Source organism: Anastrepha ludens, chromosome 3 (assembly GCF_028408465.1).
Source record: "Anastrepha ludens isolate Willacy chromosome 3, idAnaLude1.1, whole genome shotgun sequence".
NCBI lineage: Eukaryota > Metazoa > Arthropoda > Insecta > Diptera > Tephritidae > Anastrepha > Anastrepha ludens.
In genome coordinates, this window is record NC_071499.1 from 20,993,040 (window position 1) to 21,137,218 (window position 144,179).

Below are 144,179 nucleotides of genomic sequence, written 5' to 3' on the forward strand. Positions count from 1 at the left end.
TCCAACAGGCAGATATATGCAGCCAACCCAAGCTGTTGAAGTTATGGAGAGAGATAGAATTTAGGTTTGAGCACTGTCGAAGGAACCAGTGACCTTAATCGTCTAGCTGCCAAACCCCGACATTTACAAAAAAAGTGCTCAACAATCTCCTTTTCGGAAAGGTCCCCACAGCTTCTGCAATGGAGGGCGGCTTCTGCAATCGGCTTTTACGCGTGTGTGCCGATCGTCCAGTGACCGGTAAACTCAGCCAATCGTTTGGAAATTGAATAGCCACGACTTTCGGAGTTCTCCTTACATTATACTATGGTCACACGCATATCGAAATGCTACGCGAAGAAATAGAGCTCCATCATTTCTGCGCTTTCCTGTGAAATAATTTGTGCAGTTCCCCTTTAACAACAGTCAGGGAGATGCCGGGTAAAAGGACCCTGAGACTAATTTAGTCCTCTTTTGGCAAACTCATCAGCAATTTCTTCTACTTCTATGTTTCTATATCCTGGAAACCAGATCAAAGAAATTTTATCTGTACACCCAAGAGATTTGATCTTCTCCTCGCGTCAACTGAGCGAGCGCTGTACTAGTGTGGAAACGTTAAAAGTCACGAGACCCTTCTGGCCACAGGTAGATCAGGGGCTCGAGCGAACTTTTGAAGCTAGCAAAGCCGCAGCTCTCGAACTTTTTGGGTATTCTTACCGGACATTGTCCGTTAAGTCTCCATGTGGTGAGACTTGGGATTACCTCACGCCCATTCAGCAGAAGCTCTCTGAAGGACGAAGTGGAATCATCTTGGCACCTTCTTCCCAGCTGTCCTGCTCTCGTCTGGCAAAGATTAGGACATCTGGGCTTTCACTTTTTCGCTACACCTGCGAATATAGCCGGTTTAAATATCATGCATCTGGTGAAGTTCATCAACATCTTGACTGCATCAAGCCTAATAACGAACGAAAAATAGCCACCGTCGGCGTCGTCGTAAGTGCATGGGCATCATTCCCTAACCCCAAGCTCTTCTTCACTCCCTTCTCCTTTCCCCTGTATCACAACGGACGAATTTTTGAATATTTGTTCAAGTGGGCCCCCTAGCAAGGGCAGCCATTTAACCTAACCCTAACCTACAGGAGTTGACAGTTTGGATCTGATCCATGGCGTCGTCAGAGCTTTGATCGCAGCTTCACTATCGGAAAAATATTCTTCATCATCTTTCATAGCGTTACAACGCGGGGTGCGTCAAAGTTTCCTTCAAAATGCTCCGCCAAAGCGGTCTAACTTGAGCTGTTGCTTCGTAGTTACGTATTCCTAGATTCTTAAGATCGTGTTGCACTGCGTCTATCCAACGATTCCTCGCTCTGCCTTTGGTCTTCACGCCCATTAGCTTTCCTGTCAAGGCTTTCTTCACGGTACAGTCAACAGGCATACGGATCACATGACCTAGCCATCTTATGCGCTGCGCTTTAACAAAACGGATTCTATAGGTACCATCATCCATTCTTATTGGGTCAAAGATCTTTCTTAAAATTTGCCTTTCTTGCGAGCAATCTGAGCACAATCATCAACCTTAAGAGTCCATACCTCACCACCATATATTAGGATTGGTCGAATAAGAGTCTTGTACATATACCGAACTTTGTAGCTTTAGACAAAAGTCGGGACTTGAACAAGTTAAGGTGGGCGTAATGCGCTTTGTTGGCTGCGTTGATGCGATCCCTGACGGCGGAAGTTGAATCACCGCTACATGCGAACATAACTCCTAGGTACTTAAAGTGCTGCACTGCTTCAAAAGTATAGGCTCCCACATGGAGCCTATCATCAGGATACCACCTTTGTTGAATCGGAAAAATATTAGTACAGTAGGTTCTGTTTTTATGCGGCTTTTTTTATGCGGTTTTGAAATAGTGCGGTTTTTTTTTAAATTACAAAATGCATGTCGACCTATCGGGAATTGTACATATAAACAAGATTCTAAACCAGCTAAGCAAAAACATCACAGATTACATCAGAAATGCTAACCCTACAAGTATGGAACCGCCTGCATAACTATCTAGATCAGACGTGTACATTTCCTCAAGTGACGAAAATGATTTTACGCCAAATCCTAAACGAACGCGCAACATGTGGGTATTGTCTGATTCTATTTCTGACGTAAATTTATTTTTCGATTCTGATGTTTCTTAAATAAAGATATAATTTTCAAAAATACAATATTTTGTTTATGCGATTTTATTTAATTATTTCAGATTCATGCGGTCTATGGAACGTATCTATAGTTATAATTTGGGACTAGTGCCCTTTTTTATGCGATTTTATTACATTACTTCGGATTTATGTGGTTTTAGCACTTTTGAAACGTATCTATAGTTTTACTATAGAACTAGTAGCTTTTTTTTTTTATGCTGTTTCTTGCGGAACGTATCTACCGCATAAAAACAGAACCTACTGTATATTAAAATTGGACCCTCAAACTATCATTAAAGAAGTGGACGTACAAGTAAAAACTAGTTTTTTTAATAATCTTTAGCATCGCATATCTCGAAAAGGGCATCCGCATTCGTATACGAGATGAAAACTACGGTACTCGACTGTGCTCCGTTAACAGTGTATTTATGTAAGTTACTGTTCTGGCTATGCATTTTTATAGACACACATTTTTTAGTACTTCTTGCTCGATTATCCCTTTTAATGCTGAGTTTCTGTCATCACAGATTTTACGAGTATTTGCTACTAGAGCAAACTCAACTCTACTGCTACGTGATTTAGTTCCCGCTTCTGTTTTGGTGCTTTTAACTACCAGGATTTCCGTTTTTATGATGATGCCGTTGTAATCTTAACGAGCGAACTGTTGCGTGGCTTGAAGACTTTAATTTTAAATTATTGATATGCGCAGCGATAAGGAAAATGCTCAAATGGCTTGTTAAGTTGCAATGGAAGAAAAACTGCAGGAAAATGAGAATTGTGTAAGAAAAATATTGCTGAACAAATTTAATAACAAAGAGAATTAATTTTGCATCAAGAGAGAAGGAAAAGGAAATAGAACACAAAGTATTTGGTGAAATATCTTTGCTGTCCAATCTTAGAATATTTTTATTACTATTTTCTGTACAATCTTAAGGCGCTTTTATTATTATTAACTTACGTGATTGGCTTATTGTTTATTTGTGATTTGTAGCTCGTGCGGCCTCTGTGGTGCAGCCAACTACATATTCCCAAATATATTGAACCTTTTGGCTGGGGTGACTTTCGTGACCCAGGATAGACTCTTAGGAGAGCCGCGTGATACAATTAGTACCATTGTACGAGTAGTAGTTGGGCATTCATTTTACGCTTTCAATTTACCATATGCCGTTTCTTACATAAGTCATTTGAGAGGTACAGAGATTTGCTAAGCACAGATAATGACACGCAAAATACAAACAGCTCAACTTGATGCATACTTTCAGATGAGAAGTGTGCGAGGTCAGCAATTTACATTTCCGTCATTGGGCATTTCTAAAGTTGGCAGGCCCCATCTGACGATTGTATTGGAAAGTTTGACACATTTTACCATGAGAGAACTTAGAGCGTTAGTGCTGTTAGCAGTGGCTGTATAAAAACACATCGGCGAAAAAATGGGGCTCGTTTTTATCTAGGTATCTTTATTTAACTTGGGGCTATCTCATCACTCTAGACGTAACATGACGACTGCGTGTGCGAAGCAGTGGCAAGAGTATAAGGGTGGGCTTGCAAGATATTTGTAGATATTTTTTGCAGCTATTTTTCACATGAAGCCCTCGGACATGAGCGTTTGTGTATCCGACTTACTGCTGTCCTGACTTACTGCTGTCCTGATCTCTGCGTGAAGCATACCGCCTGTACAATAGATCTAAATCTCACTCTGCTAGGTGCTGCATTACAATTTGTCTGATTCAATAGACTGTCGCATTCTCTTTTTGAAGCCAGCCTCTCTGCCGTTTGTGAATTTGTGTATCTCGGAGTGATGTTTGACTCGCAGTTAATCTTTGCTACTCATAATGACTTTATTATTTCTAAAGCATACTCGAATCTACAAAGCTTTTCTCTGTCACTATGGGAGGGACTTAAAGATTTAGAAAAGTTGCTTTTGTAAATTAGAAGCCGATCACTTGAATTTATTCCTATAGAATCGAAAAAATGCAGCGTAGTTTCATTCATTTTGCTCTCAAGCCACTTAATTTCTTTAATACTTTGCCGTCCCATACTACTCGTTGTAGGCTTTTAGAAATGAAGTCACTTGAATAGAGAAAAACCATTCAATCGCTATTGTTTCTCTATGACTTTTTTATATCTGGTCTCAATAATTGCCCGGAATTACTTGAGCTAAGCTTCAATGCCAATAAAAACGAACTATAATTTTTTTTTGACTATGCAAGTCTCGCAACGACATCGAATTCAATAGAATATTCATTGATATCCGTCGATTTAGATTTTGTGCTCACGTTGCCTCGTTTTGGCTGAACGCCTAAATTTTTATACTCTTTCATCTCATTCTTAGTTAAGCCAAATTTGTTAGTCAAGTATATGAGGTTTATACTCGTATAATCATAGGCTCAATAAAGGAAATGAAGTAAGAGCGTAATTCACGGGAAGTACAATAAAATGGCATTTCCATGCGCTGTAGAGCCAACATATCTCTACAAGAAGGGGCCGATTAAAAAAAAATTCGAACTAACATAAAAAAGCGGCGCGATACGGGTCTTCTAATTTCGCCTCTATTTTCACCCGCCACTCTCAGAATGGACCCAATTTTTGCTAACCTGAATTTGTTCCACAGTGTAATTCAGTCAGTTTTATTTAACTTTACTTTTTTTAACATCTGGTGGCATTGCCCGCGATTGCAGTTGTTGTTGGTGTTCTTCTGCTTTCAGCAGTCAAATCTCTCTCGCTACTGCAGTGTTGCCTAGCTTTGGATATAAAAAACGCACTAAAATGCCCATTTAAAGAAAATAAAACACCAAATTTTTATTGAATTACTAAAGAACTTTGTATGCGTGACAAATTGTCTTTAAAATGTGCGCTTTTTTAAATAAATGTGTTATGCTTATGTACAATTTAATTTATGAGTTTTTTTTGTTAAGAGAAACTCTTTTGTTAAGAGAACGACTTTTTTGCTCTATTTGAGGTTATGTAACTAGATAAGGTACTCTTTTCGTAAAAATGGTTTCTTTAGTATTTCCTGGTATCTTTTTGTTTTTTTTTTACTTTGAATACACCTCTTAATGCCCTATATCCCACGAAGGATTGATGAACGGAAGAAACGATTACACCTCTATGGTTTTAATTCGCATTCAGTAAATTCAAATGCTTTTGAAAATGTGTAAAAAGGTTTTTGATCTTAAGAAGAGTTGAGAGAAGAAGATTTAATATTATTGCATAACCTTAAAAGAAACAAAAAATTAAATTTTCACTTTCAAAATATCAAATTTTATAAGTCAGAGTGACTTTTTTAACCTTCTTTTGTTTAATAATACAGTTTTTTTATTAACTTATAGTTTCGGTAGTTTTGAATTAAAAAAAAAGCAACAAACACCAAACTTAAAAATGTTTGCATTTTGGGTCTAAAAAAGCACTCAATTTATTGCGAAGAGGAAATGGTTGGCAAAACTGCACAACTCGGCAAACGTGACGTCACGCACTCTCTGATGCGCGCAATCTTGTTTCTATCAGTCTTGGCTAGAACGTGCTTTCCCCAATATGAGTAAGACTCAGGACGGAGAGAATAATAAGGTAGCACCGATCGTGGTATTGCTACTTTGTTCTCAGCGAATTCGAAAGAAACGCTGTGTGTGTTACATCGTACTTATGCAATTTATTCCGGTGTTGCTTGTGTAACTTTCTCTTCTCCTTGCATTCTTGATCGCATTTTCACATCTCTCTCACGTTATTACATCAATGAGACGTCAATGGGCATTTAATGAGCGCAATCTTTGTTTTTATCATACTTGAGTAAGACTTATCCAGTGGCTGAAGCTGATCTCATTACTAAATCGTATGTGTACCTAGTTATGAGTTACGGCTGCCTTGGTCTATATACATATGTACAATCTATAACTCTTATATCAGTTTTATGAAATCCATAACCGTCGTGGGCTCATTCCCAAATTTTATAGCATTACCAAAAGCTAGCTAACTCAAATACCACTCCCCCTCCCTCTACTTCATTTTTTCGTCTAGCTCCCTTATTTTCTCTTCCCTCTCCCTCACCTTGCTTCTTCTTCCCTTTCATCCTCTTTGTTCGGCCCAAAACTCTGCCTAAGATAATTAATCGTGTGAAGAGTATTTCAGAATACGCTTTTAGATGTTTCTTTTTAATCAAAATACGGCTCTTAATAATATATGTGAAAAATGGCATTATTTAAATATTCAGCATTAGTACGTCGACAGGTTAAATTCGCCAAATCATTGATTCATGAATGCCTAATTTTTAAGAACGTCGAGATATCTATTTAGAGAGTTGTTCGGTAACACTTTGTGCTCCAGCAGTTATATTCTCAACAGAACTTCTAATTTTTGGATGGCCAGTCCTTTTCCTATCCTCAATACAACCAGTTTCTTGAAATTTTTACCAACTTCTGAATTTTCGACTCATTTGGACGATTATTTCCACCAGAAAGTCATGATTTATTTTAGTTCAATGAATATCTCTGTCTCCCTTATTTTTCCCGGGCTTATACTACAATTTTAGCGTTCAAAATGCAATTTAAAATTCTCATATAACTCAAGAGACAACATTTCCGACTTTGAAATTTAATAGTCTGCGAGTATATCATTTTTCTCTAGTAATTAATTTATTTAATAATTCAAATTGTAATTACCAATCAGAGAATTGGCAACCTCTGCCACATTTCGCGGTTTTATTGGCACACTCTGTTGGCGGCAACAAACAAGCACTTCTCTGATTGACATAAACATGACATAAAGCAAACAGCCAAACAGCATGAAAAGAAAAACTCACTGGCGTGCAAGTGATAGTTGTATGTACATATAGATATACATACATACATACATACGTCAGATGACAGCAACGTTTAGGCAGTGTGGATTGGCACCAGCACGAAATGAGTTCCCTGCAGGAAAAACTTGAACCAGGGAAAGAAATTTATGCTAATATACTTCAGAACAAGCGGTGTTCGGAGATAGCGAACCATTTCGCAGCTCAAGTGGCAAGCAGCGACATCTACGCTCAGGGCATGAAAGTAACAAATATTTATTTGTTAAAAAAAGTAATAATTAATAATTGAATATAAAAAATTATTCATCCTATACCAAAGCAAAATAACAAAAGCGAAGAATAGCACATTTCGATCTTTGTGAACGGGATGTCGTATGAGGAATATGGCCTCTATTGCAGTCGATTCAATCTGGAGAAAATAGGGTTTCTTTCGACAAAGCTGCTTTCGTCGGAAAAGTCTAAACAGGAGTTGTCACGAGCTATGCTTTCAGAAGCTTCTACAATGACTGCATCAAATGCAAGTGGATTGCCATCTTCTGTATCTTGTGAAAATACCATCTCGATTTGGGTCCGATATTCTTCATCTAAAATAGAAGTTTTATGCCAGAATGGTATTTTAATTAGTCTTTTCGAGTAGTCCAGAATTTAATCAGATTCGGTCCTGAAAATATTATAAATGTTGTGCGCGATTGACTACTGCTGTAAGAGTACAGGGTGACCTATTTGATTACTTACCAATTTTTATTTGTCGAAAAATGCTGGTGAACATTTAGAGTCCCATTTCCTTTTTCCTTCCACTTGTAGCACTTTTTGTTTTAATTTATTAGGTGCGCAACTAAGTTCTCGCTGTTTTTTTTGATGAAAATACAATTTTATTCTGAAAAAATGGTGACAAGTGAATCACTGAAAGTATTGCCCATCGCTGGCTATTACTTTTTCCCATCTTTCTAGTAGATCTCGTATGCCGTCGCGGTAAAACTGTTCATCTTTTTAGGCTATCCACGGATCCAGCCATTTTTTGATGTCTTCATGGGAAAAGAACTGCTGGTCAGATAGTCCATGTCCCACCTATCGGAACAGCTGTTAATCGGACTACGCAATATCTGGAGAATATGGCGGGTGGGGTAGGATTTCCCATTTCAGTGCTTCCAGGTAGGTTTTAACGGGTTTGGCTACGTAAGGCCGAGCGTTGTCATGCTGTAGAATCACTTTTTCATGCCTCTCTGCGTATTGCGGCCGCTTCTCGCGCAGTGCTCGGCGCAATCGCATCAATTGAAATCGATACCGATCCTCAGTGATGGTTTCGCTTGCTTTTAACAGTTCATAATAAATAACACCGACTTGGTCACACCAAATACATAGCATAACCTTCGCACCGTGAATATTCGGCCAAGGCGACGACGTAGAAGCATGACCGGGTGATCGGGCAGTCCCCATGACTTTCTTTTCTTTGGATTGCTGTAATGCATCCATTTTTTATCACCCGCCACGATACGATGAAGAAAACCCTTCCTTTTTTGCCGCTGGAGCAGTTGTTCACAGGCGAAAAAACGACATTCAACATCCCTTGGTTTCACTCATAAGGAACCCAAGTCCCCTGTTTCTGAATCATTCCCAAAGCGGGAAACCGCTCGGAAGTGGATTGGCGGGTAACTCCTAATACTGAAAGCTCTTCTTGCATTTGACACGGATCCTCATTGAGCAATGCCTCCAATTCAGCGTCTTCGAAGGTTTTTGGCCTTCCTTCACGCGGACGATCGTCAACATTACCATCACCGTCTTTGAAGCGGCGGAACCAATCTCGGCACGTTGTTTCACTTAAAGCAGCATCTCCATAAACTTTTTGTAGCTCTCGATGCGCTTCAACCGCCGTTTTTTTCGAATGAAAGAAGAAAATCAACATTTCCCGCAAATGACGATTATTCGGCATAAAATCAGACAGCAGACAGCAAAAAAGTCTACGGAGTCAGCCAAACTCCCGCGTCGTGTAGTTACATCTGTTGTTACATTCATGATGAGGAACGAAGTGTGAGACCTTCAATCATTACCGATGAACTGATTCAAAAAGTGGACTGTAAAGCGAAAGAAAACAGACGATTCACGATTTCGTCCTTAGCTGAAAAGTTTCCTGCTGTCGCAAGAAGTGTTCTTTACGAAATTGTGTCCGAACGTTTAAATTAACGGAAATTGTGTTCACGCTGGGTGCCACAGTGAAAACGACTGTGAAGCAGTGGTTGTCTAATCAGGCGGCAATCTTTTTTAACGATGGCATACAAAATCTGGTCCAAGATACGATAAATGCCTCAATAGTAATGGAAATAATGTAGAAAAGTAGAGTAAAGTATGGCCTTTCAAGTGAATTTTGGAAACAATTTTCTTGCTGTTTTTTTATGTCAAAACGGTACTTACTTTAATCACACGCCTCTTATGTTGAACTCAGCTGATGTGGTTTCTTCTGTCAGTTTTCGCAAGGGATGGCAAATTTTCCGTTCGTTAACTTTTTTGCGTTTTTTTGTACTCTTTGAAAGGGAGTTTTCGCTTACTCTCTTGATTTGAATTCATGGCTGATGATGGCTAACTTTGTGATCGAACACAACTAATATTTCCAAAAATTATTAAAAGGGTGTTTGTAAATATGAGCATACATATGTATGTGTATGTACGTTTGTATGTTTGCGCACAGATATTTGTACACAAATACTTAAGTAAATACACAAAATGCAATTCATACCGAAAAATGCAGAGATGGCAAGGTGAATGAACGTCTTTCATAAATATACGTATTTATTCCGACATAGTAATTCACACATACAAATATTCATACATGTACGCACATACATACATATTTATAGATACAATGTATGTATGTCATTAATGGAAACGAGACAAAAAGAAAATACCGTGACGTCAAATGTCCAATGTTTGCATTTCAAAAACTTCGGAATTTCTAATTTAGCCCATGCCGCAAACCGACTTTGTTTCTTCTTTTTAAATTTTCTTCTGCTTCTAATAATAGCAACGTCATCGTTAATTTTCATTGTGGTTCACTTCCCATAAACAACTTAATTTAATGCGAGCAAATGTTCCATTTATGTTTGACAACTCGCACACTTCGCATGCACACCTACAAATTTTACACATCGTGAAGTTAAGCGGCACAGTTAAGGGGGCGTCCATAAATTACGTGAGGTGTTTTTTTCAATTTTCTGACCCTCCCTCCCCCCCCTGGTGAGATGTCGTGAGATTTTATTCAACCCCCTCCCCCATCCCCCAATCTCACGTGAGATTTTTCAAAATGTGGGTTTCTTATGTAAACGCGTTGGATTGATATTGTAAAAAGAAAAAAAATTTGCTTCGTGCTTTTATTTAAGACTAGTAATCAATATTGCTGAGAGTTATAAGTGTAATAAAAATTTAACAATAGAAGACTTAAATCGTAACTACTGCGATTAAAAAAAGAATATCTACTCTAATTCAGTCCATGGAGAATCATGCGCGGTTTCAAGAGAGACTATTGGGACCAACATGTCCATATGATTTTCAGTAAAATCATGTGCTCCTTCAACTTCGTTCTAATCTAGCCACTGTAAGCCGTTGACGCTTGCGCACAGTAACTCATTAGCTCGTCTTGTGACAATCCGTGAGGGTCGCACTTTGCGGAACATACGCGCTTGCTTAGCTGGTGCAATGTGAGCTGCTCTCCTGTGCTCTGCAGCTCTTGTGATAGATGCGAAGTAAATACCGCATGTACTGCAGCATATTTTCTCTAAATCATCACGTATACTTGGGCAATAGAGATCAATAGGCGTGCTGATGAAGGCATTCAGCGGTTCAATCGGTACGCGTATTAGAAATGGAGCAAATGATTTTCCGTCATGTTCTTTAAAGTCCGGAATTGTCAAACGTCAACCTGAGTGATAGGGCGTTCGGCTCATAGTGGCGCGAAAACAACCGACGGGCTACACTGTACCGCAAATTCAGATTAAATTGAGCTATTTGGTATAAAACAAATATGGTGGTTTGACAGTAGTAATGTATAACGTCGAAGTATGAATGAAATTATTTTCTTTCGAACGAATTAGTGAATGATCTTAATCATACTACGATTACGCTTGAGATTAAATCTTAAGCATGTACAATTTTTTTGTTTCAATCAGAAAAAAAATTGCGTGATATTTGCCGAGACCCCCCCTCTCTCCAACGTAAGATTAGATGAGATTTGACTCGACCCCCTCCCCCCCTTAAACATCTCACGTAATTTATGGACGCCCCCTAAGTATGGAATGCAAGAATTTAAGTTCACCAACATAATTTTCCGAATAACCACTTAAGAGCTATTTTCAGTAAATTTGTGAGATATCAGTGAGAAATATTTGTACGCACATACCTCCTTCTTGGATGCAGAGAAACAGACGATACCGGACATAAAAACTTACCTTTCTACGGTATGGACAGGGACATGGGGGGGTGGAGAAGTAATGTTATGACAAGGGTGACTCTCTCATCAAATGACCTAAAAGAAAAAAAGCAGATGCCACTTTCGACGTTCGGGATCGGTACTTTGACGGTAGAAGATTTAGTTCGGGCTAAAGTCCCACACTGACGGGGTTAGGCTTTCGATGCTTACTCCTCATAAAATAAAAAATAAATAACATATATCTTTCTAGACGGCCTTTTTTACATGGAATATGCGTTCTTGCACGAATCCCAAAACAAAAATTGTTTTTCTAAACGAAACATAAATTCCAAAAGCATGCCTTAGATTAGATTAGGTTGACCTGGCTGGCTGAAAGCCATCACATAGACCTATTGATCCTTAGTGTTACCAGATGGGGCTAGACCCTTACGTTTCTTTGTAGTAGACATCTTGTGATACGTCTGAGTCTTTTGCGAATCTAAGTAAACTTTGGAGCTCTATCCCCGAGAGGTTTTTTAACTTCTCATATTGTAAAGCTGCTAAGCATTTTAATCTGGTTCTAGCTAATGCAGGACAGGAACATAGAAGGTGCTCTAGCGTTTCCCTCTCTTCTAGTTCATTGTAAAATCTGCAGCTATCGTTGTTTATAATTCCTATCTTGTATGCGTGCGCCGCTAGCAAATTGTGGCCTGTCAGCATACCTACAATAGTTCTGCTTTCTTTTCTACACAAAAGAAGTACGAATAGGACGTATTTATCTGCATTCTGTGTACACTTGATTTCGCAGTTTTGCAAGTGGCTTGATTATTCCACCTCCTATCTATCCGTATTTTCATGTCCGCAGCGATGTCGTTGTATACCGTATTTAAAGGTTTCAATATGTCGTTTTCTTGTTCGAATTGTCTGTAAACAGCGCTTTTGGCAATCTCATCTACAATTTCGTTTGCTGCAATGCCCTTATGTCCGGCTACCCAATAGATATGCAACCGTCGGCGTGCGGCTAATCTCTCTATTGCTTTCCTGCTTCTTAGAACATTTTTAGATGAAATTTCATATGAAATTTCATTTATCGCAGCTTGGCTGTCAACGTATATATTTATTTTGGAGTTGCTTGATGTCTTTGCGAATGCTATTTCTGCAGCTTTTCCTACCGCAAAGACTTCTGCTTGAAAGATACTACAGTCTTCAGGAAGCTTAAATGGCTGTCTGATGCCTAGCTCTGCGCAATAGATCCCTACTCCGTTTACCATTTTCGAGCCATCGATAAATATATTAAGAGTATTTGGGTAAGGTTTCATTCCTTTTTTCCACCTCTCTTCTTCTATTGTTGTTCGGACCGAACACTGCTGGTGTTTTCAAGCAGAAGTGTTTGCGATCCTGCAGGCATGAAAAATGCTTAGGGAATGCGGTAGCGAGGGCGATATTAACATTTTCTCCGATAGTCACGGCGGGATTAAGGTTCTGAGGACGCCATGGTGCAGAACGAAATTAGTAAACTCCTGTAAGGAGGAGATCAAATCTTTTGGGTGTACAGATAACATTTCTCTGATCTGGGTTCCTGGACATAGGAACATAGAGGGAAATGAAATTGCTGATGAGCTTGCCAGGAAGGGGGCTGAATTGGCCTCATAGACCTCGTACCCAGTCATCGGCATCCCCCTGACAGTTGTTAAAGGGGAACTGCAAAAATTATTTCTCAGGAAAGCGCAGAAAAGATGGAGCTCCATTTCTTCATGTGCTATTTCGAAAATCTTTTGGCCCCAATATGATATACGAAGGACTCAAAAAGTCCTTTAGACTCCTCGCCATTCAATTTCCAAACTCGTAGCTGTGTTTACCCGCCACTGGACGATCGGCACACACGCGGAAAAGCTAGGATTACCATTTAACCCCTATTGCAGAAGCAGTGGGGACCTTTGAGAGAAGGAGACTGTAGACTAAGATCACTGGGCAGTGCGCCAACTTAAATCCAATCAATATCCTCTATTATATCAACAGTTCTGGCTGGCTGTAGATATCTGCCTGTTGGAGGTGTCATAATGGTATCAAAGCGGTGCTTTGGTGCTACTTGAGGAGTGTCAGACCGGCACTTCAACCATTTAACCTACCTCACGACCTTTATCACTCACATCGAAATTGTATCAGCAGCGACACCTCTTATACGAGGGCGAAAACCAATTCCCATATCCAAGATAAAAAAGGAAGAGCTCTGTGGTCCAAGAAAATTGTCATATACCGAAAGCTCAAAAACTGGAGCTAATTTGGCGAAACGGAAGGTGCCATTGAATCTAGCAGGTACCAGTGTACTTACATTAACCTTCGCCCAAAAAACAAAAATTTAAAATCCGAGCACGGATGTTAATTTTTTTCACGTACAAGTGAAAATACTACAATAGGAAAATCGGATTGTCTTGTCATCCGTATAATTCTGGCATAGACTCATACGAGTGCGTGTGATTATCGCTATTTTGGGGCACATTGGCACATTGACCCGTTAGTTATCACAGGCATGACAAATATTTGACAAACACGCACTACTGTCAGCACCTCAAAATGCGTGGTGTGACAACCACTCACTTTTTGTGTTTGTTAGAATTTTCATATATATGCAGATATACATACATACTTATGTACATGAGTAGGTATCTTGTAGGAGTGATTTAAAGAGGCTGGCGGTATGCGTAAAAGGCAGAGTTTGCTTGCTTATATGAGAATGTAGGAAATGTTGAGAATTTTGTTGACTTTTGAAAATTTTTGCTCCGAATATGAAAATCAATTTACGAATCAAAAAAATTTTGTACAAATATTCATTAAAATGAATGTAAATTTATTATACATATACATATGTATATGTATTCACTTGGTATAGGTGGAGCTGGTGGTGCTGGAGGTATTGTCTGAGTGACACAGCCCAGTGCCAATTAGCACAAGAGATGCCATTTTGATACACCACTTGTAGAAATACTGCTTTTTAGTGATCGAACCATCTTGATTTGACTATGCCTTCTATATCCTTTTCTGCAATTACTTTCAAGTTGGCCATCGAGAATTCCCCCAGCATTTTATGTCGTAGAGCACCTAGACTTGGGCACTCACAGAGATAGGGAAAAACTGTTTCCTTAGATTCTTCTTGATTGCAGCTTCTACATCTATCGTTGTACCACCACCCCATCTTCCAGGCATGGTCTCCCAAAGCCGAGTGGCCGATTATTGTCGACATAATTCTAAATATGTCTGCTCGTGGCTTTCTTAATAACTCGTCAGTTCTGGATTTGTTGAAATTCAGCCACGTTTATTTAGTAATTTTGCAGGCATCTACTTCTGGAATAGCGAGAAGATCTTGCTTTTGTGCACGCCTTGGGAACAGCCTATTTTTAGGTTTATTGTATTAATATTTTCTTATTAACAGATTCTTGTGAGTGCCTTTAAACTTCCATAAAATGCAAACTAAATACAAAACAATCATTGACTTCGGTTTTCAAAATGTTGGGAATTTTTTTTTACTTTTACGCGCTCCATTGCTTGCCTGTTTGTACATTGCAGCTATCTAATTCACTGTCTAAAATGATTGACGTAAGACGTCATTTGTAAAACTTGAAAACTTTCCGATAGTGTGATAAATTTTGCGCCACCTTTTATATGCAGCTGACTTTTCAACGAACGTATTTTGCAGCTGAAACGTACACACAACTTTGTGCCGAAAAAGCAAAATAATTAAATCATCTCCATATACGGACTCTTAATATCATCTCAACGAAACCGTGCATAAGTAGAGAACTGAGTGACCTCGGTAGTCTAGCATAAGTGCACTAGCCTGCCATACCAGAGGTTGTGGACTCGAATCCCACGTAAAGCACGGTTCTCACACTTTTCCAAATTTACCTACTTTCCCTGTTTCTAAAAAAACAATCTCATTCCTCAACCCTAACTTATCCTTTCCATCCTTTTTTCCGCACAATAGTCAGCGCATTATTTGCATTGTGGCTGCTAAGACAAGCGAAAACACCGAAAAGCACACACACAGACACACAAAATTTAGCGAAGTCCGCAACCATCTGGGCGATCCTTCTCGCAGAAAAATGTGAAATACAGATGGCGCTCCAAGCAGTAAGACGGCGTTGTTCCTAAGCAACGACAGGGCACTCTCACTATTTAGGACTGGTAGCGGCAGACTAATCACCTACCCTGTCAGAAATCAAAATAGATTAACGAAACCAACGCAGGACTGAGTCTTGCCGAAGTCCTATGCTCCCGAGTGGAAAAGGAAAAAAAAAAGTGGAGTACTACTTTGTATATGTGGCACCACCAACGCAGTTATGTCCAATCTGGCATTACCATCGTAAAGTTTGATATTTTTAATGGTTATGTAGGTAGGTGAAATGGTTCAAGTACCACTCCGGCACTCCCTAAGTAGCACTAAAGTGCAGTTTTGATACAATATGAGACCTCCAATGAACAGATACAGCCAACCATAGTCCAATGATCGGTAATCACGGCTACGAGTTTGGAATTTGAGTGGTGTGGAGTCCCCAAAACTATCTGCGTCCTACGCTTGTTGGACTGGTGTCAAGGGTTTTCGAAACAGCACACGAAAAAATGGAGCTCCATCTGTTCTACGTTTCCCTGAGAAAAATTATGTGTAATTCCTGTGTAATATTACCAACCGTCAGGGGATGCCGATGACCGGATGGAAGATCTCTGAGGCTCAGTCAGTCGACCTCTTCCTGGCAAGCTCATCATCAATTTCATTTCACTCTATGTTCCTATGTCCTGGAACCCAAATCAGAGAAATGATCACACCCAAGAGATTTGAACTCCTTCTTACAGGAGCTCATCAGTTTGGATCTCCACCAGGGCGTCGTCAGAGCCTTGATCGCAGCTTGATTATTGAAAAAAAAAAACATTGATATCTCCCCCGTTCCCACGTTTCCTAAGAATTCCGCTTGCCTGAAGTATCGTAAAGAATTCCACCTAAGAGCTCTAGCGTTTCAAGGAATAGATAAACTGTCTGATTTAGAGAAAACTCCTGCTCCGACCCCCGATTCCACTTTGCAGCCGTCAGTAAAGACAGAGGTAACATCCTCGATATAGATTTTCCCTTCATTACCCTCCTGCTTGGATTGCCATGGCACGACCCTCAAACTCCAGTTAGGGGGTGGAGAGATCTGCATGGAGTTCAATTGGTTATCGTAACCAGAACTTTTTCTTACTTGAATGATATTATGTTGAAATATTCGCTTTGATCAGAATTCCATTTTATGAATTTTGTCGTGGATTAAAGCACCAGTAGAGTGCCGATTAGTCTCCCGAATTTTGACTTTCCAAATTCAAACAGCGCAGGGCGAAATTCCTGCGGTTGGATGACCTTCCAAAGCCATTAACTAACATACATTTTTATTTTCAACTGTCTATCTAAAACTAAAGTAGCAACCTTTCGTTCAATAGCATGTCCATAAAGAGTGAATTCTTCTTATTCTTAATCGGCGCGATAACCGCTTAAGCGATTTTGACCGAGTTTAACAATGAGCGCCAGTTGTTTCTTCCTCGCGCTAGCCGGCGCTAGTTGGACACACCAAGTCAAGCCAGTCCTTCTCCACCTGATCTTTCCAATGCGGAGAAGGCCTTCCTCTTCCTCTGCTACCACCAGCTGGTACCGCATCGAATTCAGAGCAGGAGCGTTTGTATCCATTCGGACGACATGACCCAGCCAATGAAATTGCTGGATCTTTATTCCCTGCGCTAGGTCTATGTCGTCGCAAAGCTCATACAGCTCATCTTTCCATCGCCTACGATATTCGCCGTTGCCAACGTGCAAAGGTCCAAAAATCTTGCGCAGAATATTTCTCCCAATCACTTCATTTCTCCCGTCGCTTCATCGGATGTTGTCATCGTCCACGCTTCTAAGCGATAAGTGAGGACGGGCATGATGAGAGCCTTATAGAGTGTTAGTTTTGTTCGTCGAGAGAGGACTTTACTACTCATTTGCCTACTTAGTCCAAAGTAGCACTTGTTGGCAAGAGAGATTCTAGGTTGGATTTCCAGGCTTACATCATATACAGTAATGTGGCTAAATATCTGAGTAATACTGCATATCATAAAAACTCCAAACCATTTTTACCTCGAAACACAGAAAGATTCAACAAAAAAATAGCACAGCGCAGTCAATTAAACTTTCTGACTATTACAAAATGTAATTAAATTCATTATGTATAATGATCGCAGTGTGCAGTAGCCTAGTAATAATAATGTACTTATAATAAATAATTTCCAAAATTAAATATTCCAATAATTACTCTCATTCGCTTGAGAGCGCATATCAAATTTTAGGGCTGTGACGATTAGCATATACATGCACATGTAAATACACACACCTACGTGTAAATACATACAAACACGCAATGTAACACATAAAAAATAATACAAACCAGGGAATTTTTGCCTAATCAGGTCTTTCAAAAGTGACGCCTAGATGACAGTAGTGAATAATTGCACTGACTTCTCTAATGCCTTTGACAAAGTGTCGCACGAGATTCTAGTAAAAAAGTTAGCTTGTTTGGGTTTTTCTCTTCACCTTTCAGCAATGGCTTAAGTCATATTTGACGGATAGTCGGCGCAGTTTTACCCAACCACTTTGTTGCTACTTAAGGTGTTCTCCTAGGGAGCATCTTAGGACCCCTTTTTTTTGTCATTTTTATCAATGACATAAGCAAATGTTTTTCCCTTTCGAATTTCTTGCTCTCCCCAGATGATTTAAACATTTTCTCATCTGTTAAGAAATCAGTTGACTTCAACTCGACTTGAGCAATCTTCACCGATCTCTTGCACGTCTTGGAATATTAAAAAATATTTTCATTTAACTTTTTCGAGGCGATTGTGTATTTTTAACATACCCTACAACATTTTTTTTTTGGTTATTAAAGAAATTCGCTTAATATCAACCAATGGCTCTTAAAATCTTGGTGTAAGGGGAAATAGTTTTAGACGCGAATTCTAGGCTAATTTTTCCTGCCTACTGGCTTATTAGTCATCATAATCAAGTCGGCGTGTTTTAAAATATGGGCAAATATTAAATTTTGTGGAGTCTGTAAGGTAATTTCTATTGAAAATTATTAAGGGATTACATACGTCCAGCAGCGTGAAAAATGCGCTAAAAATAAAATGTTCTTCTTCAATAGAAATAAATATAAAAAAAAATATATACATTGTTTATTAGTACTTCATACTTTATAAAACAAATTATTTTAATTTTTCTTTACAAAAAATATGAATATAATAGGACTATGAATAAGTTCGTGCGGTTTTTTTTCGAAATTTGAAACTTTATTGACGTAAAATGGTTACAAATTTAATATTCAAAATATTGTCCATCGCTTACTACTACTTTTTCCCATCTTTCTGGCAATTCACGGATTCCCTTTGTGAAAAATTCGGTCGGTTTTGCCGCAATCCACGAATCGATCCATTTTTTGACTTCATCGTAATTACGGAAGTGCTGGTCAGCCAGGCCATGTTGCATCGATCGGAAGAGATAGTAATCGGATGGCGCAAGGTCTGGACTATACGGCGGGTGGGGTAGGACATCCCATTTGAGCGTTTCTAAGTATGTTTTGACCACTTGTGCAACATGTGGCCGAGCATTGTCATGTTGCAAAATAACTTTGTCGTGTCTATCGGCGTATTGCGGCCGTTTTTCTCGCAGTGCTCGGCTCAAACGCATCAATTGTCGTCGGTAGACATCCCCCGTAATCGTTTCATTCGGTTTCAGTAGCTCATAATACACAACACCCAGCTGGTCCCACCAGATACACAGCATAACCTTCAGGCCATGAATATTCTGCGCCGACGTCGATGTTGAAGCATGGCCAGGGTATCCATACGTTGCCCGACGTTTTGGATTGTCGTAATGGACCCACTTTTCATCGCCAGTCACAATTCGATGCAAAAAACCCTTTCTTTTGTGCCGTTGAAGCAGTTGTTCGCATGCCATAAAACGGCGTTCAACGTCTCTTGGCTTCAATTCATACGGCACCCAATGGCCTACCTTTCGGATCATTCCCATGGCTTTTAAACGTTTGGAAATGGTTGATTGATCAACTCCCAAAGTTTTTGCAACCTCTTCTTGCGTTTGAGCCGGATCTTGATCGAGCAATTCCTCCAATTCGGTATCCATGAACTTTGGCGGCGCACCCTCGCGTTCTTCGTCTTCCAAGCCAAAATCACCACTTTTAAAGCGTGCAAACCACTTCTGGCACGTTCGCTCAGATAGAGCATGCTCACCATAAACTTCCACCAAGATACGATGACTTTCGGCTGCTTTTTTCTTCATATTAAAATAATGAAGAAGAATTCCCCGCAAAAACACATTATTTGGCACGAAATTCGACATTTTCAAGTGTGGTAAAAATATTGTTGTTTACGCTTCAAATAAAAAACTTATACTGACGTTTGTGCCTTACGACAGTAGCTCTCCAATGAATGTTTGGAAATGTGGATCGATGGAATAATAATCAAGTTACGCCATCTGTTGTAAAAAATCACGTGATCTGCATCGCTTCTCCTTGAAATGTTGATGGATCTGAAAAATAGTAAAAAAATTCATGTAAAATAAAATTGTACGAATAGTTATAATCTGCCGAGCCGGATTTTTGAATTTCGAAAAATTTTGCAATTTACTGAATTTTAAAAAAAATATGCGTTTTACGTCTCAAATGTCACACTTTAAATATGTTTATAAAATTTTTAATAAAAATATCAAAACTCCGGCTCAGCAGGCTATAGAGAAAAGACTTTCGAATATTAAAAAAAAACCGCATCAAAAAATATTAAAAAATGTATGAGTTATCATGCAGGCCGTGCCGGAAAAAGTAGTTTCGAGAAAAACGATTTTAAACTTTTCAGTGCATTTCGTAACGGCCAGCTGCCTCAAACGAAGTACAGCTACCAGTGCGCATCAAACTCTCATTGGGCAGTTACATTTTCTACCATAACTTTGTAACTATGGGGAATTTTTACAATCGACTTGCAGAGAAAGACGCCTAAAACCATAAAGAGTGATGACCTGTAAAAAAATCGATTTTTTTGAAAATTCTGGACTTATGTAACCTCTTAAATTAAACAAAAATAGTTCATGTCATCGTTGGTATTTGTGAAGTGGACAGATGTACAATTTTACACAATAAAACAACGCTTTAAAATTATAGAAACTTTTCATGAAAATCGTCGATCTTTAAGAACAACTTATTGCAAAAATTCATATTTTTTTGGTGGAAATAATCATCCGAATGAGTCGACAATTCAAAGGTTGGTGAAACAATTGCAATAAACTAGTTCTATTGAGGATAGAAAACGGACTAGTAGACCAGAAAAACTGGACGTTCTGTTGAGAACAAGGCTGCCGTTAACGCCAAGTGATACTGGACAACCCCCCTGATATCCCGACGTGCTCAAGAATTAGGCCTTCATGAATCGAGTGTTTGGCGGATTTTATCTGCCGACGTGCTGATGTGTTCACCATGAGCCGATGTCGCCACCACCATTTAACTGATGTGCTTTTTCACATATAACTGTTAAGAGCCACCGTATTTTGAATAAAAATAGTGAAAACTTTAATAGTCTAAATTTGTACATTTTTTATTTTAAAACAACATCTAGGCGCGTATTTTGAGAGACCCTTTACTTCTGTGGTTATGTAATTATTTTAGTTTACGGCATTAATTTTTAATTCTGTTTTGTTTCCCATTTTAATATAATGGCATAATTGAGTAGTAAGAAAAAATAACATATCACAGCTCGTTATTATCAATCATCCAAATCACGCAAGTCAACATGCTGATGATTTTATATCGTGCCACATAGTGAATAGAAATATGGTGTAGAATTAAAAAAACAAAAAAAAACCTATTTACATCCGGTCTGAACCATAATTAAAAGAGTGTCATTCAAAGTTGTTTATGTTTTTTGAGGTGCATATAAAAAGTTATAAACTTTAATATGCAGACAGGCAGGCGGCGGTTAGCACGAAAAAGAAACTTCGGCCAAAATCGCGTAAGCGGTTATGGTGGCAATCAAGAAGAAGAAGAGAATATGCTCATAAAATAAATTATATGTATATCACTACTGCTTGATGCTCAGAAGGCACAGCGGGTCGGGGAAAAGAATACACCCGTGGTAAAGAATGCCTGTCATAAGAGGCGACTAAACTCTAGCAGGAGAGGAAGAGGCTCGTCTCGAAAGGCCTCATATACACCGAGTACCTTTAGCGGCAGGGATGTAATGCTCATCAGGATCGAGACCAGTAAGATCCTGATTACGGTATACTGGAAAATATTCTTAGATTAATCAATACTGGAGGGTGACACCTCACCGAAATGGCGGATAGGCTAATGCTACAATCGTCTCCGTCCCGTTAAAACTCTAACAAGCCCTGGGTACGTTTCAACACGTCAACATTAAGTTAGTGGTGTAGGCTCAGTTGAGAAATCCTGACTAGTTTCTGTCCTGGCTCTGAACTCGAGCATGGCTTCCCTATTCTCATATATAACCATGGGGAAACTCAGGGAAAATGCACTTTCGTGTAAGGATAGCGGCCTGAATTCGAGACTCAAAAGAATTTATTATGAATACCGCCAATGTATATATGTATGTATTTAGGTGTTATCACATATTCCGCTTGCTTCACCATTAATCAAATAAAAGCATTTGCAAAAACAGTAATTTTGTATATATATTTTTTTTCTTTTTCTCTGACTTATCGGTCACGTTTTTTGGTGCTTAAGTTCGCTTTCGTCAACTGCGGACATGACTAAAATACTGCAAATTTAATTTTTATTCTGAGCCCCTGAGGTTAGATGAGTACAAATCCACGTGTACATACCATCACACATACATTCATACATACATATATTATATGTACCTATGTATATGAAAATTTCATGAAAAGGAAAATAGAGTCCTGCCACAAAAGAAGTTACTGCAGTCAAATAGTAACTGTTCGGCCATCAGCTGGAAAATTGATAAAAACCAAGGCGAATCTATTAAAGGTGGTGTTAGTAAATCAGCTGATTTGTTTTTTTTCCTCTCCCTGTGTCCATGTGGCTGTCAGCACAGAATAAAAAAAGGCGAATTAACTTTTTGTTTTCTACTTCGCCAATACCTTGCCGTGACAATCAAATGTACAAAATATTGTTGTTGGTCTGGTACCACCAAATGCGCCTTGATAAAATCTATTTTCTTTTTGAAGTCTCAGTTGCATATAGACAAATATTTTTCAATTAGAAATTTCTGAAAATGAAGAAATTAAAAAATAATGCCAAGATCTTTTGTTTCATCAAGAGTTTGTAACAAGTATAAAATATACTGTACCGAGTCAACCAAACATTAGGAATTTTCGCAAAAGTGATTTTGAAGCAACTTTTTCGTTTCAGATGTCCTGAAGAGCCAAAATCCAGTTAACAAGCAACCTATCTTTCTCTTAAGACACTTACTTTGGTGCCACACTATTACGAAAAAAGATGTAAAAAAAATTGTTTTTGTATACTATTTGACCTCAGTAATAACATACTATAAAATCAAAACGATCGCCTTTTATTTTCTTAAAAAAAAAACATTCCTAAAAAATATCTATAAAAAATGAGTATTTTACCAGACTACTGCCCTAAAAACAGCTAAATTAGAAACTGTTGGACGATTCGAAACAAATCCATGCCGATTTGTGATGATAAAGCTGTTAGTCAGAAACTTTATCTTTTCTTCAGCAATATATTCAAACACTTTAGAAATTCCTGAAAACTTAGCAAAAGGTCTACGAGTATTAGGCCGGGCCGATTTGTGGGGAGGCAAAAAAATCGCCCATTGCTCTGTGAAAATCATATTCTAGGGATCAAAATAAGAAATTTTACCGAAGGAACCATACCTCTAAAACGAATTCTGATGCCTTCCAATTTGGGTCGATCTTTTTAGTTTCTTTTCTCATGTAAAGGCCAGAAATGGTGATATTTTGAAATGATTGTATGGGGAACCCCCCAGGGGAGTTCCAGGGGGTGTGCCACTGGCATGGGTGGATCGGCCGTCCAAAGTTAGTGGGGGTCGGTCATACATTTGGACTCGATTGGAGCACTCTAAATGGGTCAAAGTGGGATTTTTCGTTCGACCCAAATTGGGGGACATCAGAATTCGTTTTAGAGGTATGGTTCCTTCGACAAAGTTTCTTATTTTGGTCCCTAGAATACGATTTTCACAGAGCAATAAGCGATTTTTAAATCGACCCGCCCTAACGAGTATAGTTACAGACATTATTTGTATTGCCACTCTCAAACAAGGGGCTAATATAGGTGACTTTCCAAGTCTACGAAAATACCAGGGGAGAGCGATTTATTAAAAACAATACGTAATGGTAAAACCAAAGCTGGAAAAGTTTTTATTGAAAGAGTAGAAAACCCATTTACATCCGTTTTTAGCGACGATTTAAGCTTAGCAGTCCCGTATGAAAATCATCGATTGCAAAGTTAGAAAGAAATTGGGAGGGTAGTTTAGTGAAGAATCGTAGCAATATTTGAGCAGAAAAATTCGCCAAACAGATTAGGCAACATTTGTTCGGCTACTAACAAAATTTTCTTCGGGAATGACTGCTGAAGATTTACTAGAGGCAGATTTTTTGGATTTCACAAAAGTCCAAAATACTTGTGGATTAGCTTTAATATTCGAATCCAATCCAAGTATGTAGCTACTGTAAAGAAATTTCCTAGAATTTGTTATCCAAGATGTTGAAATCCTTGAGATATTTCTGCTATTCTGCAAAAACGAAAAAATGTGAATTCCAGATTTTTTAAACTTATTAGTTATTAGATTACAATTACGCCATAGCCATTTATAAGGTTTTTTATTCAAAACTCTAAAGCTACAATATTTTTACAGAATTCACACAGAACTATTTCAACGATACTGAAACATCAGAAGAGGAGAGTAACTTTTCCCAATGAAGCTTTAGAAGTAGGCTATTAACAATGAAAAGTTACAAACTTTGTGATTGAATGAAATTTCATCATTAAAAGTAGAAGGTGGCAAATTTTAAAATTCGAAATTAAGAACTAAAGAAATCTGATTCATATTACGAGTAGTAGGCGATATTGGTGAAAAAAATTCTTGAATACAACAAAAATAAGGCCAAGAGGGCTATCTAATTTATTATCGTACTTACTAACTTTTATTAGATTAAGGATTAAAAACTGTTAAACTATCAACGAAAAGAGTGAATACATTTGAAAATTTCATCTGATAGGAAAGGAGTCAGTCATATAACCGGTCGGCGCCAACGTAAATCTCATCAAACTTCTCCATTACACCAACAGCTCGGGCTGGCTGTAGATATCTACCCGTTGGAGGTCTGATAATAGTATCAAAGCGGTGCTTTAGTGCTACTGGGGGAGTGCCAGAGTCGTACTTCAACCGTTTCACCTACCTGCCTACCTATAACTGTTCGAAAAATAATTGTAGAATTGATAAAATCAAGTTTTTTGAAAGTCTCGGTTGTATATAGAAAAATAATTTTTCAATTAGGAAATTCTCGTCGTGGAAGAGAATGTAGAAAAAAACCAAAATTAATTTGAATCCAAATATTTTCATCATCAATAGCTTTTCTGAATATTTTTGCGCAAAGTGAATCTAAAACGGCAGTTTATTTTTACGAAAAACGATTACTAGAGAGCGTTTAACTTAAAAAAATTTAATTTTTTTTTTACTAAATAAATTAAATATGAAAATTTACATATTTTACAGCGTTTTTCGGCTAAGAAATAAGTAAATAACTACTCCTCCGCTACCAGCAGCAAAACAAAACAAAAAAAGCACCATCGCAACGAAACTGAAAATTTGCATTTTAATATACAGGGTGAACGATATGAACGATATTCAAAACACCACAACTTTTTTGTGTGAAATTAGTTTTTATTGATTCCAAACACAAAATACCCTGTAAAATCCAGATTTTCAGAAAAATCTTATTTCATCAATTTCCCACTGAAAAAAAAAATACGAAAAAATTCTGGAATATCTAAACTAAACTTTCCATTTTTGGCGGTATTTTTTCAAAGAACTAAGATTCACTAAATGCCATAAAACCACACAATTAGAAAACCTTTTTTAAAAATTAATTATTGTACTTTCCTTCAAAAATTAAAAATATTTCACATATATACCTTCTAATAAATCGTTAACTTTTGTTTAAATTTGTTTTAAATTCTTCAACCCAACTGCCGGTGAAAATCGCAAAACAAATCCATGATTGCATTTTTCGCGCGCGTGAAAGCAAATGTTCCCAGGCGAATCAAACAATTTCGAGCTGCAATTTTAATGGCAAACGAATCGATCTCGTCTATTACTCGTAATTATTCAAAAATCGTTTCCTTTGATTCAAAATTAATTTATTTCATTCACACCATTTGTGTTTGTAAACCACAGCAATAAACAAAAAATAAATAAAAATTCGGGCAGCATTTTCCAAACACATCGCCAAATGTTTTCTTAATATTTTTGTATTTTCTTATTTACTTTTTTCACTATTTTGCATTGCTCTGGAATAAATGACGAAATCGTGCAGGAAATTATGGAAATAAGTTACTGTGTTTGTTTTTCCAATATTTGTGTACAATTTGCTTTTCTTCTTTTATTTTTTATTTTTATTTGTACGCCTGTTTTTAGAATTTTGTGTATTTGTACCTAAATTTAGTCTAATTCGGACTTCCAAAAATATTTCGCTCGCACAAAAATTTCAAAAATTGTTTTGAATTGCCACTGCAGCAGAGCTAACATATTTTGCAGGTGTGTGCGCATGCAATGAATTAGTTTTTAAAAATCGAGCAGGTATTGGTGGTGCCAGGTTTCATCACAGACAATAAGAGGAAACTTTACGAGAAGTATTAAGGATATATACATTTTTGGACTTATACTTTTTACTGGTACTAAAATATCTGCCCCAATGAACGATAACACTAAGCAACAAAATCCAAATTAATACAGTTTCGCCGGCGAAATCAGTTAAGGTCTCTAAGGGGTAATACTAAGCATACAACGTTTTTAAAGTTCCCGTCTGATTTTTTTAAGAAGACTCAAGTTTTATCACATCCTTCATAAGAAGAGCCTTGCGTTTATGATACAAAGCATGCGCAACGATTTTATATGGTACTCTATGAGGATGATTTGCTTAGCGCCCTATTACTTGTCCACATTTTTTTTTCGATTTTTCACACATAAATGTATTAAAAAGATTTCAAATAATTCTCTCTGTATAAGTAGTTGTACCGATAATGGGTCAAGAACTTTATTATTATTGTTTATTAGATCGATCAAGAATACTTCTAACTAAGTGCAAACAAAACAATCAGTAGTTTCTTGTTTATGATTTTATGATTATGGGGTAAATTCAAATACGTGCGAATATTTGAAGTTAGCATCAAAATGAAACATTTAGATGTTTAAAAGGGGTGTACAAAAATGTTTTCCTTTGGCGTGAATGCCAGAACAATAGTATTATTTGTTGTATAAGTGCAGCTTTCTCCAAAAACCAAAAAGGTTCGATCAGGCATAAGATTATCTATTAATAAAACTAATTTCTCTAGTCCGATTGATTTTAGAGGAATCTCCTAGGACTTGTGATAATCACCGCAAGGATCTTCTGGAGAAACGCGCTCCACACAAACAGCGATAACTTTTACAATTATTAATTAATAGGACTATGAATAAGTTCGTGCGGTTTTACAACAGATGGCGTAACTTGATTATTATTCCATCGATCCACATTTCCAAACATTCATTGGAGAGCTACTGTCGTAAGGCACAAACGTCAGTATAAGTTTTTTATTTGAAGCGTAAACAACAATATTTTTACCACACTTGAAAATGTCGAATTTCGTGCCAAATAATGTGTTTTTGCGGGGAATTCTTCTTCATTATTTTAATATGAAGAAAAAAGCAGCCGAAAGTCATCGTATCTTGGTGGAAGTTTATGGTGAGCATGCTCTATCTGAGCGAACGTGCCAGAAGTGGTTTGCACGCTTTAAAAGTGGTGATTTTGGCTTGGAAGACGAAGAACGCGAGGGTGCGCCGCCAAAGTTCATGGATACCGAATTGGAGGAATTGCTCGATCAAGATCCGGCTCAAACGCAAGAAGAGGTTGCAAAAACTTTGGGAGTTGATCAATCAACCATTTCCAAACGTTTAAAAGCCATGGGAATGATCCGAAAGGTAGGCCATTGGGTGCCGCATGAATTGAAGCCAAGAGACGTTGAACGCCGTTTTATGGCATGCGAACAACTGCTTCAACGGCACAAAAGAAAGGGTTTTTTGCATCGAATTGTGACTGGCGATGAAAAGTGGGTCCATTACGACAATCCAAAACGTCGGGCAACGTATGGATACCCTGGCCATGCTTCAACATCGACGTCGGCGCAGAATATTCATGGCCTGAAGGTTATGCTGTGTATCTGGTGGGACCAGCTGGGTGTTGTGTATTATGAGCTACTGAAACCGAATGAAACGATTACGGGGGATGTCTACCGACGACAATTGATGCGTTTGAGCCGAGCACTGCGAGAAAAACGGCCGCAATACGCCGATAGACACGACAAAGTTATTTTGCAACATGACAATGCTCGGCCACATGTTGCACAAGTGGTCAAAACATACTTAGAAACGCTCAAATGGGATGTCCTACCCCACCCGCCGTATAGTCCAGACCTTGCGCCATCCGATTACTATCTCTTCCGATCGATGCAACATGGCCTGGCTGACCAGCACTTCCGTAATTACGATGAAGTCAAAAAATGGATCGATTCGTGGATTGCGGCAAAACCGACCGAATTTTTCACAAAGGGAATCCGTGAATTGCCAGAAAGATGGGAAAAAGTAGTAGTAAGCGATGGACAATATTTTGAATATTAAATTTGTAACCATTTTACGTCAATAAAGTTTCAAATTTCGAAAAAAAACCGCACGAACTTATTCATAGTCCTATTAGTTTTTTTTTTTAATTTTGCCTAAGTCAAGTGGAATCATAATGTATCAGGTCAGTCCATAAGTTCCAGCGTATTTTACCTATAATTTCACTTTTGTACGATTTTTGCATACAAAAAATTATTCGCGGAATATAACGGAACTATTTATGTTTTCTTTGACATATTTTGCATTCAACAAGTGATTTTAATCGCGGATAGAAGCACGTGTTGTTAAAAAATAATTTTGTGCCTTTTTAATTTTTTTTTATTATTTGGATTAAATATAATTTTTGTACATATTTCATTCATGTAAATAAAACACAATTTTGTTATAACTTAGGTTGTTTGAAGGAATCGATTGGGGGGGAAATTGAAAACGTGCCCGGTGTATACTTACTTCTGTTACTAACTGTACGTTTTCCGCGTGCCCCCCATTCTTTAACTTAAAATTTTATAACACAAGAGCCAGGTTCCTACCTCAGTCTTCACACTGCAAACATGTTCGTCCGCACATCATACACGACTGCAGCACGTGCATGCAACATGCAACATGCAACAAGCAACAATGTATCCACACAACTTACAACATGTTGTGTTTACGTGCCGCCAAGTGAATAGCGCGGAAAGAAGATCCAAACACCGAGAATGGCCAAATGAAGCAAATGCATGTTTTCCCACGCAACGTCATCAATGTTCATATGTATGTATGTGTGTGTGTATGCATGTAGAGCAACAACATGAAACTTAGCCGAAATTTTGCGGATAAGAAATCAGTGAATGAGCGATGATTGTGTTGCGTACACAAAATGTTTCCTTGTATGTATTTTAGTTGTGTGCTGTTGATGGCGCTGCGGCGGCACTGGACTTTCGATTTCCCAACCAAGTGAAGTGAGATTTTCATGCGAATTTTCTCTTCAGTTGCGGCTGTGACATCGAGGTGTGTGGAGGTGAATATTCGGTTGCTATGGAAATGTGATTTTAACGAAGTTTTTAGGAGATGCAAAGTGAATTTCGTAAAAAATAGAATTTGTGGAAATGTATGGCAAATAATATGAAGATTTATAAATGAAGTTTATTTGTGCGAAGGTGTTAAAAAAGAAGAAATTCTGCCTAAATTGCATACTAGAAGTGGATATCAGCTAGCAAATGCAGATAAAAGGAAAAAAAATTGTCTGCGCATTCGACAAATATTACGAAAAACCTGAAGTGAAAAGCTAAGCAGTGGTGATAAATAATTTTAAACAAATTTCAAAAATAATACACGCACGCAAATGAGTGATGCAAATATTTTGAAAAAATTTAATTTATTATTAGCTAATATAAAATAAAATTAAAAAGCAATAATTATTTAAAAATTGTAAGCCAAAAAAAAAAAATTAATTAAAAAAAAAACGTTGTGAAGTTAAATATTTCATTGCCATTCTCCTGTGACTATCTGAAACTTGCCAATACTGAAATCTAACTTACAAGCCATATTATAAAAAAAAATTGTTAATTACAGCTACTAATTAGTGAAGTGAAAAATCTCAGTTCTGCAGAAATCAGGGATATTCTAAATTTTTGAAAAGCACACATTGGTTAGATAGGGACAGGTTCCCCACGCGGCATCACAATGGGCTATGGGCCTGAGTATATCCCACAGGACAAGCGCTTCAACTCAACCTAACCGAAGTTAGAGCTACTAAATATTAGTCGCTGTAGCGCAGAAACAAAACTTATCGGCTTATGAAAATTTGGTTCCTTGTTTTAGTCCAAATTCCAACCGATAGATGTAGTAAAAATATTATTAGTGCCTAAAAAGAAGAAAAGGGAACGACACTTTTATTTAAAATACTATAAATAAAATAAAAAATACAAATAAAAATTGCTTCGTCGCCTACTACGTGGACACAGAACGTAAAGAAAAATTTTAAACCACAGCTCAGTTTTTAGTTTGCCTCCTCAAAGCAAAAAAAACTCTGCATCGCCGTAGCAAGAAAGTTGCTTTAAATTCCATTTAATGAACACACCTGTAAGAGTGAAAATGGGCAATAGTTTGAGCGCAACCAAACTCATAACCTTTGGTTATTGTTGTTGTTGTATCAACATAAGCATTACCCATACATATACGGGGAATGCTGCCAACGTATTAGTCCTTGGCCGGATATAAATCCGGGTCGTTTCGGTTACGTAGAATCGACTGTAGTGGCAAAGAACTTCATAACCTTTGGCGTAACTCAGGAGTTTGTTCTTAGACCAATCTTGCTTTTGATATACCACCTTAATAAAAAAGTTCGCGAAACATATTAAAAAGAACAACAAACCTCAAGTTTACTTCTCAAAAGTGAATTATCGCCTTCAAAGTACTCCCCATCAGCTGCAAAGCACTTACGCCAGCGTTTGGTCCAGCTCTCGAAACATTTTTGAAACTCTAGTTTCGGTATAGCCCTCAGATTCGTCTTCGATTTTTTCATTACTTCCTTTCGCTTGTTAAAACGCCAAAGTGGTTCTCCGTAGTGGTTTTTAGAGTCGATCAAACAGAAAAAAAATAGCAGAGAACCAAGACAGTGAATTCGATGGCTGTTGAAGGGTATTCGTTTCATTCCTGGTCAAAAAATTCACATATAAGTATGGCACTGTGCGACTGTGTTATCTATAATAAAATAATAAATCTATAGACAAAAATAAAAAAGTTACCAATATAAAAACTTATAAAAAATCAACATAAAAAAAGCATTGCGAAAAAAAATATGTAGAAAATTAACAACAAAAACGATTAGAAAAATAATAAAATAAAAATAAAAATATATAAAAAATTAACAAAAATTAAAAATTTACAGAAATATAAAAATACAAAAACATGTACGAAATGAAAAAACTATATATAAAATAAATAAAAATAAAATAAAAAATTAAAATTAAAAAAACTTATAAAAAGTCACCAAAAAACATTGCGAAAATAAAAAAAATTTAGAAAACTAAAAACAAAAAAAATATAAAAATTAACAATAATATAAAATTTAATAGTCAATTAACAAAAAATCCAAAAATATACAAAAGTAACCAAAATAAAGCAAAAAATTAATAAAAACAATATAAAAAGGGAAAATTAAAAAAAAAACGTATAAAAATAAAAAAAAAATGAATCAACATAAAAAAGCATTGCGAAAAAAAAAAAAATATATAGAAAATTTAAAAACAAAAAAATTAAAAAAATAAAAAAAACTAAACATAATGTAAAAAATTACAAAAATTAAAAATTCACAGAAATATATTGGGTTGGCAGCTGCAGTAATTGCAGTTTTTTTTTTAGAAAAACAAAGACAATTTTTTCATGGAGCTAAATAATTTTATTCTGTAATGTATTGTCCACTTTGCTCAGTCACCTTTTGCCATCTTTCAGGCAGCATCATAGTCGCACGTTCATAGAACTTCTGGTTTTTATTAGCAAAAAGCTGAATCGGGTATGATTTGACACGTACGATTTGATGATGGATCACTATTGAAATTTTTACCATTCAAGGAGTTTTGTAAAGATCGAAACAAAAAGTAATCAGATGGTGCAAGGTCAGGACTATAATGTGGATGTGGCAAAACATCCCAACCGAGCTCCAATAATTTTTACCGAGTGGCCAAGGATGTGTGTGGGACCTTGCATTGTCCTGATGGAATACAATACCTTTGTATTTGTCAATTCGGGCCGCTTTTCTTCAACTGCATTGTGTAATTTCGTTAGTTGTTCAATGTAGACATCAGAATTGATCGTTCGGTTGGGTGGTAAGAGTTCAAAGTAGACTATTCCTTTGTAATCCTACCAAACTGATAGAAAAACCTTCTTTTGATGAATATCAGCTTTTGATGTTGTTTGAGTTGGTTCATCTGGCCTGCTCCACGATCATTTCGGCTTGATGTTGTTGTAAACAACCCATTTTTCATCGCCAGTTAACAGTCGTTTTAAAAATGGATCATTTTCATTACGTTTCTTTAGCCAACCGCAGCTGTTAGTGCGTTGCGTTCAGTTCGGGAGGCACCCATGTATCGAGTTTTTGAACATAGCCAAGTTGTTTTAAGTGATTTTCAATGCATCTATGACGATCCGAATCGATAATTGCTTTGACTATGGCGTCATCAACTTCAACTGGACGACCAGAGCGTTTTTCATCTTTGAGTGAAAAATCACCAGAACGAAATTTGGTAAACCAATTTTGACACTGCCGTTCTTTTAAGGCTTCGTCACCATAAACAGCATAAACATAAAGAAGCAGCTGACTCGGTACTTACTTGCATAAAGGTAAGAAGGTAAATACATATTTACTCCCATAGCCAAGCGGCAATTAGGGCCCTAGGCTCTATTATGGTGCATTCGAAACTGGTCAGGGAATACCTGGTCTCTCTCTCGATTGCATCAGAATTTTTAGATATAAATATAGTTTGAGTGCATGGTCATAGTGACATTGCTGGAAAGTGCGAAGCCGTCGAGCTGACCATACAAGGGACCTGTGAGGTGGTGTTCCCGCGAAAGGAGAGGATCGGGATCCCCTTGACAACCTGCGCACCACCTTGGCACCAACTCAGCGAGTACTGCGCAAGTTCACGAATGTGTTAGGTCACGATACCCTTCTGGCCAGGTTTGGATAGGAGGCGTTCGACGGATATTCTGAGGATGACAAAATCTCATCTCTCAAATTTCGTGGGCATCCTCACGGTGCACTAACCGCGGGGTATACATGCGGTGAGACTCGGAACTACTTCGAGCCCTTTATGCGTCAGCTGTATAGAGGATGAGGTGGGATCATCTCAGCACCTGCTGCTTAGCTGCCCAGTTCTCGCGAGACTAAGATTCAAGCATCTTGGTTCTCACTTCCTTTCTGCGCCTGCTGATATAGCAGGTCTTGATAACAAAAATCTGATGAGCTTCATCAGCAGCATAAAGAGGCTAACACAACCGCAAACTAGTTACCGCTCATAGTCCACAAACACTCAACCCTGCCCACCCCTTTCACTTTCGTCCAACCGTCTTTTCTTTTCCTTCACCACTTTTTCCCCTCTTGCAATGGTATCACAAAGGATGAACCAAACTGCTTTCGTCCAGGTGGGCCCACTCTATGGGCAACCATTACTACCTAACCTAACGCGCGGTTTCACTTTGCGGAAATAAAAAAGCAAAATATGACGAAAGTTTTCCCTTTAATTTTCCATTTTTCAGTCAACGCCAAACGAAAACTACGCAGCCGATCAAACAAATTTTTTTACTCATTGACAGCTGTATTGCCAACTATCAAATAACAAAATGTGTTTTACATTTGTACTAGGTCTGCAAACAAAATGAGTGAAATCCGCAATTACTTAGTTGTCAACCCAATAAAAACACAAAAAAATAGATGAAATTGAAAAACTGTATATAAAAAACATATATAAAAATAAAACAAGTTCACAAAAATAAAAAACTAATAATATAAAAACTTATAAAAAACTATTAACAAAAAATATTAACAAAGATTACAAAAATATAAAAAATTTATAAACAATTAACAAAAAATTCAAATATGTCAAAAATAACAATTAATAAAAAAAATTAGCAAAAATATAAAAAAATAACCAAACTAAAGCAAAAGATTTAAAAAATAAATAAAAGTCATGTAAAAAAGGAAAAATCCAAAGATCTAAAAATATATTAAAAAATAAACCGAAAGAAAAGTTTTTAAAAAGGACAAAAACGTAAAAAATAAAAACAAAAAATTACTTATATTATTTTATATACCAAAAAAAAACAAAAGCAGAAACCAAAAAAAACTATTAGTTCGGAAGAAAAATAAATCTATTCCTTAATTTTTTTTTTTTTTTTGCGCAAATGGTCAATCTTTAGCTCGCTCCCAGGTGATACTAAGGCTACTAACATGGCGGTGAACTTCCATTATTTCTTTATTGACATTTTCATTAACATCAAAAACGCCTTTAGGGAGTTGCCGAAACTGCACGTAATTAGCTGTTGCAGTATCGGCACCATTAACAATTTCTGCGGCCTGGCTTGCATCTTTGCCTTTATCAAAGGAAAACTGTAAAATGTACCGAATTTTTTCTTTGTTGACTTCTATTGTAACTCGTAACTGAATGGAACAAACAAAAAATATTACCTTGGCAACGAGCAAAAACTTTAATTTGTTTAAATGATGCTTTACGAGATATGGATCACTACAGCTATCTACCGAGAAAATAATGGATTTCTTTTGCCCCAAGCTAATATCATTAATATCCCGCCATGTGCTACCATTTATGTGATATTCCATTACATATATATAAGAAGTATACTTGTATGAGCTATTGAACAAAAAAATTGGTAACTTTATACCCAAATTTTTCTCATTTTTAATCAATATTTGTCTTTCATAGTAAGAAATCAAGAAAACAAACACTAAAGCTATGAAACTACAATAGCAAAACGCATTAGTCATGCAAGTTATTTGCAAGTAAATACATCATTCTGTAGCCTTCAATACAATGCAAAAACACATATGTTAATTTTTCAAACTTTTTTTAAACTATTTGGGCCAAACAAAGCAATTATTCGGCATTTTTATGTATTTGCATTAAATTTCTAAATAGTTTGCTAAACCTCGCTTTTCCGAAACCTCCATTGATTTCAGTTGTAGTAGAAAATTTTAATATACTTAAATGTAATCAGTAGTTGCCTTCACTAAACATAACCTCGCATAGAACTAACATAGAAAATTTTAAGTATTTCCCAAAGTTTTCAAGCGTAGCTCGACGTATTTCGTAAGCCGTAGATGTTAAACTTACCACTGTATTTAGTTCGCACATTAAAACCAGTCAGTAGTTCAAATTCCTACGTTAGATATCCCTCCTTGTACATAGAAAACAAAAGGAATTTCAAATGTTACTTATACGACCCCACGCACACCTTCAATGCAGGACAAAACTAAGTAAAATTTAACAAAGTGCAATAAAACCACATATACTATAAAATTAAAACAAATAGCATTGATTAAAAAAAATTCGCAAAAATATTTTTTGTATTTTATTAAATTTTTAAAGAAATAAAATCGGCGTAAATTTTACACCGCCGCAGTCAACGAATTCCAGCAAACTCACCAAAAGTTATTAGCTCCATCGATACCACTTTAAATATAAATACTTATACATATATATATGTGAATGTGTATGTACTATGTCAGTGTATTCGCATGTGTGAGTGACACTATCAAGGCGTTCAGCAGCCCATAGCTAAAAACAAGTGAAATGATTTAAATGAAATTAGAAACCCCAAATTACTCCCTGATGTCTATAAGTCTAAGTCCGTTCACTTGCTAAGTATATTCACATACATCCATACAGACATACGTACAATGTACCTACATGCATTTTGCATTGCTCTCTGCGCATATTGATGTGTTAAATTAACAAAAATTGCGCAGCCAATTAGAAAGTGAAAAAGTATGGCTGGTTTCGATTCGCACGATGAGGCCAACACGGAGCTATTGGAGAAACTAAAGCATTTGGATGTGCGCGGCAAGCCAGAGGAGCGTAAGGGCGGTCGCAGTTGTAAAGGCTGTTGGAAGTCGAGTAAATGGAAATCGGCGCTAAATCACATTGGCCTATTGATATCGCTGTCAATCTACTGCGGAGCCGGTGGACTGGTGAGTGTGAAAATTAAAAAAAAAAACTTAAAAAAAAAAATATTATTCGATAAATTAAAATTTACGGTGTGTAAAGTGAAATTGTGTGAAAAGCAATCAATTGGAAAAGTGTTCTTTGCTTTTATTTGTCTGCTTTTTTTTCTTTTTTGTAATTGTAAAAGTGCATTTTCAAGTGCTTGTTGTGAGTATCATAAAAAATAATTTTTATTACCTAACAAATTTTGTGTCTTCTAAATTTAATAATTTATTGTATTTTAATAAAACTTTTTGAAATGGAAAGAAATTTATGAATACTAATACTCCAATGGACGCCGTAGACCACCACTGAGCTTGTGCGTAGGAGTGAAACATCAATTAATTGAATTTTTTTTATCATTCCCTTGGCAGGGACTTAATATTGAAGTCAACCACTTAAACTTTATGATTACTCTTTATATATAGCAGCATACCCATACTTAATTCTTACCAACTGATGCAGACGAATCGCCTAAAATTTTCACCTCAATTCATTTTTAGCATTTTTATGAACTCTTGCGTAAATCAATTCCACTTAGTGCAGTGCCATTGTGTATTTGTGTTTCTATTTTTTTATTTTTATTTGTTTTTTCGTACAGCAAACAAATAAAACATTTATATTAGCAGCACTTAAAATTTTACTAGCCACTTGAAGGTAAACACAAATACTACAAGGAAAACAATGTAAATGAGCAAGAAAAATTAGCCTAAAAATTTGTGTTTAATTTTCGTGTTGATTTAAGTGTTTTTGGTTGCAAAAAACAACATTTGCGGCAATAAATAATCGTAGTTCGGAACTTGTTTATTGTTTTTCGATTATTGTTGTAATAAATAATGGCTGACTTGTTAGAGTAGCTTTTTGGTGCAGAATATTTCATAATCACATTTTCGCATGAAAAGTCTGTGGAAGTCTCAGAAATGAATTGATGCCTTTTAAAATCTCTCATCACTTCTCTAAACTCAGAAAACAAAAAAAGCCCCATGAATGAATGATTAATGTAAGCCAATTTGCCATAGACAGGATTCTTCATTATGAATTCTGAATAGAAATCAGCAGAGTAATTTATTTTAGCAGGAAGTACTGCTGTTTCTCTGCTCAGTCGATTTGATGGTTGATTCTTACAAACATAGTCGAGAGGTAATTATTTCTATAAAAAAACCAAAATTCAAGTGTCTATAATTTAGAAAGAAAGGTTATTTGAAGGGGTTAGGGGTAGTTACAATAGAATTTTCAAAAAATTGGATTCATTTTTTGCATTTTCTTAAGGTATAATATCTTAAAAATATTGGTGAAAATTTGAAGTGAATCCGACAAATACTTTTAGGGTTATTCAAGAATTAACAAAGGGCACTCAGGCGCTCCGGAGTGTTCGCGAAACTTTAAGTGCGTTTTTCTCAAAACTATGTTTTTTGGCCGCCGTAGCCGAATGGGTTGGTGCGTGGTTACCATTCGGAATTCACAGAGAGGTCGTTGGTTCGAATCTCGGTGAAAGCAAAATTAAAAGAAAAAGAAAAACATTTTTCTAATAGCGGTCGCCCCTCGGCAGGCAATGGCAAACCTCCGAGTGTATTTCTGCCATGAAAAAGCTCCTCATAAAAATATCTGCCGTTCGGAGTCGGCTTGAAACTGTAGGTCCCTCCATTTGTGGAACAACATCAAGACGCACACCACAAATAGGAGGAGGAGCTCGGCCAAACACCTAACAGAAGTGTACGCGCCAATTATTTATTTTTTTTTTTTTTTTTATGTTTTTTGAACTGGTGATACCTGCAACTTAAAGACCGCTTGGTAGATTTCAATCAAATTTATACTGCTTTTGAAAAACATAAAAAACTGCCTGATCAAAGAATTTTTTTTTTTCAAAAATTATTGAAAATCATCATATTTTCGGGGCTGTGACTACCCCTAACCCCTTTTTATATGCCATTCGTGGCATTCATTATTCATATTCCGATCCCTTGAACGTTGTTAAAGGCAAACAGCACAATTTCTTTCTTAAAAAGCGCAAAACAGATGGGCACTTTGGACTCAGTACAACAGACGTTGGTCATTTAAAGTGCTCTGGATCCCCCGCCATTTGAACTCATACCGGTGTTCACCTGTTACTGGATGATCGGAGCTCATGCGGGGAAGCTTGGACTTTCGTACAACCTTATTGCAGAAACTGTGGGGATCCGGCAGAGAAAGAGACAGTTTAACTCTCTATGTGCAAATGTCCGGGTCTAGCGACTAGGCGCTTGAGGTTCCTTAGTGTGCCTTTTGGAGACAGCCTGGGGCAGTTCTTCAACCTAGATCCTCTTTCTCTCCTCCACTACATCAACAGCACGAGATGGCTGTAATTGGTTTTTTCTTCCTTTAAGTTTTGTATTTTTTCGCACTAGTGGTCTACATTGCGGTATCAAAACGGCACTTGTGGTACCCGTGTTTCTCTTGCCTTCTAACCTATCTACCTGGACTTTTATTGATGCTACACAGCTTTAGTTTCTGCAAATTAGATAAATTAATAAAATTATTTTTATTTTATTTTTAGTAAGTGGCCGTATAACCACCTTTAATAGACTGGGTAGACACCCCTATTTAGACACACTTGAGCTCGAGGCTCTTTGTGTTGCTGCAGGGGCTTGCAAGTACCTCCTTAAAATCAATTCGTATTCAAAGAAAATGTTATCAAGCTCGTAATGTTCATGGAACTTAGATGCTCTTCTTCTTCTTTTTCTTGTTCTTAGCTTCACAACCCGTGCATCATCCAAAATTCAGGTTCTCAAGTTGGTTAATTTTTATTGGACAGTAGCCGAATGGGTTGGTGCATGACTACCATTCGGAATTCACACAGAGAACGTCGGTTCGAATCTCGGTGAAAACAACAAAATTAAGAAAAACATTTTTCTAATAGCGGTCGCCCCTCGGCAGGCAACGGTGAGCCTATGATTTGGAGGCCTATTACCACTTTCAACACTTCTTCAGGCTTTTTGTTCCACACCATCAAGGGATTTACAGTTCCAAAACCTAGGGGAGTGAGTACTCATCTTGCGAGGTTTGCATATTCGCTGAGGATGTGATCTGTCATTTCGTCGCCCAGCTTGCAAAAATGGCAGATGCTTGTTTCTACTAATCCTAGTTTGCTGAAATGATAACGAAGACTACAATGTCCCATATTTTTATTTTTTTTGGTAAAGAGATTGCTATGCTAATGCTATGTGGAGCATGCTTCCACTAATACTACCATAACTTTCCTTCCTCCCCGGCTTATTTCCATCCTGGAACGGCGTTAGCGTTTCATCAAGGAGAAGCCACGTTTATGCCTATTGACACAAGAGGTTCCTGCGCCCAGGTTAAAATTCTATGGTCGTATGAAGACTTTACGCCATCGATAGTATCGACTCCCCCTACTGCGTTCAAAGGCGGTTGTGGAGGAATTTAAATATCCCCAAATGTCCCGCATAGTATTCAGTGAGAGTTCGCAAGTCCCCTTTATCCAGGCTTAGGAGCCTATTGGTTGCTCTTCTAAAAGGAAGAATAAATTGTTTTACCTGCCTCTGCCTTAGACTTTCCATACAGTGTCGTATGAATTATGTGTATTTTTTCTATTTCAACTTTAGAAAAGGGTGCTGAGCCATAGAATTTTTGATTTAGCTAAACTCAAGTTATCTGAGGGAGCCTCTCTTGAGACCAAATCGTGCCAGAGAGCGACAGATAAAGTTTTACATAGGCTTCTCTATATTTTCAATATAGCAACTTTTTCAGAAGTCGTTCGCAGAATCGCCCAGACTGGCAGTGTGTTTATCAATCGAATGTGCTGTAAGGACCGCTCGTTGAGAACCGAGTAGTAAATAGTGAATAGTGAATGAAATGAAAGTGAATAGTATCTTGCGTTAGCGATTACTGTCATGCACAGTTGTTAAACTACTTGATAAGTGGGTTTTTCGTGCGATTTTTTATCAAAAGTTGCAAAGAACTTTTTACTGATTGGCAGCTTGCAAATTTGCTAGAAGATAACCAGTGTATCCGTGATTTCAGTACCAAATTAGATGACGCCGCGATAAACGAACCGCGCACGTGGGGATCGGTCCATATTTGTTTCTTATGTTGGAAGGACTGTAAGACACACAGACCACTTTTTAGCGCTATCGGATCATTGATGTCTGCCTGCCCGGCCGGATATTTGGACAAACAATTCTTGTATTTTGCATGATGATAACGCGCCATCGCACCGCGCCAAAATTCTGCTGGATTATTTGACCAAACACCAAGTAAATACCATCGTGCAAGCACCGTATTGACGTGATATGGCCAAGTGCGACTTTTTTCCCCCAAAGAGAATGCGACGAAGGAGCTGAATGCATCTCTTCGTCGTCCTACCAGGGTTGCATGGGGGACTGGGTTAAACGTTAGCACATGTGTGTTGCTTCTGAAGGGTCATATTTTGAAGAAGATAAAATAAATGAAATTTAACTCTGTTTTGTTTTATTTAAACATTCCCGGTACTTTCTGATCATATGCTACATGTAAGCACTAATTTTTATCTTAATTAGTCGAAACCTAAAAAATAATTTTTTCTTTCTGCCGCCTATCTGCGAAAATGCTAAACCTTTGCTGATGAGTCGTTCACTAACAGCTGATTCACTTTTCATACCAACTTGAAAACTTGGATGTGTTATAAGTATAAGTATAAATATATCGTCAGCTACTTGAAATAAGAAATTCTTAACCAAAAGTAATTCTCAACTTCAAAACGTCTCCCATTTTATGACTAATTCTGGTTGCTTACAATCATATTTTTGTTTACTGCATTGCTTTCTTATTTTTCCCTGAAAGCATAAATCACAAATACTTTTTTCACAAATTTCTCTTAATTTTCTCGCCTACTATATTATTTTTCTCCATATCATAAGCTTACTCATACAATTTCACTTATATCTGCGGACAAAGAATGCGGAAAAATTGTGAAGTGAAGACAATAATTTGTTGAAATAAATTCGCCAGTTGGTTGTGCAAGGCTGCAGTGTAAATTGGAAGTGATGATAAGAGTGTGTTGCAATTATTTTTGGAAACAATTTTAAGAGCAAAATAATCTGAACAAAAAGATTTTTTTTATTTGTTTTTATGTGTTCCATATTTTTATGGCAGATAAATGAAATATGTTCACAGGGGTATATATTTTTAAATTTACAATCTCAGGGCCGTGGTCGGATCCTGCGCGGAAAGCAGAGGATTAAGAGAGCTTTATTTTTTCCCCCCTTCCTCACTCCTCTCGGGAGCATACAGCCTCGTTAAGACTTGTCTTGCGTTGATTTTGTTCATCTAATTGATTTCTGACAGGGTAGGTGATTAGCCTGCCACTACAGCTTTATACTACCTGGTAATGTCACTGGTAAAAGATGCAGCCTTTGGCCTAAGTTACTCTATTGGCTTTACGAAACTATTAAATATCCAAACTCTTTGCATGGTTTTCTAGTCTGATGAAATCTGTGTGCAAGTTGAAGCAAATTTTCAACATAAAATTATGCTTAGCAATGAAGCCAATTTCTAGTTTAATGGGCAAGTGAATTCGAAAACTTTACATACTTCGGAGAAAATCTTTATTCGCTACCGAAAAAGGTCCACTTATACAGTATCTCTTTGTATAAGCAGATATTCTTTGAGAAACATTATTACCATTAATTTAAATAAAATAAATAAATAATTGCCGCGTACACTACTGCTATGTGTTTGGCCCAGCTCCTCCTCCTTAATTTGAATGGCATCACTAATTTTCAAATTAGACAACCAATTGTTGAAATTCATAACAAGAAATTGTTTTGGCATGGTTCCAAACAGCCTAGGCGGTGCTGTCACATATCAGACATCGTTCGAGTTTTGTATGTTTGTTTGTTATGCTGCGGTTGTCTATTGATGGCTTGTGTCAACCACAAAATTGATAGTTTGTTGCTGAATGTGAATGGATTAGACAAACGGCACTCATTTTTACCTCTATAAATTAGAATAGGGTGGTCTAAAAATTTCGGTAGCAAATTTGGGTAAAGTTCAAAGTTTTTTTAAAGAGCGGTGCAAAGAACAAAAGCATTTTGGGATTTTTTTTAGCGGAACAAAAAATGTTCTTGAAAAAAAAAATCGATTTTTCGAAAACTCAACAGTGGACTCCATATATAGGGACTCCAGTTGTTTGGAGGTGGTTTAAATTTTTTTTTTGGTTTTGTGAAAATTGTTTTATTTTTAGGCTTGAGTAAGTAAGACGTAAAGGGCAAAAGTTTTGAAAGATTTCTTTATAGTTTTCAGATTTATAAAATATTGAAAATTTTGTTATGGAAACTTTTGAAATGAAATTCTTTCGATTTTTTTTCTAATTTTTATAATGTTTTGTTTTAGAAAAAATATATTTAAAAACAAATTTTTTCGGAAAAAAATGTTCAAAAAAAAATTTTTTTGAAGGAAATGAAATGAAAATGGATGGATGAATGGAAGGAACTGAAAAATGAAAAATTGTTTTGAAAATTAATTGAAAAAAATTTTGATAAATAACATTTTTTTAAAACGAAATAAATTGGGTATTTTTTTATTTTTATATTTTGTTTTCAATATACTAAATATATAAAATTTTTTGATGGAAAAAAAATGTTCTTCAAACAAACAAAATCGATTTCTCGAAAACTCTACAGTGGATCCGAGTAGCTTGGAGATTGTCTTCAATTTTTTTTTGAGAAAATTGGTTTATTTGTAGGGTTGAGTAAAAACGTTAGCTGCAAAACTTTTCGAAAAAATTTTAATTTTCAAATTTATTCAATGCTGCAAATGTTGGTATGGAATTTTTCAAAGTGAAATATTTTCAGTTTTAAAACAAACTATGTGACATATCACGCTGAAATTTGCCATGTAAGCTTATAACAGTCCTACCAAAACACAAAAAATTTATTTTTGCCATATGTCATCCGCGGACCGTTTTATTGATAACGTCTCGTTCATATTTGAGCAGAAGTACATTTTGAGTTGTGACCCTTTTGTATTTAGGGTGCGATATACCTTTTAAAAATTTAAAAAAAAAATTTTCTTAACACATTGACTGCAACGTCGGCCATATATGTGTGACACTGTACTATGCGGTTTACGCCACGTCGGACACATATGTCCGACACGACTATTATTCTCTCTCGCCATGTCACACAGCAACGATTGACGATAAATATGATTTTATTGAAATAATAAAATATATGGCTTCCCATGAAATTTCTGTTATAGTGGCTTCGGCGCAGCTCAAAAAAAAATTTTCTTTTCGACATTCCGTAACACAAATATTATCAACCAATATAACGCGATCAAGTCTTCTTGTTTACTGAGCATGTAATAAGCTTTGACTTGTTTCTGTTTGCAAAAATAACGGATTCAAACATCAAAATAAATTGTCGTCATATAACGTTGTTTGGTGTTTGTTTGCAAAAACAACATACTCCCAATTGTTTTGTTTTTGCAAAACGAAGTAGAGCTTGTATGACGACGATGTATTTTGATGTTTAGCCAATGTTTTTGTCGTGCATTTATGTCCGCCATGCCCCTGAGTTAAAAAAGTCGGTAGGCGTCACGTCGAACATATGTGTGTGACATACTAATTAGTTAAAAACTGCCTGTTTCTAAGCAGAAAATATTACCAGCACTACCCTAAATTCCAATTTTGACGTCTCTGATGAGATTTAAAATAAAAATGCTGTGGCCCAGAGCATCTTATTTGCTGAAAGTGCCTTGGCAGTCAATGTGTTAAAAATAAAGAAATCAACTCCTCGAAAATTCTACAGTGGAGCGATTCTATGTCTATTGATCCAAGTAATTTAATGTTTTTTGTTTTTTTTTTGTGAAAATCGGCTTAAATGTAGGCTTGATTTTAATAAACTGAAAAAGTTTTGAAAAAATGTTATAATTTTCAGATTTATTCAATGATGAAAATTTTGATATGGAGGTTTTACAGTCAAATAGTTCATTTTCATTTTTAAATTTTTAAATGTTTCGTTCTAGAAAAAATATATATTACAATACTTAAAAAACTTTTTTTTTGAAAAAAATTTGGAAAATTTGATGGAATATGTTTTCTAAAGTAAAATATTTTCGGTTTATTCCTTTTTTAATTTTTATAATTTTTTGTGTTTGAAAAAATACACCTTACAAAATTGTTTTCTCAAAAATTTTCTTCAAAAAAAAAGAAATCAATTCCTCGAAAATTCTGCAGTGGAACGATTATATGTCTATTGATCCAAGTAATTTAATATTTTTTTTTTTTGTGAAAATCTGTTTATTTGTAGGCTTTATTTTAGTAAGAAGCAAACTGAGTAAGTTGTGAAAAAAATGTATAATTTTCAGATTTATTCAATGTTGAAAAATTTGGTATGGAGTTTTTTAAAGTCAAATATTTTCCGTTTTTCTTTTTATTTTAATGTTTTGTTTTAGAAAAAAATATATTTGAAAAATGTTTTCAGAAAAAATTTTTAAAATTTTCGTATAAAGGTTTTCAAAATCAGATATCTTCTCTTCTTTTTAAATTTTTATAATGTTTTGTTTTAGAAAAATGTATTTAAAAAAAATTTTTTTAGGAAAAAAATTTTGAAAATTATCAATAATAAATCGATTTCTCGAAAAATCTACGATGGAGCGTTCATTTAAGTGACGCGTTTTCGGTCTCTTTTTTCATTTTTAGAATGTTTTATTTTAGAAAAAATATACTTTATACATTTTTTTTTTTACAAAAAAATTTTCTTGACAACAACATAAAAAATTGTCAAAACAAATCGATTTATCGAAAATTCTACAGTGGTACGATCTAGTGATCCATGTAGTTTGGAGGTAGTTTTCCGGTTTTTGTTTTTTTGTTTTGTTTTGAAAATTCGTTAATTTGTAGGATTGATTTTAGTAAGAAGCAAACTGCAAAAGTAGGTCGCTCCATTTGTGGAACAACATCAAGACGTACACCACAAATTGGAGACGGAGCTCGGCCAAACACCCAAAAAGGGTGTACGCGCCAATTATATATATATATATATAAACCGCAAAAATTTTAAACGAATTTTTATAATATTGTAATAATATTATAATCATTAGAAAAAAGTTTTTGGAAAAAAATTCTGAAAATTTTCGTATAAAGATTTTTAAAGTCAAATAATTGCGGTCTTTTTTATAATATTTTTTTTTAATTTTTTGGGGGAAAAAACAAATTTGTTGGAAAAATATCGATCTCTCGAAAGCTCCACAGTGGAACGATTCCATGTCTAGTGATCCAAGTAGTTTAGAGTTGGTCTTAATTTTTTTTTCGTAAGATGTACCTCGAAACAAATTGTTTCAGAAAAAAATTAAAATTTGTATATAAAGTTTTTTAATTGAAATATTTTCGATCTCTTCTTTAATTTTTAGAATATTGTTTATTTAAAAAAAATATACGTAAAAAATATTTTTCGGAAATAATTTTGAAAAGTTTGATATTAAGTTTTTTAAAGTGAAATATTTTCGTTTTTTTTAGTTTTTATAATGTTTTGTTTTACAAAAAATATAGTTTATAAATCAAAAAAAAAATTTTTTTTTTACAAAATATTTTCTTGACAAAAACAAAATAAATTTCTTGACAAAACAAATCGACTTATCGAAAATTCTACAGTAGTACGATTCCATGTCTTGTGATCCAAGTAGTTCGGATTTAGTTTTCCAATTTTTTTTTTTTTTTTTTTTTGGAAAATTGGTTTATTTGTAGGATTAATTTTAGTACGAAGTAAGCTGCAAAAAAAATTCTTTTTAGTTTTCAAATTTATTCAATGTTGGAATTGTTTTTTATTTTAATGTTTTGTTTCAGAAACAAATATAATTAAAAAAAAAATGTCGATATGAACATTTTTAAAGAGAAATATACTCGGTCTCTTTTTTAATTTCTAGAATGGCTGATGTTAGGAAAAATATACTTTACTAAATTTTTTTGGGAAAAAAAATTTCTTGAAAAAAATCGATTTTCCGAAAACTCTCTAAAGTTTTTTAAAGTCAAGTACTGTCAGTTTTTCGGAAAACATTTTAAAAGGTTCGATATAAAGTTTTTAAATTGAAATACTTTAGTTTGTTTTTTATTTTTTAAAATGTTTTGTTTTAGAAAAAACTATACTTAAAAAAACTATTTCGGAAAAGAATTTTGAAAATTTCGAAAAATGTTTATAAATTAGTAGAACAAAATTTTTTCCATATTGAAAATTGGTGTAAAGTTTTTTTAAGTGAAATATCTGCGGTTTGTTTTCATTTCTAAAATGCTTTTTTTTAGAAAAAATATACTCTTTGGAAAAATTTTTGAATTAAATTTTTTTTAAGTCTACTATTTTCCTTTTTTTTATTTTTATGTTTTTTTCTTTTTGTTTTAGAATATATACTTCATAAAATTTTTATTGGGAAACCAAAATTTTTTTTTGTTCACAATTGTTAAAATTGAGAAAAAAATAATTATTTGTTTAAAATTGAAAAAAAAACAAAATTTTGTCACAGAACACTTTTTTTACAAATTTTTTAACCTTAAATTGAAAAAAAAAATTTGTTTGTTCTAAATTGAAAAAATTGAAAAAAAGCTTTTTTTTGTTCAAAATTGAAAAAAAAAAATTTTGTCGCAAAACACGTTTTTGCACTAATTTTTTAACATAATATATCTAAAACAAATTCGAGTTATAAATTCAAGTTATATAAAAAATTCCGCCAGTTAGTAAGAAATTATTCCCTTGAGAATTAAAGCACTCGTTAAGTTAAGTTTAACAAGTGGCCAATATAGAATCGATTTTTTTGATATCTTTAGTTGGTTTTTTCGTAACAACTTACTTAGGGTAATAAATTTGATTCATAAAACCACATATCAATAATACTTTTTTCCAGAAATCAGATATTAAGTCTGAAAGACGAACTAAAAATATCTCTTGAAAACTCCAAATCCAAATGAAACGCACCTTTTTATTGGATTTCGGACTTAGCAACCGACTTTACATCGGAATTGGGTTGTGAATTTCTTAAATAAAAAAAAATTATATTAATTATTTATAAACCGGTGTAAAGACTCCACTTTCCAATTATTAACCAATTCGCATCACAAATACTATTTTTTTTATTATCTCCAGTCCACCGCCATCCAGCCTGTTTAAAACTCTATACTGCACATCTAATTTAATTTTCATGGCAATCGGCGACAATTTAAAACCTTACCAAAGTACCCCGAACGATAATGCTAACGTACCAAAGTGCACCAAGATGCCCCCTAGACTTCCCCCCTTAAATAGTTGACACAAATTCCTTATATCACAATCAATAATCATCAGGATTTTTTATTTCCCACGAGAATTGTTCGAAAAATGTCGCTGTAGATGTAATCCTATTACACATAAAAATAAAATAAATCCTATAGCATATCTTTGCTCAAAATAAACCAGAGACTAATACTGGCACAGACAAACCTGTCATCGCACTACAGAAGTGTCAGCATGGAGTCATAAACATGACAGCTAAACTAGTACTTGTCACTGGCGCGCAATTTATATGAAAAAAAAATGAAAAAATATCACGAAGTGAGGTCGACAGAGCATGCAACAACAGCAATAAGCTGAGACAGCGTATAAAAATGTGTTAGTAAATTAGGGGAGAAATGGCGAATTTCTTGACTAGTCAACCAGTTGGAGTATTTCGTAGTGAACTATTTAAGCAATTCATGGCTCGAATGTGGCTGACCATGTCAAGAGCCAAAGGATTAACATGCATCACTACATAAATAGAAGATGATAACCAATAATACTCGTATGTATGTAAGTAAGTAGCTTTATTTGTATGCCCGACACATTTCACAGAACTTTTATTTTTTTATATTTTTTCTGCTATTGATGTTTGTGCATATGAGTAACGGTACATACATATCTATATTCACACGACATACTTATATTTGTAGTAGATTTAATAAAGCTTTGTTTCTTTGCAATTATTCACACGAATAGTATCATAATTTGCTTTGTATAAATGAATAAATGTAGAACACCTACGCTAAATTGGTCAGTCTTGTACGTGCCCCCTACTGTATCTCCAATGTATCGCTGAACTCAGGTAATGAATTTAAAGACTTGGGTGTACATATATTGTGAATCCATTCTGAATTTCCCTACTTATATACATTTTACACTTACACTTTCAAGAGAAAAGTCTGAATTGTGATGTTTATATTAATACAGAGGTTAGAGTCTGTACAGAGGGTCCTTGCCCATTTTGCTTTTTGCTCACTGGCTCGGCTGCTTATTAATCAATCTTATGGCTTTAGATACTAGGCGTGCACTTTTACGATATGTTTTGTCATTGACATCATCTCGGGCTCTACTAATTGTCGATGTCTACTTATGAAAATTGGGTTTAATGGTCACGCACGGGAATTAGAAAAATTGCATATTTGGCATAAAAACAAGCCCCAGAAGACTGATTGGTGTAATTTGCTTGTAGGGGCATCAGAGCTTCACTCTTTTTCAAAACTTAAGATAAATTCAACGTCACTCTCAATGGTACAAGTAAACGGTACAGATAAAGGGTTCTGTATCTTTTTATTTCCAACGCCAATACCGTTCGCTCACCACATATTTTTAACAAAAAGCAGCTGGTGTGGTCGTCATGTGGTTTGTAGAGTAACCCTTAAACGAGTTCTTTTCGACGACGGGTTGTGTTGAGTAGCGGTACAAAATTAGACTGAACTAGTCATAAGACTCAGTCAACGTATACTAAACCTGCATTTGTGCGAGTTGGGCTCATAAAACTTATGAAGACTTTGCAAATTTCAATTACATTCAATTTCCGACTTTGCCGCCCTAAGATATTTAGCACTAGTTTTGATGTAACCTGGAAAGAGTTGAGAGCCTCGATTGCTGCCTGGCTATCAGTTGTAATAGCTAATATTTTATTGTTGTAGTTGCATTCAAGGTTTCTTGAGATTCAGGGCACCTTATTTACCTTGGCACCTGGTTTATCTTGTTCGTTATAGATAACGCTTCGCAAGTATTTTTATCGTGCAGTTCAGTCTTGAAGCGTTTAACCAAACTGAACATCGTAAGTATCATGTCCCATGGCATTTAAATTTGGAGTTCGTTCAGTAAGAACATGGGGAAGGTCCGCATGCCTTCTGTGCACAAGTGTAAACTTCTTAACATATTAATTACTTCTAGACTTCTGCCCGCTAGGAAATCATATGTAGGTCTGACTATAGCTTATATAGACTATAGATATATCCCGGTAATTTTGGTGTTATAACCCTAGCATATCAACAAGTCATGAATACTTTAATGGCTTTTCTCGCCATTTTTTTATTGTTATTCACAACCTTGCGGGCAGCATCTGGATGTCTTTGCCGTTATGATACCCGAGCTGATTGGTATCTCTACCCTCCTTTTACATAGCATATTGCCTGCCTATTAGGCGAGAGTAGTATTAATACTCTCTTTAAGTTAACCTAGCCAGTCAATTTCCTAAATCTCAATTAACTCACACAATTATTTTCATGTTTTCTTAGCTCAGATGTAAATCGTATTCCCCGTTCCGAGAACTGTTCGCTGAAATATGGTACTTTAACACGATTTTGTGTTAACATATTTCTACCAAAAGGTGTAGTTTTGAACTGCAGAAATAATTGTTTGATATATACACATATAGATATTTTGTATTGTCATTCAAAAACCCATCCGTTGCAAAATTTTATTATAGCTTAACAAACTGCTGAGTGGTTACCTTAATCTGGGTACCGAGACATCGGAACATTGAAGGTAATGAAAAAGCAGATGAACTGGTAAGAAGGGGATCTGCCATGAATAACACTCTTGCAGAATCGGTATTCACACCATTAGGAGCAGTCAAGAGTGCAATTTCCCTAAAATACTTCCGAATTGCGAATTGTGGACGGAGAGACCAGACGAAATGCAAAATTAGCAGAACGTTATGGCCCACCTACAACTTTAAGCAATCGTCAACATTGATAAACATGAAACGACGGAACACCTGGAGACTAACGGCAGTCATAACTGGCTTTTGGTCTGTGGGAGAACAAGCAGCCAAAATTGGTATCCCTCACAACACATACTATCATAGTTGTAAACAACCTGAGAAAAAGGAAAACATCTTCCATTTCCTCTGCGAGTGTCCTGCCCTATGGAAGGGCAGAATGTAAACCCTATTCGAGAGTCTCGAGCAACTGTCTGGCTTAGACGTCGACAACCTAATAAGGTTCCTAAACCGCACAGACTGGATATAGTCTTGCTGTAAATAATTGGTAACGAGGATGTGGCAACAAAATGGTGCGGAAGCCCTAGTTGGATTCTGGAAGAATGGTCACTTTAACCAACCAACCAAACTTCTGTTAGCAACCTCATTATTTTTCGCTTCCTACGTGCATTCAAAATATTTTCCTCTTCGTATGCAGTGTTCAACGACTCATTTTCATATTCGCTATAGAATTCATAGTCATTTTCGGAAAATTCAGACAAATAATCTCTTTCCGAGTGTAGGTCTTTTTCAATCTACGAACATTCTTCACTTATACTTTTTACTTTCTGCAATAGGCCCCTACATTTTGAAATTCCGGACCCTGTGGATTATGTATATATAAATTAGAATAAATAAACCAACCAAAGTTATAGACACTTCTGATTGCACATCTGAAATTATAATTACAAGAAATTTTACACGACTAAATATCTGAATTGAAGTTACTGGGAATACAAAAGCAAAACTCAAAAACTACTTTATACAATCGTTTCTAGAACTTATCACTTCAATGATCTGCAGAAAAATGAAATATTTCAAACGGCATTCGAAAATAAAAATTATAAGGAAAATTTTTCTATAAGATAGTACGAGTATTGAAATGATGCTGCCAATACTTTTAGTATTAAGTTTACTTAAAATCTTAAAATGTTGTAAATCGTAAAATCAAAAAGACACCCCACGGCAGAAATACGTATGCAAGGTACGAATTTCCAAAACTAGCATCAGCTAAATGAAGGATATACTGCCAAATAAATTGAAAAGTTTTTATATAAAAAGTCAAAACAGGAATTGAGAGAACGTGATTAGGGTCAGAGGATAATACTAAGATACAATTTGAAAGGTGTCGTTTTGACTCTTTTGGTAAATAGTGTTAAGATCCATCTCTCGCATATTGTCATCGTCCAACCTGTAGTTGAATGGGTTGGTGCATGACTATCATTCGGCACTCGGAGAAAACGTAGGTTGGAATCTCGGTGAAAGACCAAAATGAAGAAAAAAGTTGTTTCTAATAGCGGTCGCCCCTCGGCAGCAAATGGCAAATCATTTATATTTTCTGCCATAATGTATTATTGCCATGAAAAAAAATATCTGCCGTTCGGAGTCGGCTTAAAACTGTAGGTCCATCCATTTGTGGAACAACACCAAGGCGCACTCCACAAATAGGAGGAGGAGCTCGGCCAAATATACAGAAGGGTGTATGCGCCAATTATGTATATGGATATAATCAATCAAGTCAATCTATTATATAGCTCCAAGCACATACATGGTATTCCCTGATAATCACGTTTTTTTTATTTAAATATCAATACTTTTACTCAGACCACAAATACGATTATTTCAGATATCTCGAGAACAGTGCCATCTAGCGTGAAATAAAATAAAATACATTGTTCGCTGCAGTTCATTCTTCCTTTGAGCACATGGAAAATTATTTAATTGCAGCAAACATAGAAGAAAATGGTTTCTAATTGCATTACCTTAGCCCATTTAAATATCTAAAACTTATTGTAAAAGCAAAGCAAAACATTTGTAGCTTCTGGCCAGTAAATTATAAATAAAGTGAATTTTATTTGTTCCTGGATTACATCAACATGGAAACAAAAATGTTTTCGGCGAAAAGAAAAAATCAAAAAAAGAAACAGCTATTGCAAAGCTGTCTAAAATTTATGTCTTCAAAATTTTAAATAAATTCATAATTCTTAATTTTTATAACAAACTCAAAATTCCCTCTCTCTCACTGCTATAAAATGTAAATAAAAAAATAAAAGTTTACAAGATAGTGGCTGGGTAGCTATTTGCTGAAACAGTGGAATACTTCAGCTGAAACCAAGAGAGGTAACGAGTAATACCCTAAATTTAGAGTTATTTATTATTTTGGATTAATTTCATCAATCCGAGTTTCACCAATTAATATGAAAATGTATCAGGCTGTTAAAATTTGAAGTTGTACAATTTCAATACGAAACTTTGTTATTGTAAATTTAACAGTCCGATGAATTGAACTTTTTAAAAAACAAGTTGTACGGATAGACTTTGAGCTAAAGAAACTTTGAGATACATTTTTGAGTTCTAAAAATGTTGTTCGATAAACTCTGAACGTGTCCGGATATGTGATGAAATCGTTAGCTTACTTTGCCAAAATTCTAAGTACAGTGGGCGTTCAGTATAACGAACTCTCGCTTTAACGAATCATTAAAATTATCTCACTGATCTTTCTAGAAGGTTTCGCCTACAGGTGAGATGGTAAATAAAATGCTTACTAAATACAAGGTGGCGCATTTACTTCCTGTGGTTCTGCAGGTTAAATCCATTGCTGCTCAGAGCGCTATTAGGTTGAAAGAGCTTGGCCTATGGAGACAATTTCCCGTAGGACATAGTAGCATCTTGAAGCAGATCTCTCCTTCCTTCTCTGTTCTTCGCACTGATCTCTCCATCCGCAAACTGGGATTTGAGGGTTGTGCTAGGACTATCATCCCGAGCAGGCAAGACTGGAAGGAGGGGAGAGTGGGCACGGATATAGGTACCTCCGTCTTCACTGACGGATACAAGATCGAATCTGGAGTGGGAGCGCAGGTTTTCTCTAAATCAGCCAGCATTTCGGTATCCTTTAAACTGCCGTAAATGAGCAGCGTTTTTCAAGCAGAGGGCTTCGCGATCCTGCAGGCATACAAAATGATTCGGGATCGCTGTTGGGACGGAGATATTAATATTTTTTCCCATAGCCAAGCTGCGATCAAGGCCCTGTCGTTGCCGTATTGCAGCTCTCTTCTGGGGAACTCCTGTAAGGAGGAACTCAAACATCTCGATCGACAGGAAACATCTCCCTTATCTGGGTTCCTGGGCATAGGAATATAGAAGGAAATGAAATTGCCAACGAGCTTGCCAGGAAGAGGAAGACAGAAACCGTTTCAGCTGTCCCCCTCTCAGACATCGGTGTCCCTTCATCCGTTGTTAAAGGGAAACTACACAATTTCTTTCTAAAAACAAGCGCAAGACAGATGGAGGTCTGTCTCATCGTGTACTATTTCGAAAACACTATGGCCCCAATACGATAGAAACAGAACGCTTAAGGTGATGGGAATCCCCCGCCATTAAATTTCCAAACTCATTGCGGTGTTCACTGGTCACTGGGACATCGGTACTTATGCGGAGAAGCTTGGAATTCCGTACAGCCCCTATTGCAGAAGCTGTGGGGATCCTGCAGAGAAAGATACTGTTGAACACTTTCTCTGCAAATGTCCGGCGCTTGAGATTTTTTAGCATGTCCTTTGGGGATGACTTGAAGAAATTCTCCAGCCTGGATCCCTTTTCTCTCCTCCACTACATCAACAGCACTGGATGGCTGTGGAAGGTTTTCTCTTCCCAAAATTTTTCTTTGCACAGGTAATGGGTCCACATTATGGTATCAAAACGGCACATAAATGCTACTTGAAGTGTGCCTGTGGCACTCTTGCCATTTTACCTACCTACCACAAGGTAGCGCAAAATTAATCATGCAATCTGTTTTTTCGGCGGCCGTAGTAGCCGAATGACTACCATTCGGGAAAACGTAGGCTCGAATCTCAGTGCATGTAACAGCAAAAAGATAAAAAAAGTTGTTTCTATTAGCGATCGCCCCTCGTCAGCCGATGAAAAACCTCCGACCATAACCATAAAAAACTCTTCATAAAAGAAATTTGCCTTTCGGAGACGGCTTAAAACTAAATGTCCCTCCGTTTATTTTAGGAGGAGAAGATCGGTCAAACACACAAAAAGGGTGTAAGCGCCAATTATTTATTTATTTATTTATTTAACAAATATTTTGATGGTAATAAAAAATAATAATTGAATCGCATATACAAATCCAACCTTGGTAAATGATTAGGTGGATATTATCCTTCAATTTTTGTTCTTGTCTTCCTCATGGTAGAGTGATTAGCAGATGCATTTTTTGAGAATATTTTTCATGACAGAAGTGTACTTAAAAATTAGTTTTTGCCGGATTTAATGCCAAGTGGTGACTGCTGCTTAAAAATTTGATAGAGTCTGCCTACATAGCGACCTCAGTCGACGTAAACTCTGACAGAAATTTTCCAGTACTGGTCCTATTAAAGAATTATTAATGGCATCCTCAGTAATAATTTAAAAATCAACTGCATATTACCAACCGGATATAAGACAGACATCTCTTAAAAACGAGTTTTTACAAGAGCCATGGAGCTTGGATTTCTTTTTGATAGACTTTTCGGTAGCTAAACAAAAGTTAGTTGTCGAAAGTGAGATATAACTGAAAGAAAAAGGAAGAAACAAAAGGAAGAATCGTCAATATATATTATAAAAGATGATTCAGACCCTTACTTGAATTTTATCGGCCTTGTAATCAAAGGTAACTTACAAATTTCGTCAAGCCAACAGAATGAGACGCAAACCAAAAATAGGCATTCAAATAAATTAAATTGGTGAGACTAAATTTCAGGCTACAAGTCAATTTGTGAGTCTCTTTACTTTTGAATAAGTTATGAGAACAAATAAACAACAATTCTCAGAAGATTAATTCCGAATGAACATTCATTTGTATTTCTAAATAAATGCGATATACTCATAACAACACTTTGGAAGCTAAGCGGCAGCAGTTTAGTAATGAAAATTAGTCCAACAACATGAAAATATGCTCAACACAAGCAACGGTAATAAATCTCAATTAAAGAGGCTAACTTTAGCGCAAAAGCCAACAGCAACCCAACAGCACAAATACGTAAATTTGCCATATAAAATTGGTATCATCATTTTCGCATTTCTGTACAGGGTGGTCCTAGTGTACGCATCTTTTTAAAAATGAAGTAGATTCAAGCCGCATTCAATTTATTTAAAACAAGGGGTAATTTACTTTTTATAGTTAAGATAATCGTGATATCACACGATACTGGTGGCCAATCCACTAGGCCGAGACGAAAACGAGAGATAAATTGCTCACCAAAACGACGCCGCAGTAAGTCTATTGTTTCACGGACTGTATGGCAAGTAGCGCCGTCTAAATGGAGTTCACAGGCTTCAGTTTATTGCATCAAAAAGTCGTTTGTCATGACGCGATAACATTCACCATTCACTGTTACATTGGCGCCAGCCTCGTCTTTGAAGAAATATGGGCCGATGATTCCTCCTCTATAGGCCGCGCGAAAGGGTTGTTTTCAATGTACGATTTCTAAACGTGGTTGAGGCGTAAGTCTTTGGATGATTAAATGTTAATGAATACTGAAAAAATTATGAATTTAGTTTCACAGAAGTCACGCATTATCTGTCAAAAAAATGTATTGGAAAAAGTACCTCCAATCTGATCACCCTTTATTACATGTTTATAATTGGCACTTACACCCTTCATAGGGTGTTTGACCAAGCGTCCCCCATTACCAGGTGTGGTGTGCGTCGTGATGTTGTTCCACAAAAGTGGAGGCCTACAGTTGATATTTCATAAGGAGTGTTTTCATTGCAGAAATGCACTCGAAGGCTTGCCTCGGCAGGCAATAACGACTGCTATTAGAAACAACTTTTTTCACTATCATTTGGCGTTGGCACGCACCAACCCATTCGGCTCTGGCGGTCGCCTATGGGTAAATAGATGCTCGAAAAGCAGGGTGGTTTATCAATAGTCGATGCGCCAATTTTGTTTACTGACTTTGCCGCCGAGATGAAAGTTCTCCTCAGCCAAACCTCATTTTCAATAAGCACACAGCTTGCACAATACAGAACTCAAGCTTAAAATGGTTCCAAAAGGTTATACAGATGTATATATATGTATGTCCGAAGGTTCGAAGTGGGAACAGAGAGCCACAACAAGATTTGTCCAATAGGGTCGGTTGTCCGCCAAAGCTTTCACTTCACTCCAGCTCAGGTTCATGGAACGGATTTCCCGTTCTAGAAGTCGTGTCCATGTATTTGCCGGTATCCCTTTTATACGGTTACCATAAGGGTCCCAGTCAATGTTAGTCACTTACTCTACGTTGGACATGGCCAATCCATCGCCATTTTCATTCTCATATCTCAAAGAGCACAGGCGTTTATTGAGTTTTGCTCCATAAGTCCGCATTGATATAACGTTCGGCCGGAATGTTTGCAAGCTTCCACAGGTTATTGAAGCATAAACCCAGGCACATTACAGATGGAGAAATTATTTTACTGACTGGCAGCGAAGCTTTTCCAACAAAAAACTTACAGCGTCCACACAGAGATAATACAGATACCCGTATTAAGACCACCCTGTGTATGTTCAACAAGTTGGTTTCCCAATTTTCGCTATTAGTCTTGCGAACTAAGTTTAATGGAAAATATATTCATATTGTAGCTGTAAGTTTAAATAAATTGTCACTGTTCTCCTGGGGATAATATTTTCATTTCTAAATTTAGTTGTTGCTGTGTTGGTCAGCTCAGCCAAAACTTCTTTGCGTTCGCTACTTTGCATATACGACAGTAAGGATGTTAAAAAATTACTTATATGAATCATTTTTTACTAAGCTTATTGACCGGGCTGGCTACATTGATAGCCTACATGGATCAGCCTCCGTTGGAATCTTGTTAATTTTGTGTTTCATAAACTGGATAAAGAACGGAAGCAGTGGGTCTGGGAGTGAACGAGGGCAAGACAAAAGTATCTTCTGTCATCAAACAAGAAATTTTCACAAACCCCGAACGGTATTTACAGCAACTTGCACCTAAAGTATAGCACAAAACCTTGGGCGATAACAGTACTCAATGAGACGGTTCCTGGAGTGTTAGAGAAAAATATTATGGTAGAAGATGTATGAACCTTTGCGCATGGGTTACGGTCACTTTCTACACCGTCGGATCGAAAACCAGTGATGGTAGCCGATCTGGATGGTACTGGAACGAAGACACTAAGTACTCCTATGCCACAGGACAGATGGTCACTGTATTCCCTACGGAAGTCTATGCCATCTTGAATTTGGCTATTGAAGAAGGGTGCACCCAGTGACGTTAATCGTTTAGCTGCCAGGCCCGGATGTTTACAGAGAAAGTGAGCAAGAGTCTCCTTCTCTGAATGGCTCCAAAGCTTCTGTAATGGGGATTAATTTTAAACTTGGCTTTTCTGTGTGGGTGGCGATCGTCCAATGACGGGTAAGTACAGCTACAAGTTTGCAAATTTAATGGTATGGAGTCAGGCACAGGCCTATCTGCTTATATCGTTCTTTATACGCCAAAAGACAAACCATCACCACCTGCTTTGCTCTGGATCGGACTTATTTTTTCCAATCGATTAGGCATTGTAATGAAAGTGAGATGTTGATTTATTACAAAAATGATCGAATACAAGAATTGGACATTCCAACGGAATTTGTAAGAAAAGCTTTGGCTGCTACATAGAGAACTTTACAGCTCATTTCTTATTCTTTACTTATTCTTAAGACCCGTCAACGTACAATTTTCGCGTTGCGTTGACGTTAACATCCATTCGACAGCCGACTAGGAATACACAAATTTGTATGAAGACGTTCACATAGCCAAAGCCGAGTAATCCCGAAACAAAGCATAACATAACGGTTACATTTGGCGCCTTGTTGTTGTTGTTGCTGAAGTAGTTGAGTATTTCTATTGAAATAATGCTTTTAGCAAGTCTGTTCTCGTGCGATTTCTTGTCTTTTTTTCTTTGAGTCAGATTCATTTCACGAGATCCAAGTATAGCAGCCAACTTTTTATCCCAATGTCTGAAATTTTATTAATTTGCTGTAGCATCGGCTTACCGGAAGAGCGAAGTCTTACTCTAGCTAGACCTGAACATTCCCATAAATTGTGGAAAAGCCATTCTTTCACCACCTCCACCTAACAGCTTCTGCAGATGGCACTGAAAAGAAGGTTTAGTCTGGCTGCATAATCCCCTACCTTCCAGTGACCTGTAAGGGTTGCGTGAAATGTTTGGTCGTGCGCATCCTAAAAGGTAATTCGTCCTCTGGATATTGTACGACGGCCTTATTTTTCTTGTTGTGGTGCATGTAGTTAATTCTTTCCACCTTCTTTCGGCTTAAGCGTAGTAGTGTGAAGCATAGTAAAAGTTTTGCTCAAAAAGGGCAAAAAAAAAAACTAAATAAATATTTAAAATTGCTTTTCATTTCCAATTATCCTTTTTTAAACGTTTGAAAAATGTCCTTTAAAATAAAATTCATTATAATGGAAATTTTAGTTTCCCCCGACTTAACATTCCGGTTCCAGCTGGTTGAGAAATCATTTGCTAAGTTCTGTGACTTTTGAATCCAAAAAGTAGAAAAAGCGTCGCATTACCTATAAATATTCTATTTACTGCAAAGGGGGGTTAAGTTCCACGGGCCGGTGTTGATTTTGAATAAAATACAACTTTTTTAAGAAATTATTGTCATTTCTCTTTATTATACAATAATAATACTGGTATGGCTCAATTACGTATGGAACAAAGTGTTGGCCAAATAGCCACCGTGGCCTCAGCGGCACACCTCCAAAGACAACCAAATGCAAATAGTTCCTTATCTCAAGGGTGGTTAAGTTTCAAGGGCCTGTATTGATGTTGAATAAAATACAATTTTTTTAGGAAATTATTATCATTTCACAAAATATCGTCCAAATGGCCCCCGCGGTTTCGGTGGCACACCTCCATCCGATGGTCCAAGGTTTCGATGACGCTGAGGCATAATTGAAGTTCTATGCCGTTAATGTGCCGAATTATCTCATCCTTTAGCTCTTGAATTGATGCTGGCTTATCGACGTACACCTTTTCTTTCAAATAACCCCAAAGACAGAAGTCAAACGGTGTCAAATCACATGATCTTGGCGGCCAATTGACATCGCCGCGACGTGAGATTATTCGGCCATCAAATTGTTCGCGCAAAAGAGCCATTGTTTCGTTAGCTGTTTGACAAGTGGCACCGTCCTGTTGAAACCACATATCGTCCACATCCATATCTTCCAATTCGGGCCATAAAAAGTTCGTTATCATCTCACGATAGCGAACACTATTCACAGTAACTGCCTGACCGGCCTCATTTTGGAAAAAATACGGCCCAATGATGCCGCCGGCCCATAAGCCGCACCAAACAGTCAATCTTTGTGGGTCCATTGGTTTTTCGGCAACCATACTTGGATTATCATTCGCCCAAATGCGGCAATTCTGCTTATTGACGAATCCACTGAGGTGAAAATGTGCCTCATCACTGAAGATGATTTTTTCGAAAATTGGTCATTCACTGTTGCCATTTCCTGCCACCATTCTGACCAATGATTCGATTGTGTATCTTTCCACGGTTCAAATTGAATTAGTCTGAAATTGAAAATGGTCAAATGAAGTGCAGAAAAAAGCTTGACGCTTAGGTGTGGTTTACATTCGGCATCGGCCCATGAAATTTAACCACCCTTTATATACACAAATATTTATCTATGTATTCCATTCAACGTCTACACAAAATTGACTCGCAATATGATAATCAAAAAATGGTGAAATTATCCAATAAACTTATAATGGCAAGACTACCAACAGACTCCAAATAGATACAACTGCTGATTTTTATGACTTCTATGGTTTTTATTATGATGTGAATGCTTTGCGGTACTCAGAATTTATGGAAATCACCGAAGCGAAGTGGGTTCCCCATATTAATCTCCTCCTCCACTTAAGCACAGGCACTCATTGGCAAGTTTCGACACTTTATTTGTTTCTTACTTATATTTTAATAATATTTTAAATGAAAATTTACATGATTTTCCACATAAATCCAAGTTTGAATGTTTACGAAAATTCAAAAAAACTTTGACAAATTGTTAATGCGTTTCAAGTTTCTTAAAAATAGCAAATAATAAAAGTAAACAAAAGTGCCATAAAATGTGACAAGAAATCACTTAAAAATTAATTATCCCTAAAACTTAACTGCCAATTAAAGAAGAGCTTCAATTATTTTGAGCAATAAAAGCACACTATTCAATAACAAATGTTTGAATGAAAGGCACGAGAGCAAGCACAACTAAGAAGGCAAGTGAAAGTGAAAAGTTAAACTACTAAACTGTGCGCAGCCTAGCCTAGCAACTGAGGGCGAGCTGAGTTCGCAATTTGTGAGCAAGCGGCAAGCAAATACCCAAAAAAAAACTCCACATGAATCAAAAGGCCATTGAAATTTTTGCTTTAACTACCATGCAGTGCCTCCGAATGGAATGCAATAAACATTTAAGGCCAACCCACTTTGTATTGATTGTGTGAGACATTGAGCAACCAACCCGAAATTCGGTGGCTATTGCCGGAAGTGTATTATCTGATTTTCTGCTTTTTCATCTATGTATATTCTTACCACAACTACACATAAATATATTTATATTTGAACATGAACACACTCATACAGAGTACATTAAGGTGCTGCGCTATACAAAATTGCTATTGCTCAAGGGCAAAAGAAGTGGCATTTTTTATTCCTCTAATACAAAGTGAGTGATGTAATAATAAGTGTCGAGAATGAATTTTGGGTAATTATCAACAAATAAAAGGAACTGAGATTTATCTAATAATTAATTCAATATAGAATCTTTTCTCTTTATTAACTCTATTTCTGCCGGAAGTCACTATTCAGCTGGGCTGCTCGGATGAGGCCGACCAGCTGCTCCTTCTATTCTCATTTGACATGAGGTTTGAGGATAATGATAAAACTTGGCTACTTATTTTTTTTTTAATTTTTTTAAATTTTTTTTTTAATTTTCAGTTTCAGTTATTTTCTATAGAAACATAGTTCATTCTGCAACAAACACCATATTAATGCGTTTCAAATTAATCAAGATTTCAAACTTTTTACAAGATTTATAAAAATTCCACAAATTTTCATCAAAATTTCAAACCTTTTCACCAGAATTAAAAAACTTAGGTACGCAGTTTTGTAGCTCATTAAATTTTACTATGACAAAGTGCAATTCTAAAGTAGCTTTCAATTTGCTTTGATTTTTGATGATTTATTCCTCTGACGGTGTTGCGCCTTTTTCTGTATAAAACAAAAAATCCTGCATTACTTGCGCGCGATTCTTCTCATTAACCGTACGGTTTTCGGGATTGTGATATGTTTCATCTCCCAAAATAAAATTTTATTAGGTAAAAATTTTTACCACAGAATTTTAACAGCCACAATTTTGAATACAGAATATAGCGACTTAAAAATGTGGTACCCAACCCACTCAAACTTAACGTTGAGGGTAAGAAGGGTTGCCCACAAGGTGGTGTACTCTCTCCCTTTTCACTAGGAAACGCAATAGGGAAGGCCTGTTACTACGCACATTGAAAAGGGTAACACTGCAACAGTCTTCTGAGGTTAAATACTTAGGAGTAATCCTAGATAGTAAGCTTACCTGGAAGAACCACGTCGAGCAGAAGGTCTCTCGAACACTAAAAGTCTTGTGGCAGTGTAAGGGAACCTTTAGCTGGTTGGACATCACCCTGATTAGACCCATTACTGCATTTATTCCAGAGTAAAACCCCTAAACAGACTACAGAGAAGTGTGTGCTTGGGTATCACAAGTGCCATGAGTACGACATCTGGTGATGCCCTTAATGCCACTCTGGACTTGCAATCTCCAGATCTTTAAGTTCGAAAGGAAGCGATGAAGGCGGCGTATAGGTTCAAGTTAAACGGTTTCTGGGGAAATGAAGTAAGCACTGGGCACTGTCAGATATACCACCAGTTGTCGGATGAAACTCGTTGGAACCCCATTTCTTTTCATTTTGCGACCACAACTTTTGAGGCGTCAGCTGATGCGTTGTCGTGATGGAAAAGGAAACTCTCTCGACTTCCTCGATTCAAACGAATGCCGAACACAAAGAAATAAACCGATCTGGTTGAAACTTGGTGTGTGTTGTTCCAAGACTTGCTACTAACGAAACATACCCAGTGACGTCCTAGTAGTTCCATCTCTCTGACTTCGCACGTACTTTTGAAACAACCCTCGTATTGTTGTGCTGGTTAACAAAAGTGAAAAGTCCAAATTCGGCACAGGAAACGGAAATTTGGCGCTTTGAAATGGTCAAACATTTCAAAAACTATGCCACCATGATTTTAGACTAATATTCATTAATACTTCGATACGCCGCACTATTGGCCAACGAAAACCGGAAAACGCAGTAACCCAAAACTGTAAGCAAACACAGCTGTTTGAAAGTGCGTATGCGAGCAAATTCCACATCCACACCTTCCGCCACAAATTGCCAAGCAAACAGGAAGTGGCGTAGAAATTGGAAAGTCAGCTAATGTAGCGCCATGAAGAGAATTTTTGAGTCAATGTCCAGTTCGGCTTTGCACGATTGCCAACTGGGGCATTCGAACTGCTACGATAACCATTCCTTTTGGCTTTGTTGATTTTACGATATGGTTGCCTTCAAATGACAGCGAATTTATGCACATTTCCGCTGGTTTTGACTTGTAATGACCGTTAGAAGCAGCAATTGAGCACTGCTTACTATTTTAAGGCTTTCAACATATATATTTTTTTTTGTGCCTCGTTAAACTGTTGGCTGTTATAACTGCTCGCTACTTAGTTCTTCTGGTTTAGTCGTTTGTTTTTCACTTCCTGTCGAAATTTGCCTTTTAATGTCTTCTACTCCAGCAATTATCGCTTTACAGTTTCTGACATTCATTTTAATGTGACTAGCGTGGGGCCAACGCAGGATTCTACGGCTAAATAGCTAACGTTTGATTTTATGCAGTATACACAGATATGGATTGAGTAAACAAAATAAATTTTTGATGTGACTCTGACTTACGTTAAGACGTTAGCGTTTTGGATAAAATATGCAAGTATGTATGTATGTGAGTGATTTGTATGTGCAATAGCTGATTTACTCTAACTTTTTTTTTTTAAGGAGGTTAAAATCAAAATGTCAGACCCGTCATCAAAGGTGCCGCCGCACCAATGGCATGTGTGGCATGCTCCCACTAACAATATAACAACCCTCCTTATCGGCTGAATTCCACCCTGGCACCGTGGTAATATTTCGTCAGGGTGGAGCCATGTTTATGGCTATTGACACAACAGGTGCTTGCGTCCTGGTTCCTCTCACATGGGCGTATGGAGGTCATACGCTATCGATAGTATCCATTGCTTCCACTTCATAAGTAGTTCTGCAGCAAATGTAACATCGGAAAAGGTGTCGTAAGTATTACCGACATGTCATAGTCTGAAACCGTCGTGAGCACTAGACTCACGTATCTGTGATTTGTCGTCAGTTCGTAGGCAGTCACCTCCAGTCAAAAGCTGTTGTTGATTTCTTCGCTGCATGTTGCGTTGCCACTCTGTGCATTGAAGATATAGCCCTATCATTGTTGCTGCATTCCAGCAAATATTTGATGCGATCATCTTGGTGATTAGATTTTCCGGGCACAGCTGTCTACCCAGAAGTGTTTCAAGCGTTAGGCGCTCTTCTCTGAAATTATAGCAGTAGAAGAATTGCGCTTTCTATTGCATTGTTGCAGTTTGGGCAGAACGGGGTGTCCTCCAGATTAAGCCGATGGAGGTATTCCCAAAGACAACCGTGACCTCTCAGTATTTGAGTGAGAAGTATTCAACGTATCCATGTTTCCTGATCACCCATTGGGTTATATTTGAGATAAGCCGATGAGTACAACATCCGTTAGTTGACAAATCCCATCTGCTTTGCCATTCTTCTATCGAATGCAGTAACTTCAGATTTTTCTTCTAATGACGGGTTGGCCAGTCGCCTGCCATAGAGGCGGCTCCCTTCCATTGCCTGAATGTCAGCTGGTAGTTTGCCCGCGATAACGCCTATTGCGTCTGTTGAGACCGTTCTGTATCCACGAGCCACCCTTATTGCACTTCAGCGACGTACCTATGCTGCATATTGTATGCTGAACGTTTTAGCTTCGGCCCATATCGGGGCAGCGTAAAAGACTACGGAGTCTACAACCGTTGATAAGACACGTCTTCTGCTGCCTTGCCGGCCGCCCATATTAGGCAACATTCGTGTAAGCGCTCCATTGATAGCATCAGCTTTTGCGCTTGCTGTAGATGGGTGCTGCTTGTAGCTTAGACGCCTGTCTATTATAACGATGAGATACTTAATCGAGTCCTTAGAGAGTATTTCATGCGTGCTGATACGTAGTTTTAGTTCCTCCTTATTTGTCCGCCCACTGGTAAATACCGCCTCGGTTTTTTTGGCTATAAATTCAAATCCGGATTTTGCCAACTACAGCCTCACCCTTGCTTCTGCGTCATTGCTTTTTGCTTTCAGCTGGTCTATGTACGAGTATCTATGCGTAACTACAAGCGCAATATCATCTGCATAGTCTATGATACGAGTAGTTTTAGTTCGAGGACTCCGTTGTACATGGCATTCCAAAGAATTGGACCAAGGGCAGACCATTGGAGAACCCCGCCATTGATTTGGGATGTTTTTTGGCCACGGTCTGCATCGTATTGCAATATTGTGTTGGTGAAGTAACTACGAATTATGCCGATACTCTGAGAGACATTAAAATGTTGCCCCACTTTGCAGAGTTGAATGCATTTTTGATGTCCAGAGTAATGATAGCGCAGCACTTCATAAGTAAATGCCCACCACTAATTGCTTTGAGCGCAATGTCTTTCACAGTTCTGGTTGCATCTACCGTTGACGTCGCCCTTCGAAAACTATACTGATTGTCCGACACGCCATATGAGCATTCGAGATAGGCTTGTAGGCGGTCGCATATGATACATTCGAATACTTTTCCCACCGTATCGAGCATACAAAGCGGTAGGTACGCTGATGGTTCATCAGGTTGCTTTCCTGGTTTGAGGAACGACACAAGTCGTTGAATCTTCCATCTATTTGGGGAAGTTCCCTCTCTAGGGCAGGTTTCGTACATATTCGCAATAATGTGTGGTTTCGTCCGTACAGCTGTCTTAAAGGCAGCATTATGTATACCATCTGGTCCTGGGGCTTTTTTGTCTTTAATACGGGTCAGTGTACCTAGCACTTCATCTGTTGTTACAGAAGGTATACTCGGCTCTAAATCGTATTTGTCCGCTGAATTATCAATGTATTTCTGGGCCGGAAAGAGCATTAGAACCACTTGTAATAGCAGTTGGCAAGTTGGTTCCGGTGATTGCGGTCCCTTCACATTCCGCATGAAAGTTTTATATGCTAGACCCCATGCATCTACATTTGTCCCATCTACCAATTCTCTAAAGCTTCTAATTTTGCTTTGCTGGACTGCTAACTTCAGATCGCGTTTACGAGCCTTATAAGATGCATAAAGCTCTTCATTTACTCTAACTTGATTCTGTTTATCTTTAATTACTATAAAGGGTTTTCGAATAAGAGGTGTTGTTTTAATATTCAAAGAAAAATGCTATTTTTTAATATAAATAAAGCATTTCATCAAGGCGGCGCCGTTTTTATGCCTTCTAAACACACCAGGTACCTCTCTCAATTGCCTATTGGGGTTATACGCTATCGGTAGCATCTATTGGTCTGTCACCAATGGGTCATCGGAAAATTGCAATATCGTTACTCGATATCGACTAGTCGTCTGTTTGCGTTCGTCTTGAGGCTTTACTTCACGCGTTAGTGCTTGTCGTATGTTCGTGAATAAGTCATCCCCACAGTAGAGCTGTTTCAAAATGCCTTCTTTGGACCGCTTTGCGCTCCCATTCTAAGTTTTGGAGTTTTATTAATATCCTTGTGGATAACTGTTTTACTGCTTCCCATTTCTCTTTCGAGTTCAGCATTTGCGTTACAAGGTTATCTGGTGTGGGGACGACGCCGAGGCCTTTTCAGAGGTCCCTTATCCCGAGAACTTGTGCTTGTACTGGCAATCAACTATTCCAAATCCCCAGGCGAAAAGACTTAGAAGTTTCGAGCTCTTTCGGATATACATCGGCGCCGATGCCGCGGTCCATCTGGGATTCGTCGGGGTAAAGTTGGCGTTATTTATACAAAGTGCGGGCTTACGCTTTCAACCCCAGCTTTTACTGATAACCATTTTGCAAGTGTAATAAGCCACATACGCTTTTTCTACCCGCTTTTCTACTTTGGGCCTCCAGTTAAGCTTCGAATCTACCACTACTCCTGGATATGTCGCTCTATCTGCTAGCGGAATTTCAACCCCATTGATTGTTTGAGTCTAAACTGAGAAATATTGCTTTTAGTTGTAAACAACAATAATTTCGTTTTACTTGGGTTAATATTTAAGCCACTGCTCCCAGCCCACCTAGGTAGTTTTCCCAGAGCTCCTTCTAGTCATTCGCTGAAAGTAAAAGTAAATAAACCTCTTTTTAGAATCATGAAGTCATCGGCGTACGCGACTACCTTCTCTCCACTCTGTTGAGTCTCAGTAGAACGTTATGGCAGGTCGTCGAACACAGACGAAAGCATCAATAAAGTGAAAGAAATGATCAATAATGACAAATTAATCATCAGGAGCCGCCAGGGAACTTGAGTAATGTTTACGGATCGGTTCACCACATTGTAGTTAAAGATTTGGGACCACAGGTCCTGAATTTCATAAAAGCAAAGAACCATCCATTTGTGGAACAACGTCAAGCCGTACACCACAAATAGGAGTAGGAGCTCGGCCAAACACCTAACAGAAGTGCGCACGCCAATTATTTATTTATTTTTGAGGGACTGCGTGGATATCGCCAAAGATATGATTTCCAAAGCTGAATCCGGCCTAAAATTCATCAAACGCATTACTGAAGACGAGACGTGGGTGTATGAGTATGACACGCAATCCAGACATCAGGCGAGTGAGTGGAGAGCTACGAACGAGGTGAGATAAAAAAAAACCGTCGAAAAACCACTTCAGTCAAAAAAGAAATCGTTACACACGGTTTTTATGGATTACAACGGTATTGTATACCACGAATTTTCGCCAGAAGATTAGGAAGTTAATAAGGACTATTATTTGGGCGTTATGAAACGTTTAGGTAAAGCAATTCGACAAAAAAGAAGGGATTTGTGGGAAAACAGTTCAGGGGTTTTGCCCCAATAACGCACCGTCGCACCATTGCCATCATTTCAACAAGAACGAAAATAATTCCCTCGAATTCACCTGATATGATTTTTTCTGTTTTCCTACGATTTGGTTCTGTTTGATCGAGTCAATAAGCCACTACGGGGAACCATTTCAGCATTTTAACAACCGAAAGAAGGTAATGGAAAACCCGAAGATGGCTCTAATGGCTATACCGGAAAAGTTTCGAGACTTGGATCATACGCTGACCTAAGTTCGTTACAGTTGATGGAAAGTACTTTGAAGGTGAGGTAGTTCGAATTTTCTGAATATATTCCCGGATCTGTTTGATTAGGGTGATATTCCGAGACCTTTCTGCCACAGCTATCTGGGGGATGAAATGGAATCATCTCAGCACATTCTTGTCAGCTGTCTTGCTCTCGGTGACCTGAAGTTTAGGTATCTCGGCTCCCACTTTTGTACTACACCTGCGAAGTGAGTAGATTTAGATAATACCTACTTTATGAATTCCATCAGTAGTATGAAGCGGTTGACACAACCTGATGACTATTTATAGTGTATAGCTAACCTGCAAAGGTCCAAAAATCTTCCGCAGAATATTTTTCTCAATCACTCTAAGCTTCGCTTCATCGGATGTTGTCATCGTCCACGTTTTGCGCCATATGTTAGGACTGGCATGTTGAGAGCCTTATAGAGTGTTAGTTTTGTTCGTCAAGAGAGGACTCTACTTCTCAATTGCCTCCTAAGTAGCATCTACGTTGGCAATAAAATCACTTTTGAGGAATAAACTTGTATTTTGAATTTTTTGGAATTATTCCGGGAACTTTTTGACCAAGGTGGCATTACACAGCCCAAACAGACATCCATATACAATACAAAATATACTCAAACAGTTATTGCAACTTTAAACACATTTTCGTCTATGAAGGTTCTTTGTCAACATTAAAAGTGTTGCAGTCAGACCGCAGGACAACTTTTTTAAACTCAATTAAAACTCGTCACGTCATCAAAATTGCTGCCTCAAATTTTTAGTGCATTAGTGAAGTCACAAAGAAGAATTTATTTCGCTTTATTTGCAAACTTTGGAAAAAATTAAATTAATACAGAAATGCACAGCAGAAAAAAATTCAAATAAAAATTTATAAAAATCCTTCCATATTTATTTGCGATAAGCACAGAAAGGTTCAGAATTCCCAGAGTAATCAGCACATTTCCCACAAAGTGGTGGCGTACGCATTTGGCAATTGACTAGCTTAAGGAGAGTGGGGGCCAGTTCTATAAAGGAGAGATGGAAGAAACAGTATGTGAGGGGTGTGCGTTAGTACCTTTTTGTGGCAAGTGTATTTATTTGTGTTTGATATTTAGCTAGGGTGAGAAATCTGCTACAGGCCATCCCCCTTCATTTTTGTAAGTCATGTGGGCTGGTACGCAGAAAGCCAAGAGGGTTTCGTATAGTTTGTTAGCATACGCCATGTCATCACTAATTTGTTAGGCTTAGTGAATACATTAATATGAGGATGAGCTCATGAAACTGTAGCGTTTTATGTGGCTAATTATTATTTATGCCAATTGAATATCTATGGGATGAGTTTTGTTCTTATGTGGAAAGCATGGCGCAATTAGGAACTTTATCCTCAGGGGCGCAGAGCCAAAACCGAGGCTGGATAAAAACTCATCACAAGAATGTCACTTCATTGGAATTCTCAGGAAAGTAGAAGCTGTAGCCGGCCAAAGAGCACCTGGAAAAGATCCATCCTGCACGACTTATTTTTCATAAACACAAACTGCGCTAATGCTAATACGATCATATCTTGGAGAAACCTTGTAGAGGCTCTATGCTTCTCAACGGTGTAATCAAGAGAAAAAAATATACTTTCGATATACTACACTATTTTTTATGCCAGTCGAGAAGTGCAGTAATGAGTAGTAGGCAAATGAAATAATGGGGAAATAGCTGAACTTATTATTTGGAATTACGGACGTTGCTGTAATTGCAACATCCTCGTTACCAACAAGTTATTCGATTATTCCTTCACCACAATTGGGTTAGGGAATAAGTTCGTAGCGTGTTTACCGAAGACTTTTTTTTAAAGCAAAAAACAACAATTATATCAATAAATTAATCAGTTATAAAGGGTGGTTAAATTTTAAGGGCCGATATTGAATGTGAATCACTCCTAAAGGTCAAGCTTTTTCTACATTTCATTTGATACTTTTCAATTTCAGACTAACTCAATTTGAACCATACAAAGATACATAATCGCGCAACGCGTTAAAATTATTCGGGCTTATTATGAAAACGGGCGTTCAAATCAAAAGGCATATCGCGCACTTCGTGAGTTTTTCGGTCAATTTAATCGTCCAAATGTGCGTACAATCGGAAAAATTGTGCAAAAGTTTGAGCAAACCGGGTCTGTAGGAGATGTGAAAATGCCAGTGTATGCTCGTACAGCTCGTAATGCAAAAAATATTCCTGCTGTTCGCGATAGTGGAGTTGAAGAGCCGTCCACCTTGACTCGTCGTCGTTGATGAAAATTGTGCATAAAGACTTGCATTTACACGCTTGCAAAGTGCAATTGACTTAAGAACTAAAGCCTCTTGACCATTTCAAGCGTCGCCAATGGTCAGAATAGTGGCAGGAAATGGCAACAGTGAATGACCAATTTTCGAAGAAAATCGTCTTCAGTGACGAGGCACATTTTCCATTTGAAATTTAACCATCTTTTATAATTTTATTGAACAATGGGCTGCACTTCCATACAAAAATCATGGAACATCAAAAGAAGACAAAAAAATAGATAAAAAACTTGTCAAAAATGTGATGTGTTGGAATTTGTAGTGGACTATATTTGCAAGTGGATGAATGTGAAACTGTTTCAGCTCCCTGCAAAAAAAATGTAAGGTTTTCAATAAAAGCTTTGCTTAATGTTTACATCTGTTTCTCATCAAACATAGTATTAATGTACCTCCTTTTCCGCATCATGCAATCACCTATCAATTGAGCGTCAAAAAGTCATTAATCATCAATAAAACCTCGCAAACTTTATGTAATAAAACCGGGAAACTAAAAAATGCTGCTACGCCAAAAGTCTCATTCATTATCTCATTACGGCAATTGCTGTGAATGCGAGGCGATAAAGCCATGCTAAGTCATGAATTATAATACCAACAAATGTATTTAATATTGCCAACTAATCGCATACCAGACAAGAACAATAAAAACTTTGGCCGAAATGTTGCGTATACGCCTTAGACGCCAAACGAGACTGTAAACATACAACAACTTTATTGTTAGTGGCTTTAAGTTTAGTAATATTAGCAAACTTGAGATTGTTGTGTTTCGAAAAAAGTCTTCAAAAGCCATAAAAGTCGTCAAATGACTAGAATTGTGGCGTAAACTGAGAGTTTGCCTATTTGGTGCGAGAAATTAATTAAACTGGCGCAAAATCTGTCATTGATCAGACATTTATAAGCCTTCAAAGAGTAAGCAGTTTAACAGCAATAAAATTGAATGCAATAAAAATCGTTAAATAAAAGAAGAAGAAGAAGAAAAAAAACAACAAATAGATGTCAAACAGCGATTAAGAGTGCCATTGCACGAACAAGTCGGCAGAATTGAGTTGGTAAACGTTGCTATCGCTAAGGCGTTTCCGTGCGTGGCATTTGGCGGGCAAATGATAACTTCATTCACGCACTTCGCACCCACCAGCCAGTTAATCTCTTTTGCACGTTCCACTATGACATGAGTTCGTAATTAATATGTGCGTGTGTGTGTGTGCGTGTGCTCGTGATTTAGTAAATGTCCTGCTTTCTGCTGATTTGTTACAAGGCAAGGCCTAGAAAATGGGCGGGAGGTATTAATTAATTTATTGTCAAATAACATTTTGCGCCTGCTAAAATATTAAGACTAAGTACACATACATATACATTTACTTATACAATACATATATAGAGTAATAATACCTACATAGAGCTGCAGTGGAGTTCTTCTACATTTCCAAACAAAAATATAGAACAGCCTTTGGTGTTTAAGTGAGTTTGTGCTTATTAATGTACGTAAGAAATAACTGGCGCTTTTGTTAAATCCGAGATAAATCGCATAAACGGCTATCGTCCCAATCAAGAAGAAGAGAGAAGTTAATAAGTGAAGATAGAGAAAGTCGTAAAGTGAAAAGTTAATTTTGTATCAAAAGCGCGAAATCCCACAAACTTTCTTTGCGAATTTAAGTTCGATGTCTTACAAAAACAACCGCAGAGCTACAAAATGTCAAGAAATAAAAAAAGAATCTAAGTATAGGGCCCGCCATCTATCGTTACGGATTTGAACTAGGTATTATTTGAAGAATGGTAACAATTATCTGTCATCTGATATGACAGAAAATTAGTTTTATTCTATTCTCTAAGAGAAACTGGGTTGCTTATTGACAAACCAACGCGTGACCGACCAAAAACCGTGCGTACACCCGCAAATATTGCTGTTGTGGCCGAGAGTGTTCGTGAATCACCGTCGTTCTCAACGCATACAATCGAAAATGTGTTGAAAAATTGGACCGACCGTATAGGATGGTGCATGGCTAGCCAAGGAAGCCATATGAATGAAGTTGTGTTCCATCATTAAACGGAAGGATTGTACTTCAAAATAAAAAAAAACAGTTTGGAAAAATATTGAGTAGTTTCTATTTTATAGCATTTTTAATTCCGTAAAGTTATATGGCGGACCCTGTATATGTAAATTACGCCAATTCTAGTTTAGCGGTCATCCAAAAATATAACTAAAAGGCTCCGACATACGGCTGATCATTGACCTTTTTGAAGTCTACATTAATTTTTTTAGGGGTTAGTGGTAGTCAGTGGCCCGAAAAAAATGATGATTTCAATAATTCTTTTTGCTAGTCAATCGCTTTATTTTACAAAACTAAAAGTTAATAATTGTAAAAGTTATCGCTGTTTGGGTGGAGCCAGTTTCTCCAGAAGTCCCTTGCGGTGATCATCTCAAGTCCTTGGAGATTCATATAAAAGCGATTTTTAAGTTATAATGATCACCAGTTAAAAAAACATAGTTTTTAGAAAAACGCATTTAAAATTTTGCGAACGGAGCGCCTGAGCGCCCTTTGTTAATTGTTGAATAACTCGAAAAGTATTTGTCGGATTTACTTCAAGTTTTCACACAATGTTTTTAAAATAATATACTTTAAGAAAATGCAAAAAAATCTACTTGAATGAAAATTTTGACTACCCCTAACCCCTTAAGATTTACTATAGATCTATTGGAGATTTGCACTTCGATCTACTGGTCTTTTGTGCCCTTCACTCGCCACAGTACGTCATCCAGACCCTTATTAAACTCAAGATAGAACTGAGCGTATATGCATTTCTTCTGGCTGCAAACTAACACTCTACAAGGCTCTCATCATGCCCGTCCTAACGTATGGCGCAGAAGCGTGGACGATGACAACATCCGATGAAGCGACGCTTGGAGTGTTTGAGAGAAAAATTCTTGGACCTTTGTACGTTGGCAACGGCGAATATCGCAGGCGATGGAACGAGAAAGAGCTCGGATCCGATTAATAATGAGGCCGCAGCCTTTCCTGTCAATGCGTCCGCTACTTCGTACTCAGTTATGCCCCTTTGTCCAGGGACCCCAATTAGCCGGATGCGATTGTGCGTTACTCACAGATTCAGTTTCACAGATTCGAGAATGGCAATTCGCTCATTCCAGAAATTGCTGTCTAAGTTAGTCTCTGCCCAGACAGACGGCATACACCTCCGCTGGAAGTTGGTTGGAAAACTATCCATCGGCACCGAACTTTCGGAAATATAGACCGATGATTCCTCCAGCCCATAGGCAGCATCAAACGTTTCTTTTCAATGGATGTAATGATTGTTCTTGAGTGACTTCGGGTTGCTATTTAGCCCAAATACGGCAATCTTGCTTATTGATGTAGCCATTAAACCAAAAATGGGCTGAACAAAATTGATGGCCGAAGCACGCGATGAACACTTTTCACAGAGCGTCTATTTTTGAAATGGAATCACACGATTTGTAAACGTTCTTGAGGCGTTAGTCGTCCTATGATGAGACATCAATGAATACTGAAAAAACTTATATATTTAGTTTAACAGTAGTCACGCGTGATCTGTCGTATAAACCCTATTGGAAAAAGTACCTCCAATCTGATCACCCTTTATATGGTCTGCATTCACATTTCTCACACCAAAACGGCAGCAAACAAATTTTGAGTAAAAATGGCGTATTTTGTCAAGTTTATAACCTAAAATTTAAATCGCGTGCAAACTCTTTGCGCAAAACATTGCAAATGCAATTACGAGGAAGTAACTGCTGTTGTCGATTAGAAACAACATTTTTTCTGGTAGAACAATAAGCTTAACTGTCTGTAGTTGCACTCCGCTGCCTTGCCCTGCTGCCACTTTTTTGGTGCTTACAAGGCTGTCTACGTAGCTGCAGTGAGGCAATAAGTAGCAGCCCTTCGAATGAGTGTACAAGCAAACTACCACAAACAAGCAAACTACCACAAACAAGCAAACTACCACAAACAAGTAATTCACTTAGCGTTGAACTACTGCGAATTCGTCTGCCAGGCGCCATTCAAGAATTGATTTTATATGTTTTTTTTATTGCTACACTTTGCTTTTAGTGGCACAATCAACAACAACAACTACTGAATACCATTTTACACTCATATTTACATTACAGGTCATTGTGTTACTGCTTTTTTCTGCTTTGGCCGGTTCTGCTGTACTTTGAACTCATCCACTTTTAATCTCTTCATTGAAGTTGGCAGCAATCGCTCTTAGCAGCCGAGATTTTCTCCTTCTTAATGGCCAACGCCATTTCAGACTAGTTTTTGTCTGCCACTGCTTTTCTATGTCATATTCCATTTTATTTATTTCCTACTCTAACATAAATTTGACTATTTCCTCTCTGGTGATTGCCATCAGTGACCTTGACCGCGACCAAATTTATTGTGCTTGGGAACGGGTGACGAAAGTACTTTGAACTTTCTGACTTGGCTTATTAGCAACAAGAATCAAGTGTTGGCAAAGAGAATGAAAAGTTCAAAAAACAATAACTGTTGAAAAATGTACAGTTCTTCATGTGATACTTCCGTCTGCATTTCAATTTATTTATTTGCGATTTTAATAAAAGAAACTCCGCTACGGCAGCCAAAAAACTAGAGAATTTAAACTAAATTTAAATGTTTAAAAAAAACCATATTTAAATATAGGCCCTGCTTTTATTGTAGATACTCTTGAACCACAAAGTACTCGAGCTCGGATTGGTTCTAACAGATTTTAATGCTAATTTTTCTACCCAAAAACATAATTTTTTTAATATAATCGTTACTTTTTTAAGGGTATTTTTCCTAATCTTGCTGTGATACTGAATAATGATAGATACCTGCGCTTGACACTAATGTACTTCAGTCTTCCCGATAAACGATTTGTCATAATATACCACCCATATTAGGCTGGGATGTGGATATTCACACTTTGTGATATGGAAGTTAGGCAGCCTTGGACCATCCCATATACCAAATGAAGCTTATCAGTCGTCTTAAGTCGATATCCGCCCTCTGATTTAAAATGGCTAAAAATTGAGTCCCAAAATACCAAAGCCTGTTTAAATGTAATGAAATCGCTGATGAGCTTGCCAGGCAGGGGTCAATTGAATTGGTTTCAGAGACCTCCTTCCTAGTCATCGGGATCCTCCTGACTGTTGTTAAAGGCGAATTGCACAATTTATTTCCCAGGAAAGCTTAGATCAAATGGAGCTCCATTTCGAAAATCCATTGGCCCCAGCAGAATAGACGCAGGTCGCAGAAAGTTCTGAGGACTCCACGCCATTCTATTCCCAAACTCGTAGCCGTTTTTATTGATCATTGGCTCATCGATCAACATGCGGAAAAGGTGGGTTTACCATTTAATCTCCATTGCAGAAGCTGTGGGGACCTATCAGAAGAGGAAACTATTCTCTATACTCACTTTCTCTATAAATGTCCGGGTTTGGCACGATTAAGGTCATTGAATGTCCCTTTCTTCAACAGCCTGGGATAGTGCGCCAACCTATATCCCATCAATCTCCACCTTATCTCCATTACATCAAGAGCCGGCCGGCTGTAGATATCTGCACTTTGGAGATAATGGGATCAAAATGGCACTTTAGTTATACCTGGGGACTGCCAGAATGGTACAGACTGATTATTTCACCTACCTGCCTACCAAAGTTTGCTACTGAACAGCTGTTATGGAATAGATGAGAGTTTGCTTCATACTTTTCGTCGTTTTTGTATATTAGTTCGTACAGTATCTTCGAAAAGCCACACCCAGCCTTACTGCATGCTTGCCTCTTAACCCTTTCGAGAGCTTGAGCCCTCAGTGAGCATTCCAATGACAGTAGTTATGTCTTAGCTTTTCAGAGAGCACACACCTCTTATTTGTTTCCTAGTCTAGTATAAGGCAAGTCTGACTTGAAACATATTCGAGTACAGAGTTTTTTACCCATCTTTCAACAGCTATCATCTTTATAGAATATTTTTTAAGTAACAGCTTGCAATGCCAATACCTTTTTTCCAAGAAGAGTCTGAGGTACCTTGTCTTAAGAGCTAATTTTCGCTACAGTTTCCTTCCCCTTTACCCCTATTATGGCTCTTGATTCAGATAATAGAGTATGTTCTGCTTTGTTCACCTTCAGAGATTACTACTCCAGCACAACTTTAGAATTGAATGTGACAAATCCTACAGCTCCAATTACTGTCTGACTGTCACGAAATATATATATTTTTCTTCTATATTTTAAAGCTCCTCCGACCTCCTATTCCTATTTGTGGTGTGCCCCTTGATGTTCTCCTCAAATCAAGGGCTCTACAGCCGCCTCCGCAGGGAAGATGATTTTTATGAGGATATTTTTCATGACCGAAATACACTTCCTTCTAGAGCACTATCGAATGGTAGTCCCGCACCAGTCAACTACCACTAAGTATGAAAATATGTTATCCTCTAGTTTCAGTTCAGATCTATTCCACAGCCTCTGTAACGGCTAGTACTTCAGGCTGGAAAACAAATCAGTGATCAGGTGATTGAAATGAGAGGTTAAGGCGTGCGCTTCGAGAGTAGAGATCATCATTGGACATTATACGGTATATGGGACTTTAGTTTCTTAAATAATTGAAGCAAAACCCCGAACCGTTCTTCGTGGGGGTTGCGTAAGGTATTCTAAAAACCTTATAAAGCGTTCGTAATTGTATGTTTATGAGTGGCTCATGAAGTTAAGCGAAAGAGACGCAATTGAGAACTCATCCATTCAGTAACACCATGAAACGTACCCAATAAGGCTCCTCTTTGCATCCTATGGTAGAACCGCAGCCAATAAAACTTACCTAACTATCGCAGCATCTGACGACACACATTTTGATGGCTTCACATTATTTTAATTATATAGAACAACCTGGAAATCATCAAGCGACCAGAAATTCACAACACGCCAAGTATTAGAAAAGACCCATGAAAGGAGAATCGACACACAACATCTTTTTGTCGACTTTAAAGCTACATTCGTACGCACGTATCTGCCGCGATATCTGAATTTGGTATCCTCGCCAAAGTAATACGGCTCGCATAGACATCATCGGTATTAACAACTGCGCGGTTAGTTCGACCTTCTCCAAACTGGATAAAGAGAAAAGGCGAATGGGTATGGTGGTGAACGAGGACAAAACGAATTACCTCCTGTATTCAAACAAACAGTCGGTGCACTCGCGAATCGGCACCCACGTCACTGTTGACAGTTATGATTTCGAGGTTGTAGAAACTTCGTATATTTAGGAATCAGCATTTACACCTATAGCAATGTCAGCCTGGTAATCTGACGAAGAATCTCTCTTGCCAACAAATACTACGTTGGATGCAGTGAGAGAGACTGCAGAGGAGCAAAACTGATGTGAACTGTCATGTATGACTGACTGTCGCAGATCCTCTTACCATTACGCAGAAAAGACTGTAGCTGGTTGTACTGATGACGGGCCACTTTCTGTGGGCGAAGCCCATGGAAAAGTTAAGCTTCTCAGTCAATGCATTCTACCCAGCATGAGGAGAGGAGAATGAGACGGCGGACCACTTTCTTCGCTCGTATCAGGCTTGAAGTCTTTGGCTCTGATGTGTTAAGAAGCGACCACCTTGGCACCCCAAGATCTACTCAGATTTCTTTGGAGGTTGGGTAGATTTAAAGAAAATTAAAAAGGGAACCCAAGTAATGTCTGAGCGCTGTACTTGCTAGTTTGTCCCGACAAAAGCCAAAAAAGACTGTGCGTAATTGGTTAGTAAAGTCCTCTCTCGACGAACAAACCTCTTCAATGCTCTCATCATGCCCGTCTCAACGTATGGCGCAGAAGCTTGGACGATGACAACATCCGATGAAGCGACGCTTGGAGTGTTTGAGTGAAAGAATCTGCGGAAGATTTTTGGAACATTGTACGTTGGTGACGGCGAGTATCGCGACCGATGGAACAATGAGCTGTATGGGCTTTAACGAAGACTTAGACATAGCGCAGCACATAAAGGTCCAGCGGCTACGTTGGCTGGGTCATGTCGTCCGAATGGATACAAACGCTCCGGCTCTGAAAGTATTCGATGCCGTAGCAGAGGAAAAGGAGTGACTTTTCTTCTGCGTTGGAAAGATCAGGTGGGGAAGGACTTGAATTCACTTAGTGTGTCAAACTGGCGCCGGTTAGCAGGAGAAAGAAACGACTGGCGCACTTTGTTAAACTCTGCCAAAATCGCTTAAGCGGTTATCACGTCAATCAAGAAAAAGAAGAAAAATAACTTCCGCTGTATACAGTTGCCATATCATTACAAATTTAAGTCAAGACCACAAAATCTACTCACTTTAGGCTCACAGAGTCAACAGCTGCATTTTCAGGAAATGTGCGCCTTTCAACTTTACGAAGTTCATGCAGAAAATCACTTTTATTTACTCTTCCTTCTTACATTTCCAAATCTGTGAAGATAAGCGAAATATTACTCTTATAAGTACTACTTATTGCGCCATGGCAAATTTTGTATGTATTTGTGAATGCGTATTTTTACATAAAAGCCAAAACTAAAAGCAAACATATTTGAAGATATGCCAACACCAATTTTCACATTCTAAAAGCCATCTGACAACAGTGACATTCAAACGAATTGCATACGAAAGTTACGTGCGAATGCAACATAAGCAAACAACAATAAAAACAAGAAGGATTGATAGAGTGTAATATGAAATGGAATTTCCTTGAGAGGATAGCAACAGCGCTTCGTTTAACTGACAGCTGTTGTGAGTTTCCTGCAGCTGAGGAAATTTATATGGAGTGGTTGTTAAGTAGGGAAGCTGTAGGGCAAAGAACTTTGAGGAAACTTCTTTCTTGGCAATCGAAATTTTTTACTCAAATCAAATCAAATATTTATGTGTACTCGCATCCTTTGTTTGCCTCCATCGGTTAACTTCTCAGCGCGGCACCAACTTTCTTACTATTTTCTGCATTATGCAAAAGCTTCACTTTATTTCCTTCGATTTTGCATTTCAGTCTCCGTTCGTTTTTTGTCTACTTTCGCTCTTTTTTACGATATGCAACAGCGCATTTTGCTTGCACTCACTTGGAAAAGTATTGCATTTAACCATTGAAGCGAGCTGTCAGTGCACTCGAACGGATATTTGGACACCCTTATGTCGCACTTTCCTTGCATTTATGGCTGAAATATGCGACTATTTATTTGACAATTTTATGGTAGAATTTTCATGTAAACACAAATGTGAAAGCATTTTTCAGTGGAATGTAATCGTAAAAATGGTTTTGTTTTTTGGTTTGGAGAAATAAAACCTTGGGTTGGATTAGTTGGTACTGACCAAATGCAAATTTAAGCTCTCAAACTTGTGGCTGAAAGCCGACCAGATGTGATGCTCGACGTTTACAATGCATACATTGCTCAAAGCATCTTCCCTAAGCTGTGGAAAATACAGAAACTGATGTTGATCAGTAAGCGTAAGAGTGACCCAGCGCAACCCTCAGCTTGGCGTCCGCTTTGCATACCGGGAAACTGCTTGAGAAACTCAAACAGCGCAGACTTGCAGTGTCTGTTGAGAGTGCAGGAGGGTTGTCAGCAAGGCAATACGGTTTCCCACGCGGAAAATCAACCCTTGGTGCAATAGAAGAGGTGGTAAGTAGCGCTCAACATAGACGCCACTACCAGAACCGCATCACCGTCCTGGCAACGCTTGATGTACGAAACACGTTTAACAGCCTACGTTGGAGAGACATTATAAAGGCACTGCAAGAAAGGTTTCGAATACCTGCATACCCGCTAAGAATTCTCCAGAGCTACCTGAGTGAACGTGAACGATACACCAGATGGTCAGAAAACTAAAGCGATAACGTCTGGCGCAGCTCAGGGATCTATTCTCGGCCCCGATCTCTGGAACCTGAGCTACGATGAGATATTGAGCAATAGATACATATCTAGTGGGATACGCGGATGATATATAATGGCGGTCATACAAGCTCGGGACACTAAGGACGCTAGGAGGAAGCTGAACCAAGTCATGATAAGGACGCAAATATGGCATAGGGACCACGGCCTGGAACCCGCCAAACCGCAAAACCGAAGTCATCCTTATGACACGAGGTCAGATGCTACTCGAGATCAGCATGCAAATAGGCGACACATCCTTAGTGACCCAAAAAGTAGTAAAATATCTACTTAGGTATTCAACTTAACTTACTTTCTGGACCCAGATACGGCATGCAGCTAGCAAAGCAGCAAAGGTCACGGGCATGCTAAGTAGATTAATGGCAAACATCGGTGGGGCAACACAGAGCAAAGGGAAGCTAATTATGGCGGCCACAAACTCAATTCTCCTGTACGGCAGTAAAGTATGGGGAATTGTGCTAAGCTGCAAAGCCAAGCGCAAAGCACTGTAGGCTGTACAACGAACAGCGGCACTCAGAGTTGCCTCAGCCTACAGCACTGTCTCAGGCGCAGCAATTTTCGTGATCAGCGGGCAGATGCCCATTGACCTCATGGTCCTGGAACGAATGGATGCGTGGGACTCCAAGAAGAAACACGTCATCACTAGCTTCTCAGTACGGAGATGCCAAACCATGCTGCGGTGGCAAAGCCAATGGGACACTGAACCGAGTGGCAGATGGACAGCGAAACTTATTCCATCAATTGACCAAAGGGTCCAAAGGAACTTCGGAGAAGGAACTACTTCTTAACTCAGTTCCTCCTGGGCCACGGATACTTACGGAGATACCTATACCGTATAGGCAAGGTAACCTCTGTGGGAGCAGATTGGCGACATCGCGCCGAGCAAAATAAACAGTAAACTGCTCGAACGCGAGGACAGCTGGAACGCGGTAAAGAAATGTATTGATGACGTACTACGATAAAAAAAAGGTTGACCTCGACACAGTGCAACCAAATGAAGCCGCACAGACAGAGACACAAGGAGACGAGCCTATAGCATGAAAGCTGGCTACAAATATGTTGGACCCAGACATGTGTGAATAGAATTGGTCCTGAATTGGCTCTCCCGAAGTAATATAGAAAACAGTTCCGGAAAGGGTGTCTCCCCAGAAGGAGAGGAGGGACCGTTTTAGTGGTCACACCACACGACGCAGTAGACGACGGTCGCTGAAAGTGCGAAGGCATTTTGAACCCTACGTCACCCACCAAAAACAAAAAATTGCAAATATTATGGCGAGTGCACTGAAGAAGTTGTAAATATCAAAAAGTGCCCGGAATTTTTTATTCACTTGAAGATATTGGCTTCATTGGCTCATTATTTTTCCGGGTTCAACGATCTGTCCGTTATCTACGTGTCACTTTTGGATCCAATGTGTCAAAAAGTGTAGTCATTGCTTAGTAGATCAAGCGAATTTTGCTTTGCCGAATTTATTTTTAGGTTAGGTTTGGTGAGTACTATATATACATATGTATGAGAAATATATATGTATAGTAGGTCGGGTCGATTTGTGGGGAGGCAAAAACATCGCCCATTGCTCTGTGAAAATCATATTCTAGGGATCAAAATAAGAAACTTTGCCGAAGGAACCATACCTCCAAAACGAATTCTAATGTCCCCCAATTTAGGTCGAACTTTTTAGTTTCTTTTCTCATGTAAAGGCCAAAAATGGTGATATTTTGAAATGATTGTATGGGGAACCCCCCAGGGGAGTTCCAGGGGGTGTGCCACTGGCATGGGTTGATCGGCCGTCCAAAGTTAGTGGGGGTCGGTCATACATTTGGACTCGATTGGAGCACTCTAAATGGGTCAAAGTGGGATTTTTCGTTCGACCCAAATTGGGGGACATCAGAATTCGTTTTAGAGGTATGTTTCCTTCGGCAAAGTTTCTTATTTTGATCCCTAGAATACGATTTTCACAGAGCAATGAGCGATTTTTAAATCGACCCGCCCTAATGTATAGGTATGTAAACCAAGATGTTATCAATATTTTGAGCATTTATTTATTTATAGTATTTATTTTTTTACGTTCCGGTTTCATAGGTACACCAGAATCAATGACCAATACGGCAGGCCAAAACACTCTCGCCGTGTATCCCTTTTATAGTTTTTGTTAGTTGAACATTTCAGTTATTATAAACAAATTCAATCATCACCACTAAATCAAAATCTTCTTTGTTTACTTTGGAAACAACGCGTAGATTTTACAAAAAATTTTACGAGTAGCCATGCGGTGGGAAATAAGTGAACGCGTGCCGCTCAGGCATCAGAGATCAATCAATACCGAAGATGAGATGATTTTTTTACAGACGTGCAGCATTTTCTTCATAACTAAAAATGAAAAGTGTAATGAGTGTTTGTTTATTTTCATTTCATCTCTGATTGTGAAGTGGATTTCCAATGTGCGAATCAGCCAATAAAATTGTAGCGAATTCCTTGAAAATTTGTTAAAATAAACAAAGAGCAAAAGTAATGAATTCATTGTTAATGAATTAACATTTTTACATTCAATTAACAATTTAAATAAATAAACATTTTAAAAACTATGATTTTACGCATAAGCAAATAATGAAAAATCTGAGTAAAGATGGCACAAGAAAACAAACTTAGATATGAGTGTGTGAACACAAAAGTTTTTAATGTAATGCGTTTTGGGGTAATAAAATAATAGTAAATTATAAAGAGTCTTCCATGGGTGTGAAAAAAGAAGTGTTAAATTTTAAATTATAATTTTTTGTGCAAATGTTTTAGCGAAAATGTTCAGTATAAGGTAATATTCATATCTTCCCCTTGATAAGTTTTGTCTATGTATTTATTTTTATTATTCATTTTTATTATTTCAACTATTTTTTATAAAAATATAGTCCAGAAGACATATATCCCGCCGGATACGCGGACGATATAGCGGTGCTCATATCAGCCCAAAATACCAAGCTGAATCAAGTCATGTTAAGGACCCAATTTTGGCTTGAGGACCATGATCTGGAGCTCGCCAAACATAGGACCGAAGTAATCCTGATGTCTCGTAGTCAAATGCCATTCGAAGTCAGCATGCAACAAAGCGACACGTCCCTAGCCACTTAAAAAGCAGTGAAATACCTGGGCATTCAACTTGATTGCAGTCTTCCGTTCTGGGCCCATATACGGCACGCGGCTATTAAAGCAGCGAAACTCACTTGAATGCTAAGCAGACTAATGGCGAACATCGGTGCACCATCATAGAGTAAAAGAAGTCTGATCTTGGCGACCACAAATGTAATACTACTGTACGGCGGCGAAAAATGGGAAGATTCGCTAAACTACAAAACCAAGCGCAAAGCACTGGAGGCTGTACAGCGAACAGCGGCACTCGAAGTTACTTCAGCCTGTTGCACTGTCTCAGGCGCAGCAATTTTTGTGATCAGCGGGGAAATACCTATTAACGTCATGGCCTGGAAACGAGTCGATGCGTGGGATTCCAGGAAAAAACATGCCGATACTAGGGCCGCGGAGCGGAGATGCTAAGCCATGCAGCGATGGCAGAGTTGCCGGGACACTTAATCGAGTGGCAGATGGACAGCGAACCTCATTCCTACAATACAATAGGTAAATGGGTTCAAAGGGACTTCGAGGAAGTGGGCTACTTCATGACTCACTTCCTCTCGAACCACGAATACTTGCAGAAATACCTATATCGCATGGGAAAAGTAAGCAGTCCCAGGCGCATATACTTCGAAGCACCGAGCGATGACGCCGAACACACGTCCATTGCGACCATTGCGACCGGCAAGAAGCTTGAACGCGAGGATGACTGGAATAAGGTCAAAAGGTATTACGGAGAGAAAAGATAGACCTCAATGCAGTACAACCAAGCGAAACCTCACAGACAAAGACATAGGAAGACGTGCCTGTAGCATAAAGCTAAGCATGGTGAACTCGGACGTAGGCGGATAGAACTGGTCCATTTCATTGACATCGTTTTGGGATCTCCCAAAGTAGTCCAGAAAATAGTTCCGGGAAGGAAGTCTGCCTAGAGCAGGAAGATGGACTGTTTTCGTGCCCACACCATTCAACGCAGTAGCCGATAACCAAATTTTTAGTAGTTGGTGCGTGACTACTGTTCGTCAGAGTCCTAATTCGAGACCCAGTGTGTGCCTGAAACAATGAAACTTAGAGCTATCGGATTTTAAATCGAAATAAAACAACGATAACTCAAATAGATTGGGCAATCTTTATTTTTTTTGTGTAGAACCATTCATGGAAATTATTTTTGAAAGATAATCCGTTTAAAATGTTGGCCACACCTGTTCCGTAATTCGCAAATCCGTAAACACCAATTTTAAATGCCTCCCTAGAGCATTCCGGCCGTTATCTCGTGAATAACTTTAGTAATGTTGGTTTAAAATGCCTCAATTGAAGCTGGTTTATCCACAAAGCATTTAGACCCTACATATCCCCCCAAATAAAATTCCAAAGGTGAGGTATCACACTTTCTTAGCGGCCAATCCACTGGTCCGAGACAAGAAAGCTGAATCAATTGATCACTGAAGCGACGACGCAGTAAATCCATTGTTTCACAGCCTTTATGGCAACTAGCCCCGTTTTGTTGGAACCAAATATTATGGAGATCACGGGCTTTCAGTTTACGACATCAAAGAGTCGATTGTGATGACGCGATAACGTTCGCCATTCACTGTTACATTGGCGTCAGCCTCGTCTTTGAAGAAATATGGGCCGAACATTCCTCCCGCTCATAGGCCGCACCAAACGGTTGTTTTCAATCGATGTAATAGCTGTTGGTTGGTTCTTGAATGGATTCGAGTCGCTCTTCAGCACAAATACGGCAATTTTGCTAAAGGGTAAAACCCATTAAGTCAAAAATGAGTCTCATCGCTGAACAAAACCATACACCATAAGTTGGCCTGAGCGCGCGTTGAACACTTTTCACAGAGTGTCTATTTTCACAATGGAATCATACGATTTGTAAACGTGGTTGAGGTGTAGGTCTTTCCAGAATAAAATTTCAATGAATACTGAAAAAAATTATGTATTTAGTTTGACAGTACTCACGCGTGATCTGTTGAAAAACCCGCTATTGGAAAAAGTACCTCGAATCTGATCACCTCACTAGCTTTTGGGAGCCTTTGAATTCTAGGTATTATAAATTAATGCATTTTTAAGTTTTTAATAAAATCTTATAGAATATTTTGTATCTCGACTACGAAATATTTGCTCCTTTACAAAAGTGTTGTCTCTAACTCTTCGATATTAAGAGTGGGAACGAGAGGAATTGAACTGTTTTGCCTTCCATATACAATCACTTATGAAATTTAGCAAATTGAAGTAAAAAAATAAGCATAACTTTCTCAACCATCATCGTCTCATCATCGTGCAGCTTTACAGCTCGTGGTGACTTCAGCTTCATTCACGGCTCTTATCCATGCATCTCGATCCTCGGTAACAGTTCTCCACTTTCTAACATCCAGTAAGCTCAGGTCCATTAGACCTTCTTCAAACCATATTAGTACTGGACATCCCTGTGCTTTAGGCGCTACGGGTATGTATGGCACGATTGATTTCTGCGGACTGCCATCTCTAATGCGGTAATATCCCAACCACCACAGTCTTTGGCACTTGATGTATTTCACGATTTCCTCGTCAATGCAATTCTTTCCCAACTGTATTGTTAATATAAGTACAATACAATTAATGCCAAATTTTAAATAAAATCAATATATTTTATTTTTCGAAAACTTGCTTGGTATGCATTTATTATTTTATTATATGAGCGAAATTTAAGACTAACCAAAAGATAAATTTGCTATTAAACGAGCCACCACGAAGATGCATAAACATAACTTTAAAAATGAGGAAATAATTAAGAATTTCAGACTTGGAAAATATTTTAATGATTCTACACGTGTTTCATCCACTTGCCTTGGGTAGAGAGAGTCTATCCTAATTGTTTAGTAATCGCACAGCCTCATAATAATTACCTGCGCGCCAATAAAGTTGATTGTGTTGTCGATATAATCAAAATTAATTACCAAAATTGCCCGCAAAATTACTGCCAAAATCGAGCACAAAACCATTAACATAAATACGGGTATGCGCTAATGTGAGCATATCACACACATACACACACAAATTACATATTTATGGCTTTGAGAGTGAATAAAAAGCAAACGGTTTTAAAGCATTTAAAAAAGTTTACATATTTGTTTTTATTAAAAAGACGACCGCAATTCGTTGAGGCATACTGGCTACGCACTGTGTTATCTTCGTCTTGAGATTTTGGTCATTATACCACACATCTTCGATGTTTTCCTTAAGCTGTTGTATTGTAGGTATGCCCAACAATTTTTGATGGGGTTAAGGTCCGGTGAATTGCCAGGCCGTGGCAAAACCATTATTTCCATTGAATTCAGGCAATTCATGCTCATCCTGGATGTGTGACATGGAGCTCCATCTTGCAAAAAGGTGTATTCGTCTCTCAGACACTTCAGGGTTTCTAAATATGGCAGCAAAACGTTTTCCAACAAGTTCACAAACTGAACAGAGCGTATTGTTCCCTCAACAAAATGTAGCGACCTGGTCCCTCTGGGGACCACTGGCGGACACTGGGGTTGTTTGACCCCCGGAAGCACACAATCTTCAGAATATCGTTCTCCGGCTCTTCTGCGAACAAAATTCGCTGTTTTTGTGACCGCTTCCAATCGGCATTCATCGCTGAAGATAATCTGTAAGAAGAAAAACACAACCACAAAAAAGTGTGAATATTCACCTCTTCTTATTACTGCTATTTGAAAAAGGAAAAAAATGTTTTTCGTAAATTTACTTTTTCCTAATATTCCGCGTCTAAGTCCCTGTGAAGTTGTGCCCAAATTTTCCGCCGATTTCGCATACTGGGTGTCAGTTTGGCTTTTTTGCTGGTCGTCTGCAAAAAAGTCCATTTTCGTATAAGCGTCGTCGCAACGTTTTTCCGAAATATTTACTTCAGATTCCTGAACCTCTCTTAAAATCATACGACTTGAAGCATTTCTGTTCCAGAGAACTGTTTGGACGATTTTGCGATCCTGCCTGGTTGAGGTGATGCGTTCTCGGCGACAATTTTGGCGATTGTTTGAAGTTACCGCTAAAACGTTGTTGGTATTTTTTTAATTTTTTGGCAACATTTACCTTGGATACGCCTTAGATATTCTAACGTTTCCTGCTATGTCTACATAGCTCAGGTTCTTAGATTTGAAAAGAATTGCAATTTGTTGCTTTTGTCCCGATGTCAAATCCGACTTTCGGCCCATTTTCTAAAAGAAACTGGTTAAATTGAAAAAAAGGATAATCCACGTGAAAAAATTCAAATGATATGTATATTTTGTACTTACTGTTGTTATATTTTAGATATATGAATATTCACTATTCAATTCTTTCACTTTTCAGACGATCTCAATTAGTTTTTTTATGCTCCTCACACAAGGTCGAATTAATTCGTACTGGCACTTGCACACTTAACTTTTCACTTATAAGCAAAAAAACTGATCCTTTTGTAATCCTCGCAGGCCAATTGACCCGAATTTCTTAAAAACACCTAAGAACAGGTTAAAACCCCCTTAATACCCTTTTTTATTTGGAAAACCCCAAATTAGATTGAAAATTTACCTGATATTTGAAGTTTTCAGAAAAAATGCCATCTGTCATAATTCAATGACCAGGTACTGTATATACTCACATGAACAGTGGGAGCCATTGAGCAAATTACTGTTATCAAATGCAATAAAAAATAATCATTATTTCTTTATTTGTTTTCACGAATCAAGAAAACATAATTTCAAACTATTATTTGTCCGAATTAAAAAGACAGCGAAAAGTTTTGATTTCTAATTCAGAACAATTTCAGTTAAGTGGTTGTTCGGCCAGCTTGGCAGTGGACGGCCATATAAAAAAATGTTCACAAGTCTCAGGCTCGGTTTTGCAAATAACTCTTGCAATATTACTTTCTCGTATAACATCAATTTTTCGTTGATTTTCACAACTTAGCTCCCATTTAAGGGGACAGATACCTGTAAACGGCCATATTTTCCCTGATTTTCATTAAAATTATTTAAAATGAAGAAGTCAATATATTTTTTTTCAAAATTGGCATACAGTTTATTTATACACTATAATAATATACATTTTTTTTTTTATTTTAATCATTTAAAATGGCAGATGTACACTCAATTCTTCCAGGAAGGTCACAGCGGAGCTTCTCAATCGGCGGGCATTGTAGCAGTAACCTGATACAAAAAACCAAAAATTTTTTTGTTTACTAATGTCATGATTTCTATATGAATTAACAATAAATGAAAAAAAAAATCGCGGAATAAAATGTAAAAAAAAATGAATTTTTGGGGCGAATTTTCCTACTATTTTTGCTTCGAAAAAAATTATTTTTTCGAAAAAATTTCGGAAACTTGTATTCACAATAATATCACAAAAAATATGTGTGCAAAATTTCAGGGAGATCGGTCAATAACTTTTCGAGTTATCGTTCACGCCAATTCGAAAAATATAGTTTTGAGAAAAACGCGTGTGACGTCGGCAACGTAACCATCCTCTCCAAGCGCTCGAACGCAAATAATAGAGTCGTCACGGTTGACAATCTGTAATATAAGAAATACTAAAATTTACGTTATAAAAATTTTTTGACATATTCTATTATTATTATATTAACATTTTATGAAAATAAAAATTTTTTTTTTCGAAATTTTACAGGTCCCCTTAAAATTTACCCGTAAATTGTATCTCCCAATTCACCATATAAAATTTAGCAGCTGATTCATATCAACTGATATTATTTCACTTTGAATAGTCATATGCCGCTCTTTGACAATAATTTTTGAAAGGAGTGCATTTTGAAAAAATGTATTGATGTTAAAAAAAAAATTACCTAAAATTTTATGCGTAGTCGTTAATCCTATAGAAGACTGGGCTGTATTAGAGAAGGTTCTCACTGCTCTTCATCAACCCTATTTGTTGGATAAGAATACCCATACTTCCATGTTCCTACTTCACTCTTTTAACGCAACTCTGATCTTTCCAATTTCATCCCTTCAATGGTAATAAAATGATCAGTTTTCTTCGCCTCTGATTGACCCGAGCTGGGGTTAGGTTAGCCAAGTTGTTTGTTTAAGATAAAAGCATTCGGACTTAAGAGTCCCATGCCTCACTTGCATTTGATTTCCATCCTCTAACTAAGTTGCTTAAACCACTTAGATCTTTTTAAGAAGGTAACTAGTCCCTCCACTGCAATATTTTGCAAATTTCCCAGGTCTTCAAACAAATAATCGCCAAAATATTTCGCACGGCTTCTTTGAAGTGCACGACATTCACGGAGAAGGTGTTGTACCGACTCAATTTCTTCTTCATCTCCACAGCTCCTGCAGAAGTCATTGTGAGGTTTACCCATTCTACTGGCTAGGGCACCAGGTGTGTGATATCTAAACCTGCTATATCCGCATGTGTAGCAAAAAAGTGAGAGCCCAGATATCTGAATCTTAGCCTGATGAAACATAGCTGAAAAGAAGGTGATGAGATGATCCCACCTCATCCTCCAGACAGCTGCTGCAGAAAGGAGATGAAGTAATTCCAAGCCTCACCGCATGGATACCTAACGGACAATGTCCGGTAAAGAGGCGCACGAAATTCGAAAGCTGCAACTTTATTAGCCTCATAAGTTCTCTCGAACCCATTCGATGTACCCGTGGGCAAAAGGATCTCGAGACTTTGACCATCCGCTGAGTTTAAGCGAGGCCCATCTTTCCAGGAGTAGACCATAGGTTATCAGGGAAGCCTCAACCCTCTCACTTCGCTGGAAAACCATCTCGAGGGTCCCCCGACAAGCTAGCTTATCAGCCCAGCAATATCCCGCTATGCCACTTAGACTAAATGAGCTTAATATCGAAGCTATCGGATGCAGTCGAGAGAGAAGTCAAGCATTCGCCAATTTTCGAACGCACAAACAACTAGCCCGGGACCCTAACTACCGCTTGGTTGTTGGAGTAAATGTTTATCTCCCATAGAGTAGAGTAGAGCCTAAGTCTGGTTCAGGCGAGTGCAGCGATAGGACCACAGGTCTTTAAGATAACCTTAAATCTCTCTTTACGTGAGGCAAATACCTCGAGGGTTTCCTGCAACCAATAATTATTACTATGATAGCGGCTAACTCCGTTTAGAAACAACTGATGATCCCATAGTCTGAAATGGAGCTCAATAGGGAATTCCTTGAATATTCCGCCACCAACCCTTCCGTCCAATTTCAAGGCATCAGTGGAGAGGCTTGCTTTGTCTCCAAATTCTGCACCCCGCCTACTCTTCCCTCGAGTGAGTGTGAAGGGGAAAATATTCCGTTCAGACCAAGCGAGAGTGTACAATGATCAGTCACCACGGGGATGAGCTTATAATTTCTAAAAATGCTGGGGCAGCATAGGTCTGGATTGTTACCCAAGCACTTGAATCTGGTCGCGCGTACATGAACCGCCAGTTTTCCCTGTGATGTCCATGGGTACCAAACTCAGTATTACCTTAACGGCTAGTGAGAGAGTGGTCCGAAGTGACCTACTTATTCAAATAAGGATAGACCATTGGAGTCTCTGCCACTCTTTAACCGACTCTGCCCAGTGAATCCCACCAGACAAGGACTGCATTCGATTAAAATTTCTGGATTTAAAATTGTGCTATACAGCCAGAATGTAACTTTAAGCGAAAGGCGCCATCTTCTACCAATAGCGCCCTTGCAGCCGTACAAGGCAACTGTTGCTTTCCTAATCCTCTCCTCAAAGTTTTCCTTCTGCATTAGCTCTCTAACAAATTCATCAATTCATTTGATCCCACATCTCAAAAGTGGATTTTTTCAGAAAATTCGGAAGAGCTCCTCCTTCATCCTCCTTCGGTATCTTTTAGCATAATTCTCCAGTTGTTGGCACAACTAATTTTGAACTTCTGCAGTATGTTGCTCGTTAGCGCCCCTGTATCTAGTCGCACGCTTACTGCTGCGCTTTCAGGCAATTAAAAAAAACCGCTTAATAGCCCACCCACCGCTTGAACATATCCACATATATAAATATTTACAATTTTATAAAATCACATAGAAGATGTGGTGCACAAAGGCACATCGCATACAAGATGTTGCCAAAAGTTGTGGCGTACGTTTTTGTTATCTCAAATAATTGAGTAGTCCATCAAATTTGCGAAAAACCATCCGGACACAAAATAGACTCCTCACACTGAAAATGCGCCCACCTTCTGTCTCGCAGCAATCAGCTGTCTACTTTCGCTAAACAGGCTGTCCATAAGCAGCTCAAGATAAACAGCAGACCGCAAGGTAATATTGTAAATGCGATGGAGTAGATGATGCGGAGAAATGCTTGATTTTTCTTAGCGTGCACTCGCACACACATTTCTTCTTTTAACAGTTTCCCTTGCGAGCAGGCAGCTATAAACAAATGTCCGAGAATAGAGCGCGAAGCCTTAGTCTTCACTTAAAATTTTTGTATAAACATTAAAGTGTAATGTCTTTTCTTCATTTTTGTTTATGTTTCTGACAATTGCAGGTCTTCCGTCAGCTGGAACGTCCCGCGGAACTGGAACGTTTGGAGTATTTGAAAGCCGTTGTGAAGACACATCGCGAAAAGTTCATCACCACCATTTTAAATAATACAGATGTGCTAAATCTGGATGAGCTAATAGCGAAAGAATTAGCCAAATATGAGGTGGTAAGTGCCAAAAAAATTAAGTAAGATTTTTTGAGAAAAAATTTTTGAACTATCATACATACATATACATGCACATAGCCCACAAACTCTGCGTGCACCTTACAAATATTTTTAAATTGAAAAAATTCAAAGGCATAGTGAACCTATAGTTGAAGACATATTTTATTTACATTCTAAAATTACAAAATCAAAGGAAAGTACCGGAACTCCTCAATTCATTTTTTACATAAGAAAGTCTGCATTCACTTTGTTTTTTTTAAATATACCGTTATTTTCAACGGTGACATTTAATAGGAATTTTGCCACTCTTTTTCCATGGAGTAAGTGATTTTCACTAAACAACTTCTAGACTACACAGATGGTATATATTCTCATACAGGGTTTGATTGAAAAGTAATGAGCCTTATTTTTTTTAAGCAGTTTTATTAAACTTTTTGGCTTATACAACTAATATTCTTCAAAATTGGACCCTTGAGCGTCAATACCCCGCTGGTAGCGGTCCTTCCACTGCAGGAAACATTTTTTGAACTCATCTGCCGGAATCGCGATCGATTCGGCTGTCACAGTTTTTTGGATCGCCTCGATGGAGTCGAAACGCCTCCCCTTCAGCTTTCTTTTCAGGCGCGGGAACAAGAAGAAGTCCGGAGAGGACAGGTCTGGGTTGTAGGGAGGGTGGGGAAGCACCGGAACCCTCATCTTGGCCAATGCAGAGGTGCAGAGGAAGGCGGTGTGCGCCGGCGCATTGTCGTGATGAAGGGTCGACGTACTCCCGGCCTTCCTTGAACGACTTGTGCCACCGTTTTACCTGGGCATTGGACAGAGATTGGTCACCGTAAGCCTCCTTGAGTAGCCCAATGGTTTCGGTACTCGTTTTGTTTAGCTTTACGCAAAATTTGATCGAGTAACGTTGCTCCAACGATCGCTGCATTTTCGCCACTGCAAAATCCTAACACACTTGTAAAACAGCTTTCACGCGCGGAGCGATGTTGACTGCACCGCTGTTGCCAGCGAACTGGGACCGGTTTCTGGGGGAAGTGGAAGGTCCAACAATCATTTTCCCCCACCAGCCGATTCGGTTGATCGCTTGGCAGACGCTCCGCGCAGGGAGGCTCATTACTTTTCAATCAAACCCTGTAGACTTAAAATTGAAAAATCTGTGCGCTTTCCCTTTTTTTTTTTGTCGGGACAGACTAGAAAGTACGTTTTCCTAATACTTGCAGTGTCTTCCAAAAGTATTGGCAATAGGGGCTTGTAGGCTACTAATCGCAGACTTTTGTTTTAATCGAATCCAGAAATAGTCTTACCATCTTGAGTGTAAATCAGAAAGTTACCTTAATCTGGGTCTCGGAACATCGGAACATTGAAGTAAATGAAAAAGCGCACGAGCTGGCAAGAGGGGGATCTGCCATGAATAACATTCTTGCAAAGTGAGCAGAAGGCACAAAAGGCCATGAGGTCGAAGTGCAAACCACATAAAGAGGGAGTCAGCAACACGTTACAGCTCACCACATTGTCAGCATCAATAATTCCTTGAATCCCTAGCATGACATAGTACACCGACAACACCTACGCGCCATCTCGTCCGATTACTGGATAACGTCTTCACGTACTTCCAGCTTAGCCCGAGTTGAGCAGTCTCGCGATCCACAGTTCTTTTCCAGGTTTCCCTTGGCGTACCAGGCGCTCCTCTTCTCGCTGTGAGTGGGTTTCATTCCATTGCCTTCTTCACTATGTTAACGGCTTCACTGCGTAAAGTGTGAAAAATCCACATCCATTTCAGTCTTCTAAATCCAAATGCCCCACCGACGACCGCAAACAAACGTCAACATTGACAAATATGTATGAAACGAAGATATGCCTGCAGACTCACGGCTGTGATAACTGGCTTCGGGCCTATAGGAGAGCAGACAGCCAAAGAGGGTGTTCCTTACAATATATACAGCCATATTTGTAATCAACTGGAGAAGAAGGAAAATATCTTTCACTTTCTCTGTGAATGCCCTGCCCTATGGAAGACGAGGACGTTAACTCTTGGCAAATCGCTTTTTGAAAATCTCGAAGAGCTGGAACAGCCTTATACGGTGACGTAAACAACCTTATAGGGTTTCTCAATCGCAGAAATTAGATATAGTCGTGAAGAAATAATCGTATAACTTATCAGTATGGAGGATGTGACAACAAAGTGATTCTCGTGAATCACCACTTCAACCAACCAACCAACCGTTATTCTATTAGGATATTGTGTCGTTTTTACGCACTCTTCATTCTTTGTTATTATAATTGATCGGTTAGCGCACTGAGTTGCATATTTTATTTAAAAGGGGTAAACATTTAAAACCATGGAAACTAATGGAAAAAAAGATTAGAGGATCATAAATAAAAATGATTATAAAATTGTGGAAATATGGAAATAGTTTCCGAAATATTGGCAAAGCTGTTCTGAGCACGTTTTCCTCTGTTCAATGCTTAGTAAAGAATTTCAAGCAAACTCAAATATTTTAAAATCCTGATCTGGGCATCCAAGAACACTATCGGTCCGGGAAAAGCGCAGCATAATTAATATGGCAAAGATTAACCCTCGAATTACATCATCAAAACTGTTGGAAACTTAAAGTAGACATCTAAAGAAGCATTTGTGCGCTTAACTGCTGGAAAGGTTTTACGTAAAGCTGCATACCACTGTAGAGTCCCTCGAAGAAAGTCGTTTATTTCACTTGTGAACAGAAGAAAGCGAATTGAGTTTGCTATGTAAATACTTTTCTTTTAAATTTATTTATATAAATAAGCCTCCACAATTCCGGAAACAAGTTTTTTTTTCAGACGAAAGTAATTTTTTTATTTTTAAGATAAGAGCTCGTCAAATTGTTTGATGAATTGTTAAATGCAATATGGCTGCAACTATAAATTTACTATAAATATTTGCAACGTGAACGCAGACTTTGTGGGCTATGTGTATCTATAGTTTCTTTATTTTAACTTTTGCACCAAAGTCTAAAAAGTAGTTGTGCGTTGGCCGGGAATCGAACCCGGATCAACTGCTTGGAAGGCAACTATGCTCACCATTACACCACCAACGCCATATAGTTTGTTGCTATCATCGTCTGTGGTTTCTCACTAAGCCACACTTTAACACACAAAATTATAGCTTTGTCAAGCTAAGCACTTTTCCCAATTCTTAGTCGCCGAGTGAAGCAGCGAATGCTAACTGTTGCGATTATTTTTGAAGCAGATAAGAACTTTTACGTATGTATGATAGGTTATACTCGTATGTACATAAGAAACAATGGTTTAGGCTGCCGCAATACTTTCATATGTTTGTGAGTATGTAATTTTAAATGTACATATATACATACATACATACATATATGTGTATCTTCCTTCTAATTTCTTTTGTTGATTATGTTTCACGCGGAGGTTACGAAACCTTTTGGAATGTACTTTACAAACTAAGAATTTCCGGCTACGATAATACTTGAAAACAAATTTCGTCTTATTATTTATGTTTATTGATATTAAGGCTTATAAAATTCTAAGTAACTAGAATTCATCTTGTCAAGGGTTCTCCTTTGCATTTAAGCGGAACGTAGCCTAAAAATCAAAAGATAAATCCAAACAAATGCCATTTTTTTATATTTTGAAGCTAGCAAACTTTACAACATTCAATGCGTGAACGTAAGATGGCTGTGCAAATGTTTCCATTTACTTTCAACAAATTTTTTTTCTTTGAACTCTATAACACTTGGCGTTATTTTAGCGGGACTTGAGACGTGAAAACTTTTATACCGCATGCATGTGGTTTTGTATTGCTCATATAAAAAATACACCTTGTGATTTGTTTAGTACGCAGTTTTCCCAAAATACTCTTAACTTTACCCATTTAATTATTTTGAGATGTCGGGTTATTTTTGAGTTCATTAGATTTTGTAGAATTTTTCAGTTTTCTAGTCAGGTAGGTGAAATGGTTGAACTACCACTCTGGTAGTTCCCAAGTAGTACTAAAACGCCTTTTCTATACCATTTTGTGATCTCCAACGGGCAGATATATATAGTCAATCACAAGCACCCAGCACCCAATTTGAATCATTTTTATTCAAACGAGGAGGTGATTGACTATTTTTCAGACTTGGACAAATCCTATTATTCGGAAAGAGTCAATAAACTAAAACAGCGTTGCGCGAAGTGTATAAGCCTAAAAGGAGCGAATGACGAATAACAAAATTGGTTTACCGAACACAAAATAAGTAGTTTTAATTTTTTCACGGACTTTTCCAACGAACGCCGTACTTTCATATTGAATATAGGAATAAGTTTCCGCCCTTGTAAAAGATGTGTCGCTGCTGATACTATTTTTGGGTTCGCCCTAGTAATACACTAGTGATTTGAAGATACCTATGTGAGGTCTCGATAGCAGTAGTTGACGTTCGTTTAGAGCGTAAAGATTCTTTTTTATCTGACGTCAAAAATGTCTACGTTCTTCCAGAAAAACAGCATTGCGGGATTAGATTAGATTAGATTTGTGGGGAGCTGGACAAGTCCAAGCACTCAGTCAGTAGACCATTGTACTACACCCGGATAGATATCAGTAGAAAGAATAAAGATAGGAAAGATAAAAGGTGGGTGGTCAAAACGGATAAATTAGTTTGAGGTCACTCTTCCACAAATCTTTTGGATTCATTGATGAATTTTAAGAGATCCGGAAGAGGAAGAGTATGAACTTTGTCCATACTCAGTGTGTCGCAACCCAATATCCTAAGTCTAATTCTGGAAAATGCCGGACAGCTACAGAGAAAATGCTCTGCAGTGTCATCATCTTCAAGACAGGATAGGCGTATCGGACAGTCCACGACCCCCATGGTAGCCATATGCTGACCACAGACGTTGTGCTCTGCGATTACACCCACCAGAACTCTCAGGTCCTTTCTGCTGAATTTTAGGAGAAAGGTCGCTGTTTTCCTGTTTGGTTCTTTCACAAAGCACTTTGCTACTCTGCACGTGCTCAACTCAGACCAACGACCTCTGTGGGTAGACCTCATGAAGTCCTCAATCCATGGTTGAATCGATGCGGAATTGACACCTAGAAAGTTGAGGGCCTAGTGGTATACTTGCGGAGCTTTTATTAGCCAATTTATCAGCTAACTCTTTCCCTGAAATACCACAATGTCTAGGCACCCAAATAAGACTAACTTTGTTGTATTTTGCAACACTGTTCAGTTTTGTCTTACGTTCACCGACTAACTTCGAAGAGCGGCGTGGGTTAGCAAGGGCTTTCAGTGCATTTGCGGGAAGTAAAGGAAAGAAAAGTGCAGCTGAAACGTATCGTACATTAATCAATATTTGCGGTAATCCCGCCTCATCAAGTACAACTTGTAAAGAGTGGTTTCGACGCTTCCAAAGTGGCAATTTCCACGTGAATGATCAAACGAGCGAAGGGGCACCGAAAAAATTCGAAATGGAAATCACTAAACTACAACAATTATTGGATGAAGACGCATGTCTAACCCTTGATGATATGTCTAAAGAGTTGAATCTTCACAGATTAACCGTCGGCACACGTTTTCACGTGATGGGAATGGTTCAGAAAGCAGGTCACTGGGTGTCGTTTGGTGACGTGTGCGATGCTTCTTGAACGGCAGAAAAGAAAAGGTTTTCTGCATCGCCTCGTCCCTGGCGATGAAAAATGAATCTATTACGGTAACCCTAAGCATCGAAAATGTTAGAGCCCGCCAGGGGAACCAGGTCCATCGACAGTGAAAAAAAATATTTATGCTTCAAAGGTTATGTTGGGCCTTTGGTGGGATCAGAAGGGTGTCATCTATTATGAACTCCTCAAACCATCTGGAACCATCACTGGCGAACGGTACCGACTGTAGCTAATGCGTTTGAACCGAGCTCTTAAAGAAAAGCGGCCAGAATGGGAGGGTGGACATGACAAACTGATTTTGCTGCATGACAATGTCAGGCCACACATTGATAAATCGGTCCAGAAATATTTAAAGGCATTAAATTGGCACCCGCCGAATTTTCCAGTCATTGCGCCTTCGGATTACCATCTGTTCCGATTAATGCAGTCAGCCCTTATTGGAGAGCGCTTCACTTCTTACGAGAGCATCGCAAACTGTCTCAATGAATGGATCAAGTCAAAAGAACTCGATTTTTCTGAAAGAGGAATCTGCAGGCTGCCTGTAAGATGGAGTAAAGTTGTAGCTTCCAATGGCTCATATGTACTTAATATTATTTTAATGTATTTTTTGATTGTTTTAATTATTCGTAATTTTGGCTAAGAAAGGCGGGAAACTTATTCCCATACTCAATATATAAAAAAAATAACAAACATTAAGGGGTTAGGTGGGTTTCAAAAGCTCAAAATAGGTACATTTTTATGAATTTTTTTTTATTTAATCAACAGAATATTTCATTCCATCAATTTAACACATAAAAGATACATATTTTATAAGTAGTTTGTGAAATTTTCATTGAAAAATTTTGAAAATTAAGGCGTGGACACGTCGTCTCCTATGACCCCTCAAAAAAAAGTTCTCTCGGCGTAGTCAGGATAACTCTTGACAGATTCATCTGAAATTCAAAAAAAAAAAATTTTCTGTTAGTAGATGTTTCAAACTCGTGCTTGGACGAAGGAAAAAAAAAAACAAAAATTACATTTTTGGCGGCGTTGAAAACAAAAAACCCTTAATTTGAGTAGAATTTGCACCCTTCATGCCCTTCATCGGTTCATAAGTTTTCGAGAAATCGTGACTACCGATTTCAAAAATGTAGTTTCAAGAAAAACGCGATTGAAGCGAACAATAGCTAAGCAGCTGCCTCGATATACCTGCCAATCCAAAGGCTATATCTCTTAGAATATGACTCGGATCGTTTTAAAATTTTAAAGGAATATTCTCAACATATTCAATTATGAGATAAGCAAAAAAACAAAAATTCGATTTTTTGAAATTTTGAAACCCACCTAACCCCTTAAAAAAAGGGGATTGGTCAAAACTGTTCTCAATGTTGAGGTCTTAAATTTTTTTCGCGGGCTCTACTATGAATAATTGGGTGGAACGGTGTAATAGGCCGATAGTCGTAACTACTAGTGCCTTTCGTAATGTAATATAGTTATTTATAATTATATTTCTAATAAATAAATATAAATAAATAAATAAAAAACGATGTAAAGGAGTCCCCACTCACCCATTTACCAAAACGCATTTCATATACGTACCTTCATTGAGCACTTTCCCTTATCACTTTTCATTATCGCCCACAGGCTGTACAGGAAGCCGCTGAAGGTGGTCTTCTCATTGAGGCCGATAAAGACTTTCCAGAGCCCTACGAGCGCTGGAGCATTTTACAAGCTGTGTTCTTCTCCTCGACTGTGTTAACGACAATAGGTAAGTGCCAAAGCAGCGGAATACACCAGCACTCAGAAAATACGGCTGAAAAAAAAACATATTTTTACCCAAAATAATAAACCGCACTTGTAAATTAACAACCACAAAAAATTCGTTTACTCGGTGGAATTTGCTTTCAAAAAGGAGTCAATTTTGTAGAATAACAAAAACCTTTTATTTTTATATGCCATCCTTGCCGTGTCTACATTTTCATTTTACCCCCTGCGCAACATTTCCCTGCTACATGCAATGTGCGCTCCTTGTCAAGCCAGGCGTGTTTGTTGTTCGTTGTTGATGTTGTTGTTCGTTGGTAATGTTGATGTTTTTCGTTTTTTTTAGGTTATGGCAACATAGTGCCCGTAACGACGGGCGGACGTGTTTTCTGCATCTGCTTCGCTCTGATCGGCATTCCATTTACGCTTACCGTCATCGCGGATTGGGGTCGCCTCTTTGCGACGGCCGTCTCAGTGATGGGCAAATACATGCCTAGTAAGTGTTTGCCATTGTTGTATTTGTATTTGCATTTTTACAGCCCACGCATACTTGAGTATTCTACGAGTGTGCATCACTAAATTTGTTGCTCTACTTTTCACTTTTGGTTTTTTTTTTTTATTTAATTTTCTCTTTGTTTTTTTTTTCTTCTTTTCTCTTTTTTTCGCAGAAGTACCGAATTTCACAAATTTCATCGGCAAAACATGGTTTTATGCCGTTTTGGCGGTTTGTTTCTTGGGCGTCTATTTGGCTGCGGGCGCCTGGTTGTTGCTGCTCTGGGAAGATGACTGGACATTCTTTGATGGCTTCTATTTTTGCTTCATCACAATGACAACCATTGGTTTTGGTGATCTGGTGCCGAGTATGTAAAGTGACAATTGTCGCATTATTTTTATTTTTGTATTTTTTTCTTTTGGAGATTTTACCACTTTCGGGAATTTCAACTACTTTCCTGCTGCTGCTTTTCTTTTTCTTTAACCATTTAATTCTCCTTTGTCTCTTCTACAGAGAAGCCAAATTACATGCTGCTCTGCACTTTGTACATTCTCATTGGTCTGGCGTTGACCTCCACCATTATCGAGTTGGTGCGCCGGCAATATGCCACCAGTTGGGCGAAGCTGCAAGTAAGTGTTGCATGCTGTGAAGCGAATATTATTAGCCATCGCGCAATAAATTCGCCACGCGTTGCGCTAAATCAATTACAAAACTTTTTCCTCAATTTCTTTGTTAGCCTTTGCCTTTGCTTTTTCTTCTGTTTATGTGTACGCTTTTTTCAATTCTTCCTCTTTTTTTTTTGTTGCTTTGTTTATAGGAGCTTTCCGGTCCGATGGCCGAGACTTTGCGGCGACTGGGTGAAACTGCGGGCTATGGCTTGGACTACATGGCATTGCAGAAAGTCTTAACGGTATGTATGTCTGCTTGCACGCACGTAGTGAAAGTTATCGCGAACTTTTAAATGTGTAAATAGTTTTATTGCTTTTCTTGCGATAAACAAAGAAGTTATTGAATTCCTTTACTCCTTTTAATATGGAATATTAATAATGAAGCAGTGAAAGTTTGAGAACTCATTAAAAGGAACAAATTTTTTTTTTATTTTATTTTTTTTAAATTGCAAAAAACACAAAAGCGTGTCCTTAAAAACAATCAATTAAATTTTCGGAATTAGCAAGCGATTATATAGGGTGAACGATATGAAGTGTTACCAACTTCACACTGCTTGTATCTGTAAAACAGCTCATGACATCAACGTCAAAATTGTTCTAATGACAGTTCAATATATTGTTTATAAGCCATCAAAAGCATTTGCGTCTCAGTTTTGTTGAATTTTTTTTCTGTGATGGGATTCAAACATAATAGTGTGATTGCGTTATATTTGGCTGGAAAATCATAATCAGTCATTGTTCGTGAGAGAAATGGTTCGGAAAGTGAAGGCTCGACTTGAACGAAATCCTCGTCGAAGTGGAAGAAAAATGGCCAAAGAACTGAAAATTTCGCAAGACAGCATTCGACGCATATTGAAAAATGAGCTCAAGGTCAAGGCTTACAAGTTTTCACGATCTTTCACCCCAGAAAAAAAACTGCGGTGCGAAAGAGCAAAGGAGTTGCTGCGCTTGCACTAACGTGGAGAATTTCCTAACATTGTGTTTTCTGATGAAAAAAATTTCCCAATTGAGCAGTTCATAAACACTCAAAACGATCGTGTTTACTTGACCGAACGCTCATACGAGAATTTGAGCCTACGTATGGCGGCCACTCGAAGCAATTTCCCATCGCAAGTAATGGTTTGGGCCGCAGTGACCGCTGATGGACGCTCTCCAATCGTTTTTATCGAGCCTGGTGTCAAAGTGAATGGGACTTATTATCGGGAAAATGTTTTAGAAGCTGCTTTAGAGTCGTGGACACGCAAACTTTTCGGTCGTAGACCATGCACGTTCCCACAGGACTCGGCACCGTCTCATAAAGCCCGTGTGAACCAAGAATGGTAAAAAATTCTTGTTCCACAATTCATTTCGTCCACACAATGGCTTTCGAATTCGCGAGACGCAAATCCGATGGACTATTCCATCTGGTCCATTTTGGAGAGAGCAAGGTGAGGACTAAAAATTATGCCAGTGTGGATGCGCTAAAAAAAGCGAATATACGTCAATGGGTCAAAATACCTCAAGATCACATTCGTGCAGCATGCAACTCATTTTTTGACCGTTTGAAGGCTATAGTCAAGGCAAAAGGTGGTCATATCAAGCTAAAGTGAATATATTATGTTAAAATTGTAATCATTTCTGAACAATTTGGTCTTTGAAATCAATAAAAACTAATTTCACACAAAAAAATTATGGTGTTTTGAAGGTAACACTTCATATCATTAGGTTAGGTTAGCCTGGTTGGCATTAAGCCACTTATAAACCTTTTGATCTCTCTACCGATACCAAATGGAGACCGACCTCTATGAATACTGAAAGTACCATAGACATCAAGTAGAATGTCAGTGCTTTTGACGAATCTAAGCAGAGCTGGGAGATCCGCTTTTGAGACGTCCTCCACACCCTCAAACAGTGGGGCTCCCAGGCATTTTAAACGCATTTTTAATAATGCCAGAAAAACAAAAGACACAGAAGGTGTTCTAAAGTTTCCTCAACATCCGCTCTGCGCATTTCCTGCATTTGTCCTTGTCACCAATCCCTATCTTATGACTTGTCAGCATACCTATGATAGTTCTGCAGTCTTTTCGGGAGAGCGTAAGCACGAATCGAGTCAGTTTTTTGTACTTTGTTCTACACACATCTTTTGCCGGTTTGCATGGGGTCAGATTACTCCACTTAGCTTCCACTTGCTTTTTCAGGTAGTCGTCCATTTCGTTGTATACTGTATTTAGCGGTTTTAGTATGTCGTTCTCTTGTTCAAATGGTAGTCTAACAGCACTTTTTTGCTTTCTCATCTACTATTTCGTTTCCCCATAATGTCTTTATGACCTGGTACCCAATAGATATGCAGCCCACTGTTTGCGGATAGCCTTTCTATTGCCTCACTGCTCCGTTGAACATTTTTGGACTCGATACAATATGAGCTTATTGCTTTTATTGCTGCTTGACTGTCCACGTATACATGATATTAATTATTGACTTCCTCCTTGTTCTTGTGTAGGCTAGCTCCGCGGCTTTCCCCACACCAAAAACTTCCGCTTGGCAAATACTGCTCTGGTCTGGCAGCTTTATAGACTGTCTAATCCCTAGTTTTGAGCAATAAATGCCTGCTCCCACTCCGTCCGCAGTTTTAGAGCCGTCTGTGTAGATGTGAATAGTCCTACGGCCAGGCTTCATGCCTTTGTGCCATCTCTCCTCTTCAATTGTGGTACGAAACCTTCTCTCCCAATTAAAGTACTGAGTTATGTAGTCTGTGCCACCTGAACTCCTCTTTCCTATTAAGCTATGTCCGAAGGTTCTACAGGTGAATACTCCAGCAGCCACTAACCTCCGCGAGGATTTTGCTGCCAAATTTTCCGCCATTAGGTCAATAGGTGGTATGCTGAGTACCATTTCCAGCACCGCCGTTGGAGTGCTTTTCATCGTTCCTGTTACGCACTGAGCAGCGAGTCGCTGAATCCTTTCCAGTGGCTTTAAGTATGTCAGTTTTCTTGTCGGCGAGCGATCATAAAGTACATAATCCGGTGCGCAAAAAAAATTAAAATTTGTAAACCGATTTCGATTTACTGCGATTTTCCCAACCCTGTGTGTTAGCCAATACTCAATCGTATTTTCTGAATGCTTCTGATAAGCCCTGTTGGCTTTTAAAGTATCCTCGTGCATATTAAAAATGTTAAGCTTTCCCCTGCGCCACACTAATCACTGTGCTCCGATCTCTATACCTTAGAGCAACCTTCACAACACCCAAGAGTGAAGCGACTTACCCCATCTCACTCTGTAGTTTATTCATTTACACGAAATGATTCTAGGGTTGATGGCTGCATAAAGATTCTTTTTTTTTTGTGGATGTTGGGTTAAAAATGCCTTCGCACCATATAGTAACCGTCGGTACTGCGTGTGTGGTGATTCCACTAAACATATCCCTTCTCTTCTCTTGAATTTTTCCCCTCCAGCCCGGGACTGCATTGCTTCGAGTTAGAGGGCCAAGACGGCGTCCTAAGAAGGACACTTACTTACTCCCCCTGCATCCAGGGCCGCCTGTTTTGAGAAACCTATGCTCAATGCTATTCAGCATAAGTTTGCATTTCACGCTTCTTTTTTCTGATAATATCGTCTCCGAAATTTGCGACGGCATTCCATTTTTCTTCGTTTATCATCATTTTCTCAATTATTTCTGTAAATACACCAATAGCTCTTTTCAGAGGTCTTCTAGCTATGTTCCAACTCTCGCATTTGAAGAAGGTGTGCTCCGCATTATCGAGCTCAGTATCTCCATATATGCAATTTGGTAGGCTCACGTTTCCCGTTCGCCACAAATACTTGCGAAAGGACACGTGTCCGGACAAAAACTGTGTGAGGTAATAGTTAACTTCACCGTGCTTTCTTTCTACCCACACTTTTACATCGGGTATTAGTCTCACTGTCCATCTACCGTACCGTTCAGAGTTCTATCTTGCCTGCCAAAGTGTGAGCGTTTGAATTCTAGAATCGGAGAAGCATGGTATTCCTGGGATTCCTGAGATGTTTGCCTCCCATCTCTGTTTCCGCTCTTGTGCTAGAATATCTATAGGGATGGTACCGCTGATAAGTAAAACCACTGCTTCTGATACTGTTCTGTATGAAGAAGCCGCTCTGAGAGCGCAGGTTTTTTTTTTTTTTTTTGTTTTTGTTTTAGGCGTTGTGGTAGCGCGCTACCCTCAAGTGGCCTTCAGAAACCAGTCTGAGCCTGTTTCTCTCCATCACCTCTCGCCGTTGCTGTGTCGCAGTCTTTCCAAACGCCTCATCTCTTTCATAATCTCGGCCACTAAGCCGCATGCCGCATTCCACTGTTCCTTCGAGCGCAGCATGTGTTGTACAAATGTTTCCGGCAAAGGAGGTTCTCCAAACGTTCTATAGAGTCTTTCTTTTGCAGAACGGAAGCGCGAGCATGTGAAGAATATGTGATGAACGTCCTCTAAAATGTTTCCATCGCAGTAGTCACAATAAGGATTGTCGTCGTGGTTAAACCTGTATAGATATGCTTTGAAACATCCATGTCTACTCAAAAACTGGGTCAGGTAGAAGTCCACTTCTCCATGTGGCCTCTTTAACCAAAGCTTTAAGTTGGGAATGCATCTGTGCGTCCAACGCCCTTTGGCCGAGTAGTCCCACCTAGTTTGCCACTCGTCGATGCAATTATCTCCTGAGAGCGCAGGTGCGTTGCACAGATTGCAGAGTTTTCCGTCGGCATTACACCCTTTGCGAATCTTGCCCATATTTCGCATCCGTATAAAAGAATCGAGTTCGCCGTGTCCATTAAAAGTTTTCGCTTGATCTGCGTTGGACCTCCAAGGTTTGCCATGAGCTTACTTAACATGCCACCTACTTTGGCAGCTCTTGGGGGAGCATGGTTTATATGCGCCCAGTAGGTTAGCCTTGTGTCTAATTGTGCTTGGTAGAGATTGGGCTTCTGCATATGGGAATCAGCTGGCAAATTCTGAACTGAAAAGTTTGATTAAATCAATCAGCGGCACCAATTGGTTCAGTAGGGACTGACTAGCAAGCCAAACTATGGCATCACAATGAACTTATCCAAAGTGGCGCAAAATTAATCATCCATTATTGTTTTTAAATGACTTTTTTGTTAAAAGGCGCGAAAAAATAATGATTTAAAATAATTTTAAAATCGAAATTTTTGAAAATTAAAATCCTACGATCAGGCACGAGTTTTGTATGTTTTTCAAAAACAGTATAAATTTTATTGATTATAGTTCTGCAGCCGTCCAAGCAGCTTCCAAAGTATCGGTTTGCCTACGTAGCATTCTACTTTCTCGAGTGTTATCGTTAGCGCGCATATCTGCCACTTTCCTACGTGTAGCATCCATTGTTTGAGCATACGAACGCTCCAGAGCGCCCGAGCGCCCTTTGTTAATTATTGAATACTCGTAACTCGAAAAGTATATTATATTGGCGGATTCACTTCAAATTTTCGTACAATATTTTTAAGATATTATATTAAAGAAAATTCAACGAAAAAAAATCCAATTTTTTGAAAATTCTAACCCCTTAAATAAAAGCTCCAAATTTGTCTTCAATGTCATCTCTCCATAGTTCTTTCGGCCGGCCTCTTCTGCTGTCGCCTTGAGGATTTGTTTACAAAGGTCAAATATGACTGACATACGACGTCATTTGCAAAAATTATAAATCTCCCGATAAGGTGATTAATTTTGCGCCACTTTGTACTTTTGTCTTAAATATACCGCTGTTTTCTCTGGCAGTTACTGCAAACAAAGCTAAATTTTGATAATTTGGCATAGCTTTAAAAACGCAAACTAATCACCTTTTTCCTCCGTGAGCAAACTAACGCTAGATGGAAATATCTCTTGGGGTCAACTAAAGTGAAGGACACGTTGATGAGGTTAAATAAATAAAGAGAGAATTGATATGCGCATTTGATTACCTTATAACCCTAAAGATTTCTGAACAATCAAACTCCGGGTGAGGACCTTCGAGATTGTCAAGTACGTAGTTCATTACGATTCGAGACATTCCCACATCGATCTCAACCCAATTCTGCTGAACTGATTGTGGTGTTTTGGTTTCTTCATCTATAATCGCTACCTGTATATGATCTCTTGCGATCTCGCTAAAGTGCCTTGTGGCTGCTGGATCTTTCCCTTGTTGCTCTTTCCCCTTTTTGGACTTCTTGGGATGGGCATTACCGCTTTCGATCTAAGAACGGTTTCTTTTCTGGGCTTGGCTAATGGTAATGGTAGCAGGCGCGGGTGTCGTTCCTGGAATTTCTTGTACTCCTCGATCACCGCCTCGTACCTTTGCTTGTCGATTTGGTCACGGTCATACACGGTGCCAGCCGCTTCATTCTTAACTATTCTGTCAAACATTGCCTTCTGATATCTATGCTTCATAACCATGAACATCGACTTCTTCTTTTTCGCTTGAGGCCCACAGATTAGCTTCAGTCTGGTGGTCTGCCTGATAGCCTAAGTGATTGGCGGTATATTTGCCTCGATGACCAACAGGTAGAGAGTTCGAAAAGCTTAGATATTCGGTCTTATGAATGCATTAAATAAAAGCGAACTAGCTCAGTATTTCACTTCCCACTAAACCGTTAAGTTTAGTAGTCTAAAAATTATATAAATCAAAACAATTTGCTGTCACTGAAAAAAAAATTGTGTCAAAATTTTGCCGTTTATGTTTCACCCCTTAGTTTTTGAATAGCTTCCAAACTACTAAATCACAATTTCCAATTTTCTTACGTATTTAAAAAACTATTATTTATTTATTTCTCTCTGTGTACATAAATTTATATATCTATTTTTATATTTGTTCTTAAAGTATAATAAAAAATAAAACAAACAGCCCTTAAAAATCTTGCTTACTTTACTTTACTACTAATCAAATGTTTTGAATCTCTATTTTTTTTTTGTGTTTTGAAACTCTTCAGCGTTCTGTAGATGATGTAAAATTAAAGAAATTACTACCAGTAAGCTTTTGAGAATATTTTAAATTTTCAAAACCTGTAAATAGAATATGGCAGCGCAAAACGATCGAGATGAAATGGCACTTCTCAATTTTTCTAAGACATTCGACGGCCTTCAATGAGGGCAGATCAGAATTTTTATTGCTACCAGTAAACTTTAAATATTTTTTATTATTTAATTGTTTGCAAAAAAATACTTTTTTATAAAAATAATACAATGCACTATACTAATATAAAAAATACTGATACTATTTTCAGAAAATTAAGCTCCATTTTAAGCTTAAAAAGTTTACATATTTTAAGGATATAAATATTAAATCACGCAATTAATGGAAAAATATCTGAGATGTTGAATTTTCATCACGATCAGTTTCTCCTGTTTTAAACGAAAAAAAAGTATTATATAATATATAATTATAAATTATACAGTTATATAACTATAAAAGCTTTCATACTTAAAAAAATCATTTGCCTGCATTCCATTTCTCATAAACCTCGGCATTTTGCGTTTGGCTGTGGGAATGCGTGCGGCTGAGATGTCTTGCGTGGATGTCATTTATTTCTTTCTAGTAAACTGCTGTCAATATAAAATTAAAGTTTTGTCAAGTTCCTGCCCTTAAAAGTGTATTTTTGCGACATGAAAATTCACTTTTGAAAAATAATGAAAAATAATAATATTAAATTTTGGAAAACCAAAATAAAATAAAATCATGTGAATGACTTCGCCGATTTGGCTAAAAACATATTCATAGGCGGCCGCCGTAGCCGAATGCGTAGGTACATACATAAGTAACATTCAGTAGTGCCCCGGCTCGGAAAGCAGTGTGGACATGAAACACCAAATGATAGAAAAAGTTTTTTTCTAATAGCGGTCGCCCCTCGACAGGCAATGGCAAACCTCCGAGTATTTCTGCCATGAAAAAGCTGCTCATTAAAAACTCATCTGCCATTCAGAGGAGGCATTAAATCCATCTGCCATTCGAAGACAGCATCAACACGTAGATTTTTTCTAAACTACGATTTTTTTTTTTGATTTTCTGCATAAATAAGTTTTCAGGTGAAAACCAAATCGGAGTTTAAGAAATTATGAAAAAAAATATAATAAAATTGTTGATTTTTGTATAATTTTGTATAGAATTTCAATTTGACTTGAAGGTGAGAACTTGGGGATAAAAAAATTTCGTATTTTACAAACAAAACTATAAAAAACCAGAAAAAACAATAACAAAATTAGGAAAAAAATATTTTTACTAATTGTTTTATTTAGAATTTTTTTTTAATTTATTTTCTATGTTTTTAATTTTTTTTCTATTAATATAATACAATTAATTAAAATGGAAAATCAAATTGTATTTTTTTTAATTATTAGAAAAACTATAATATGTTTTTTTTTACAAACTTATTAAAAAAAAAATAAAATAATTTTTTTATTTATAATAATTTTTTTTTTACATAATAAAAAGAACATAAATTAAGAAAAATAGAAAATAAATTTAAAAAAGTAGAAAATAAATTGAAAAAAAAGGAAAATAAATTTAATAAGAAAATTAGTAAAAATATTTTTTTTCTAATTTTGTTATTGTTTTTTTTCTAAACTACAAAATTTTTTTATCTTCAAGTTCTCAGCTTCAAATCAAATTGAAATTTTATACAAAATCATTAAAAAATAAAATTTCTAAATAAATGAAAATCAGTAAAAGTACAATATATTTTTCTTTTAATATTTGTTAAGGTTATGCGAAATTTTCGTATACAAATTCACAGTCCCAAATTAACCTAAAATCTTAAAATAAATTATTAGAGAAAAAAGAAATAAAATTTTGGAAATAAGTAAAACTTAGTAAAAGCATAAATTTTTGTGCTCAAAAAACACAAAAACAATTGTATAACAATAACAACAAAAATTTTTTTAAATATTATTTTTAAACACTTTGTTTTCTTGTTTCAATTTGCAAAAAATGAAATTGTCAACTCGAAAATCGAATTGAAATTTAAAAAAAAATGTATTTACATAAAAGAAAAATTTAAAATAAAAAAAAAAAAAATTATTTATATAAAAGAAAAATTAAAAAAAAATTTTTTTTGCAATAAAATTTTTTTTTGCAATAAAATTTTTTTTTACCTTACAACTTTTTTTACAAATTTTTATTTACGTAAAAAAATGTATTATTACACGAAAACATTAAACTTGTTTTATTCATCAAAAATTTAATTTAATTCAATTTTCTTAAATAAAAATTCAATTTAATTTAATTTTAAATAATTTTAATTAAATTTAATTTTTATTCATAAAATTAATTTTTATGAATAAAAATTTTAATTTGGTTTTAAATTTAATTTAATTTTAATATTGTAAATAAAATTTAGAAAGGTATCAAATTTTTTGTTTAAACAAAAACAAACAAAAAATATTAATTTTTTTTATGTAAATAAAAATTTCTTAAAATAAAATATTTTTTCTTTATATTATTTAGAAATATTTTTTTCCACGCAATTGTTTTGATTTTCAAAACAAGTTCTTAATCCGAATATCAAATTGAAATATTCTACAAAATTATTAGAAAAACTTAATTTGTAAATAAATAAAATGAGCAAAGTTATCAAATTAAAAACAATACAAATTTTTTAAGTAAATAAAAATTTTAAAAATTTAAATTCTGTTTTAAATATTATTTTTATTTAATTTATCGAAACTACGAAATTTTTTTATTTTCAAAAATAAGTTCTCACCACGAAAATGAAATTGAAATTTCATAAAAAATTATTAAAAAACAATCCAAATTTTGTAGATAAATAAACATTAGCAACTCTTTTGTTTGAAAAAAAAAAACAAAATAAAATAATAAAAACAATTTGTTGTGTTAATAAAAATTTCTAAAAAAAACTATTTTTTTTTTATATTAATTTAAAAAAATTCTAAACCACGAAACTTTTTGATTTTCAAAACAGAGTTCTCAGCTCGAAAATCACATTCAAATTAAAAAAAATAAGTGCGTAAATAAATAAATAAAAAACCAAAAAAAATTAAACAAACCCCAAAATGAAATAATATATAAAATAAATAAAACTTTTTTTTATATAATTTTGTTTTTTAAATCAATTTTTTTTTTAATCAACATTTTTTTGTTTAACTGCGAAATTTTTGTGATTTTCGAAAACAAGCTATTACCTCAAAAATAAAATTGAAATTTTACACAAAATTATTAAAAAAATTAGAATTATAAATAACAGAATTTAGCAAGGGCATCAAATTTTTGGTTTAAACAGAAACAAATAAAAAAATAAAAATGTTTTATGCAAAGAAAAATTTAAAAAATTAAATTTTTTTTAGATACTATTTTTAACTATTTTTTCTATACTAAGACATTTTTTGATCTTCAAAACCAAGTTCTCAGCTTAAGTATCAAATGGAAATTTTACACAAAATTATTTAACAAAATTAAATTTGTGAATAAATAAAAACTAACAGAGGCATACAATTTCTTGTTTAAACAAAAGCAAAATCTGACAATAAAAAAATGTTTATGTAAATAAAAAATTGTAAACATAGATTTTTTGGTTATTTTTTATGTTTTTTTCCAATCTACCAAATTTGTTTGATAATTATTAAATATCATATTTATTATGTTTTATTAAATATTTTATTTATTGTTAAATACAATATTATATTATAAAAAAATTAAATAATTTTTGAAAAAAAAAAATTAAATTTGTAAATACAGTGTTGCCCATATTCGACCGACCCGACGGATTTCGATTACTCTTTGGGCCCATTCTAATCGACGAGGCTTGTCCGCAGGCAACAATCTTTGCAATAAATGCAAATCAATGCGGATAATTCGTTGTAAAGTGGTCCGAGCAATGCCAAACTGCTGAGAACGGCGATTTTGGGATGTCCTTGGCGACGCCTTGGTCGGTTTTGATTTGGCCTCTTTGGATTATAAAGAGCATCACCAGTCGAAAACCTTTCGAACAAACGTTTAATGGTGTTCTTTAGGACGCGCACTTTTCACATTATTTAATTTTTATACGCACGTTGAGTTTTCACAATTGACTTCTTTTGTTGAATGTAAATTACAACAATTTGGGAGCGCTCGCGTGGCGTGTACTGTTCCATGGTAAAAATCTGTTTCGACTGACGCTTCCAACGCGGTATGTCATTAAGCGATCTGACGTCTCTGTCAAAAGATACAGGGTTGCCATATGGGTCCGTCGAATATTGGCAACCCTGTAAATAAAAACTAGCAAAATTATTTAAAAAATAATAATATTAAAAGTTTCAAAATAAATAAAAGTTAGTAAGTTAGTTTTTCATCTTGGTTTTTTTCTTTAATATTTTTTTTTAAATATGTTGTTCTAAAATGTGAAATTTACTTGGTTTTTCAAAAATAAATTCTCAGCTCAAAAAACAAATTAAAATTGTTCACAAGATTGTTTAAAAAATTATAGTTATATAAATTTCTGAGTAAATAAAAATTAGTAAAAATATTTTTTTTTCTTTTTTTGTTTTTTAAATATTTGTCAGTTTCTAAAATATGAAATTGTCTCATTAATTTATCAATTTAATATTTATATGTTCTTTTTTTATAATATTTCATGCTAAATTATCATATTTACTTATTTTTTTGTAAGAAAGTAAAAATTAATAGAATAAAAATATTTTTTTATACTTCGTAATACTACTTAAAATATAATACAAGAATGAGGTTCTGTACTTGATAATACTTATATTGATAGCATTTACTGAAAAAAAATTCTCCCATGTGCCATGCGAGAATTTCCCTTCCGCATTTTTTATTTACTCAGAAATGTTCATATGCGCCAATTTGAGTCACCCACTGTAGCTTTCCGCAGTAGAGGTTAGCTAAAAGATTTGCCAATTTACCAATAAAAAAATGCTTAAATATTCGCTTTTTCATTAGTAGCTTCAAACAGCTCAAATCATGCTTACTTGGCCTTATTTAGCTTTGAAGTTTAGAAGTTTGCTGCTTTTGCGATCATCTCAACGCTGCAGATTTGAATTACTTATAATGCCGAACTAAGCAAATTAAAAATGCCAAAAAATTATTAAATATGAGTATTTGGATAAGCGATTTGAAATTAATAGATAAAAATTGTGCAACCAGTTTTAGCGATAAAAACGGAATGGAATGTAGACGCTTAGACCTTTTTCCATTGATTTTGACTTTAATATGGCAGCTTAAAGCTTTGTGGCATTTAGTGCTTATAAATAATTTCGGACGGTGTGTTTTAAAAATTTGTGCAGCGTTTCATGCAAACCATCCGATAAGCCCAATTTTGTAGCGCTTTTTCTAGCGAAACCGGTTATAATGCACTAAGAACCAAGAGCAAAGTCTTGGCTGCTAAATCACCAGTCGCAGCTGGTTTACCAGCAGGGATCGATGATTTGGTAAAATCACAAGAAATAATATGGAGTCAAATATTTGCGCCCACAAGAAGGAGCAGCTAAAGTCGAGTTAAGACAAATTTGAGTTATTTCTAAAATCGTATTTCTTGCATCACCACTCAAAATTGAATCGTTGTAGCTCAGAAACCTAGTATTTTGTACCAAAAAATCTAAACAGTTTAAGTTGATGCTGCCTAATAACCTAGAAAAACCTTACTTAACTTCTGAAGATAGCAAAAAAATTGGCTCGATTGGGAAAAACCCGCAAAATCTAAATCGTTCATTTTATGGGAATGGCAAGAAGATTCAAGATCGGTCACGAGGGATTTGCACAAGTTAGCCTTTGTTGGTCCGGTCCACACTGATGAATGTGAAAGCTGTCGTTTCGATTGGATCTGGTCTATTCTTAGCCAAATGCAAGGCGAGATGGGTCGCAAAACAGCAGCTACAAAAAAGTTTGGCTTAAAGATCGTATAGCCACATAGTGTTGCTCATTTTAATCTAAGATAAAAGTAAGTTCTTAACGCCATAGTGATGCCCAAATAATTTCTCTATACGCAGAAGAAAAGAGTCGAAATCAATAGTGCGATATACCTCGATCCTACCTCAGCTCAGCACAGTTTCAAAGGTAGCTATGCAGGAGCTCCTTGAACGAGCTATAGTAGCTGTGAAGTATCTTACGAAAGTAGTTCGGGCTTCCGAACACAAGAACATCGAAGTTGCCGCTGTTGATATAAGTGCCGAACCTCACGGCAAGGGACACGAAACATCCTGGCAAGAGAGGAACCAGACTACAGTCTCTAAGCTCTGTTGCTTTATCTTCGTGTAGACTCCGACTTAGATAGAAATGCATCAACCTACTCTACGCTATAACGCTGCAGGTGGTGTATTGGCGACTCCTGGGACAGGTCAGGAGTCAAATTCATTACAAGAAACAGTGAATCATATCCCAATCCTGTGCAGATGACTTCGCAGTCTTCAGTGGCCTGTTGGAATGCCCGTGAGCATTCTCAGTTTATCCATAGGCAGGGTGACCCGTTTTTTAAAGCTCTTTTGATTTTACCCTCCCAGTAAGGATTTCGCTTGACGTAGCTCCATAGTTTGGTACTAGCCAATCTCCCTTAGCCTTGGATCTTCACTCCTAAGCTTCTCCTTTATGGTGTGTTGTCCCATACCAAGGAAGAGATTGAGTCTTATTAATGACGAGGCCGCGGTATCTCTTGCCAATGTCTGCGCTACTTCGTTCTCAGTTAAATCCTGTGTCCTGGGACCCAAATTAGACGGATGCAAGTGTGCGTTCCTAACAGATTCAGTTTCTCGATATACTCAAGGACCAGTGAAGACTTAATTTCACAAAATGGCGAAGCCTTCAGTGCCGCCGGACTGTCGCTCAGAATGATAATTCACTCATTTCGGAATTTCTGTCTAAGTTAATCTCTGCACATAAACAGATGGCATACACCTCCGCTTGGAAGTTGCTTGGAAGGTGCTTGAAAAACTACCCATCAGCCCAAAATGTTTGCTTCTGGGGCCATATATTCTAGCGCCTATGACTTCTGCTGTCTTCGAGCCATCTGTGCGCCAGTGCAGGGTACACTCCTGGAGTTTTCTTTCCCTTGGTCTTAGAAATTTATATTAGATCCCTACAATTTTATGCTGCTCGGTCAAGGTAGAATATTTTTATGAAGAACTTTTTAATGGGATAAATGCGTTCGTAAATTTTCCCACAGGGGAGTAGCCGTCGTTATTAGGTGCGCAACTAAGTTCTCGCTGTTTGTCAATAGATGGCGCCAACAGTGTGTGCTAGTATCTCTCTTTTATTCGAAAAAACAGCGGCTGAAGCGCATCGAGAGCAACAAACATTTTATGGAGATGCTGCTTTAAGTGAAAAAACATGCCGAGATTGGTTCCGTCGCTTCAAAGTCGTTGATTTTAATTTTGACGACGGCCTGCATAAAGGAAGGCCAAAAACCTTCAAAGACGCTGAAGCTGAGTTGGAGGCATTGCTCAATGAGGATCCGTGTCAAGAAGAGTTTGTCAGTATTAAGAGTTACCCGCCAATCCATTTCCAAGCGATTGCATGCTTTAGGAATGATTCAGAATTCAGAAACAAGGGACTTGGGTTCCTTATGAGCTAAAACCAAGGGATGCTGAACGTGGTTTTTTCGCCTGTGAACAACTGCTCCAGCGGCAAAAAAGGAAGAGATTTCTGCATCGCATCGTGGCGGGTGATGAAAAATGGATTCATTACAGCAATCCAAAGAAAAGAAAGTCATGGGGACTGCGCGGTCATGCTTCTACGTCGTCGCCTCGGCCGAATGTTCACGCTGCGAAGGTTATGCTATGTATTTGGTGGGATCAAGTTGGTGTTATTTATTATGAACTGTTAAAAGCAAGGGAAACCATCACTGGGAATCGGCATCGACTTCAATTGATGCGATTCAGCCGAGCACTGCGCGAGAAGCGGTCGCAATATGCGGAGAGGCATGAAGAAGTGATTCTACAGCTTGACAACGCTCGGCCTCACGTTGCCAAACCCGTTAAAACCTACGTGGTAACACTGAAATGGGAAATCTTACCACACCCGCCATATTCTCCAGATATTGCGCCTTCCGATTATCACCTGTTCCGATCGATGGCACATGGTCTAGCTGACCAGCAGTTCCGTTCATATGAAGACATAAAAAAATGGCTTGATCAGTGGGTAGCCTCAAAAGATTAACAGTTTAACCGCGATAGTATACAAGATCTACCAGAAAGATGGGAAAAAGTAGTAGCCAGCGATGGGCAATACTTTCAATGATTCACTTGTAACCATTTTTTCAGAATAAAGTTGTATTTTCATCAAAAAAAACAGCGAGAACTTAGTTGCGCATCTCATATAAAAAACTTTTGTAATGTCACGTTTACACTGAGATGGAACTCAGAACCTTATGCCGATATATCATTCATAAAAATAGTCGGAATTCATTTAAATATTGTAAATTGGGCTCGGCTTGCGACTCGTGACTCTGCTTGCGTCTCGTGGCTCTGCTTACGACTCGTGACTCTGCTTGCGCCTCATTGCTCTGCTTGCGACTCGTAACTCTGCTTGCGTCTCATTGCTCTGCTTGCGTCTCGTGGCTCTGCTTGCGTCTCGTTGCTCTGCTTTGCGAAGGCAATTAGTCATTACTGAACTGACATTTACTTTTCTGCGCAACCGAAGGCTAGCGGTGCTAATTTATTACACTACAAATGTTTAAAAAAAATTTGTTTAAATAATAAAAATACTTTTTTGCCGAAATCTAGCCACAGAAGATTTTTTTATATGCCACTTTTCATGCCTGCTTTGCTGAATTTTGTATTGGCTAAATTTTCCATGCACGAATTTTGTGTGCTATCAGATGCTTTCTGAATTCAATTTAGTGCTTCCCGTATGAAACTTTTATTCATTGAAATCTTAAAAAGCCTGCCTACATCCATTCATATTCAGAGCAAATTTACTATTACCAATATTCGCCCTCGTTCTGATTTTGAAACGAATACATAACATAAAAAAATAAATAAAAATTATTTCCTCACCCAAAGGTTTCGATGCCCAAATGGAATACTGGCGCAAAAAAGGATCCCAGCACCGACATTGCCGCACTGGAAGCTATCACCAATGCCCTACTCAAGGAAGTCAAGGAGGCGCAAGAGAACAAACCAAAAGTCTTAAAAATCGTCATCTACGAAACATCGGTCTAGGCTAAGCAACGGAATTATTCACATAAGCGTAGCTATGGTCAAAATTAAATGAAAAAAATTTAAATTAAATAGTTATTAAAAACTAGGTTATAAATAATGACAAGCTATCTCTAAGTTGTTATGCTATTTTTAGTGCATTCTAAAAACCTGCGTTCGAAATAATAATTTTCCTATGTGCGTTTACGTAAGTCTTAAGTTTAGCAATGCTTTAGAGCGCACAAATTATAAAGCAAAAACAAATAATTTTAAAGAATACTCGCCAGTAAACGTTTAGGTATTTAGTTGTAAACGGCAACGCGGTATCGCTAATTTCCTAGCATACTTTTAGGCCGTCGTAAAAGTAGTTAGCTATAGTTTATTAGTACATAAATTCTGTAGGCTACAACGCATAGCGGGCGTCAAACAAGTTGCATACGCGCAAATCTGTTCGATTTAATACTATTTATAGTGCATATTAACTTCCAACTGGAGCCTGGTTAAGCGAAAGGCTGGAGCATCGATAGTAAGCATATCTAAATCTAGAATAGTAGTGTAAGGCTTCCATAAAATATGAAATGATTAGCTGGTATTTGATAGGGAAATGAGCGTAGTTTTTTCAACACTTAGTTTAACTTAAATGTAATATAATTAATTACTGTAACGGTTTTTTGTACTTTTATTAAACTGATTTAGTGCTTAATTGGTTGTAATTGGTAAGAAATATTCGCTCGATCCTCAACCGACAGCATAGGTGGAATTTTCAACACATAGTGCAGGCGCTAAAAGACATTGAGTATGCAAAATGTGAGGACCGGCAACAATGCTGAAATTCTTTTAACTGAGAGCCTACAGAAAAAAAGAAAAACATGTTGCCGGCAGCTGTAATGGTCCCTTCCCTTTCCCCCGCCCTTCACCTTGTCCAAGCGTTATTGCGTCATAGCACTCGTATTAGTCAGTAGAAAATATTTCATGGCGCATTACGGTTTATTTTTTCGTAATCACATAATTATTTTATTTAAGTTTTCTTATAATTCACTGTTTTATTAGTGTTTTGTTTAAATAAACACATGGACAATGTCTTTAGAAGTGATAAATATAAAGAAACGAAAACTATACGAAATTTCGTGTTTGTTTTGTGATGAAACGGGTTGACGGGAGCAGGAGATCGGAGAAAAGATGACATTAGTGAGAAAATTAAAAATAATGCAGACTTTAATGATTACAAATGTACTGGGCAGCGAACTTGTGTGGCAAGTTACATTAGCGAAGAGAAGATAAGACGTCGAGAATTGGCACTACAAAAGCAGGAGAATGTTTCTATTTCTACCTGCTCTGCAGAAGCTAGTGTGTCAGGTACTCAAGACACTCGAAGGTCATCAAGAACAAATTTAAAATTTAATAAAGATCTAAAATGTTTAATCTGTGGTAAACAAACAAGAAATAAAAACAAAACGCTTTATTTGTGCTCCGAAATGTCAGCAGCGGAACAAATCTTAAATACTACTTACACAAACTGACACTTGCGAACATCCAGCCGATTTATTTGCAATGGAAGTAAAGTATCATAAACACTGTTATCGTGATTAACTACGACTACCAAGGCACTCAGCAACTCCAGCAGGTAGACCTCCAAATAAAATACCACATGACATTCTTATAGAGGCATTTGAGAAGCTGATTAATGAAATAAAACATAAATTAACAACTCACTCTTTTGAAGTCTCATCATTTGCTAAGCGACTAGCTGAACTCACTGACATAGAAGATGCAGTTGTAGAAAATCGTGATATTAAATCACTAGCAATAGATAAGTATGGTGAAAACGTTTTATTTTCATATCCAAATGATCGATCGAAATCATCATTAGTGTTTATGGGCAACATACCACTGGCTGAAGTCATTGAACATATTCGTACCATAACTTCAACAAACTCCATTGTTCAAGTGGCAAAACAATTTCGTGAAGAAATATTAAGTACTGAAGTAATACCAAATGGGTTTTTATGTGATGAAGTTTTAATTGAACAATTTTTAAAGAAAAATCATTTACCGAATAATTGGCAAATTTTTATGCAAGCTTTGTTCAGTGCTAAAAATAAAAAATTAAGTGAAAATTACAATCGACGTGCGTTATCAGTGTTTTATGATATATACTTCGCGATTACTGAGAAACCGACTCCAAAGCATATTGCTTTAGCTCAATCTATTCATCATTCGACTCGATCGAAAAATGTAATCAATGTGATGAATAAATTTGGTCGTTGCATTAATTACAAAGCATTAAAAAACATAGATAAAGAAGTACTAACGTCAATTGGTTGCGATTCGACTAGCAGATTGGGCTAAAAAAAATTATTTAAAAGCTGCATCGGTGGATTTTGTGCAAAATGGTCTAAGGCATTTAGGAAATCCATACCTAACAGTCGAACAGTTAACGGAATTAGAAACCATTTGCACCTATCTTTTCTCAAAAAAAAACATTAACTGCTGATGAACTTCGCTATAAATTAATTTGTCAAAATATCGGCTTCGGCTTAAATTTATTAAAAGTAATTTGCACATCAGATGCTCTACATTTACATTTGTTAAGAGCTTCAGCACAAACATATATATGGATAAATTCTGACCAAACAGTACTACAGCCTTTTGATTACACCTTATTAGGCTATGAAAAAAAAAAGATGGTAAATTGTACCCACGACAATTGACGAAGCGACCATTACCGGAATTGTTAATTCAACCCTGCAAATGTAAATTTAATTGTCAAAGAAAGGCTTGTTCTTGCAAAAAGTTACAACTAAATTGTATTTCGTTGTGCAAATGTATTAATAATAACTGCCAAAATAAAAAATTATTTGTATGTTTTTGTATGACTATGTTAAAATATTCTTTTTCCTATTAAATCATTTTTTATCAAAAATATGTGTTTTATTTTTAATTTTTTTTTTTTTATTGACTAACTAAAATTATCTTTAATCATAAGAAATTATTGAATTTTATCACTAAAACAATCATTGAAATGGTTTCAAAGCACTGGTTCAGTCCATTTACTTGAATACTAAGGGGGTGGGGTAAAAAAAAATGGACCATCAAATCTGCCGGCAACATCCAGAATCATAATCTGCAAGCTTTTTTGAGTTCAAAACTTATTATAGAATGTGGTCCTCACATTTTGCACACTCAACTCCATACAGGCCCCGCTCTAACAGCTACGTGGATATACAGAAATTTAAAATATATTTAAAAAAAATTATGTATAAAATACTTATATTTATTTTTTTGTTGTTGTTATAAACCACCTATAAAAATGTAAATGTTTTTTTTGGATTATTTCTGTTGGTGAATATAATTTTTAATACATAAATAATTAAAATTGTAAATTTTTTTTTAAATTGTAGCTATCTATTTAGTATTTATTTAATTACAGGGTTTCAATTGTGAAACAAACTAAAAAAAGTGACTGTTCGGGGTGAAATATAACTTGACAATCGAGTTAGAAAAAATATAGAAATTTGATATAGAAAAGAAGATAGCTCTATTCACAGATTAACGAACAGTGCTCGCGTGCGACGGACGTACTCGAAAGCAAGACTGAGCAACCCTTTCAATCAACAAACCAATTTGAATTTAAAATTTTTTTAAGCTCTCACATAAAATAACACTTATTAATACTTTGCAAGACTATACTTATAATAAACAAAAAAGGTAAAGAAAATAAATTAAAAAAAGCAAAAAATTTCAAATGCAAAGTTTAATGCAAAATGCAGCTTTCTAATCGTGCATCGCTCAGTGTTGATAGGTGGTAATTTTTTAAAACTTTAATGGTTGAAAATAATTGTATTATAATATTTGATTAGCATACGTATTTCAGAACAGAGAGAAATCATTTGCTTTGCATTTTTCGTCAAAAGCGAACATTTCTCAAGGCTCACACTCAGGGTCTGGCACTCGAAGTGTAACCAACCTCAGACCGCTCGTCTGTTAGTAAGCTAAATGACAGTCCAGAGTATTGGTTACAAACGCGCGGAAGTATTTTGCCGAGAGTAAGCGCGAAAAAAAAATTAGTAATGGATTTCAAACGTAATAGTGCGATTGCACTATATTTGGCTGGAAAATCACAACCCGCTTCGTGAGCTCGAGCACCTTAAAGTGAATAAAGTGTTTGTTTGTCGCAGCATTACTCGTTGCGAGAATACTGGTAGCATCGCGAAACGTCAAGGAGGTAGTCATCAAAAGACTGCAACGTCACGTGAAATCGCTCAAAAAGTGAAAGAGCGACTTGAGAGATATTCCCGACGAAGTGCCAATCAAATGGCGAAAGAACTGAAACTATCTAACATAGCATCCGCCACGTACTGAAAAATGATCTCAAAGTCAAGCCTTACCAGATCCAAAAGGCTCCTGATCTCACAACAAAGCAGCATCAAGTCAATCTTGAGAGAGCTAAGGAGTTGCTTCGCTTAGCCGAAAGTGGTCAATTTACGAACATTGTGTTTTCTGATGAGAAACTTTTTCAAATTGAACAATTCGTAAACTCCTATAACGATAGGGTGACCAACCGTTCATACAAGAATTTGAGTCATTGATTGACCACCAGAAGGCAGCACCCGCCACAGGTAATGGTTTGGGCCGCTTTTGCATCGAGCCTGACGTCAAGATAAATGCGAAATATCACCGGTAAAGTGTTTTGGAGGTTGCCTTGAAGCCGTGGCAACCGTCTCGCAAAGCTCGAGTGAACAAACAATGTTCCGAACTTCATAACGTCCACACAATGGCTCTCGAATTCGCTAGACGCGAATCCAATGCGTTATTTTCTTTGGGCCATTTTGGAGAGCAAAGTAAGAGCTAAAAGATTCACCAGTCTTGAGGCGCAGAAAAAAACCATTGATCGCGAGCGGGCCAAAATACCTGCGAGTCACATTCGTACAGCTTGCGATTCGTTTTTTGAACGTCTCGAGGCCACAGTCAAGGCAAAAGAGGGTCAAATCGAGCAAAAGAAAACTGATTCTTAATTTCTTATTATCTTCAAACATTTTTCGCATTGAATTGAATAAAAGTACATTTCCAAACTAAATTTACAGCTTTTTAAATTGGTTATACTTCGAGTGCCGGATCCTGTGTTTCGATGGTTGCTGAAAAAATTATTCTGCATTCTAATCACTTCCATTTGAAAGTTTTCGGAGACTGTAACCACATCGATATTAAATGGCGAGAAAATCATTTTCATGGAAACCGTTGTCTTCTCAGCTGTGGACATTTGAAATCGTAATTGAGATTCGTTGCTTAAAATGTCTACATATTGTGAGAATTTTAGAGAAGTAATAATACTTTCCTTCTCTGAATTTTTGATGGTGAGGCACATTATTCTGCAAAAGATGCTATTTCCACAATTTTAATTTGTGTTCAAGGCCCTGAATTTTATCGTTCATATTGTAAATAAACTGTCTTTTGCTTTGAAGTTCCATATTAAGATCACTGAGATGCTGAAACACATCGATGAGGAACCCAAAATCGCACATCCATTCTTTATCACCATCAATGAGGAAATACATATCCCTTCCTATCCAAGAATAATTGTATTTCGCTTCTTAAGTTCTTACTCTTTTAAGCATTGCAACTCAACCAACGTACTTTGGTATAAAAAAAAACATATTTTCATATTCAGTTTCTAAATCTTTCAGCAATTCTTTCAATTCACGGTAATTTAACGCGCGCGACTTTATAAAATTTTTGATTGTGTATGGGAATAAGTTTCCATCCTTTCTGAGACAAAGTTACGAATTATTTTAACAATTAAATAATAAATGAATTAAGTGAAGTATGTGGGGCCGCCGTAGCCGAATGGGTTTGATGCGTGAGTACTATTCGAAATTCAGAGAGAACGTATGTGCGAGTCTCCGTGAAACACCAAAATGAAGAAAAAGTGGTTTCTATTAGCGGTCGCCCTTCGGCAGGCAATGGCAAGTGTGTACTTCTGCCATGGAAAACCTCCTCAAAGAAAGTCTGCCATTCGAAGTCGGCATGAAACCGTAGATCCCTCCATTTGTGGCACAACATCAAGACGCACACCACAAATAGGAGGAGGAGCTCGGCCAAACACCCAAAAAGGGTGTATGCGCTAATTATATGAAATGTTAAATTTACTCGAATAAATAATAGGTCTATTTATAAGTTCGTGCGGTTTTACAACAGATGGCGTAACTTGATTATTATTCCATCGATCCACATTTCCAAACATTCATTGGAGAGCTACTGTCGTAAGGCACAAACGTCAGTATAAGTTTTTTATTTGAAGCGTAAACAACAATATTTTTACCACACTTGAAAATGTCGAATTTCGTGCCAAATAATGTGTTTTTGCGGGGAATTCTTCTTCATTATTTTAATATGAAGAAAAAAGCAGCCGAAAGTCATCGTATCTTGGTGGAAGTTTATGGTGAGCATGCTCTATCTGAGCGAACGTGCCAGAAGTGGTTTGCACGCTTTAAAAGTGGTGATTTTGGCTTGGAAGACGAAGAACGCGAGGGTGCGCCGCCAAAGTTCATGGATACCGAATTGGACGAATTGCTCGATCAAGATCCGGCTCAAACGCAAGAAGAGGTTGCAAAAACTTTGGGAGTTGATCAATCAACCATTTCCAAACGTTTAAAAGCCATGGGAATGATCCGAAAGGTAGGCCATTGGGTGCCGTATGAATTGAAGCCAAGAGACGTTGAACGCCGTTTTATGGCATGCGAACAACTGCTTCAACGGCACAAAAGAAAGGGTTTTTTGCATCGAATTGTGACTGGCGATGAAAAGTGGGTCCATTACGACAATCCAAAACGTCGGGCAACGTATGGATACCCTGGCCATGCTTCAACATCGACGTCGGCGCAGAATATTCATGGCCTGAAGGTTATGCTGTGTATCTGGTGGGACCAGCTGGGTGTTGTGTATTATGAGCTACTGAAACCGAATGAAACGATTACGGGGGATGTCTACCGACGACAATTGATGCGTTTGAGCCGAGCACTGCGAGAAAAACGGCCGCAATACGCCGATAGACACGACAAAGTTATTTTGCAACATGACAATGCTCGGCCACATGTTGCACAAGTGGTCAAAACATACTTAGAAACGCTCAAATGGGATGTCCTACCCCACCCGCCGTATAGTCCAGACCTTGCGCCATCCGATTACTATCTCTTCCGATCGATGCAACATGGCCTGGCTGACCAGCACTTCCGTAATTACGATGAAGTCAAAAAATGGATCGATTCGTGGATTGCGGCAAAACCGACCGAATTTTTCACAAAGGGAATCCGTGAATTGCCAGAAAGATGGGAAAAAGTAGTAGTAAGCGATGGACAATATTTTGAATATTAAATTTGTAACCATTTTACGTCAATAAAGTTTCAAATTTCGAAAAAACCCGCACGAACTTATTCATAGTCCTATTATAATAATAAATTGACTTTTTAATCATCAAGGATTTATATTTAATCCAGTAAAGGATCCAGAATACTGCTCTCCTATTGATAATAAATATAGAAGTGTAATTTATTAAAGCAGGCGTTGATTTTTTAATGTTTTTTTGTTGTTGTTTTTTTTGCAAACGGTCTTCCATCAGAAATTCGTGTTTATGTCGCTATCCTAAACCAAAATTTATAAAAATCAAAGCGCCTTCCTAGCCACTTAAAACTTGCAATTAAAGTACCTTTTTGAATGCCATCTTTGCCATTTATCAAGTAGACAAATGCAAATTTTTACAGGATAGAACAACGCGTTAAAGTTGTTTTTTTTTGCAAACGGTCTTCCATCAGAAATTCGTGTTTATATCGCTATCCTAAACCAAAATTTATAAAAATCAAAGCGCCTTCCTAGCCACTTAAAACTTGCAATTAAAGTACCTTTTTGAATGCCATCTTTGCCATTTATCAAGTAGACAAATGCAAATTTTTACAGGATAGAACAACGCGTTAAAGTTTTTCGAACTTACTCTGGAAAAGTTCGCTCTTTAAGAACTACATACCGGAAAATTCGCCATTTTTTTGTTGGAAATAATCATCCGAATGAGTCGCCGATTCAAGACTTGGTGTAAGTATCTATTTAAAAAAAATTGGGTATATTGTTGAAAATATAGCCACTGTAGCATAAAGTATTACTAAACAATCTCCGATATCTCGACCTTCTCAACAACTAGGTATTCATGAATCGACCGTTTGGCGGGTTTTATCCGTAGACGTTCTTCTTATGTCATTTTTGACATATAAAACATATAAATCTTGAGAGCCACATCTTGAATAAGAAGAATATACAATTTTACATATAAATATTTACATAAAACAACATCTTTTGAAATTCCCTGTATAATTTTTTCGGTTTCAGTTTTACCCCCCATTTATGTTACCCAGCGAGGCCATAGTCATATTTCACATTTTCCACAACTCTTAGATGAATATTTGATTTCGATCTCAACACATCCTTTTTACCTTTAGATAGATCTACATAAGCAGATAATTGCTTCTGTTTTGACTAAAAAAGCTTCAGACAGAGGCTTAATAGTGAATTGCTAGCTTAAAAGTTTTCTATGAAGAGTGGAAAGAGAAACCTGACTATAATGATTACACAAAAGTATTTGTCATCCAAAATGAATATGGAAGAATTACTCTACGCCCTCTTATATTACATTTTTTTTTTTGTTTTTATTAACCACGTAAACGCTTACACCGATGAATTGAAAATTTTATGATTTATTTACTGATTTTTATTTAATGATTTTTATGAGATAATTGTCCATAAAGCTTCATGTAATGGCTGAAGAAGGAAGCACTGGTAAAGCCCTATAACTGGCTACAAGAAAGCACACAAAGTTATTTCACTATGGGGTCTAATACCTTATGCTTCATTATAGTCCGGTACATTTTCAGTTTGTTTGTACTACTCAAATCACTTAATTTCTTATCTCTAGTGTGCCCAATAACCGACACTTTAAACTAAAAGATCTTTTGAGATCTCAAACCCTGTTGTCTAAACAAAAATTATCTGTAATTTCAATTTGAAAGTTTTATAGTATAAATGTAATCGATTTTCGCTCTTCACCATTTCTACGGGCGTGAAATTGGTAAAGGAAAGCCGGAACCTGATATTATTTTGGCGATATGAATTATCAATCAACTCTTTTTATAAAAGAAGACCTAAAATAACGAAATTTATATATTTCCATAAATAGATTTATTTCTTTTTCCACTACTACTTTGCTTCTACACTTTTACTCTCAATAAATCTTATAAAAGCTTTCCTCGCTGATTAGTAAATGTGATCGGGTTTCGTTAATCTAACGCCTTGCGCAGATAAGTCCGGTTAGATATTTTCACTAGCGTTATTTTGGTATATCTCAGTTTCTTCTTAAGATGAGTTTCTATATTTGAAATATAAAGTAAGTTTCAAATTATAAGCATCAGCGCAAGATAAACTTTTTTCATAAAATAAGCGAAAGTGTCGACGAGACTTCAGTCTTATACCCTACCATCATGCAGAATATAATTTTATAATTATAGAGAATATAATTTTCATAGCCAGTAGGAGCGTAACCGCTGCTTGATCTCGAGCTGCGATATGCGCTAAAAGAGCTGGTAAAGTTCGACAACGAAGTGGATTATGTTTTCTTTCTTCCATCTATATTTCTCCTCAATTCAAAAATTTGGTTTTCCTTAACCAGTTCGAAGGATATTTTCGAAGAGGGGAGGTAGCATGAAATGTTAGAATCTGTAATGGAACTATCTTCTTTACTGTAGTCTGTGTGAGAGTGAGAACGCTCGCCGAGTTGCTCGCAAAAAGTTACTCATACGCGACGCGCGCTGCACTGCAATGATATCAGTAGTGGAAGCAGTCAAAAAGAAAATGTTTATGTTATTTTTTGTGTTATTAAATGTTTAGTTTACAACGATAATAAATTTATTTATAAAATGTTTGTTACTTTTAATAAAAAAAAAAGACTTTAACGTGAAAGAAGTTTTATTACATGGAAAAGTATCGCATAGAATCAAAACATGGGTAAGTATCATCCGTTTATTTCTCACTAAAACTCTGTGCAGCAGCAGAAAACAGACAAGAATGTAATATGGAAATAAATTGAAATGTGAAAAAGGTGAGTCAAGAAGCACAAAGACAATTAGTAACTTCTAAAAGAATCAGGCTAAAAAGCCCATTGTATTCAAAGCTGGGAGAAGTAAAAGCTTATATTGTCAAGGAGGAAAAGAGGGAGTACCAGAAAGATAGAGATAGGATAGAATAGAGACAGAGATAGCTAGTCCTGTGAGAATTTCCCGGAATCTTCGGCAAATCTGAAAATATCCTCCAGTTTGGGAGAACGAATTTTACTCATGACATCGGAACTCAAAATTCGCAGCCTGACTGTAGCAAAGGCAAATTTTAGAAGAAAGTTCGACAGCTTTCTGTTGGCGCTTGTAACAAAATACTCTGCAGCGTTCTAGATCGGACCATCGCTCTTTATGTAAATTGCATATGAGGTGTGTTCAAAAAGTAAGGTGAATTTTAAAATTTCTCGGGCAACGTATATTCGACTTTCGATTATTATATTTTAAGTTGATACACTCATCTTGAAGATATGTCCACGATTTTAGCAACATAGCAAATTTAGTTTGTTTGTTTCTGCTATCGAAAAAAATGAATCAAAGAAGTTGCGTCAAATTTTCTCCAAAAAAAGGAATTAAGTGCTCAAAGATACTTGAAATGTTGACAGTGGCGTAAGGGAGACTGCTCAGAGTCATAAAAGTGTTTACAAGTGGTACAAGCTTTTCACAGAGGGTCGAGAAGATGTGAATGACGTTGCTCGCTCTGGATGCCCAGCGCATCAACAATCGAGGAAAAGCTTGAGAAAGTGAAAAAATTGTTATGGAGAATCATCGCATCACAATTAGAGAAGTTGCTGAGGATGTCGGCTTATCGATTGGCTTATGCCATGCAATCGTTTCGGACATTTTTTGTGCATGAAGAGTGTGGCAGCGAAGTTCGTTAAAAAATTGCAGAATTTTGACCAAAAACAACGTCGCATGACCATCGCTCAAGAGATGTTGAATGACGTCAACGATGATCCAGATTTGCTTGAAAAGCTCATAAGTTCTGACGAATAATGGGTAGGAGCTATGGCATCGAAATCAAACGCATGGAAAAGTCCAGGAGCTAAGACCAAAAAAAGCGCGCGAAGTTCCATCAAATGTCAAGGTTTTGCTCACTGTTACCTTTCATTAGGATGACGTAGTGCATAAGGAGTTCTTTCCATGAGGTCGTACGGTATATAAAATGTATTACCTTCAAGTTATGCGCCGTTTGCGTGTAGCAATACGCAAAACAACCCCGGAAATGTGGAAAAAAATGCATGGCTTTTCATCGTGACATCGAAACCAAAACCCAATCGTCCCATTGGAGAGAAGGAGCCATCAAATTTCCTGACCCCAGTATTGCGGTTGGATCCCTTTTCAGGATCCTAACCAATTTGGCCGTGTCACTCAAAGATTGAATGCTGCTGAAGAATTCCCTATAACAAGCACTTTTCGATTCCCGAATAAGGCTCTTGTGGTTTTTCTGAACATTACGGCATCGTTCCCAGTCCTTAGCAAGATTAGTCTTGAGGGCGCGGTTAAGAAGTTTTCTCGACTCACGCTTCAACACCTGGAGCTTTCGATTTCAACAAGGAACGGGATTCCCTTCAAGGAGAGGTCAAATTGGACAGATTGACTCAAAACATTCAGTTAAAGCAGTGTTGAGTTTCTCAACAGCTGGCTCAATGCCTTGTTCTTTCCGAAGTCTTGGTGGCGTTATGTCAAGGACCCGCAACACCCCCCAAAACTTCTGCCAGTCTATTTATCTGGCGTTTTTAGAGAGCAATGACATTCGTTCCTCCTCGCCACACTGAAACTCAATATACCTGTGGTCTGAGCACAAATTTTCGGCAAAGACTCTCCAGTTCTTGACTGAACACTCAAGTTTTGAATTTGATAGGGTGAGATCAATCATCTCCTACCTTCTAGCAGTTAGAAACGTAGACTGTGTGTCCTTGTTGTGTATGTTTCGGCAAGGGGAGCCCGAACAACCAAGGAGAGTCTCGAACAACCGACAGCCCCGTTCATTACATTTGCTGCTGCCCCAGATTGTATGCTACGCATTAGCATCCCAACAAAGAACAAGGCCCACATTGTGCCGCTCACAGAACTTCACGAGATTGATAGCCTTCCCAGGTGGTGTTCCTTCCAGAGCATCGTAAAGAAAATAAGCAGATGCAATCACAAAACAAAAAATTATTTCATACCTTACCTTATATACCCACATAAAATTGAAGTATTATGGACTGGCTCTAATAAAAATAGCACCGGAAATTACTGATAAATTAGTTGTATTTATGAAAATATGGTTCATTCTTTATAAAAAACAAAAATTTCACAAATTTTCATCTACATTCTTTTTTATCTTGACCTTTACGCTCTCTATTATTATTATTTATTATTATTTATTGTTCGGCCAACACCATTTAAAATGTCTATGATTTCATCTCGGTTTAAACTAAATTTTCCAAAAAATCTTTGACGAATTCTTTTAAGTATCGGGCATTTTCCTAAAAAATGTGTGATGTCTTCTAATTCATTTAAGTTAATATACATAAAGTGCAGTTTAAATCCCTTTGGCTTCCCAAGTATATTAAATCACATCTGGCTTTCATAATCCACATAATTTTATAGATTCCAGTATTATCGTTTAAATAGCTTCTGGCGTTGTTATGGTCTAATTCCTTATATAATCGGGTGCTTTGGTGTGCCCTTTCCCATAAAGTTCGAATATTCGAATCATGAAGATTTTCTATTATTGAAATTATATTTCTATTCCACTCTCTTTTATTTGAAGTGCCCCAGTTACATGTTATATTTAACTTTTGTGCTAGATTACTAATTTCTTCAACCCAAAATATCTGTTTTTCTAAAATCTTTTTTGATAGTATATGAGGCAATCTATTATCATCATATTCAAATAACGTTTTGAATATATATTTTAAGTGAAGCTGCAGTGTATACAAATGAAAACTTGGAACATTTGTCTCCAAGAGAATGCAATAAAATTGCAATTGCAAAATGCAATTTTAAAAAATAAAGAGGAATTTTGTCTACTTCTTCAAACAATGAGTTTCCCCATACCTGAGCAGCATAACTCTGGATTGCTCTAGTCACCGCTAAAAACACTTTCCATTTTGCCGACAATTTAATTTTATTTTTACTAAGAAATGCGCGCCAAGTTGCATTTATGCTATTTTTCGCTAAAACATTTCTATTTTCTATATGTTGCTTGAAACTGAGTTTTGATGTTAGCTTTACACCCAAGTAATTATATTCTTTCGTTATTGGTATAACTTCGCCGTGAAAAAACCACTTTTCTTTTTCTGCTATTCTACCGCCTCTCCGAAAGATCATTATGGCTGACTTAGATAAGTTTACTTGCATATTCCACTTTTCGCAGTATTTTTCTAAGTTGCTTATCATTTTTTGAAGAGCACAAACCTTTACGCTCTCTATTACTTACTTGTTTGTATAGTGCAGCTGTTCATTTCACAATGTCCTATATAACTAAAGTAGGGTGATTAATTTTGCGCCACCTTACATATCATCTTTTCATCCGCTCCTTGGTCGAGTCAAAATACAAGCCCTAATGCTTAAAGGTGAACGACCCCGAAAAGACCTTAAATCATAAAAAATCCATCTCTCTGGTAATGAAGCCTGATTATATTAAATTAATTTCACATCACATTTTTATTCAGTAATAAGTCAATTTTGTGCCAAAAGCCAGCTTCAGGCAAAGAAAGAGTGGCCTTTTATGCTTCTCATTTCTCACTTATGAAGATTCTTTTTTTAGACGCGCCACCCAGAAACAACTTATGATTTCCACATTTACCTAAATGGCAGGCATTTAGCACATTCTGGCCATAAAATTGCGTGATACCAATGTAAAAACACGACTGGCTTGTAAGACAAAAGGAAATATTTGTATGTATATATAGTACGTATGTGTATGTATGTATGTACATTAAGGTGTGTCACTTTGTGTATCACAAAAATATTCAACAAAACACGGAATCTTAAAGTTTTTTTACGACTTCAACCCATGAAGCAATAATCAAATGAGATGTGAGATGTAAAATTTTCAACTTGTGTGGGCCATCTTGAGCTACTTAATAACTTCATGATGTCCTCTTGGAAAGCTACTTTTTATTTCAGAGCGAATTGCAAAGAAAAAGTACTCAAAAGTAGAGAAATGAAAACTTTTGCTAAAAAATTAGCAGGCAACAGCGTCAGTACTGGTTTTGTTGTGCCACAAAAGGTGGGTAAAAAGAGTGCGTTAAAATTATTCATGTCCCAAAAAAACAAAATGAAAAGAACGGATTATGTAAAATCGTGCGGCGCTTCATTGAAACCAGGCGAAAAATTCGAATGTACACTTTCGTGTATCAACGGATTTCGCGATCCGGCTAGATCGAAAGAGAGCGAAGTTGTCTAATGATGCTCTTACAATTTTGTATTGCTGAAATGAGTCCGAGATGGAACATCTTTTGATTGACGCTTCTACGCAAACAGAGTAAATTCTTTTTCATTTAAAAAATGTAGTTTTATTTAAACAAATTTTGATTTAGTGCTTTGCACTGATTGTCGCGTGTTTCACCTGCGAAGATATTTAGCTCTCCCCAAGGATTGACTTGTGAAAGCGGACATATTAGATTAGATTAGATTTGTGGGTGATTGGAAAAGTTCAAGCGCTCAGTCAGAAGTCCAGAAGAAGAGAGAGATAGGAGAGATAAAATGTGGTTGGTAAGACGGAACAATTAGTTTGAGGTCACTCTTCCACAAATCTTTTGGATTCATTGATTAATCTTAAGAGATCCGGAAGAGGAAGAGTATGACTTTATCCATACTCAGTATATCGCAATCCAGTATCCTAAGTCTGATTCTGGAAAACGTCGGGCAGCTACCGAAAAAACGCTCTGAAGTATCGACATTCTCAAGACAGGATAAGCATATCGGGCTGTCGGCGACCCCCATGACAGCCATATGCTGACCACAAGCATTGTGTCCTGTGATTACACCCAGCAATACTCTCAGGTATTCTGCTGAGTTTTAGGAGAAAGGTCGCTATTTTTTGTTTGGTTCTTTCACAAAGCACTTGCACTCACAAAGCACAAGCTACTTTGCACGAGTTCAACTCAGACCAACGTCCTCTATGAGTCGACCTCATGAAGTCGTCCATCCATAGTTGAATCCATGCGGAATTGACACCTAGAAAGGGTTCAGGCTTAGTGGCATACTTGCAGAGCATTCATTAGCCAGTTTATCAGCCAACTCGTTCCCTGTAATACCGCAATGTCCAGACACCGAAATAAGATTAACTTTGTTGTGTTTTGCAACACTGTTCAGTTTTATCTCACATTCACCGACCAACTTCGAAGAGCAGAGTGCAAGGGCTTTCAGAGCAGCTTGACTGTCACTACAAATTCCAATACTACTACCCCGCCACTTTTTTTTCAATTATCCAGTACGCCACGTTCAAGATGGCATAGACTTCCGTAAGGAATACCGTGGCCATCTGTCCTGTGGTACAGGAGTACTTAGTGTATTCGTCTAAGTACCATCCAGATCCGCTACCATCACTGGTTTTGGAGCCGTCGGTGTAGGAAGTGTGCTGATATCCCATTAGTAGGTTCTCTGAACTTAACCATTAATCTCTATCTGGGATCATGTGATGTACAACCAATATACTATCGCCGACCTCATGACTTGCCAAAGGTTCTCTTACACCTTAACTCCCTTTTCGCAGAAATGAGGAAATATAACGCCTTTACAAGACAGGCCACCAAACCATTACGGAGGCTGGATGGTGGCCATGCTGAACCCTTGGAACTACATTTTTTGCGCCTTTGGAAGCTTTAGAAGCAGCTTACATCTGTCGAGTCTAATTTTCTTCTTCTTTAGTTAAAAGATGACCAGTTGAGCGACGGAAGGCTTTCATGTGGAGATCAATCTCTAATTGGCATGGATCTGGTCGATACATACATTTCCCTGGACATGACTTTCTGCTTTCTAGTGGATTTCTGTGAATTCTTTCTCGAACATCTTTTATGGCTGCACTGGTTCGAACCACGCGCGGACGAGTACTTATTTTTCTGTCTGTCACTTCAGACGTTTGGGAAAAGCGATTAATTGTGCGGTAAACAAACATTCTAGAAATATTAAGTTTTTTCAGCAATTCGTAAATCTCACTTGACTTTTACCCCACGGTATTGCACGGAGACTCGAACCAACGTACTCCGAATTCCGAATGGTAGTCACGCACCAACCCTTTCCGCTACGGCGGTCGCAACTCAATACAACTGAACAATGAAAATATTTAAAATACGCCTTTGGTAGTAGGAAAAGAACAGGCAGATCAAGAAAAAAGTAATTATTAGAGAATAGAGATAAAAGTTGAATGCCCCGATTGCATGCAATCAAATAGACTTTGAAAGTAATCATAGAATTGTGTCTTGCAGTTAAATAGAATACGATTACGAATTGTGATTTAACTGTTACTACGGGCATTTCTCCGTCGCTGTCATTTCTACTATTACCCATCATAAATTTAGCTTTTAATAGTACCTTAAATTTATTATATGCAATTAGAATGATTTGAATATGAAAATTTTCTTAATCTAAATTTTTACAGCTGCTCATTAACAAATCAAGGCGAAAGGCAATATGGAAAACAATTAAAGAAATAATTGCCGCGCACACTTCTGTTAGGTGTTTGGCCGAGCTCCTTCTCCTATTTGTGGCGTGCGTCTTGATGTGGTTCCACAAATGGAGGGACCCACAGTTTTAAGCCGACTCCGAACGGCAAATGGTTTTTATGTAGAACTTTTTCATAGTAGAAATACACGCGGAAGTTTGCCATTGCCTGCCGAGGGGCAAAAAAATTTGTTCTTCATTTTGGTGTTTCATGCACGGAGATTCGAACCTATGCACTCCCGAATGGTAGTCACGCACCAAGCCATTCGGCTACGGCGGCCGCAGTGCAATATAACTGAACAATAAAAATATTTAAAATACGACTTTGGTAGTTGGAAAAGAACAGGTAAATTAAGAAGTTATTTAGTTATTACAGAATCAAGAGAAAAGTTAAATGCCCCAATTACATGCAATCAAATGCTTTCAAAGTAATTATAGACTTATCGCTTGTAAATAAATCTGTTAATTGCAGTCTTTATAGCGTCAGCTAATGAATTGTACGCTCTGGCAACGTTAATGGAATATAATCTAGATGATATTAGACAACTAAATTTTGGAACAATTAAACCGTTGTGTCTCCGAGCCCCAAGCAACAGATAGGCAGGTAACTGAATATTTTGTAGTAGAGTAAAGTCGGGTATAGTGGGCACCATTTTACCTTGATGTTAATTTCTGTCAAAATAATGGTAATGAAAAAGCGATATTTTTTTCCTTCTAACAGTTATTGAATTATCCTTACATTTTATTGGAAAATATACCCTCGTTCGTTTTCGTCTGATAACACCGGCACACAAAACAAACAAAATTGTCTTTACACCGGGCGCCACCTATCTACGGCCATGTTTTTCGACCCGCTGAATACGAATTTCAAGTCAACTTGGGCCGTCCAGCCTTCAATTTCGAGTAAATTGCAAACAAATTCAAAAAATAGCGAAAATTCGATGTTTTGGCAAAAAAAAAATGTTGAGATCTAAGGAAAGCATAATTTTTTATGTATTTTGATCCGTTACATACTAATTTCGATCGTACTTACTTTTATCGGAATAGAGAAGAGGAGTTCCGGAAGTTTTTCACAAAGGACGATGAGAACTCGGTGGTGTACTGTTCCAATGTTAAAAGCTTAGTTGATGAATTAAAACCTAATATCTATAAAGACGATGAGTGGAGACTCTTTATAGATTCATCAACTAGAAGTCTCAAAGCTGTCTTGCTTCACATTGGAAACATATTAGCGCCAATTTCAATAGCGCATTCGACGAAGCTTAAGGAGACCTATGAAAATTTGGAGATTGTATTGGACAAGATAAAGTATTCAGAACACCAATGGCAAATTTGCGGGGATCTCAAAATCGCAATACTTCTTTTAGGCCCACAATCAGGATTCACAAAATATCCTTGCTATCTATTTTTGTGGGATAGCAGAGACAGGTAGAATCACTATGTGAAAAAAGAATGGCCTACGAGAGTGCAATTAAATGTCGGTACTCAAAATGTAATACGAACACCATTAATTTAGTCTTCAAGCTATCTGCTACCGCCACTTCACATCAAATTAGGTCTCATGAAGCAATAGGTATGTCAAAGCTCTGGACAAGGATGGTGATTGTTTTCAGCACTTGAGAGAAAAGTTTCCGGCGATAAGTGATGCCAAATTAAATCATTTTTAATGGATCCCAAATTAGAACTCTATTTCAGGATGCTAATTTTATAGGTAAAATTAATGATACGGAGAGAGCAGCTTGGATAAGTCTAAAAAATGTGTGTCATAACTTTTTAGGAAATAATAAAAGTGAAAATTACAGGACAATAGTCGAAGAATTAGTGACAAATTACAAAAACTTAGGATTCTTAATGAATCTAAAATTACACATCCTAGATTCTCGCATCGACTACTTTCCTGAGAATCTTGGGGAGTACGGTGAAGAACAGGGAGAACGCTTTCATCAAGACATAAGTGAAATGGAGACTAGGTATCAAGGACATTGGAATATCAACATGATGGCAGACTATTGCTGGACACTCAAAAGAGATACCTATACCAAAAGATAATAACAAACGAAAGAGAAATCCTCTCCGTAGATCATTTGAAAATAAAAGGGTTCGATACCACCGGACAATAGTTTGTAAGTTAAGGAAATCATTCTTCTAATTCCTTTTATACGCCATTTTCATAGATTTTACAATTTTTTTGCATTTTCAGATTTTAATCTTGTATTTTTTTAATAAACAATACAATAAAATTTATTTAATTGTGTTTAAAAGATTTTTTTCAATTTTTCCAGCAGCAATTTTCTGCTATTTTATACATTTCTTGCTATGTTACTCGAATTTTCGCTCATTTTTGGGTTTTTTTACAATTTACTCGTAATTGAAAGCTGGACGGCCTAAACTGACTTGAAATTCGTATTCAGCGGGTCGAAAAACATGGCCGTAGATAGGGGCACCCGGTGTACAGACAACTTTTTTTTTTGTGTGCCAGTGTAATTAAGGGTTTTCCCATAACAGGTGTTATTGGTGAATGGATTGCGCTATCGAGAGACCATTAACGATTTTTTATGGGCGGAATTGGCTGGTATTGATCTGGACAACGTTTATTTTCAACAAGACGGCGCTACATGCCACACAAGCAACGAAACCATTGATCTTTTACGGTAAAAGTTTCCGGACCGTGTTATCTCTCGAAAAGGTGATCACAATTGGCCACCGAGATCTTGTGTTTTAATACTTTGTGACTTTTTTCTTTGGGGCCACGTGAAAGAGAAGGTCAAAGTTGAAGTTCGTGAGGCTAGCGAGGACATAGCGCAGCCACTTTGCAATTCGGTTTTGAAAAATTTCATGAAAAGGATTTTGTCCTGTAAGCGCGGTGGTGGTGGTCATTTGCCTGATGTTATTTTCACTATTAACGGCATACCTTTCTCTTTATAATGAAATAAACATCCGATCATTTATAGCATAAAAAATAGCAATTTTCTTTGAATATCAAAATAACACCTCTTATTGGAAAACTCTATAGCAGACTCTATAATTTTCAATCTGATTTCGACAACGTCGTTGATGGGTGCAAAAAAAAAATAAGCTCAATTTAAATAAAAGAAAGTGTTTTATGTTTCCACTTTGATGGTTCTAGTTTATCCAATCGAAGTGAAATTATTGATCTCGGCATGTTATTTGACTGTAGCTTCTCCTTTCAAAGCCATTTAAACTACATCAAGCAAATTCAAATTCATCCATACACTCCAAAACTGTTATATACCACTCTTGTGCGTTCGAAGCTGAAATACGCTGCCTTTATTTGGAGACCATCTCATGCTTGGCATATTAGTAGGTTTGAACGTGTCCAGAAAGCTTTTGTGCGTTATGCTTTCCATTTCTTGCATTTCACTGATCAAATTACATCCTATAAAAGTTAATGCTTTCTTATAAATCTAAAATCACTGGATATTAGAAGGACTATTCCCTCCATTACTTCCCTTTTCGGGGGTTATTGACTCCCCACTGCTACTCGAGAAAGTCAATTTCAATAGTCCTGAGCGAAGTTTACGAAATTATGATTTTTTCTGATGCTAAGAACTAATTATGCTTCCAATGCTCCGATTTCTAGAACTCTGGGAGACTTTAATTCACTTTTAAATCATACTGACCTGGATTTCTCTTACACAGAGACCCATCTCAAATTGGTTCTAAATGAATTGCTGAACTAAATTCTTGGTATTATCTAATAATCTTCCTCTGTAAATGATAAGAAATGTTACCTTTTTCTTTCACTCATTACAATTGAGACTTTGTTTAATATATTTAGCATTAATCTGTTTTCATAGTATGTAAGAAGTACTGTTTCCCATCGTTTGATAGATGGCAGGGTATTTATTGAACCGCTCTCGTAATGCCACGAAAATAAAAGGGGAACTCGGGCATATTTATCGAGAGCCACAAATAATCCTTCTAAGAGCCGCAGGTTGCTACTAAATAAATGTTCAAAATAATGGCATACTAGTATGTAACCCCCGAAAATCGGGTGGGCTTTTTTCCCACGGAAAGTAAGCAGCATATGTGACACTTTTATATATTAAAAGTTACGATGATTAGAAAAGTGTATATTTTTATTCATATGTAATACATATGTAAGAACTTATGCATATAACATTTTTTAAATTTTTTTCAGATAAATCAGTAATTTTTTTTTTTAAATTACTTCATTATAAACTACATTCAACGTCAAGTTTTCGTTATTGCCCATTTGAACTCGTGTATTTTCCCAGGATCTAACCCGGCTTAACGCAACATAAAGTTGGCCGTGAGCAAAGCAATCCTCCTTTAAATGAAGCCCCACCCTTGATAATGTTTGCCACTGGGCCTTATTTATTTTTATGGCGAAGGCTATTTTAATGGGAAATTGGCGGCGCTTCAACGTAAAAGGAAGTGTGGTTTCGTTCGGCTGCAAATTTATACGAGGCAATAGAAATCGCCTTCCCTGAGCCTCTCCGCATAACACTTCCGCGTGCAAACAATTCGGATGCATTGGTTTTATGATAAGTCGTGTGCTATTCACCAATCCTTCTGCTGGGCTTAAATTACGAATCAACATTATCACTGTTCCAATTTTCAATTGAAGCTTATGCGCCGGAGTTCCACTAAAATTGAGGGAGTGTAAAAATTCCACAGGGAATCTTGTGAATCTTGTGAAACAATCGTATCAGCGCTGAGATATGTGCGCTCTTGACCAGGTAGCATATCGACTATACTTGAGTTTATGATGGCACATTGATCATTTTTGGACATAATATGGTTCGGTCTTTTAAATTATCGATTTCTATTATTCCATTATTTGGTTGGAAAACCCAGTCAATGAGGTTTCCGTTTTTTAAAAGAATTTGATCAGGAATTTTTACTCTTGATGCATGCAAAAGAAAAGTACAATAGTCGGGTTCTTGACTACTCATATTGATTGTGAGCTTAAATGATTTAAAAAATTTCCACAAAGAGCAACGCTTTAAACAATTACCAACTGTACCAGTTCGCATACTTCTCGGTACCACAGGCAAAACTTGCCTTAAGTCTCCACCCAGAATAATAATTTTCCCACCAAAAGGCGTCTCGTTTTGGTGAAAATCGCGCAAAAGATTAAAGAGTTCTTTGCCCATACAATGCTGTGCTCATTAGAAAGAGAGCTAAACAAAGCAAACGTCCTCATATATTATATATGTGTATATTTGTGTGTCATCCCGCTTTGCATAGACATCGCTGTTATCAATATAAAAATTTTGATAACTTTACACGCAAATATTTCATGAACAAATTAACCAATTTTAATTTTTATAATTTTCCGGAAATTTGCTCATCAAAACCTTTCTTTTGATATATGTTTCATATCTGTACATATTGTAGTTTAGTCAGAATAAGCGCCATGTTTTAAAATAATGCTATAGAAGATTTAAAAATATGAAAAATGTACATTCTCAGCTCATCAGCTTTTTAGACTATTAATTGAAAACCAAAGAAAAAACAATTATGTGATCAGGCAAAGCATTACGAATACTTACGAAAAACTTATTTAAATTAAATTAAATTAATTCCAAATATTTAAAAACAAAGTCACCAAGCACTCAGTTATGCTGGCCAGTGTATATATGTAAATATTTAATTAAATTTAATATTATAATTTAGGCCGATAAGCAAATTATGTTGTTCAGCTGTTTAACCAAAATATTTCACATACCTATAAAATAGCCACCTATGTTTGTTTGTATGTATTTACAGTAGAGCGCCGATTATCCGAAGCAATTGGAGCAGAGGGTGTTCGGATAATCGATTTTTCGGATAAATGAACATTTGCGAAATTCCAGTTCTTTGTGGAGGGTAGGGTAATAAAACACGTCATTGGATTAGAAATACATATTATGTATGTAATGCTTTTTAATCATACACTAGAGTACAGTATATATTATGAATAGACACATGAACATTAAAGTCGGGATTGCACATACGGTACATAAATGTCTAAACATTTTTGTAGTTAGGTGGCTTAGATGTGATAGTACTTAGTACAAAACTAATCTAAAAAAATAAGTCGAACATATTTGTTTGCTTGAGTTTTGAAATTGGTTTTTTTTTGCGGCCAAATCTCTTAGGGCTAGCTTCGGATTCAACGCTTCTGCTGCCATGTAAACAGCATCCTTCAAGTTAATACCTTTGTAGATTTCAAGAATTGTTTTATCTTCCTCTTGGCCGATTAGGACACTACGAAGCAACGCTTTTCTGTAGTAACGTTTGAAGGCTTCGATGGATCAGGACCAGGAGGTGCCATAGGTTGAAAGACTGAGGTAACATTGGGTGGCAAGAAAATCACCTTAAATTGTCCTTCTTCTCTCTCAAGTGAAAGGTTTGAGGGATGATTTGGAGCATTATTAATCACTAATAAAACATTTCCAGTGTCTCCAGTTTTACCACCAGTCATACCACTCGATAAATACTTGAGTGTCCATCCGGGAGTTTTTTTGGTTTTTATAAATAAATGTCAGTTTTTTTATTCCTTTGAAGCATCTTGAATTCTTAGATTTTCCTATGATCAGCAAAGTTAGTCTAATTGTGCCCGTATTGTTTCCACATACCATGGCTGTTGTGCGGGATTTGCTTGCTTTAAATCCAGGCACTGGCATTTCTGTTTTAGAGACAAGTGATTTGGTCGGCATTCTTTTCCAGTATAACCCAGTTTCGTAGACGTTACTGTCCTTATAACACTGCTTTACAAGCAAACTCTTAAAACTTTCTTTGAACTTTTCAGCAGCTTCAATGTGAGCTGACAGCTTTTCCCCTTGAATATCTAGCTCTCTGATTCCGTGCCTAGACTTGAATCTTTTGAGCCAACCAGTAGATGCTTTAAAATCATTGTTACCCCCAAGCTTTCTGTTCATTTCCAATGCCTTTTCGCAAATCAAAGGACCATTTATTGGTTGACCTTGAGCACGTATCTGCATGAACCATGAGTAAACTGCAGTTTCTTGGTTTTGATTTTCTGCCATTTTCATTGTTTTTCTATGCAAGTTATCGTTGAATTCCCAACACCAAACTCTCGAGCTAAACTTGATCCACTTGCATCTTTTTTTAATCGTTCCAAAATTTTAAGTTTGTCAGAAAGACTAAGCAAAACTCGTTTAGGTTTCGGCATTGCTAGAAGTCACACAGCACAAAAAAAACAGCAGGGGCCGTTAAAACAACACTGAAGTCAGTCACGTCAATAGAGAAACAAACTGATTATACGGATCCGTACTTCTGCCGGCCGCTCGTGTTTTAATGAGAGATTGCCCAAACAAAACTGTCGGAGTCGGATGCGCGTTCGATGGGCATTCGTTTCGCGGCACGATAACACTTACTTAAATTCATAAAGCGCGTGACAGAAAGCAAGTATGTACATATGTTCAACGCTGTCAATACCTATGAATCATGTTCTAAATATAACATGCTATCGACGAAGACACGGAAAATGACAAAATCATGATGTCCCCTTGCGTCGCTCTCTGAATCATTTCTATTAAACGTTTCTATTTCATTTGTACATACTTTTTTTTATTATTTATATCCGAAAAAGGCGTCATGTTTCCTTTCGGTTAACCGACGTTTCGGATGACCGACTTTCGGATAATCGACGCTCTACTGTATATATTTATATATTTTTTCCAAAACAATTTTCGCATGCACGCCTCTTCCACTGTTTAGTTTACAAAAAAATAATGAACGACGAATAAACACGTCCACCAAATCACCGCACCAACTCATGGCGTCTGGCCTCATAAAATTACCACCACCCGAACTCCAACCAAAATGTTGAAGTGTACGATAGGCTTGTATGTATGTGTGTGTGTGTGTATTTTATGCTCAGACAACCACATAATGTGAAACATCCTAAAAGGTCATTCATCAAATTTATGGTGAATTCCTAGCGGCGAAATTACGCACCCCAGTGAGGCTTTTAGCTGCCATATTTAATGTTGGCATACATACATACATACATACATATGTACCACATTAAGGTGATTCGCAAAAAGCTGGCGAGTTGAGAATGTACACTTTTCGTATCTTTAAAAATACCATTATTTTAAATATATTAAATATTGATCTACCTGTATGACGAAAATTGCCATTGAAGCTGTTAGGAATGAGTAGATGGGTACACTTTTTGCATCAAAGACTTCGCCACGCTCTTTAATGCAAAGAATGGCAAGGAGTAATGCATCCCCTAGTCTGCTTTTAAAAACCCCACTTGGGCTTAAGCCAATACTGGACGAAGCCACAGAAAAAGACCTTGTGAAATTAGAGTTTTAAGAAATTGAATCAAGACTTTGAGGCAGGGAAAGATTAGCTGCATCTCTGCCAGAGATAAAACGGTCCGGAAACTTTTCCCGTAAAAGATCAATGCTTTCGTTGCTTGTGTGGCACGTAGCGCCGTCTTGTTGAAAATAAACGTTGTCCAGATCAATACCATCCAATTCCGCCCATAAAAAATTGTGAATCGTCTCTCGACAGCGCAAAATAAACCTGTTATTGGAAACCCCTTTATAACGATTAACTGCAAAATAAATTTTTTCTTTCTTTTTTCTTTCACTATTAATTCAAATAATTTTGAAACCATGGATAATTTGACAATTGGTCTATAATTGGCAATATTGTTTTTATTTCCTGTATTTTGGATACGGGATTAATGGTTGATACTTTCCAGGCATCTATGAATTCTCCTCGTTCAGGGAAGGTAACCCACCTATATCAGATTTTTTTGATATTTTGAGTTGCCGATGTAAAATTTTATAAGGTAGAACAACGCGTTAAAAGTATTGAAACTCGTTAGGAAAATAGTCGATTTTATTTATTTTTTCTTTTCTTCATTAAGGATCGAACATTTCAAGTGCATGCCTTGAAGTCATAATATTCCAACTTCTGCCTTGTCAGCAGCAAATGTAACACCACTCATACATGTGTGTGTGTGTATGTATGTATGTATATATGTATGTATGTACATATCTAAGTACGTAATATTTATTTTTGAATGGTGTTCAGCTGACCTTCATTGGCAAATAAAACACAACTAGTTTATGGATTTGCACACTTTTATTAAAGTATTCACGAAATGTAAACGAATTCATAAACGAGTAGAGTTCAAAAACGATAAAACCAACGGCACGACCAGCTTGAAATTCAAATGGTCTTTAATGAATTTACTTCAATAAACTAAAAACCGAAACACCAATAATGCAGTGCAATACTCATACGGGGCAAGTTAAGTAAAAATGAGGTGCCCATTGGTTAAACACACATACATATGCAAGTACAAATACACATATATGAGCTCATTTATGAGTATTTACAGTTAGTTCGGATGTGTCTAAGTTCTGAACGTTTAAAAAGTTAGTGCACGAAATTTAAATAAATTAAGGGCTATAAAATCTGTTTCGACAGGAAAGCAGAGCGTAAGTGCCACAAGAGAAAAATATTCCAGAAATTTCTAGAATATTAAGCCATCTGTTTTAATTCTTCTTTTAATTTTTTGAAGGGGCCAGTTATAAGCCCCTGGTAATACAACCGGAACTATCTTACCCTTTATCTTTAGATCTTTAAATTTGTCATTTGTCGTCCCGGTGGTATGGTATAGCTTCAGAATTGTAATGTGGTCATATACTGAAATAGAAAATCTGCAGCGAATAATACATGCGATCCAAACGCCCTGTCGTTCGAATTATGCTACCTAAAAAAGCGGACTGTAGGGGACAGATTGATGTTGGAGCATTGCATGACAAAGTTATATTAAACATAAGAGCATACTTTCAACATAAGTGTTCCCAATCTGATCTGCACAAGGCTGCAATTGCTGTGGATGATAATTACACCCCACTTCGGATGAATCAATCCTATGAAATCAGGAACGCAACCTCAATGGATGAAAAGATTCAAAGATGGTCTGAAATGGCTGTTCATGGCGTGTATCGAAAAGACTTGCTGAGCCCACTTGTCGACCAAAAATTGTCGCACTTATGGCTTACCAACAGGTCGATATTCGCTGAAACGGAGGGTACCATTTTCGCCATACGAGATGGTGTGATTGCAACAAGAAATAACATTACATATGTAATGCGAGATCCAAATGCCACTGCAGACACATGTCGACGATGCAATAGTCGGAGTGAGACATAAGACCGCGTGCAAGCTGGATGCACCACATTGGCAAACTCTATGTACCTGAAGCGGCACAATGGCATCGCGAAAATAATTAATCTATAACTGGCGCAGATGTACAACTTCAATCAAAGCAAAATACCTTATTTCAGATATATCCCAGGAACTGTTCAAGAAGACTCCAAGCACCTTTTATATTATGACCGAACAATTTTAACGACTGCAACAAGAGACCACAATAAGCCATACATTCAACGGGAGACCGTCACCACCTTCTTAAGCTCTCGCCCTGTGAATGCCGTAATCGGAGACCAACCACCACCTATTGCAGATGAAGAGCTCCAGGTTCCCCGTTAGACACGGGTAGCACTGGCACACCTACGTTCTGGATACTGTAGCAGGTTAAACTCCTACTTATCCAGTATTGACCCCGACATACCAAATATACATATGTCTGGCATGTGAAGATACCCCGCACGACACTAACCACCTCTTCACATGCCCCCTTAAACCTACTGATCTAACACCCCTCTCCCACTGGACCCAACCCGTTCAAACAGCTTGTTTCCTGAGCCTGCCTTTAGATGAGCCAGACGAAAACGACCGGTGATATACCCTACACTGACTGGGCTTCTATTACTGTTAAAACAACAACAATAAGGCCAGACATTTTTTGAACGCTTAATCTCAAAGGACTGGTTTTATAATTGATAGTGCTGATCCTCTGAACAAAAACATGTAGAAAAAATATATAATTTTTCTGACTAATGGAAGTTAACCCTCTACCGCATATAACGCCAAATATGGCTTTTACCTTTGATTGTGTTGTATTTTTATAAAAAGGGGACTTAATCAAAAGAGAATAATAATTATCACATTCTATGCTTTGTTTTCTTCTCATACGCAAAACTAAATATTCTCAACAAGTGTTTTAGCTACCTTTTCCGTTATCTTTTTTGAGTGCTTCAAGTGTGAGAACAAAACCAAATTTTGAAGTGATTTATGTGCACTATTGCATAAAAATAAAAGCAAGACTGCAGCAAAAAATTTATATTTGTATAGAAAGTGAAGTTATTTTTTGAATAAAAATATAATTTACATGAAAAGTAAGTATCTTGT

The 144,179-nt window shown here is 37.2% G+C and overlaps 1 protein-coding gene and 1 non-coding gene across 2 annotated transcripts; one reads left to right on the plus strand and one right to left on the minus strand.

Annotated features, from left to right (window-relative positions):
* The first annotated feature begins 35,034 nt into the window (after positions 1-35,034).
* On the plus strand, positions 35,035-116,140 carry LOC128856301 (TWiK family of potassium channels protein 7-like). Its single transcript, XM_054091597.1, has 8 exons — positions 35,035-35,994; positions 91,324-91,485; positions 98,750-98,873; positions 99,213-99,362; positions 99,535-99,726; positions 99,873-99,988; positions 100,177-100,269; positions 115,960-116,140. The coding sequence occupies exons 1-8, from the start codon at positions 35,794-35,796 to the stop codon at positions 116,116-116,118; spliced, it is 1,197 nt and encodes a 398-aa protein (XP_053947572.1). The 5' UTR covers positions 35,035-35,793; the 3' UTR covers positions 116,119-116,140.
* Trnag-ucc (transfer RNA glycine (anticodon UCC)) lies at positions 94,491-94,562 on the minus strand. The gene has a single exon. It is a non-coding gene; the product is annotated as a tRNA-Gly (tRNA).
* Positions 116,141-144,179: the final 28,039 nt, after the last annotated feature.

Excerpts from the sequence above, each read along its gene's own strand:
- LOC128856301 (XM_054091597.1), top strand. The coding sequence starts at position 35,794 with ATGGCTGGTTTCGATTCGCACGATGAGGCCAACACGGAGCTATTGGAG. Across the intron at positions 35,995-91,323 it reads ACTGCGGAGCCGGTGGACTG|GTCTTCCGTCAGCTGGAACG; the intron begins GTGAGTGTGAAA and ends TGACAATTGCAG. Across the intron at positions 98,874-99,212 it reads GACTGTGTTAACGACAATAG|GTTATGGCAACATAGTGCCC; the intron begins GTAAGTGCCAAA and ends CGTTTTTTTTAG.